This window comes from Gavia stellata, chromosome 4 (genome assembly GCF_030936135.1).
Source record: "Gavia stellata isolate bGavSte3 chromosome 4, bGavSte3.hap2, whole genome shotgun sequence".
Taxonomy (NCBI): Eukaryota; Metazoa; Chordata; class Aves; order Gaviiformes; family Gaviidae; genus Gavia; species Gavia stellata.
The window spans coordinates 85,346,014-85,490,192 of NC_082597.1; the positions used below are offsets into that span (position 1 = coordinate 85,346,014).

The window sequence follows — 144,179 nt, forward strand, 5'->3', positions numbered from 1 at the left end:
ACCCTCGAGCAGATCAACACTCCTGCCCAACTTGGTGTCATCTGCAAACTTGCTGAGGGAGCACTCAATCCCATCATCCAGATCATCGATAAATATATTAAACAAGACCGGCCCCAAAAACTGAGCCCTGGGGGACTCTGCTTGTGACCGGCTGCCAACTGGATTTCACCCCATTTACCACAACTCTCTGGGCTTGGCCGTCCAGCCACTTTTTTACCCAGCAAAGAGTGCACCTGTCTAAGCCACGATTCGCCAGCTTCTCCAGAATACTGTGGGAGACAGTGTCGAAGGCTTTTCTAAAGTCCAGGTAGACAACATCCACAGCCTTTCTCTCATCCACTAGGCGGGTCACCTTGTCATAGAAGGAGATCAGGTTGGTCCAGCAGGACCTGCCTTTCATGAACCCATGCTGGCTGGGCCTGATCCCTTGGTTGTCCTGCACTTGCCCTGTGAGCGCCCTCAAGATGAACCTCTCCATAATCTTCCCCAGCACCGAGGTCAGGCTGACAGGCCTGTAGTTCCCTGGATCCTCCTTCCGGCCCTTCTTGTAGATGGGTGTCACACTGGCAATCCTCCAGTCATCTGGGACCTCTCCCGTTAACCAGGACTGCTGATAAATGATGGAGAGTGGCTTGGCAAGCTCCTCCGCCAGCTCCCTCAGTACCCTTGGGTGGATGCCATCAGGCCCCATAGACTTGTGAGTGTCCAGGTGGCATAGCAGGTTGTTAACTGCTTCCTCCTGGATCGTGGGGAGTTTATTTTGTTCTCCATCCTTGTCTTCCAGCTCAGGGAGCTGAATACCCTGAGGGTATCTGGTCTGGCTGTAAAAGACTGAGGCAAAGAAGGCATTAAGTACCTCAGCCTTTTCCTCATCCTTGGTGACAACGTTCCCTCCCACATCCAGTAAAGGATGGAGATTCTCCTTGGCTCTCTTTTTGTTGTTAATGTATTTATAGAAACATTTTTTGTTATCCTTTACAACTGTGGCCAGATTGAGCTCTAGCTGGGCTTTTGCCTTTCTAATTCCCTCTCTGCATGACCTAACGAGATCCTTGTACTCTTCTTCAGTTGCCTGCCCCTTCTTCCAAAGGTGATAAACTCTCCTTTTTTTCCTGAGTCCCAGCAAAAGCTCCCCATTCAGCCAGGCTGGTCGTCTTCCCCGCCGGCTCTTCTTACGGCACGTGGGGACTGCCTGCTCCTACGCCTTTAAGATTTCCTTCTTGAAGAAGGTCCAGCCTTCCTGGACCCCTTTGCCCTTCAGGACTGTGTCCCAAGGGACCCTCTCAGTCAGTGTCCTGAACAGGCCGAAGTCTGCCCTCCGGAAGTCCATGGTAGTGGTTTTGCTGACCCCCCTCCTTACTTCACCAAGAATTGAGAATTCTATCATTTCATGGTCGCTAAGCCCAAGACGGCCTCCGACCTTCACTTCTCCAACCAGACCCTCTCTGTTTGTAAACAGCAGGTCAAGCAGGGCACCTCCCCTGTTAGGCTCGCTTACCAGCTGTGTCAGGAAGTTATCTTCCACACACTCCAGGAACCTCCAAGACTGTTTCCTCTCTGCTGTGTTGTATTTCCAGCAGATGTACAGCAGGTTGAAGTCCCCACAAGAACAAGGGCTTGCGATTGTGAGACTTCTGCCAGTCGCTTGTAGAATGCTTCGTCAGCTTCTTCATCCTGGTTGGGTGATCTACAACAGACCCCCAGCAGGATATCTGCCTTGTTTGCCTTCCCCCTCATCCTTGCCCATAAGCACTCGACCTTGTTGTCACAATCGTTGAGCTCTATACAATCAAAACAGTCCCTAACATACAGAGCCACACCACCGCCTCTCCTTCCTTGCCTATCCCTCCTGAAGAGCTTATAGCCATCCATTGCAGCACTCCAGTCATGCGAGTTGTCCCACCATATTTCTGTGATGGCGACTATGTCATAGCTGTCCTGCTGCACAATGGCTTCCAGCTCCTCCCATGCTGCCCATTGTTGCCCATGCTGCATGCATTGGAGTAGATGCACTTGAGCTGGGCTATTGATTTCGCCCCCAACATTGGCACGCCACCCCTAGGCTCATCTCTAGGCAGCCTGGTTTCATCCCCTTCCCCCTTCGAATGTAGTTTAAAGCCCTCTCGACGGGGCTCGCCAACTCATGAGCAAGGATCCTTTTCCCCCTTGAGGATAGTTGTACTCTATCTGTAGCCAGCAGGCCCAGTGCCGTGTAGACCACCCCATGGTCAAAAAAACCCCAAATTCCTCCAACAGCACCAGCCTCTGAGCCACATGTTAACCAGGTTCATTTTCCTGTTCCTTTCAGCGTTCCTCCCCGCCACTGAAGGGATTGAGGAAAACACTACTTGTGCTCCCAATCCCTCAGCCAGTCTCCCCAACGCTCTGAAGTCCCTCTTGATCACTTTCAAGCTACTTTATGCAACCTCATGGCTGCCAACCTGAAAACCCAAGAGCGGGTAGTAATCAGTGGGCCGTGCCAGACCAGGGAGTTTCCTAGTGACCTCTCTCACCCGGGCCCCAGGGAGGCAGCAGACTTCCCTGTGAGTTGGGTCAGGCCGGCATATTGGGCCCTCTGTCCCACTCAGGAGGGAATCGCCTATGACAATTACCCTCCTTTTTGCCTTGGTAGAGATGGTTGTGATGCGTGGGGCAGACTGTCTCGCCATAGGCAACCCCGCAGATGGACTTTCATCCATATCCTCGTTATCCTGGCCCTCAAGTTCCAGAGCCCCATATCTGTTATGTAGGGGCAGCTGGGAAGGTGAGGGAGGCCGGGAGGGGATTTGCCTGCTGCCCCGAGCAGGGACCTGTTTCCATTCCCCTTTGCCTCTTAGGTCTCCTCCTTCCGCCTGGCGGCAAGAGTGTAAGGGATCCTCTGCTTCTTGTGGAGCCTCCATCCTCTGTCTTTCCCTCAGGGATGGTAGGGCATGGCTCCACCAGCCTATCTCCCTCTCGCACTCCCTGATACTCCTCAGCCTCTCCACTTCCTCTTTCAGCTCTGCCGCCAGGCTGAGCAGATCCTTCACCTGGTCGCACCGCACACAGGCGTTGTCTCTCCTGGCCTCCGGCACCAGCGACAGGCTCAGGCACTCCTGGCAGCCAGAGACCTGGACGTACCGTGCCTGGGCGGGACCTCCGTCTGTGTCGCCACATTCCTTCTGGCACTGGCTTTCGGCTGGGTGGAGGCCATAGCTGGGCCTCTTCTGGGAGAGCGATGGCCACTCGTTGAGAGAGCCTCGTCAAGAAAGCCTCTAGAGCCAGGAAGGGAGGACTGCGCCCTGCCCGCATGCCTTCCCTGCACACCCTGCCTGTGCAAACTGATGCGCAAACTGACGCACCGCGCCACACTCTTCTGACGCGCCACGCCCTGTTCGCCGCGCTCCGGGTCGCTCGCGCTCCCTGGGGGCTGCTCTTGTACCCGAGGCACTTAGGCCGCCGCCGCTCTAGTCCTTGCCCACGCTGAGTCAGAGCTGCCGCTCGTCAGGAGCTCGCTCTGCCGGCTAGGGGTGCGGGTGGCGGGGCGGGCTGGGGCACCCTCTCTCTCCCTGCGCTTTCACCTTGGCGGTTTGCCGCCCTAGGAAGGGTCCCCCGTTGCGACGCTCCCCTCCGGAGCCCTTCGCCTCGGTGGCTTCGCCTCGGTGGTTTCCTAACCATCAATATCAGAACTGGCAATATTTGTTCCAACCTCTATCAGCCTCAGGAAGACAGTTTGAAGGCTTAATTTCAGTTTTGCTGCCACTTACTCTAGCCACACAAAACTCCAAATTCAGATTCTTCATTTTTCCTTCCCTGAAGTTTATCTTGATTTTGGAGGAAAGTGATATGTGAGGTGGATCTTCGTTATGTGACTTCTACAGGATCATTTTTATTTGGACATCTTTTAGTGTGCACTGAGACCCTACTAGCAGAATATACACAACTTGAGGGTAGACAATTCTAAGGAGCAGCTGAATCCTGGGATGAAGGTGATTTCTTTTTCCTTCATCTACTAGAGCCAAATCTGGTGCTGTCGAAGACCTAGGAGGTGTCTCCCATCTCAGACCGACAGCTGTGGCTGCTGCTGTTCCTTTTTGCAAGTCCAGCCAAAACCCGAGCTGAGTACATATTGCAAAGATGCAGATACACACACAACACTAATGTCATCGACCACGCAGACAACACGGAGAGCAGTGTCTTCACTGCCCAGCACCCACATACGCACAAACAGCATTCCCCTAAATATGAATGCAGATAGCCCAATGCTTCTCTTCCTTTCCAAAGGATCAAGATTGAAATTTGCTGATGAAAACATACATGTACACAACTCCTATGACTTGCAGTGCTCTCTCTCCCCCTCTGCCCTCCCTCTCCTCCCAGGATTATGTGGAAATTTGGTAGAAATAAGATTTAGTAGAAAGACTGGATAGCCTGCAGTTATGGGGTGCAGGACTCAGTTAGATAAACTCTGGCCAGAAGCTTGCTTGCATACAACTGGCCCCTTTTATTCTACCTTTTCTTGATTTTTTCCCATGCTTGTTCTTCCTCCATCCACCTTGACCCCTCCCTTTCTCTGCCCTTCATATCCCAAAGAAACAACTTGCCCCTAGTTGCTTTTTCCACATTAGGCGCAGTTTTGCTACATCTGTACCGACACACATTTTATATTTCTTCTACCATTAGCTAGGTCACCTTGGCTTTACATGGTATTGATAGAGTTACTTGGGTGCTGCTGGCCTTGCAAGTTTCCACTCCAAAAAAAGTCCCTACTATTCCCTTCCAATTATCTGTAAAGTGAGTCATGAAGTTATCATGTAACTCCCCCTTAACCGCCTGTGAAGTCCAGCCGTGGTAACTATTATCAGTTTCTCGCTGTTATTTGTTATGTTCGGAGTTTCTTGTGACATGTCCAGAGTTTCTCATGTCATGTCCAGAGTTTCTCATGGTCTGGTTAGCTAAACCTCACACCAGGTCCTAGTCATCTGTCTGCACACCTTAACAGCAATTATTTGTTGATTAATGCTCACAGAAGATAGGTATGACTGACATGCTACAAGGCTCTACTTCTGGACAGATTCTGCTGGCCAGGTGCTCATCTAACTGCTGTGGGAATTTGCAGCTTCCAGTGTTCCTTCATGCTAACTGATGCTTTGTGTTGCTGGGTTGCTGTTTTCTGACTCTCCACCAGGGTTTTGTACCTCCTGTCAGCATTTTTCTCAGACCCATCAGAATGCTAATACTGGCTTAACAGCACTGAAGCTTTCTTTTTCTTTTATTTTTTTTTCTTTTCTTTTTTTCCAGTTTTGAATTAGCTTTAGCTTGCTCACAATGCCCCTCCCTCAAATGCTTTTTGGTAAAGTTAAGCCAAGATCATGATGCAGCTGTGCACCATGAAACTGGACTCTGGGTCATGAAGTCTTCTCTGGTGGGTTACATAGAGGTTTTTGGAGATGTAGATGATGTCTTTGTACTGGAAGAGAAACGAATCCAAAGGTAGTAGGCAGGGGAAGACCGAGCAGAAGTGTATTTCACCTATTCCTATTACCCTCTGAGAGCACAAAACCATCTTCATTTAGAAGTGACTAAAATGCTGATACAGAAATCTTTGAATACGAGTATCTGCAATGCTACAGAGCATTTTAGCTACCGAGTGTTGTTTTGTTTCTTCTGTCAGGCTCTTCTTAATAGTCTTTGGACAAAATTCATAGCTGGTGTAAGTTCGGTGACTGTAGTATCTTCTTTTAGGGCTGTAGATTACTCTTGAAAATTTCCTTTACTAGAATGAAAAGTACCACCAATGGTGAATGCGAAATTCTGCTGAAAAATGTCTTCTTACACTGAGCAGGCTTCGTCCTTCTCTCAAGTTCACTGACATAACTCCTTGACTCAGTAATGTTTCTTCTGATGCCACCCTGTATGCAGTAAATCAGCTTGCAAGCTGATGTGCGCGCCCATGTAAACTCTTGGAGAGGATGATCAGTTGATAGGAGGAAGTAGGAGAAATTAATCTTCTCAGCCTGGTCAGGTACCCAATGCTGACAGATCTTTGGGTATCACACACACTACAAAGCCCATTTGCAGGGATATAACGCAATGCTCCCAGCCCTTAGGAATGGGCATGTGTTATAGGCGTAAATAGCAGTGGGCTGCAGTTGTGACCTGTGTGGGGGAGATCAGGAACTCCTGTGTTCCAGTCAAAACTGGTTCCAGTGTGCCCAGATGCAGGCCAAGCAACAGTAGGAAAAAACCTTTGCACACTATAACCTTATGCAGAGGAGTGTACAGCACCTCCCCACAAAGCATATTTAAAGAGTAATCTGCAGCTGTTAAGGTGGGGACACTCCACACCCAAGGAATGTGTGCGGAACAGACCACGCTGAAGAAAGTTTGCTCCTGAAAGAACTGCAGCCACTGGTCATTCCCCATGCTGGAGCAGGGACAGCTAAGGAACAGGACAACTGGAATCCCTATGCCCAGGACAACTGGAAGCACTGGGCACTGAGCGGCAGAAACCATAACAGCTGGGATGGCAGAAAGCACTGCCTCAACTTCCTGAGCTGCCTGTTGGCTCATCGGATGAATTCTGACAGAGTGAACCTCACAGTGAAAATAAAGGGAGATGAGACTCAGGGATGGAGGAGAGGAAAAAAGTACATTGATATGTTTGTCTAATTGATTGCGTTCCTTTTCTTTCCCTGGTACCTGAATCAGCAATAAAAGATTTATGTTGGTTGATAGTAAATTAACTCAGGTAAAATTCCTCAAGTTCAGACTGTTTTTGCTTGCAACATCTGTATATTGGCAGAATTTTCTACCACGTGAGATTGTTATTGAATAAATCCACTTCATGCACAAGTGGAAGCTTATTTTATAAAGCAGCAACATGCCCATAAAGCTCATCAGCAGCAACCTCCTGAATTCATCCACAGCTGTTGAAATAATGGGTCTTTTTGGTTATTGAAATGACAGGAATTGCCATAGCACTCGCATGCACTCCTGAAAAAACCAGAAAGACAGGCACTTTGATCTGTTTACACGTCAACTGAGGTTCTTTTAATATGTAACAGGTAAAAGACATCTGATTTTTGTATGATGAAAACAGACATCTCAAAGAAAAAAAAATCTGTGGGTTAAGTTTACAGGGCAGGAATGAAAGTTCATTCCTTGGACTTGATGATCTTACAGGTCTTTGCCAACCTTAGTGATTCTGTGATTCCTATTACTTTAATAGTGAGTTAATATGGGGAAGTACATACCAACTAACCTGAAATACTGTATCTAGTGACAGTGATTCCTTCCAAATGTACTGGAAGTTAAAGGTCATCTGATTAGTCAGATAAGCATTGCTCCTTGCCTTTCAAACAGTGAAGAGGGAAGTGTTTCAAACAAGTTCAGCTATACTGAAAACTGTGTTTAGCTTCTGCTGTCATCAGTCTCCTTCCAGTGCCTTTTCTGCAGCATGCTCCTCTGGAGCAGAACAATCATTGCGAGTCTTTTCCCATTCCCAGAAGAACCCCGATTCAGAGGGGCTTTCTCAGTGGAAATGGCTGATTTTCATAGGCTGAACAGGAAGGGAGTAGGGAAGCCAGTGGAACTGAGGCATTCAAATAGAGTATTACGTGGCTCTGAGTATTACACAAGTTGCATATTACTTGAGCTGTTGTTTGTGTGTATGTGGGTGCCGGGCAGTGAAGACACTGCTCTCTGTGTTGTCAGTGTGGCCAATGATGTTAGTGTTGTGTGTGTATCTGCATCTTTGCAATACTCAGCTTGGGTTTTGGCTGGACTTGCACAAAGGAACAGCGGCAGTCACAGGTATCATCCCTTCGTGACATACTGTGTTGTACCCTGCATTCCCACATTTTATCTCTTGCCTCCTTTATCACGTGTGTTGTGAGATCTGTCTTCTTTTGCTCTGAGCATACATAACAGAGGTCTTTTCCAGGTCTTTTGCCACTGTATCTAGCTTCATCTTTTTTTTCTGTCTTCTCAATGACCACATTGCAAAGTGAACGTTATCAGCTTTGGAAAATCACAGTCTGCCTATTTGCAGGATTCAATGCTCTTGCAGCACTAAGCTTAAATCTTGCCTTTACAGAGCAAATCAAGTATATGAATCAGGAGTGTGAATATTGCTGTATCTGTATAGCTGTTATTAAAACTCAGGTGCCATCTTTTTCAGGGGGGAGAGTACAGGGTGGGTTTGCGACTCACCGTCCCTGTCAGTCATTACTCCTCTGGTTTACCTTTTACAAGTCATTAGAACTCTGGAATAAACCAGTTTAAGTTACTGCCTTGGCAGAATCTCAAGAAAAAAAGAAAAAAAAAAAAAAGGCAGAGTTTTCTACTGCATTAGTGAGCTGAACTAGCCCAGCAAAATCTGACAGATACTGGAGCTAGTGGGAGAATACGGGTAGAAAAACACAGCTAAGATCACACTTGTGAGAAAAGAAGTCTAGAGGGGTGGGTAGCCCATTTTCTGTCTCAGCAAGGTGTTTAATTGTCTCATCTGTTTGTAACGTCATCTTTAAATACAGATAAATGGAACTGGATGTGAACTGATTTCCTATGCTTCTCAGTTGGCTTTGGGGGCCAGTGCTGAGCTCAGTATTGCTGCAGCCAAACACCAGTTTGGATGCCTCTGCTAGGGGCTGAAAAGCCTCAAGACTACCATTGCATAGCTCAGAGAAACAGCACTCGGCTGCAAAGCTCAGTGAGGTTCCCCTGTGAGTGTGAGCGCACTGTTCAGTTTCTGCATGCCCTTGCTCAAGGTCCTTACAGGTGCAAATGACTGAACTACATTGTACTGCACTATAAGACGGTTTTGATCAAGGTCCTTTGAATCTAGACTATTAAGGCTCACCAATTGTCATGGCAACCCTGTATTGTATGGATTTATATTATGAAGCTGTAATAAGGCTGTTGCTCATTCCTTTGAAATAAGGCATAAATCACTAATACAGCTTCTCAGTGACAGGACTTCCTTCTTTAAGTGTTATTCTAACAGATAAACTGATTTGCATTAAATGACATGTCTGTCAGCAGGGAAAGACAAATGATAGGAATGAAACTTTCTACATGTATGCTAGAGACATTTTTGTTTGTAACCACACTGTAAAGTCACCTTCTACACTGAAATGCATTGTGTCATTAAAAGCCCCAGGGGAGGTTGTGCAAGGAATTACTGAACTCAGATAGGGTGTTTGAAGCTCCTGCTTTTGTCATGTCTGTGCCCATGTAGGGTATGCTGTACAGAAATTGAGTGCTACTCACGTCAAGGCAAATGGAGAACATACACACAGATGATTAAATAGTGGAAATTTTGTTCAATATTTGTTCTTCATTGACATGATTCTTGCGGTTGTGTAGAACAGTAGCTAAAGTTATCTTTTTGTCATTGCTGTGGAGATGATGTAGCTGTGCAAACGTAGTGTATTTAGACATCCGTAGGGTGCCGTTGATCAAGAAAGTGGAATCATACAAAATCAGCATTACAGACATCTATCAAATGATTAAAAATTATCTGCTGGCAGGTCTCAAAATATAATGCTAAATAAGCAAGACATGCTCTGTCATGGAGGGGAATATGTTTTATCAGATCTGCTGATAGCTTATAAAATCTCTGTCCTTGGAAGTTTTCAGGACAGGTTTTGCACAAAGCTACAGTGATTTGACATAGCTTTGGGGAAAGTTCTGTTTGGAGCAGTAAGTTGGACTAGAAACCTCCAAGGTTTCCTTACAACCAACATTTCTGTGGTACAGATGGAAAAAAACCAGATAATCTTTTAGTCAAGCAAACCATTCTGCATGTCTGCTTTGTATACCAACATTAAAGCGTAACAGTTAGTCTAAGACCATTGCAACACCTGCAACATAGCATCCGAGGGTGCTATGAGAGCGCTCTATGGTGCAAGACATTCGCAAGAAAGCAAATGCCACTCCTATCTTCCAGAAGGGCAAGAAGGAGGGTCCAGACTACTACAGGGTGGCAAACCTTACCACAATTCCTGGGAAAGTGATGGAGCAACTAATCCTGGAAACCATTTCCAGACACATGAAGGACAAGGTGATGATCAGAAATAGTCAGCATGGAATTACGAAGGAGAAATTGTGCTTAACCAACCTGACAGTTTCTACAAAGAGGTGGCTAGCTTGGTGGATGATGGGAGAGTCATGGATGTTGTCTACCTCAACTTTAGTAAGGCTTTTGACACTGTCTCCCATAACATCCTCATTGACAAGATGACAAAGTACAGGTTAGATAATTGGACAGGAAAGTGCTTTGAAAACTGGCTGAATGACCGGGCCCGGAGGGTCTAAAGAAGAGAATGCTCAAGAGGGATCTTACCAGTGTGTGTAAATACCTGATGGAGGTGGGGAATGAAGAGGAGGGAGCCAGACTCTTCTCAGGAGTGCCCAGTGACAGGACGAGAGGCTACAGGCACAAATCGGAACACAGAAAATTCCATCTGAACACAAGAAAATACTTTTTTTTACTTTGGGGTAGTCAAAGACTGGAATAGTTTCCCCAGAGAAGTTGTGGAGTGTCCATCCTTGTAGATGTCCCTCTGCTTAACAGAACTCCTACTTAATGGTATCATTTAGCAATAGAACTCAAATGGAAAGTTCTCCCAGAAAATGTTATGCTTTAATGTCTCCACTGCATTTGTTAGTGGGAGGTGTCAGACCAATTTATCTGGTCTTCTGAATATTTTCAGAAGTTCTTTTCATAGTTATCTCCACATATTTACTGGTGAAGTATATCTTTAGGTTTTGAATTCTGCTGCTTTCATATCCTCAATTCATAGCTCAAAACTTGTCATCATGTGTTTCGTTGTTGTCTACTTGATATACAAATGCTATACATCCCATGCTGCCGTTTTAGCTTCACACAACACTTAACGTTGCTTGCCTGCCTACACTCATCTCATAGGAAAGCAAGCAAAATCGTGAGCTATTTTTTCTGAGATGCTCTGTCAGTGGTGATAATAGCAATTATAGGATAATCAGACAATTATGGAAGTAAATAGTTTTTGCTTTAATCAGGTCTCATTACCTAACGACACTGATTTGTTGTGCCACTAAATGTGAAAAATATGCCACGATAAAGTACTTCTGCTAACTGCTCAGCATTACAAGTTACTGTTAATTAATGCATTACTTATGCCTTTTTGGACTGCCATTTCATATTTCTGCATCAAAATGGTAGGGCATGTGTGGTTTGTGATTACATTCTGTTGTGACCTTAACACAGGGGTCTGTTCCTGGTTCTAGGGCTGTGTTGTACTGGAAATGCTGATGGGTCATTTCAGTAAATGGAAATGGCTAGACATGGAAGCCCAGAACTGAACTGCAAAAGAGGATGTTCTGTTTTCCACATGAGGATTCAGGGGTCAGCTCAGGCTTGATTTTGTTGACTGCGGTGCAAAAAGACCATGTTTGGTGATTCAGAGGAATGGCTTGGGTTGTAGCCCAAACCTGTATGTTCTGTGAGGAAGCAAGGCTGATTTTTGGTTGTAGTTCTCATCTCAAAGCTAACACGGTTTCTTTCTGTTTCACAATCACACTGTAGTTCTCTCCAAGCTTTCTTAAAAAATGCTGGCTTCATGTTGTTTGCATCATCACTTATCTCCAATGTTTGTTTCCACTGAAAAAAGAGAAAAATATCAAACATGCTAAGAAAAGGGAAAGGGAAGGGAGTCAGGGAAATTGTATCAGTACCTGCAGAAACTGGAAAGACAGGTAAAGAGAACAGCAGAGATTATAACAATTTTGAGATCATAAAACCCCTTTTCCTTTCCCTTCAGCAGTATCTGGACCCTGGAATAATTTTATGTCTAAAGGACCGGAGCTCTGCTTTAGCAGTCATCTGTGAGCCGTGATCTGCCTCTTTCTCCATCTCAGCTGTGTACAGCACATGTCTTTTTTACCCTTTTTGTGTCTAGCCCCAGAAGCAGCAGCTATTTTCAGGGAACACTCTTGTTCCCTGTGGGCATACTACTGCCCTGGCTCACCTCCGTCAACACACTGGCGAGAAATACCCATATTCTGGGGAATCTCTAGCTGATGATTCACATCCTCTTTACTCTAAAACAATATATGAAAAATGAATTTAAAGTAATGTGGGTTTTTTTCTTTTACAATGAGGCTAACAGAAAACAAACATTGTTACATCATATCTGAAACATCAGGTTTGTTTCTTTAGTTGCTTTTTAAAAAGATTTGTAAGTGCACTAAATTCACACTCTATTTTTAAGAAGTTTATCTATGATCTAAAAGATTTGTCTTCCCCCCACCTGCCTGTGTGCTTTGGGGATTGACATCTGAGATGATCTCTGAGAAATGCTGAAGGGAAATGTTTCAAAAAAAGACTAAAAACCTCCCACTTTTCCAGTTGGAACTAGTTGGTGAATGCTTAGTGACTGTTGAGAAAGAAATCACCTGGCTTTGTTCTATGTTCAAACTAGGCGAGTGCACACACTGGTATAAACCTACACCTCATATGCCAGCCTGAAAACTGCTCATAAAATGTGTCCTCTGTGCCCCCAACATAACATGGTAAAAGAACCTGAAGTTCTCTTTAATTAGTGACCCTTGGAGGTACATTCTTTGCAAAACCCTTCGCTACACTTGTTAAGCAGTGTGTAACAGCAGCAATATGTACCTAGCCTCTGTCAGAAGGAGAAGAGGGCAGGGAGGGATTACAGGGGGATAGGTGGTGTAATTCATGTGAAAGGCTAGGATGCAGTCAAGGGTTGTGTAGGGAAGAGAGGAGCTACCATGAGGGGACAAAGGTGGGAACTAATTGTATCTTCCAGTATCTCATGGGGAGTTACAGTGAAAACAGAGCCAGGCTCTTCTCAGGGGCAAATAGTAAAAGAACAAGAGCTGACAGTCCCAAGTTGTAACATGAGAAATTCCCATTGATCATAAAATGCTTCCGTGTGAGATGAGCACAGCACTGGAACAGCTGCCCAGAGAGGCTGGGGAATCTCTGTTATTGGAAATGTTTAGGACTTGTCTGGACGAGGTCCCTGGGCAACATGAGTCGGCTCTGAAGTTAGCCTTACTCTGAGCAGGCGGTTAGACTAAAGAATTCCAGACGTCTTTTCCATTAAAAATTATTCTAAGATTCTATGAGGTTCTATAGCAAAATAACTCCGGCTACTCCGTTTTGCTGTCCCCTTTGCATTTTGAATACCTTCTTTCTTCCCTGTCACCCGTCCTCTCCATATATAGTGGGAGTCATTGCCTGTGGCTAAAGTAATCTACTCTTATTCAGCTGAGAAAGGAGTTCTGAGTCCTTGAACAAGAGAACTGACACATTCATAAGAGTTAGGTCACTCTGGTGCCTTCCTGCTCCCCATCCTCCCCACCCCTCTCTCCTGCTACCCCTGCCTGCAAAAGAAAAGCATATTCATCAATGCAAGCAGCCTCCTAAAAGATAATTTCACATTTCTGTAACACTCATGGGGCTTTGTAATTTGAAAGTAATTATAATACTGTGTTGTTTTGTGACACTGGGACATGCTTTTGTTAAGTAAATCTTTCTTTAAGTGTTGTTTACACTTTTTTTAAAAAAAAGGCTTGTGGTGTATTTTGGTCACCGAGAAGATGTTACATCTGCCAGTATGCACAGTACTTGAAGTTACTGATTATACAACACAGACAGATTGTCCTCTATTAGACTAAGTTCAATCCATATGAATTGGGCCACTTTTACAATATTATTGAGAAGATGTTGAAATGACATCATATATACATATTTTTAATGTAAGTAGTACATGTGGGATGTATTTTACAGGTAAAGGAGAGTGACTGTTAGATTGCCTTCTTAAAGCGGGGATTTATTCTTCATTATATACATAGAATACCATGTATCCTTTGTAAAACTACCTTCAAAGTGAAGGAAATTTCTCTTGATCATTTACAATCAAATCTTAATATGAATTAATATTAAATTTAAGACAAATCCTGTAAGAAATTATCTCTGAGAAGGTTCTTCAAACTAGCTCTGTAGTAAAAACATGCTGCCTCAGGTAATATTCTTGTCTACATTCTGAACCATTTCAACCCCTATTAAAAGTCTAAGACAGTGTAAAAAGGCTCTAAACCTAATTCTGCACACAGGCAGGTCCCAGAAGAAGCCCTGCAAAAACCAGACCAAACCAAAACTGTGAAAATTATAATAACACCTGGCAAGGGCTAGTTGGTGCTGGGAATAAGGAATGCATGTGAGAACACTACTGTTTGGCAGAGAACCTTGGGAAGACAGAGTAGCCCTCTCAACATCGGGGACTACCTCCCCAATCCTACAAGCGCTGCAAGTGTGAATTGCACGCTATGCCTTTTAGAGGCAGGCTCAGTACCTAGCTTTTTTGGATGCTGCTCTGTGTTTCAAGTGACAGGATAATCCCTGAGAAGAGTTTTAATACTTTTGCCTTAAGTCAAGGCAGAAGCGAACTGCTTTCTCTTTTCTCCAGTGCTGTATTTGTTACTCATCGGGGACAGTCTTTTGTGTAAATACTGTATTTCAGTTTCTTTCTCATGCTCTGTCCTCAGCTCATGATGTTCTTTTCCTGTCAGTGGGAAGGAAAAGAAAACGTTTAAATATATGTCTGTTTCAGACGTCAATAATCATTTTGTCATTAGTATTTTAATGCAAAGCTTTGAAGATCAGTGGCTTGGGTTCAACCCTGGAGTCCATGATAGACCTTATTCAAGCCTTGAGACGATTAGGCTCAGACTCTGTGGTAGTTACCCAGACTTGTTGGATTGCTGAGGAAAGCCTACCAGCCAATTGCACCTGGCCTGCAAGCTCTTTGCATACCTGTTTCACTAATGCTGACCTGACAGATCCTACTTGTGCTGAACTCATTGATGCTTTCAAAACCTTACTGGTAGGTAACACCTCTAATGGCCTTGGAAGCCTACATTTTCTTTTTGATCAATGTGATTTAAAGATACTCAGCACTGTAGTAGGCACTCTCAGTTCTTTAGGTGATGGACAAATACGTGGTATGCTTCTGATGTGAAGAAAAACAGAAGCCAGTTTCCCAGGGCTGAATGTGACTGAAGTCTGGTCATCACCCCAGAACTGTGCCATTAATGATATCAGCATGGACTTAACCTTGCAACACTGAAGTGAATGGGCACTTGTAGTAAGGCGGTGAGGTGGCCACTGTTGAAGAGAGACCTACATTTCACTGTCTTTAGGTGAAAGATGAGGCAGAAACGGGAGTACACAGCAGTGCTTAAAATACCTCTCAAAGTGGTTAATGAGCTGTTCTGATCAAGTTGTCTTTGCTGCTTCTTGTCCAATGCTTTCTGTCAGGCAAAAGTCACAGAATCACAGAATCATAGAATCACTAAGGTTGGAAAAGACCTGTAAGATCATCAAGTCCAACCACCACCCCAACACCACCATGCCCACTAAACCATGTCCCACAGTGCCACGTCCACACGTTCCTTGAACACCTCCAGGGATGGTGACTCCACCACCTCCCTGGGCAGCCTGTTCCAATGCTTCACCACTCTCTCAGTAAAGACATTTTTCCTAATATCCAGCCTGAACCTCCCCTGGCGCAACTTGAGGCCATTTCCTCTTGTCCTATCACTTGTCACTTGGGAGAAGAGACCAACACCCACCTCACCACAACCCCCTCTCAGGTAATTGTAGAGAGTGAGAAGGTCTCCCCTCAGCCTCCTCTTCTCCAGACTGTGTCACTAAAGTGACACATTATCAGTAAAGGCAGGCAGGCCCTTGTGAATTCTCTTTTTTTTGTGTGTGGTTTGTCTTGTCTTCTTTTAAACAGGGTGGGTTGTTTTTTTTCGCCCCCTTCAATATATTTAATATTAAAAGAATAATAAAGATTCATACAGTGGGCAAGAGAAGTGGATGCTTTGAAGTGCTGTCAAAGTGTAAGTTAGACAAACAAAGCAAGAGTCTTTCCTCTTTCGGTTATAGTCAGCTCAGTGATTATTGGCAAAGGAGAAGATGAAAAATTGTTTGAGTATCATTATATAAATGGAGGGGGCTGAGAAAAAATCTGTACCTTAAAGTCCTACAATCACAGATGTGTTAGTAGAAAGGGACTTCCAGAGGTTTTTCTGGTCCAAGTCATTACCGAAAGAGTAGCTGATTAAGCTATGAGCTGATCCCTTGAAAATGACAGCAATATTTGACAGATAAAATCCTAGTCATTTTGTCAGGAAAGTTGTTCATCCTCATTCCAAGAAAATGAAAGAAAAGTGCTTTAAAACAACAGTGATGAACTACACTGCAAACAGTATCTTTTACTGCTGAATTACAGTTTAATTTCTTTCTACATAGATACCATGTGATACAATCCCTAGACCATAATCTTTAGACCATAAGAAAATGGAGGCACTGTACAGTTCTTGTGAAGGGAAAACCAATAGAAATAGGTTTCTAAAAAGTGAAAAGTTGACAAATACCGCCAAAATACATCTTCAAGTATGCTTTATTTGCAGGTGATTAAAAAGTTTTTTAGGCAAAAAACTGGTCAATCTCATCCAATAGATGCTGGAACCTGATGTAGTGCCTAATGCCAGACAGACTGGAAAACGGATAGGACTGATGACGCAGGTTTTGATGAATTACATGTGATTAAATGGTCAACGTTCATATAGTAAAAAGACTTGATACATATGTATGAAGAATTATAAGCAGTTAATATTTTAACTATAAGCAGGAGATATTGTAAGAAAAACAAGGGGTGTAAGGGGATGGGGAAGCTACAGACATCTTAGTAGTATCAGAAGCCATATACATTTTTTTAAAGACATAAGCTTGTTCCTGCAAATCACTGCACTCTTGAGAATAGTATTTGCAATTTAAAACTCATCTAAAACATCACCAAAAGGAAACACTAATTCCTATGTTTTTGAAAATTATTTTGTATTAAGAATCTTGCAAAGAACTGAAATATGGCATGGCCAAGAAACATGAATTACCCACCGTTTCAGAGACTTTGCATTCATCACATTTAAATACTAGGTGTCTGATTTCAGGTCTCATGCAAAATCCAGCTATAAAAACTCACCACAGAATATTTTCAAGGATAAAAAGCTAATGTTTTTTAAAGCTCTGACAGCCATCCAGTTGTGAAGGTCAATTTTAAAACTAATGGTCCACTTTTTCCAGAGAACATTCAAAAAGATAGTTGTTGAACTTTCTGTAAATGCCCAGCTCTTATCTACACTTTGCATGGAATATTTACCAAAGCTATAACTTTGGACAGTTAATGGAATAGATCGCTGCCTAGAGTAGTGCCAGAGGTAACATCATTATCCTTCCATAACAGCATAATGAGAATTAAATAATCACAAAACAAATTCCTATTATGAAATGACATTTTTTTCTTATGTACAATATATATATTCATTTATATTGAATATAAGTCCAGTAATACTATCACAGTAATGTGCTGTAGCGGTCTTTCATAGTGAGAAAACTGCCCTAATCATCTTTAACATGCAAAGCTTGGAAGAACCAGAAATTCACAGTAAGTAGTACAATTTGTATATGCATCTTCTGCCATCCTAAAGTTAACCAGAACACTCACGACTGTTGCTTATTTTTCCTATATGTTTGACAAAAGCTACAGTTCTGTATACTGTACATTCACAGTGGGATCCCAGCCCCCTGTACTGTCTGCAAGAAGGATCAGGTTACCACTTTCCATCAGAGTAAACATTCTAGTATTTAATATAATAATCTTGTGAACAGTTGTTCCTAGCTTGAAGTTCAGCAGTTCAGGACTTGAGAAAAATTCTCCTTTTCATCTCTCTGAAAGGTTTCTTGCTAGCGCATTTTGTAGTCATTAGATACTGACATTTCGCATAGCTGTCCTTTAAAATCCAAGTCTACTGTGAAATCCAGGTCACGCTGTAAAAAGATTTAAATGTAACATGTAAGTAAAGACCATAAGTTTAGTGTATGAATTCAGTTATCATTGCGCGGGTTGAAAGGACCTGCAGATTCAAGAGACACCTACTGTGGTTTCTAACTTCTTTTGTTCTAAAATGTTGCTAACACTGAAAAAGCAGGATATAGGATGTATAACAGCATTCACCATACAATCTATGTCTAGGGCATATTTATGTCTTCTTCTTAAGGCTGATTTAGTGTCCTGGTTACAACCTGGAAGCTTCTGAAATGCTGTGCTATCATACGCATTCTATAACAATTTTTTAAGGGTATCCCCCATTAAGATGCTCTTCATCTAGGGTAAAGGGCTTTCACACTAGGAGTTACTCCGGAAGAGATCTAGTAAGCTTCCCACCGTAGAGAAGCCCTCAGTCATTCTTTATCTTATAACGACATATTTTGTGGAAAGAGGCACTACATAGCCCTACAAAACGAAGCTGTCTCTCTACAAGCTTTTGAAAGGCTTCATGTTTCAGAAGAGCAAAGCGCTAACAAATCCTTTTGAACCAAGGTGGTCTCTCTGTCTTACGATAATTATCAAGAACACATTAATTTTATCACCTAAATCTGCATTCAGGTGTTTACTGCTGTGCAAAAGCATTTGAAAGTTTTTGTTCATTTTTCCCTCAAAAGAAAATTGATACATTCAACCCAAAAGAAAATGTTCCAGTCCCCCAAGGACAACATAAAGGTGGGAGACGGACTATTTTCCTCTGCTTTCACAGCAAGCAGTACCTTCAGGAGTGAATGTGTTTGTTTGAATGCCAAGTTTATTTTGTTTTTATTTCTTCCCCTGTATCAATACTGCTATGAAAACCATATCCAATCTGTATTTGGCACAAAAAAGGAAAAGTAATGCAAAAAAGGAAGGCAATGAAATGTTAAGATTTGCTGCAGTCAACAAATGCAATAGTTCAACAATTATAACTGCGTGGATGGATTATAACCAGGTTATTTTAATGACTGTATGTTGTAATAGAAAATGAAGAGATTCTGCTCAAGTTTTTGGCAGAAAATGGTGCTGCTGTTTCTCCCGGAACCCATACTTCTCATGTCTTCCTCTTCTATACAGGCATGGGTTGTCCATCAGACCATGTCTCATACTCTCTTTACAAGTTAAAAGAAGCACTGAATAACTGACATACTTGGTGAGGGATTCAGCCCATAGCAGAGAAATTGAGGAAGTTTTCACCAGTCATGACAGTGTGATATTGTCGTGGTTTAAGCCCAGCTGGCAACTAAGCACCACACAGCCGCTCACTCACTCCCCCCAGGTGGGGTGGGGGAGAGAACCAGAAGAGTAAAAGTGAGAAAACTCGTGGGCTGAGATAAAAACAGTTTAATAGGTAGAGCAAAAAACACCGCGCGGAGAAGCAAAGCGAAAGAAGGAATTAATTCACCACTTCCCGTCGGCAGGCAGGTGTTCAGCTATCTGCAGGGAAGCAGGGCTCTATCACGCGTAGCGGTTGCTCGGGAAGACAAATGCCATTACTCCGAATGTCCCCCCCTTCCTTCTTCCTCCCCCAGCTTTATATACTGAGCATGATGTCATATGGTATGGAATATCCCTTTGGTCAGTTGGGGTCAGCTGTCCCGGCTGTGTCCCCTCCCAACTTCCCGTGCACCCCCAGCCCACTCACTGGTGGGGTGGGGTGAGGAGCAGAAAAAGCCTTGGTGCTGTGTGAGCCCTGCTCAGCAGTAACTAAAACATTCCTGCTTTATCAACATTGTTTCCAGCCCAAATCCAAAACACAGCCCCATACAATCCAAAACACAGCCCCATACTAGCTGCTATGAAGAAAGTTAACCCTATCCCAGCCAAAACCAGCACAGATATCCATCATGCTTTAGCTTTAGTCTTGAAGAAAACATCTGTATTTTCTGTGAAAAGCCACAATTTTTAAACAACCATTTCACTTGATTAGTGAGTTCAAGTACATTTGATCAGTGAGTTCACACAGACGTTCAGCTGAAATCTGTTAATTTCCTAAAGGAGAGTTCTTGGGCACTGAGTGGGAAATCTGGCTGTAGATGTGGAACTGAAGTACTTACTCTTGATCATCCTGTGTTGGCAGGAGGGATCTTACCACTGATTTTAGTGACAGTATGAAGAGACCCTTGCCTACTTGTGTCACAAAATGTGAGCCAAGCTGATGGCAGAGGGCAGCTGACTTGGTGATGTACTTGAATCATTTCTTCCTTCCCGTGCTAGCTTGTTTGCAGGCTGAGCTCTGTAACATTAGCACTGCATTATCGTTGCTGTCACCAATGTTGGTGAAGATGTGAGTAGAGCTCTTACTAATAAACATGAATTTAGAGCCTTTAGCGTGCTCGTCGTTTTACTTATATGCATTTTATTTACTGTTGATTATAGTTTGTGATCAATAGAGCTGGAATTAGAATCAGTGATGCTGACTTACCACATTTTTTGCGTTTGGTTTCATGGATATAGTCCCATAGATTTCTTCTCCTCGCCTCACAGTTAAATAGTCCTCTAAGTAGAAGACAGTTTGCTTCCAGTGAGTATAGGGAGCATCAGGTGCTAAAAATATATATATGGGTATTATTTATAGAAATTTCATCTTTGTCTTACACATCAAATTAAGACTTGGGAACAATTGAAAAAAGACTTTCTTCTCATAGAATGCTTTAACTTATATACTATATTAACAAACATGCTTTACAACAACACAATTCTATTGACTGTGAGTGGGTTGTCTTCTGATTTTTACTGGAATACATCAGATGTGAATCACACCCAGCAAGAAGGATTCCACCTGGGCATGAAGGATTCTACTGGGCATGATAGGCACTTTTTTTATGCTTTCCTTTCACACACACACCCCCCCCCCCCCCAAATTGGGGAAATCTTTACCACTAAGTGCTTTGAAAGTCAGAAGTCTAAATTAGTTCAAAAAACAATTACACAAAACCATGAAAGAAAGGTTCATCAAAAACTGTTAATCACAATTACACAGATGAAACCTTTGACTTATTATCCCGGAACAGCAGATTTTAGAGTTTCCAGGAGGATACAGCTGGGGAAAGAGCACTTGCACCTTGACCTGTTTTTGGACTTTTCAAAGGCATATGCTATGGGCAATTTGCCAGAGATGGATACTGGTCTAAATTAGTTTCAAGTCTTGCTTAGCAGAATCACTTTGATGACCTTCTGCTGTTGCAGGTTTTTATTTTACTTATTTGTTTTTATTTCTGATTTAAATTCAAATCTTTGAGCAGTGCCTAATGAACTTGCATTGGTTACTTCTTGTTCCTAGCATTCTTGCAGTTAAGAGCATCTAGGAACCTAAGAATAGCTGTGCAAGTGCAGAGACTTCCTGACCTGGCAAAAAAGCCTCTGATAAATTTATTTTTCTTCCATTTGTTTCACCAATCACTCTTTTGACACAGACATGGGCCCACTGTATTGGATCATGCTAATAATATCTTAACACAGTTTAATAGAAAAATTACCTCCTTTCATTTCAACATCAATGTTTCAAAAAAATATTTGGCCTTAGAAATTGTTTGTGACTGAGAGAATAAATGAAGCTTTTTTTAAAACTGTCAGGACAGGACTTTTTAACAGTTCTTTTTTTTCCAAAATTCTAGAATCAGGAAACTGATATAAACAAACTTTTGTCAGAAACTGTGTTGGCAAACTGGTATCTTCTAAAGGAGAAGTATTTTACCAGTTAATTTCTGGCTATGTATCTAGACAGTTTTAATGACTGTTAATCTCAATTGCTAAATGGAGAAATCTTCTTGCAGGAGTTCAGATCCAGAATCTGTTTTCCATTGGACATGCCTCTCTAAAATTTCTAACTGAAAACATGTTAGACCAAAACTAAACTGAACTTACATTTTAAATTGTAACTGCTATCTTGTACACACACGTACATGTGCACATGCCCTTATGCAGAACTACCTTCTTTAGAAAAGCCTGACATATATGGAAACTTGTGCTCCATGAACATGTGTGTGTGGAATGTAGGCACAGGTCTTCAAGTCCACTCCAAATCACAAACTTATTTTCTTCATAATTAAAAAAATGGCATATCAATGAAGTGGCACTTCCTCACGTCCTACAAACTTGGATATTTTACTGAATTCAGTAGCATTTTGCCAACAGACACTAGCTGAGAATCCAGACCAGTCTTCTAGACAGTGGTGTCTACTCCCTCAGTTACAGAAGGCTGAATGACCTTTTTATGGAGTAACTTGTTCTGCACCTACCTTATCATGATGTGCTGAATAGAGGCAGAGAACCACTTCCCTCAACCTCCTGTCTACACTCATGCTCATACAGGTCAGGATGATTGGCCAGATTTGCTGCAAGGGCACACTTCTGACTCACGGTCAGTTTGTTGCTCACCAGCATCCAAGAATCTTTTCCAACAAAGCCGATTTCTATCCAGCTGGCCCAAGCAATAGCATGGAGTTGTTTGGTCCCAGCTGCAGGACTTTGCATTTGACATTGCTGAACTTTCTAAGGTTCTCATCAGCCCGTTTTGAACCTGTGTAGGTCTCTCTAAATAGCAGCCCTTTCTCTCCAGCCTATGCTCCTCCCAATTTGGGATCATCAACAAATTTGCTGAGAGTGCACCCTATCCTATCATCCAGGTCATTAATAAAGATGTGGAACAATATTGACGTCACTGTTGGTCACCTGTGGTACGCTACTAATAACTGGCCTCTGGTTTGACTTTGCTGATTGACATATTTTGAGCCAATTTTTTACCCATGTGATTGTTCACTTATCTAGTCTGTATGTCATCAATATAGCTGTAAGGATGCTATGGAAGGTTGTATAAAAGGCCTTGCTAAAGTCAAGGTATACAACAGCCACTGATTGTCCCTCGTCCACACAACTAGTCATCTAGAAGGCAATCAGGTTGGTCAGGTATAATTGGCTTTGGTAAATCTATGCTAGCTGTTCTCAGTTACCTTCACATAGCTGGAAATAGTTTCCAGGTGGATTTGTGTCATAACCTTTGCAGGAACTGAGGTGAGGTTGACTGGTCTGTAGTTCCATGGATACTGCTTGCTGCACTTGAAGATGGGTGTGATAGCTGCATTTTTCTAATTATTAAGAACCTTCCGCCATCACCATAGCCTTTTAAAGATGTTAGAGGGTAGCCTTACAAGGACATTGACCAGCACCCTCAGCATGCTTGGACGCCTCCTGTCTGGTCTTATGGACTTGTTCAAGGTTCTGTAGTCCTGATGGCACACCTTGAGGCACAACTCACATACTATCAGGTTCATGGTATAAAAACCCCTACTTCACCAATGGTTGCAAGGCACCCCTTCCATTATTTTAGATACTTTGAATAACAATTAACCCCTTCACATAAATAGTACTTGTCTTAGTGCAATTAGAGGGGCACCACATAGGACCCAGAGGAAATTCTGGACCAAGTACTGTGCAGAGGAGTCACAACCAACTGGTTCCCCCAGGCTTCAGAGTGGTCCCTAGATCTGCTATAATTGGTGATATGGCTGTAGCCTCATTTGCATCAAAGAAGGCCAGAGTGATCTTTGGTTTTAGAGGAAGCCCTTGTCAAAAATAAACAAACAACTTGAGCATGGACTTGAAAATCTTAAGAATTTGACTTTGCATGGATATCTGGCTAACAGCTTTTCCTCATTTGCACGCAATGACATCCAACCTTCTTTATTTGATGGGCCATACAGCTTCCTGGAGAAGTTAGTTACTGAAGTAAGATATTCAGGGAATTGGTAGTGAAGCAAAGAGGAGCATTCAATGTAGCATTTGCCAAGTGACAGGAGACAGAATATGGAGACATAGGAAGCCTCTCCAAGCAAGCCTCCAAGGAGGCTGAGCCACCAGCTAAGAGATCTAGCTGCAGAAAGAATGATGAGAAAGGGCAAGTCATCAAAGCTGAAAGGAACCTAGAATGGGAGTGTATGACTAAGCATTCAGAAACTCTGAAATAGCAGCCTGTGAGAGCTACAGATAGCTTAGAGAAGCTGGGTTTTCAGGCACTGCTGATGAACCCTGTTCTTGATAGAGGATCAGAAATATTGGAGATTGTGACTCCTTTCCCCTCTTTTTTATGACAGGTAGGCACAAAATACCTTCTAGATACATTTGCAAGTTGAGGCCGGTCTGCAAAAACCTCTCTGTATGAAAAACACTTGATATCTGCCCTAGGCTTTTGTCCAAATGTAGCCTCTTGTCCCTAATACTATTTAACCTCTCTCCGTCCTCAAGTTCTCACTTCCTATGTGCTAAGGGAAGCTAAGCCCACCTGTGGTGGTCTTGCAGAACATTTTCTGTCTAAGTGTCTGAGTGAGCCCTCTTTATTCCATACACCCAAGAGGCAAGAAGAGTCAAGAAAGTCCTTATCCCAGCCACCTTTTGCTATATTGATACTGGAGCAAGTCTGTGTCTACTCTGCAGACAACCAACTCCTTGCAATAATATAATGGGTCTTTTCCCTTGCGACTTTTGATATCTGTTCACTTGGATGTCTAAGAGTCAAGCAAAGAATGGCTGGGTTTGAGGGCCAGATTTGCTGATGGGACACATTTGACTGGAAAACATTAATCAAATATCCTCAACTATTCAACAGATGTTTCTTGAAACATGGATGTTCATATACACACATAAAACAGAAACACATTCCATTATTCCTTTGCAGATGAAGCCACATTCTCAATGATATGAAAGACCTTACAAGTAGTTCTGGCAATATAAGTAGACCACCTTTACTAAAGTAGGTTTCAGTTAATCACAACACAGAAACTACACCCTTCATTCAAAACCATTTTTTACAGAAAACTGGAGGTTTGACTATATTACCTTTTAGAAAAGATTAATGGGCTGCCTTCTGCTGAAAAAATCAGCCTTCTGTGGAAAAAACAAATGCCTAAAACCTAAAGTGTTTTTCACCTTAGATAATTTTGTTCAGGACCAACTCAGAAATATTAGCACGTCAGGGTACCACTGCAGTGCCTCACGGATTGTTCATGTCTCCTGAGCTACACTTTGTTTCCCAGCACATGCTGATGCCTATCACGGTGTGGGAAATACTAGAGTATATAACACATTTATAGAATGACCAGGAAAACACGGTTCCTGAAAATCATAAGAATATGAGGTACCAAATAACACCATCCATATGGTTATACTTCTAGAATCAAATATAAATAAGTATTTTAGCAAAGTACTTGTAGCTCTGAATCTCATGTGAAGGATTGAGAGCTCCTGTGAAGGGAGAAAAAAAGAGATTTCTAATCATATTTAACTTATATCAGGTCCCATTTACACCTGTTTGAGTTGTGTAGTGGTGCAGCCAGAGTTGTGTAACTGCAGCCAGCACCACCTGTAATTTGTTGTTCTTGTCATTAAAGCAGTCCTGAGGTTTTTATATTTTTTGCAACACTGGATGGTTTATTCACTCTAGTAAATGGTGCCTTACAGGAATGGAGTTATTCCTTTAAATACCTGCTCATCAAGGTAAGTTAGAGTTTCACATTTGGGTTGATAGAGCCCATTTACATAAGCAGTACGTGTGTGGTTCTATCTTGGAAAAAAGCAATGGTTTTGTTCGAGACCCTGAGACAAGCAAGAGCTTTTGTTGAGTTTTGGATTTGGTGGAAACTAGAATGAAGAGCTGCTACCTCTCACTGGGACAGCAATTCCCTGTCTAATCTGAGAAACTCGACACAGGGTTTAGATATAACTGGTGATGGGCATAAACTCCTGGGTTATAATTCCTGCTGAGCTCTAAGCTTGGTAGCCATTGTGAAATCCTACCTCTGTTTTTGCAGAATACCTACAAGCAGTTGTCCTTTTCCCATCCTGCTCACTCCTTCAAAGTGATAACAATTTTTATCACTGAAATTGAAACCTGGTGGTACAGTAAACCTTCATGTACCATCTGACCAGTAGCACTGATATACTACTGATAGCACTAGAAATGCAATTAAAAGAAATACAGATTACCTGTAGAAAATCCCATCTTCTTGTGGCACTTTGTAAATTCAATATTAAAATAGGTGACCAAGGCATGAATGTAATCATTGCGCTGAATTTGGAGGCAGAATGCAGAAGTAAATGCCAATTCTTCAGTCTTCACTGTATAAATATCTACCTCCTGTTTTGAGAAGAAAAAGATATTTACATACAGATGTCTGCAACTCTAAGGTAAGTGTTAAGTGATGTACTTAAGCATTTTATTTAATGATCAACAACACGCTAAGAAATCTATGGTACATTTGAATATATCAAATCATCAGCAAATGATCGAGTTATCTGACTAAGTTGACAGAGTGTGATAAGAAAGGCCACTCACAGAAGAGTGTGTGTCCTTCGGAATGGCAGGGAGGGGCTGCGGGTGCTGGAGGAAATCAAGGTAAAAATGTGCTTTGACAAATATAGGCACAATGGATGTTGAAATGGAGATACAGGTCCCAGTTCTAAGACCTTTCGTCATCCGCGATTGTCAGCATGAGGAAAGATGGCAGAGTTGGGCTTTTAATAAAAATAAAGTCGTGATTTGTTTGAGCATCTCTGGCAGGGACTGCACTTTGACTGTGTCAAGCAGTCAAAACATTTGAGGCATGACAGGGGCCTGCTTTTTGCTGATAATGCTTTCTAGTTCTCTGTCGGATAACCGATTCGAAATAGTAAGCACAGTGATCTTACTCTTGAACTAGACAGAAGCAAATCATGTGAATCATACTATGGCTTGATTGCAGTAGTTGGGAGCAATGATGTAGTCTCCAAGACTGCTTATTTCCATCAATATTTAAATCTCACTGTTCAAGCCTTAAACTGAGTTTTTTAGATGGATCTGATTTTCCCAGCTAAGTATTGCTTTTATCTGGGTTGTTTCCAAAACTCATAGTCATGATAGGGAGGATACTAAGTCTGAAATACTATTAATTGTATTCTAATGCTATGGGTAATGTTTCCTATCCATGCACTTTCCGATATCCTCCTAAGCGTATCGGGCTTCACTGTCCTTATTGTCCTTGTCAGGGCATATTTGGCAAGAGCCAGATACCCCCAAAATATTTTCCATTATTTGATAAGTCAGTATTAACAACAAAACTGCTCAGGCATACAAAGAAATAGAAGCTTTGTAGGCAGAAATCCAAATTTCCTCTACCTTACCAATATAAGCCAGGAATCATATCACTGACCTCACCAGCATTACTTCAGACTCACACTGCAAAAACGGAGAGCAGAGTCTAGAATGTCAGTTATCGAGAGCTCTTTTAACCTCTTTCAGGGCACAGTAGAGGGATCTTTTAGCAATTGCATTCTATAATCTAAGAGAAGTCTGCAAAAATAGACATCAAAAGGTGCAGCCATATTTCAGTTACTGAGGTCTTTGCATGGACCACATATCATGTGTTTCTGAGACTTAGAAAACTATGGGGAGATGACTTAAGCAAGCTATAGTTTTGGCCTGTCTGATTAGCATTATTGTTCGAGAATAACTTAACCATCATGAGAATTATTCTACTACTTTGCAATGGCACCCTGAGTCACTAGTGCTTATAAGTGACCCATGCTTATAAGTGGCCATTTAAAGCTGGGATAATCTTAAAACGTATTTTTTTTTTTTTTCTCAAAAGAAGACAAGAAGAAAAAAGCATACCAGGAATAAGAATTTCTGAAGTCTCCTGGAAGACTTCCATAGCAGCCTGCAAAATTTGCTTTCGCAAGCTAGACTGGACCGGTGGGTGATAGCTGCAGATTTCTGTAATTTTTGGTGGCTTTTTAGCAGTATGACTGTGGGGATATTGTGAATTAAGTCCAATGATGAGGCACATAAAAGGGATCTAGCTCCCTCTCTCTGAGCTGTGTTGGCTTTGCAGGGTAAAGTGGAATCAAAAGCAGTAGGAAATATTTTTATTAGAGAAGTTAGTGGAAATGTCTCAGAAATATTGAACAGGTGTGCTGGATAAAATGGTGGTCGCTTTTGCAGTCATTTTTTTGGGGACAGAAACATGTTTTTTTTACTATGCAAGATACGAAACAAATGTGGGGGTTTTTTATTAATTAATATGGTTTTGAAACTGGCCTGATCCTGTTTTGGTGATCTCTTTGAATTGTACTCTGGCTACTATATATTCTTATATTAAATGTCACTGCTCATTGAATGTTAATTACAGCACAGGGGACAAATGCTACCTTTGCATAAAATAAGTGGAAAAGTCATGATTTACCACATTTCATTCAGATTTCAAAAACAACAACAACAAAATGGGCATAGTTAAGCAGGGATCTGATCAAAATACAGCTCGTAGTTATACTGAAAAAATAAAACGTGTTAAGCTGAGCAACAACGAAAAGTGTCAGAATTATCACCTAAATAAGGAGGTCCAGACTGTGGTTGACACTGCATGAAAGACCATGAGACATCCCATGCTACATGTCCCTGTTGCAGAAAGAGAGATAGAGGTCCAGTTTTCACATTCACTGCATAAAGAATGGTTCTTGGGCTGTCCTGTGACATGAATTGCTTTAGGACTGAGCAAATGATGTGTAGGAGATCATTTAGAAACACAGGGATGATGACAGCGAGGTTGAGATGCGGCATTGCCAGCTGCTATGTATTTCTTGTTTGAATGGTGTCACCCTAGCTGAAGGCAACCTAACTAACGAGCGAAACAGCCCTGAATCAGGTTTGCCGATGGGAAAAATGCTGACTTGCTGCCTGATGCATTTCCTCATGCGAAGAATCATACTGAAGGTTGCTTCTAGAGTGCCACCACACCTCTTTTCTGATCCCCTTCCCAGCCAGTCAGCTTACTCGGTAGGATTGTGGGAGCATGGAAGCAAGTTAAAGATTCAGGTCTCAGTGAATGGCTCGTTTTGGTGGGGTTTGGTTGGTTGGTTTTGGATTTGGGGGTTCCCCCCCCTCCTCTCTCCCATTGCACCAGCTGTCTTGGTTTGGACAAAGAGGGAAACAGTCACCCCAGCGCAGGATGCGATGGTGAAGGCAGTGCTGATCACAGCAGGCAAAGGTGCTGAACTGATGTAGAAGCTGGAGGACAGGCAGCATTGGTACAAGCAGTACGGCCAGCCTCAGGAAAAGGATTGATCTAAAGGCTGAGAAGTAAAATGAATTGCCAGGGAAAGGAGAAAGGGCCAAACCCTCCCTTCTGGCAAGCACTGAGAACATGACCTGCATTGTCAGTTGGACACATGCATACAGATGTGAAGGGAGCGCTGAATGCAATAGTCAGCCCCCAAAATTCATTCGCTTTTCCAAAAGAAAATGATTTTTCTTTTTTCTTTTTTCTTTTTTTTTAAAGAGTGCAGAGAACTAACAGTATTAATGAGGGGAGAGAAGAAACAACATCAAATTCTAGGCGTTTCAGGTGAACAGAGAAAGGAAGAATGGAGTATCTGAGATGGTTTTGACTAGATATTGCAGCATATGTTGGTTTTCTATTAGATGAGATAACAGGGGAGCAAGTGTAGCTATGGCTTCTAGGTAACAGAGACGTCGGCCTCCTGCCAGGGCTCCTCTTCTGCCATCTTCTCCTGTTTGCACAGAAGAAAATGCCTGAAAATTGCTAGGGTGTTGTTTGTTTTGGGTTTTTTTCATGGTTTTTTTCTGGGGGGAGGAGGAATAGGAGGAGGTATATCTGAGGATACTGAAAGGAAAGACTGTGGGGGGAACTGTTGGAAAAGAAAGAGTGACAGCGAAAGTCACTTAGGAAAGGGAAGGGAGATTTTCATGTGGAGAAAAGAGTAGAGAAGAAAAATGAGAAAAAAAGAGCAGTGTTTGAAGAAAGTTGGAAAATGAGTGGCATAGGTGCCTCTTGCTTTACTTTAGGAGAAGCTGGGAGAAAGGAATGTGATTAGGGAGTCCACTGAAGTTGCCATGGAGCAAAAGTTTCATGCTGAATGCTTTGTCCTAAACCTCATGCGTCAAGATTACTGTGGCAGAAGAACATGGGACTCATCGGAGCTCACAGACAAGTATCTCACCTGTGTGGCTGGATCTCTCTGAGCAACAGCACCTTTTTGCAGCAAATACTGCAGGTCCTTTGAAATAAGGCTTCATACATACATCATATTTCCAAAACAAAATTTCTCAAAGAACTGGATGTTTGAGCATATAGGTCAATGGTTTTTTGCTATTATGCTAAATTATGTTATTATGTCTGATAAACAAGAATGTTGCATAATTTTATTTTGTGCAGGGAAGGCAGTTTGTGCTTTAAGTAGCATTAAACTGTGTAATCTTAAAGTAGTGTGTGACCTGCAGGAGCTTTAAACTGTTCCTGGAAATTGTGGGACAAATGGGAGCATAAAAGTAGATTTGTTTCTTTTTTTTTTTTCTTTCTCCGTGGCTAGATAGGGGAGGATAGTCAGGAAAGTCCAACAGTATTTTTTTTTTAGTATTTTAAATGTATTTTATTATTATAAACTGGATGTGGCATGTTCTTCATCCTTGTTTGGTTTTGTGAGTTTTTGCCACTTTCATTGCAGGTTTTTCTGCAGCTGTGGGAACAATTGATTTATTGTTATCATAGAATCTGGTGCTGACACCAAATCAAAATTAACAAGGAGAAAAAGTTTTGGGTCAACCCAAACCCTTTTGTACTTCTCTAATGTGCAAGGGGATCGGAGAAGAAAACACAACTGTTTTACTGAGTTTGAAACAAACTGTTCCATTTTTTCAGGCAATGATACTGAAAGCAGTAGGCCCTCAGAAGGACACACGTACACTTTTCCTGAGATCAGTTACTGACTCTGGTGGTTTGAAGATGCTTTGGTCCCACTACCCTCCCTGGCTGATTTGGTTTGGAATTTAAACAGAGGACTCCTACTTGCCAGGAAAATTCCTATGCCCCTGGGCTATATTTAAGAGCTCGTTCAGAGGGGAACTGCTTCCACAACAGAGAAGATGCTGTATTCCCTGCATGCACGTGTGGCTTAGAGGCTGGAGCTCCTTGAAGGGTTGAAGACTTGGGTTACATCCAATTCCTGAAGAGTACAAATGAGGAAATTTTACTTGAGTCTCCATTATTCTAGATAAGTGTCATGGGTACATAGCATGCAGGGGTTGATGTCTTATTTTGCTGATTTTGTAGAATGATTCAGAGCATCTAAATTGGGAGTTGAAATAATTGCAGGAGCGCAGGGCTCTGACTGGTCTGATAGGGATGCATCTAGTGACTAGTCCATCTACTGACTAATGTACAGGGAACCCAGACTCATCTGGCAGGCACCCTAAGTTAGCTGGGTTTTGGTTGAATACGCCCCTAAAAAATCCCTTGGTGAATCTAATATGAATAAGCTGTGCCATCTTGAAATGCTATAATAAAACATTTGAATAATTAAACATTATTGCTTTGTTTATTCTCAAATGTTTTCTTAGGCTAATATTATTCTCTGAATTCACAGATATTTTAAGGATCAAAGAAATGCACTTTATGTAAAAAAACCACGTGCAAAAGTAAATTAAATTATAAAAAGAACTGCAGCCTTCGTTTTTCCTGCTTCCATATTGCTAGCTTGAACAAAAGCCTCCCTCCCTCCCTCCCTCCTGCCTTTCACTGATGATCTTCTCTCTTTTTAGTGATCAGTTTGTGAGATTAGGGACAGATTCTGGAACACAGAGTGGTTTCTGCTTGTGTAGTTATTACCCGCTTTGCTCCCAAGGTGCCATTACGTGGTAAAGCACCATTCAGTGTATGGACAAAAGATGTCAGGTCGTGTTGAATTAAATAGAAAACCTGAATAGGAACAGTTTGAAAATTTTTTTCTGTCTTCTTAAACCCAATTACTTTCAAAGACCTTCTAAAGAAAGCATTAGATTTGCATTTCATTTAAGGGCATGCAGCTTTTATAACTTTTTATCCCAGAAAAGTCAACCCATTTTGCCACCTGATCTCTCCCTGTCCGGACATATTTTACGTGGTCTAAATAACTGTTTATTTTGTGTGTATTGCAATTTTAAATTGCTCTGGCTTAGGTTGTTTTCAGACACAACCATCTTGTGTTCCCCTCAAGTGCAGATGGACTGTGCATGCATACTTACACAGAGTTTGTACTTCTGTTCCTTTTTACTGCTTTCAGTAAAGGTTCTGCAGATTAAAGGTATGTCTTTCTTTTTTGCATATGGGAATACTTAACGATGTGTTTGTTACTGGCAAAAAGTGAAAGGGAAAAATTAGAACTGAGTCTTTGGGAAAAATGAGCACGCTCTTGGATTCACGGACCTCATCCTACCACTGCTATTGACGTGGACAGCCTTATTCATGAGAGTATCACAGAATCACAGAATCACTAAGGTTGGAAAAGACCTGTAAGATCGTCAGGTCCAACCATCAGCTAATACCACCATGCCCACGTGAGGAGGATTCCTTCACATGGAAGGAATTTTAGACCTTTCCTGTGTTCCTGCAGGCTATGGATTCTTAACCTGGGCTTGTGAACAGGGAGTACTGACCATTCTGTCTTACATGTAGGACAGGGTACAAGCTAATCTCTGGCTGCAGATGTGGGGCTGGGAGAGCACAGTAACATTCTGGATAAAGCTAAGAATTAGGAACTAATAAATTAGGTTCCAATTCTGATCTCGTGCTCTGGAGTAAATTAGAGTTATTTCATCAGAGCTGAGCAATTCAGAAACTGATGCTTCAGTCTTTTTTACTGCAAACAGAATTAATTTTGCCCTCCTCCTCAGCAGCATTCCATCAGTAATTTCCAACCTCTATTTACAAGAAGGTAGGGCAATTAAAATTAATATCTAAATACACCATGTCTCTATTTATCCAGTATTTGCACAAGTATAATTTGTAAGAGTCTTAAGTTACAGTTAGCAGTAGCCAGATGAGTACAAAGTCACAAGAAGCATCTTGCTTTTGGGTATTCCGCAAGTGATCAAGGTATCAACATTCATGCTTAGCTCAGGTGACAGCATTGGCCGTGTGCAACATACTAGTACTGACTAATTAAGAACTGCACAATTTTTCTTCTTTGTGATAGCATTCTATGATGATGGCTTCTGCAGCTAGTTCGAAGCATACAAAAGTAGTAGTAAAACATAAGCAGCAGGTCTCCAAAGAATCCTACAGTTAGGTGTAAACATTCATAATCAGGTATATTTGGAATTACCAAACCTTTATTAAACAGGCATTGGTCACCACTTGCTTTGGATCTACTATGTCCACCAAAGGCTCCTTCATGGCAACATCCCTAATACAGGTCATGTCAAAGCCGTACACATTCTCCCACCCTGTCAATGCAAATGGATGTGTCAAAGATTAGCAGTAATAATAAAAATATTTTTTGTTTCTCAAAGCATCTTTCATTTGAAAGGATTTCTACCATCCCCTAACTTTCAGCTCTCCTCTTTAGCACTTTGCTCCCTGCCCCAGTTGTCTATGTCATCATTGCTATTTTACAGATAATGCAGTTGTGGCAAAATAACCCCTCAATGTACATCTTTGAACAAGTGGCCCTTGTTTTTTGGTGTCCCCAAAACTGTGTAACATGAGAGGTGTCGATGATTTTCATGGCTTTAGGCATTTGAGAGTGTTGCCCAAAATCATATAATATGTCAGGTTGAGACATGGTGATAGCTGTTAAGATTATTCTATCCTTTCCTATCCATTTGGGTTAATATTTCCTTTTTTTATAAATTGCTATTCAATCAGCAGTTTGCATGCTCTTTTCATTATTTAAGTAGTCTTAGTTTCAGCAAGTGAATTACTAACAGGAGTAGAATTACTGGTGTGTTTCAATATTTGGGGGCATCCAATTTTTAATCTGCACATACATCATGACAAAAAAGCAAAATGTCCACTTTCTGAAAGATGTAAAAGCCATGCTGATCTTCTATATTTGAACTGTTCTTCTGATTGTTCAGATAAATGCTTCTTATCTTGCTGAGCGTTTTTTTCTTTTTTTTTTTCCTGAACAAAATGAAAACATTGAAATATTGACAAGTGCACTGGCTTTGCTTTTAAGATTGCTTAAAAAAATGAAAACAAAAACCCCCTCAAAAAGTGAAATCTTAGTCTTACGAATCAGGTGAGTCAAGGTCCATTCAGTGCTTCATCTGAAACTCTAAACTGAATACTGTGAATTTTTCAAAAAGTTGTTTGAACACAAGCAAGGGAAACTGATAAACAGCAATAGTGAGCATGTTTGAAATGCCTTGTTTTTTCAGAGCATAGCATTTGAGCTATCGGTATTCCCAGAGGACTATAGTTGAAAATGTAGTATGAGCAAAAAATCTGCGTATTTCTAACTTGGAACAAATCTGGCCATGAACAGTTCGTTGATATGTTATCTCTTTATTAGGCTGTGAGTTTCTCAGTATTTCAGAGCAACCGGTGGTCAAAACTGTTCTTTCAGGCATCGTGAGCATGTGGGAACTTCAGATTCCATTTATAGAAGCCAGATGTTTTTACGTGATTACTCAGAAAATATTAACTAGGAAACCCTGAAGGAACAATTTGTCAACAGAGTTGTTGGGGCCTCCATCACTTGATGTTCTTCAGCCTACATGGGATGCCTTTGAAATATATGCCACAGTCTGTATTAGACAGAGACTTGTCGCAGGAGTTAAAAGATAAAATCATGTTTTACATCGTGCAGGAAATAGGAGTAATTGACTATAGTAGTACTCTGTGGCACTAATAAAGTTTGAGAAATCAGAAGTCAGATTTTTTTAGAAACATATTGCAATATATCTTCATGTGCCCTTTGAAATGCTCAGCCCTGCATCTCATATGAAGGCAAGACTCTATCCACCTTAAGAGAGAAAAAAGGAAGATGAAAAACTGAAATGTAAGGAGACACCATCAAGGATTTATAAACTGAAAAGAGAGACAAGATGGTGGTGCAGAGAGGTAGTGAGATGGAAATAACTGAAGACACAGAGGTATAAAAAGTGAAGGGGGAAGGGAAATCGGAGGTGAAATCAGAAAAGAAAGTCTCTTAAAGGAAAACAACATTTTAGAAAATAAAAAGAACCCAAAACATTTTTTTTTAAAATGATGAAAAAATAAACGAGTTGAAAACAGGTGTATTGTCTGTGAGAAAAGAAAAAGGCTCAAGGCCTAGAAAGGAAGGGGTTCAAAAGCAAGGTGAAAGAAGGCATAAGGTATTTTTTTTAGGCCAAAGTGGCTTTGATTCCTTTACAGAATGGATGCCTCATACATCCTTTTGAATCTGTAAATTTTGTAAGGAACTTAGCTGTCAAGGTCATCACAGAACTGAGAAGAAAAATCTAGGCTGTGCTTAAGGAGTAGAAATAATTCTCCCTGGTACCTACACAGACTCCTTGTCACTGCCCTGCTGCACTGGGCTTGCTTTTGACCCAAAAAAAAAGTCCTCTCTTTTCTGAGAGGAGCTGAGAGACAAGGAATGAGGAGTTAGGCATTTTCATTTAAAGGTTGACTGAACCCACTAATTTTACCCAAGCTTTTGCATGTATCCTTAGTTAATAAAACTGCTTAGGAATTTTGTGATATTTCCCCCCCCCCAATAGAAAATGCCTTTAAGTGACATTGATGAGCTCTGAAAAATAAATGAAAGTTGAAAAAAAAAAAGAAAAAAAGAAAAGAAGAGTGAAATAATGTAGAACTTACTCATTTCATCAACACTATTATGACCAAATAAATCCAAACTTGGGTGACCTGGGGGGCAACAAGTTGAACATGAACCATGACCTTATGGTGACAAAAGTGAACCACATGCTAAGATATGAGGAGTGTCCGAGAAAAGTGGATTTGCTTAGCCTGGGCCATCAAAGGCTAATGGTGGGATCTCATTGTTATCTGCTGCTACAGAAACAAAACGTCAGATTCCCTTCAGGTGACAAGGGACAATGAAGGCAACTTTCAGCAAGAAAAATTCTGACTGGATATTCAAAACCATGTTTATTCCTGGGGGTGCTTCAGCATCTGAACAAGTGCCCAGAGAAGCTATGGACTCCTCAACTCTTGGCTCTGCAGTTGAATCCTCAACTCTTGGCTCTGCAGTTGAATCCTCAACTCTTGACCTGCTTTAACTGTGAAATCTGGCCTGCTTTGAGCAGGAGGCTGGGCTAGGTGACCTGTAGAGGTCACTAACAGCACCAGTTGTTCAATGAAACTTCCAAGGAAAAAACCCAAAACACTTTAAATATAAAGGAAAAGTCAATTTTATGCATCTATGAAGTAAACCAAGGAAGTTTGGAACTTTTTTTCACATCAAAGTAGAATGGAAATTTCTGATCCTTATTTTTCATTTATAAATCCTCACATGAAGTGTTTTAAAAAGTTAAAAAAGCATTACATGGGTTTTTTTCTTCTTGACAAGCTTATTAGTGAGATACCATTTTTCTAGGCTTATTTCTTAACATTTACTATTCATTTGCATCTTATTTATTTTTCTATTCTTGTTATTTTAAAAACAAAACCCAGCACCTGGATGGCAAGAGAATATTACCAATTTTAACGGCAGTTATGTCAGATGATGTATTTATCAAAGCAACAACAAAACTATATCTCTTAAAATCCACATTTTAAAATACAGGTAGAGGTATCAATATAACTCTAAGCAAGGTTACATCAATTTATTCATGCATCTTTCCTTTGTGCACTTTAAATTACTGCAGGTTTCCTGAATTTATCACCAGGCTAGAGTTTTCTGTGTTCATGTTTATACTGGAATTCTGGATGAATTTTGCCAGCGACGAAATTACAGTAGGCCACTATAAATCAAATATTTTAGGGAAATAACCATAGAAAAGGGTTACTGTTGGGCATTTACTCACAGTGAATTTTGAAGTCCTTGTACTGTCTGTCTTCAATTGCTACCACGTACAAAGCAGCTCGGTCTGGAAACATTAGCCCTCCAGGTTTCTGTTGATGAATTGTGGGGAAATGGATCTCGTAATCTATTCACCTGACAAAGACATCACATTTTGAACTGCACATACAAAAACCAGACAAGCACCCCTTGCATGCCTTTATTGTTTTCCTTCAGATTGTCACATCAGCTTTAATCTCAGCAACTCTTGCAGCCTGTGGCAATGTCATTAGATAGCGTCTATATGAATTTCACCAGCAGTTAATCAAATGCAAAGCTCTCTCACCGAGATTCCCTTTGTTAATTTTTTCGTTAAAGCCTAAGAAACGGCACTTGGAGATGTAACTGTGTCTTGTTATGGTGACAGTGGGAGAGGGAAGGCTTGTAGTCAGAAAATAAATGACGATTGCTCCAGCAAGGAGTACGACATGCAGAGCACCTACCAGCCACTTGTCTCGTGCGAAGATGACTGTGTTTAACATTGACTCATAGAACAGACAGTAACCCATCCACTCGCTGATGATGATGTCTACTTTATCCACAGGTAATTCAACTTCTTCCACTTTACCTTTAAATATTGTGATTACTGAAAAAAGAACCCAAAGAAATATGTTTCACATAATAAAACACCTGACTAAGTTCCTTACTGGTGAATGTCAGGCTGACCTTTTCAATACGATTCTTTTCTCAAATGCCTGTAGATAAGGGGTGACTCCATGCGACTCAATGGATTTTACACTATTTTAAAACTATTTGCAGTAAGTATAATAAAGAGAAGTTTTAGTATCAGTATAAAAAGAAGAAAAAAAAACCAAACCCAAACCAAATAAACCCCATATATTAAAAAAAAAAAAAAAAAAACAGAAAAAACAACCTTACCTGGTTACCTGCATGATCTCATTTTACATGCCCTTTGGAATTTGGAAGATTTTAGATCATTGACCAAGTAACGCAAAGAATCCACCTAGAATCCTTTAAACATCACTGTAGGGTTATACATACATGATCTCATCACTGAGATATTAAAGATTTATGGAACTAGGGTCTAATTCTCATCTGCTTTTCAAACGTATTGCACTGGCTTCACAATGAGGAAACTAAGGCTTATTTCTTCCATGAATTCTGGGGAGCTGATTCAACTGACAAAGTCAGATCTAACCTGACAGTACACAAACAAGACAGTTTGTACAAACACGGTTCTCTCATGAAAAATCATTTTTCATTCCTTTCTGCTTCATGATTGAATCTTTTATAACATACTGGCATTTTCACTCTGAATTTTCTATCTGGTTTAGACTTGCATAACTTTCCACAGTTATCTAAAGTGACTGCTGGAAAACACTGCTGTCAGGTATTTTGTCACCAAACTGGTTTCAAGGAAATTAAAAAGGTTGCTAGACGTTTGATGGAGTAGATTATCAGATCCTCAGAGACACTCTTACAACACAGCGCATTAAATTGCTGGCAATACTGTGTACTACTTACAGGAGAATGGGTATGCACTGCAAAAGCAAATCAACAAGCAATTAATAGAACTGGTTAATACTACAATGGGTATTTTGCTTAAAGGAAAATTAAATGCTGGTCCATATTTAGTTCCGTTGTAACAAATAATTCCATTTTAGGATCACTACACAATTCACCAATCATTTTTGAGTTTTTAAAATATATTTCCTATTTACAAATGTATTCCAAATTCTTTAGATAAATAATGTTCAGCTTGTGTTTGTCTGCTACTTATATTGTTTGTTGCAGTGGGTAGTCTCATGGTTCTGGATTCTTCCATGACAAGGTAACTGATGCACTTGAAATTCAGGAAAAAAGTGAGCAGGGAATATTTTACTTTCCATTACTGTTTGATAAGATTACTGTATTACTCTCAATAAATGGCAATTCTTAACGGTAGCAATTTTTATTGATGGAAGTGGTCAACATTCAGTTTGAGGAAGATACTTTCATTTAGCTAGAACCAGGTTAACTGTTTAGGAGTGGAAGTGGGGGTTGAGTGATTTTTAGACCTCAGCCCAGGGAAAATGAGGTTTCCTCTTTCCAAAATACATGCAGTACGAGTATTACTCTAACCAGATGTGGCCACTTCCTTTGCATAGAAAACTTTTAATCCCGACTGGCCCCCTAAGAAGTCAGGAACACTCTGATTCAGACTGGTAACACAAAGTATCAGCTGGTAAGAGCAACCTGATTGGAAAAGAGCGGAGTTCTCTTCTCCCTCTATTCTTTAAACTCCTTCCTTTCACAGTTAGTAGCTCAACAGTTCATCTACTGTTACACTGGAGACTCTTCATGTCTATAAGCTCCAGCCATCAATTCTCTTTAGTTCTCTTTTCTCCCGAGAACTTTCACTGCCACAATTCTTTTGGAGTGAATTTTAGCACTGCTGAGAGCTGCCAGAGTGACACACCGGCGGACTCTGAAGCCCGCTGTTTATACCTCCAACAGTCACAGTGTACGCAGCAGCAGCAGCGTAAGTTCCTCCCACCTCCCTTCACTTTGATGAAACATCTTCCTAAGGCACCACAAGGGAACAGACTGTGCTGTCCCCGGCTGTATTGTGTCTGTTCTGGAAACAGTGGTGTTTCTCTTGGTTCAGCCCCTTTTGCTGACTCTGCATTTCTCTAAACAATTAGGGGGAAAAAAAGAAAAATTCCCATGAGCAACAAGATCCTTTGGCTCAGTACCTGGTTGCATTAAAATAAAAGTGAATGTGGGTCAGTGTAAAGTGTGTAAGGGTTAGTTCAGTTGTGTAATTTGCTTATATTGGAGAACAAACTGCAGCTGGACAGACTGCTGAACCTGGCCAGGCAAGTCTCCTGCCAAAGGGGAGGCATCTCTGCTTCTTCCATCACAGTTTTTCCAAGGACTTGCTCCTTGGAGAAACAGGAGGAAGGAGCAGAGACAAATACCTTCTGCAACCTCTGCAGCACACTGTATCCTTCTTATTTTTTCTGACAATGGTCTCGCCACACACAATTCCTGTTGCTGGAAATCCAAACGTGAACTGATTTATGGTATGCTGCTTGTGTAGCTATTTGATGAAAGGCCATTCTGGGAATATACGGGCTCCACACCAAAGATGCAGGATGACCAAGCTGAGGTCAACACCTCATTGTTTTAGTGCCTTATCCCTACTGTGGAGGAGAGTATTTTCTGGTCCTTTGCTTCCTTCTTTTTCTGAACCAAAAGCTGCATGCACTGGCTGGCCTCTTATCCCCTGTGTCACTGCTGTTTCTTTCACAGCACACCACTTGAATATGCATGCTGTACAATGAATTCTCCTCCTAAGCAGCTCTGTGTTAGGCAAAAGCTGCCAGTGACAGCAATAAAAGCTAGAGCAGATCTAAACCCGAACGGAAATCAATTCCTGTGCACATGTTAGCATCGCACCAGCGCAAACACAGCTAAAAGTGGGGGCAAATGATAAGTCTAGCCAACTATGACCTGAACTGCTCTGCAGCAAAGGCAAGCTCTTCACAAAGAGCACTTTTAAACAAGAACTGTCATAGAATCATAGAATCACAGAATCGTTTAGGTTGGAAAAGACCTTTAAGATCATCAAGTCCAACTGTAAACCTAACCCTGCCAATCCCACCGCTAAACCATGTCCCATCCACATGTCTTCTAAATACCTCCAGGGATGGTGACTCCATCACCTCCCTGGGCAGCCTGTTCCAGTGTCTGACAACCCTTTCAGTGAAGAAGCCTCTCACAGCCTCAGTTAAAAAAAAAACCTGTTTTTTCAGGTTGTTACAAAGATACCTGGTGTGCAGTGATTTGGAGGAGGATTCAAGACATGAAATAGAGTTCGTTGGAGATTATCTTTTGTTTTCAGTAGGTTGAGGGTATTTTTAATATTTTTCTTTAATTGAAGTGTTTCCACAACCCTGGAAATTTCAACAGTTTTCCTTTCAAGAAAAAAAAAAATTCCATGATACTGTTATTCTGAGAATTGAACATTTTCATTTGTGTGAGTGTGTGTGTTTCAATACGGTTTTTAAAAAAACTATTTTTTTTAAAGTTGGAAGTCAGAAGAAACTCTTAGTGAAAAAACTGTATTGATATGGAATACTTTTTGCTTTGAACCTTATTTCAATTTGAATATAAGTGTGTGTGTGTCGAGTCTATTTAAGAGATAAGGTGGAATTCAAATGGCGGAATTAATTTGAAAACTTCAGCTCTAATATGGGGCCTTCTGTCTGCTTTGCTAAATCAAACTGCCTGCTGATGATTCCGATTTGCTTCTGTTGTTTGTGAGCCTAGAAGTAAATGTAGAAGTAACTTCTTCCGTGAGGAATTGTTGTAGTGCCTAGAATGAGATGTTTAGTTTTGTATTTACAGAAGTAAATTATGCAAAACTACAATCTACATATAAACCACACAACATCATAAATTAATCACAAAAAGCAAAACAGTTATCTTCTCTTTCTCCTGAATAAATTATTTTTATATATGCCTTACTGTTGTCCAAGTGGTTGGCCTTGATAATTTTTTCTGAGTAGTCAGATATACTTGAGCATTCAATCTACGAAAAAAAGAAAAACAAGAGGAAGAGTAATTATTTGTTAGAGATCTCAGCTATATGAATAAAACCAAAATCTACTGAAGGCAGTGAAGACTCTACAGAGCATGTAACCATTGATAAAGAGTAAATCAAACCTGTGTGGGCAGGATCATGATCAATGATAACTTAATATTTAAACTGCAGTCTGTGTTTCAGTTAAACTGGCTCATACAGAAAAGAATGCTTTTAAAACTGTTGAAATGTGGAAAAAAAGAGGTCCTAACTACAAAATTACATAATTTATTAATAACATTATTTAATTTATCCCTGATACTTCAGAATATTGCCTCCTCCCCCCCAAAAATATGCTGAAGGGAATGAATTAGCATGGTGCTACATTTCCTCACATATTTTAAAGCAAAATACATTCTAACTTTGTGAATAATGTTAAAATTCAAACTATGCCAATACTGGTCTGTGTCAAGAAGCAATTGATTTTCTCCATGAAAAATCTATCATCTTTGGCAATGCATGCTATCAAAAAAGAATACCGACATTTTACACATAAGAAATGACTGAAATTACTGTATTTACAAAAACATCCAGATCTGCGTGTCTTTTCTTATGACCAGTTCTGTGCTTTTACTAGGAAAGGAATTACAAAGTACCTTCCAGTTTTAGATTTGCCCTTAAATTTGTTAAAATCTGAGTTCTAGCTTAAAAGCCCATGTTTGCAATGACCTTTGATACCTTTTGAAGAAATATTGCAGTCCATGAATCTCTCTGGTTTTTGTGCCCTTTTAGAATCATGAGGGCCAAAGTTGCTGGTAGTCACCTAATCAGTTCCTAATTTGCCTCTTCCAAGTTTGACATTAAACTGCCAGTAATATGTGTATAATCCTTGTCTCTCTAATTCCCCTATGGGAATGTCAAATAGAATTATGTTATCTCTAGTGAGGTGTTTTACATGTCCAGTGAATTCCATTTAACCTCATAAAGCCAAATTGTGCTTGACCTCTGTGAAGGTACTCACAGATGGCAGGACAGCAGATGGAAGGACATACAAATCCGTTAGTCTTTTTATATAGCCCATGAAACATCTAGACATAATAGCAGTCATAATATCAATCCCTGTCCCCATGGGAACATGAGCATTAATTCTACTCAGCTTGCCTGTGGATGGAAACCGCTCCTTCAGATGTCTGACTCAATGGCCTGAACATAAGCCAAAACTGGCATGTAGAAAGGAATGCCAGAGTGCCAGTCCAGAGAGTCCAAGGAAGAAATCCTCCGTCCTTTTTCTCCATCCAGCTTCTTCTTCCCTTACTGTAAACTGTATAGACTATATGCCTTGTCTATACTTACAGCCATTATAACATACTCGGTTTTCCTGCCTATATTTACGTCTGGCATTTTCAATTCCATTGCCCATTCTTTCTGCTTGCTTTGGATGATTTTTAAATAAAGCATGGGTATGTAGGTGTTTGGAGTTGTCTTTCCAACCTTTCTAAAGAAAAAGATGCAAAGAAATAAAATGTTCTATTTCATGAATGACTGCGAGTTTCCAAAAATCAGCTTCATTTTCAAAGAAGCAAAATAATAAAAAAAACAAGAATCAAATATTCCAGGAAGGAAGATATATTTCAGAAAATAAACTTGCTTTAGGGTGGCTAAAGCTGTCTGTCTCTATTTTGACTTGGAATCTATACTGGGACACAATTTTTTTAAAAAAGCAACTCATTTCAGGAAAAGAAAATGCTGAATTCTGTAGCTGAAGAAATAGGAAAAAAATTCAGTGTTGTCAGGTTTTTCCCCAGTTCTCTTTCAAGTCAGTGACCTGCTCAAATCTGTCCAATTTTACAACTGAATTTGTGTGTTCCAATAAAATATGTCTGTACCTCAGTTTACAATCGTAGAATCACAGAATAGTTTGGGTTGGAAGGGACCTTCAAAGATCATCTAGTCCAACCCCCCTGCCATGGCCAGGAACATCTTTCACTAGATCGGGTTGCTCAAAGCCCCGTCCAATCTGGCCTTGAACACTTCCAGTGATGTGGCATCCACAACTTCTCTGGGCAACCTGTTCCAGTGTCTCACCACCCTCACTGTAAAAAAAGTCTTCCTTATATCCAATCTAAATCTATTCTCTTTCAGTTTAAAACCATTGCCCCTTGTCCTGTCACTACAGGCCCTGATAAAAAGTCTTTCGCCACTTTTCTTATAAGGCCCCTTTACATATTGAAAGGCCGCAATAAGGTCTCCCCAGAGCCTTCTCTTCTCCAGGCTGAACAAACCCAACTCTCTCAGCCTTTCTTCATAGGAGAGGTGTTCCAGCCCTCTGATCATTTTTGTGGTCTCCTCTGGACCCACTCTAACAGGTCCATGTCTTTTTTGTGCTGGGCACCCCAGAGCTGGACGCAGTACTGCAGGTGGGGTCTCACCAGAGCAGAGTAGAGGGACAATATCACCTTTCTCAACCCACTGGCCACGCTCCTTTTTATGCAGCTCGGGATACGATAGGCTTTCTGACCTGTAACCACACATTGCTGGCTCATACCCAATTTTCCATCCACCACTGTCCCCAAGTCCTTCTCTGCAGGGCTGCTCTCAACCAATTCATCACCCAGTCTGTACTGACATTGGGTATTGCCCTGATTCCAGTGCAGGACCTTGCACTTGGCCTTGTTGAACTTCATGAGGTTCTGATCCACTTTTCAAGCCTGTCAAGGTCCCTCTGGATGGCATCTTTTCCCTCAAGCATATCAGCTGCACCACTCAGCTTTGTGTCATCTGCAGACTTGCTGAGGGTGAACACAATCCCACTATCTATGTCATTAATAAAGATATTAAATAGTAGTGGTCCCAGTATGGACCCTTGAGTTTCTTCAGCTGTATCTAGTTCTCTGTGTGTACATTCATCTCTACTTTCATTTTACTTCTCAGTCTTCAATCTAATGCTGCAAATGTCTCTTTTACTGGTGCCTTTTTCTGAAACAGTCACCACATTCTCAGATTTCCTTTTCCCCTGGGCTGTGTCCTCATCACCACCTTTTTATCCAGCTCAGCTAACATCTGACATGTGCCTTCATTTTTTGTGTCTGTTTAACTCCTTCTTACCTACACTGTCTTGTTTGCCTGAAAATAACATAGAATTCAGATAGTTCTACTGCAGTGGTTGTCCTGAATTTTATGTGACTAAATGCAGCAGATGAGCCAAGGTTTCAAGGGATAACTGAATGTATTTTTCTGTCCCTCACTCACGTCTCCCAAGCACCAACAGCCACATGCCAATCCTATCTCTACATGCTTGCAACAGCTCCCCAGTTAGATGAACATCATTGCACGATCTACTGTTATTCTCCCACGATGGTTAGGGGTCAGAGCACATGAAGAAAGAAGAAAAACTGAGGGGACTGGTTCTGTTCAGCTTGTAGAAGACACCCCCCCAATCCAATAACTATCTTCAACTATCTACAATGGGCTTGCAAAGAAAACAAAGTCAAGTTCTTCTCTGAAGTGCACAGTGACAGGTCAAAAGGCAGTAATCATGAGCTGCGGCAAGGGAAATTCTTGCTGGTTGTAGCACTGGAATAGGTGCTGAGAGAGGATTTAGAGTCTCCATCCTTGGAGATCTTCCAAATTGGACTGGACAAGGCCTTGAGCAACCTGATATAGCTTTAAACTTAGGTCTGCTTTGAGCAGGAGGTTGGATTAGATACTTCCAGAGGTCTTCTAAACTAAATCTGTGAGTCAGTGATTCTATGATTTACACCTCTTGAAGACCCAGAGAGGATTCTAGTAGTTGGCTGAGGTAGCGGCAAAGAATAAGTTCCAACAGTGAGTAAGAGGGGATAAGAAGAACCAGACAGGGTAGTGGATGAATTTGAACCTGAAGAAGGGAAAGAGTGAGAAAGAGGAGAGTGATTTCAGTGGCACTGTAGTCAGAAAACCAACACTCTGCATTTGTCAACAGTTCCCACATCGTGCTGTTTGAAAAATCACATCTAACTGTAGAGAAGAAACTGGAACATCTCAGCTCTATGTAATAACACATGGCAAATGTTTGCTTTTTAAAAGGAACACTCACAGTTTCCATTGGCACTCTTTGTCGATAGGACCATAAAGTCTGAATTTGACTGTAAGATTGCCACTGCCAGATATCTGAAATATCTGCTTTTCCAACACAAATACCACTCTGCATCTTGCTGGGTGACAGGGTTCATGGTGAGGTAGGTGATGTGACAAGAAGGTTGAAACTCTTAGGCTGTAGCAGAGGCGTTTCACACCTAAGTGAGTTCCTTCGAGAGCTAAGTTTCCTGGATAGCACATGCCCAGCTTCAGTGCTTGACGGTCCATGGGTGAGCTGCCGCTCGTGTGCCACTGAGCTTTATAAATGCCTGAGGTACTGCCTGAACTGTAAAGAAGTCAGATGCAAAAAAACCCCAACAACAACAACAACAAACCTGTGGGAAAGTATTTACTTTTCTTTTACTGGGTAAATTTTCTGCCAGTGAGCTGGCTCACTGTAGAATCAGATAAGCACCAGTGCCAGCACAAGGGAGGGAGGAAGACCATATGGCCAGGGATCTGGGAGATAAGGAGGTGGGAGCACAGCATCATCATTTTGTGTATGCTTATATTTTTACAGCACTGCAACATCCTTGTGTGAGACCTGCATTCCTGCGTCAGAGTAGGCTACAGGTTTATTCTCCCTGAGGCTTTGAGATAATAGATTGTGTACTTGGTTTACAAGAAATACATTCTAGCTGCCAATTCTGGGTAGTAAGTCTCATGCTTAAACTCCAAAACTTCTGCTAGCACCTTCTGATTTCAGCTATCTATACTTCCATGCTCTAGTCTGATACTCAGATGAGGCACTCAGAATTAACAATGGATTTTGAAAACATAAGCCTGAGAATTGAACAGGAGTCCTTGCATTTCATGTATCACTACCAGTAATAGAGACTCACAGTTTAGGTATTCAGTGACATCAGCATCTTCAAATGCACGGATGTAGCCAACTAAGTTTTAGTAAACAATTTTGTCAAAGAAGTACACAGAGCAATAGAATCTAGTTCCGATTTTCTATGTTGTGTTGTGTCTGCGGGGCAAACAGAAGTCCAAAGCAAAAAGAAATTGTATTTGTTATTTTAGAGTTAGTACAAATAACTCTGAATATACTTAGGAAGCAAATCTATGCTCTCTCGAATGACTTCTGTGCAGAGAACTGCACATTCATGCTCCTAAAGTTCAATGTATTTAAGGTAATCATTCCCTTCTGCTTCTGAAAAGCGTTATTGTTGGCACAGAAAACATGCACATGCTTTCTTGCATGATTCGCTGAGTAGTAATGTACAGGGAAAAGTGTATTAAAGAAATTTGTTTCCAAGACTACAAAGTTGCAGAACTTAAGAATTTAAAAAAGCAAGATAGTTCCTTTTACCCTCTGAGTAGGAGTGAGTCCCTTTAACATTTTTTTGCAGCCAAGAAGAAATGTGGATAGTACCAGATCACCAAAGATTCCACGGAAGAAAAGAATTATATCTCAATTTGGAAAAGGCACACTACTGCAGGTCACAGAAAGCAACAGAACTCCACTGAAGTCACTGTAAATCAAGCCATACAAGAGCTTGGAGAGAAGAATTTCAAACCAAGACAAGTAAGAAAAGGTAAATCACCAAGCCAAATTCTCAGGCAAAATGCACAAACAAACTCAAAATATAAGAGAAAGTCTTCTTACCCCATATACTTTCTTGGCTCCTGCCTTTGCAGCAAACATAGAGAGGATTCCTGTGCCACTTCCAACATCAAGGACAATCTTATCTTTAAAAACATGTTTATTGTGATACATTGAGTTTCTATAGGTTAATGTGCGCACTTCATCCTTTAACATTTCCTGTGATGAAAAAAGAAGTATTGTGTTATTATTTGAAGTGCTTATATGCATTCAACACTGCTGCTGAATGCATTCCCTTATTATAATTTAAGCATTACTAACACACAACCTGAGGAGTTTTTCAAGTACTTTGGGCTGCACACATCAAAGCAACTGTGAAATGCTAGCTACTTAGAACTGAATTATTAAGAAGAAGCATGATGTCCTTTGCACAACTTTATTTCTCTAAATATTACTTCACTGTTACAATTGACAACCAGAATGTAATCTAAACACAGCACTGCTTTGGGCATAGACAGAAGCCATACAGAAGTCCAAGCTTTCCTTTTCCACTAAATCATGCACAACCTAGAGCCTCAGCAGAGGGACTTTCTGAGGTTCCTCTTTGAACAGAAAAGAAATTGTTCCATAAGCCATTATAAGACAGCAGGCTTGATAGCCTTGCCCAAAGTGATGCAGGAAGTCCATGGCAGAGTTTAGAGAAACTGTGCTGTATGGTACTCCCTTACTGCTCCTCTGTTCACTCATTTATATGACCAATTTCCAGAAGATATTTAATGTATAACCTAGACCACTATCTCACTATTTTAAGTTGTCGTTGTTAGACACTGATTTTTGCTTCACTGATACAGCAATACATGCGTTTCATTCCATTGACACCTTGCTCTCAAGTGTGCATATATCAGTCTAACTACATCAATAAAGAACACTGAGGTCAAGATCCAAGTGCTGTTTTTAAGAGAAGTGTAGGCCATTCAACACACACTTTAATTTTCTCAAAATGCTTCTGTTAGGTCTAGAAGGCTGAACTTATGCTTATTCCATAGCTTAAGCAAGTAGGCAAATGAGTTTTTGGATTCCATGATAAAAAGAATCAGTTCACTGCCCAGCAGCCTGAAGCACTAGTGCACTGGATTGTTACATATAACAGTCGCTCACTTACCTGTCTTGGCAGGAGACTATATGTACTCAACAACTGTAGATGAATAAAACGCTATTTTTATCATCATAAAGCATGGCTTGGTATCAGGCAAAGAAAGAGGCAAAGGAACAGTCCAACAACACTGGAAAGGTGATGGAGCACACCCTCATGGGAACTTTCCAAACATATTAAGGACAAGAAGGTGATTGGGAGTGTTCAGCATGGATTTGGAAATGACTGACCACCTGATAGCTTTCTATGGTGAAATAACAGGCTCTGTGGATGAGGGAAGAGGAGTGGATGCTTGTTTATCTTGATTTTAGCAAGATTTTCAACACTGTTTCCCATAACATCTTCATTGAAAAACTGATGGAAGACGGAATAGATAAATGGACAGTGAAGTGGACTGGAAACTGACTGAACTGCTGCTCTAAAAATGTTGTGATCAGCAGCACAAAGTCCATCTGGAGGCCAGTCACTAGTGGTGTCTCCCCAGGAGTCAATACTGACACCAATACTGTTGGATACCTTCAATAATAACCTGCATGATGGGACAGAGCGCAGTCTCAGCAAGTTTGCACTTGATAGAAGGCTGGGAGGAGTCTTAAGGAACGTGTGGACGAGGCATTGTGGGACATGGTTTAGGGGGCATGGTGGTGTTAGTTGATGGTTGGACTTGATGATCTTGCAGGTCTTTTCCAACCTTAGTGATTCTGTGATTCTGTGATTTTGTGAGTGGCTGATTCACCAGATGGTTGTGCTGCAAATCAGAGGGACCTCAACAAGCTGAAGGAAGAACTGACAGGAATCTTAAGAAAGTCAACAAAGAGAAGTGCAAAGTCCTGCACATGGGGAGGAATAATCTCATGCACTAGTATAGGCTAAGGACTGGCTGTGTGGAAAGCAATCTTTGCTGAAAATGACCTTAGGAACCTGGTGGACAGCAGTTTGAACATGAGCCAGTAATGTGCCCTTGCAGCATTTTGGGCTGCACTAAAAAAAGCATCACCAGCAGGTCAAGGGAGATGGTTCAATACTGGTGAGACCACATCTGGGGTCCCATGTCCAGTTCTGGGTTCCCCAGGACAAGAGATGTTGAAGCAGATCCAGTGAAGGTCCATGAAGATGATTAAGGGATTGCAGCACCTGACATGTGAGGAGAGATTGAGAGCGGTAGGATTGTTCAACCTGGAGAAAAGAAGGCTCAGGAAGATCCTGTCAATGTGTATAAATATCTTTTGAGTGGGGGAGGAAAGAAGGCAGAGACAGACTTTTCTCGGTGGTAACCAATTAAAGAACAAGAGGCACATGAACAGTTTTTTCAGAGCCTTGTTCAATCAGGTTTTAAATATGTCCAAGGATGGAGGCTCCATAGCCAGCATTTTACCAACCTCCCAGTAAAGAATATTTTTTTCCAATTAAGTTTGTGCCCGTGACATCAACCAGCTCCTTCAGCCCTGGTGGAGACAGCCCATCAGGTCCCATAGACTTACGTATGTCTGATTTGTTTAAGTGATCCTTCTCTGTTGAGGGTAAGTCTTCCTCACTCTAGATTTTGCCACTCATCTTAGGGACCTGGAATTCCTGAAGGCAAGTCTTACCAGTAAAACCAGAACTGAAGAAGTAATTTTCCATGTCCTTTCTCACCAGACACCCTGCCTCATTCATCAACAGTCCCACCTTTTCCCCAGTTTTCATTTTGCTGTTAATACACCTAGAGAAGCCCTGCTTTGTTACCCTTCCCATCCCTTGCCTGACTCATGTCCAGATGCAACTTAACGTTTCTAACCCTGGCCCTGAAATTACTTCTAGGTCACCTGACCCTTCTTCTACCTCTTGTATTCTTTTTTGGTTTGGAATTTTGTCAGAAGCTTCCTTTTCATTCATGCAAGCCTCCTGCCACTGCTGCTTGACTTTCTGCATGTCAGGATGTACTGTTCTTGGAGGAGGTGAGCCTTGAAAATCAACCTGGACCCCTCTTCTCTGCAGGACCATCTCCCATGAGATTTTTCCAAGCAGATCCCTGAAAAGGATGAAGACTGCTCTCCTGAAAGCCAGGGTTGTCAACAAGACAAACAGCATGAATCCTGAGAGAGCATCCATGCTCTCAGGATCTGAACTTCACCATCTCATGGTCGCTGCAGCCAAGCCTGTCCCGACCATCACATCCCCAGCTGGTTCATTCTTTTTAGTAAGTATCAGGACCAGCAGAGCACCACCCCCCCACCCCCCCACCCCTCACTGATGCAGGTCATCTGTGCCAGGAATTTATGCACTCCAAAAATGTCCTGTATTGCTTACGTCCGGTTCTGTTGTCTTTAAGCAGATGTTGGGGTGATTAAAGTCTCCCATGGACCAGAAATCAGATGCATGTCTCATGCAGACATGAGACTTCTTTCAGTTGTCTGAAGAAGACCTCATCTACTTCTTCGTCCTTATCAGGTGGTCTGTAGCAGACACCCACAACAATGTCAAACATGTTGGTCTGCCATTTAATCCTGACCCATAAGATCTCAGCTTGGAACATCAACTGTCCCATAGCGGATATGATTCCATGCATTCAGCTGCTCTGTCTCCCTTCTCACCTTCCCAGTCTGTCCCTCCTAAAGACCCTGTATCCAGCTATTGTGGCATTCCAGTCGTGTGAGCAATCTCACAGCATGTCTTTGATCCCTGTGAGACTGTAGCCACGCAACTGCACCTGTCCTCTAATTCCTCCTGTTCATTTCCCAGGCTGCATGTATTAGTGCACAGGCACTTCAGAGAGGCTCTCTGTCATGTTGATTTTCCAGAAAAGGTGTAAGACCTTCCCCTATAATGCTGCCTCTTGGTACTTCCTTTTTTGTGTGCTTACACTTGGTTGGGGTGTGCACCTTCTGCTCTGTTTTATCGACTGACTATGAGATCTTGTCCACACCACCCTGCATCTTTTGCTTACCAAAGCAAAAGCTTACTTGGTTCACCACTTCCCCATGTGACTGTGGGTCATCATCTCTTTCCTCTATCATTAAAGGTCTCCCCACCAGGTTGGCCAATCTGTTGGCAAAGATGCTTTTGGCCTGCTTTGTCAGGTGGATTCCATCTCTTCCTGGCAGACCTCAGTCCTCAAAAAGAGTCCTGTAGACATAAAAACTGAAAACTTGTCATTGACACCAGCTGCACCACCAGTGTGGACCTGCAGGAGCACTTCTTCTCAAGTCCTTATCTGCACTGTTAGAATTGAGGCAAAAACCACCTGGCACACCCTGCTGTTGATCATCATCCTGAGAGCTGTGTAGTCACACTTGATATTCTCCAGTTCTCATTGGTGCTCATGTGGAAGAGCAGCAGTAGTAATCCAAGGCTGGTCTAAGGGCTGGACAAACGTCAGCAGCCTCTCCACAATGTCCCAGATGCAAAGGCCTAGACAGCAGGTCAGGTCAGCAGGTGGGGGCCTCTGTCCCCTGCAAGAGAGAGCCTTCCACTGCTATCACTTGTTGCTTCCTCCCAGTGCTTCTGCGTGGCTCAGGGCCATCTAGTTCTGATGCTTCATTGGACAGAACCTCCTGCCCCTCATCTACAATGAAGGCACTGCACCTATTCTGTAGCTAGAGACCTGCAGGTGGATCAGGAGCCACCTGTTGCCAGAAGCCACAAGTTTCCAGCCTTCATCATCAGAGAAGTCTCTACTTCCAAACCTGCTAAGTACAGACGCTGATTGCCCCTCCTTTCAGTGCAGTTAGGAATTTAGGCTCTTGTACCTTCAGGATCTTGGAGAAGATCCAGTCAGTCTCTTCCTCATGTCCCTGATGGTGTGAAGTCTTCCAACCTCCTCTAGTAGCTCATTTACTTGTTGGCACAGATCCTCTACCAGTGCACACCTCCTGCAGGCAAGGAGGCAGCCTCCTGCACTCCCTGAGACCTACAGAGCTGCATCCTTCCATCAGGAGCTCAATCTGATTTGAGGTCTCAGATGTGTCTTCAATATTTCTCTTAGGTCTCCTTCCCACTCAATTGTTCTTTTATTTTCTTCTATTCTTGGATTGAATTTCTGAATGCAACACTGGCAAGACGCAATTGGCAGATAGAAATCTTCTGTTTATTTATACACCCCACAAACAATTACTAGAGCAATGGAAATAGATACTGTTTGTTATGTGGTTTGTGAAAAGTGCCACTGATTTCACATTGTTGGCCTTTTTGCATCCTAGTCTTTAAGATCCCATCCTCTTGGGTCACGTAAATATAAGATTAGTGTCTTCTTTAGAATTGGCCTACAGGTAACTTTTTGATGGTAAATATGGTCCACTGTGTATTCTGAGTTCTTTCTAGGAGTGTATTTACTGGAGGCTATTGGGCTATATGTTCCTGTTAATTCAGCCTGTGCATTCAGGTAACATGCCAGGAGTCAAGAAATTGGCTTCTCATGTCAGGTGAGTAGCTGTTCTGCTGGCATCTGTGCTCAAATATGCAAGAGAACAAAAGACCTAACGTAGCAATAAGGTAGTATCCGTGTGTGGTTGGGTTTGTTTGCAGTCCTCATAAATGCACTAAATTGATGCACTCATGAAGATCACCACTGTACAGATAGTTAATATAAGCCCTGCGGAGAACTCATACACGTGGGGACATCTAAGTGGGACAGAGGTTTTGAGTACAGGTCTCTAGAGAAGTGGGTGATATCTTTGGCACTTAACCAGATTACACAATCTTCTGAGGAAAGGCAGAGAAATACAATCATGAGCAAGTGGGAGAGGGATAAATAACTAATAAATCAAGCGTCATTGTCATTGTCATTGTCATTGTCATTATTATTATTATTATTATTATTATTATTAAAAATAAGTGCTGAAATAAACATAAATATTACCTCATGAATTCCAAAGTGAGCATAGGAATCAAAGTAATAATCCCTGGATGTCATCTCTTCTGGATTGATGAGCTTTGCCATCTTGCCTCGGCCCGGGCAGCTTGGTTGCAATGGGACATGTATGACAGATTGAACTGGCTTTGGAACAACAGTAGGCTGAGGAGGCTGGGATGGGATGGGGCAAACCTAGGAGAACATGGACTATTGTTAAGAGGCATCATTGAAAGAAAGCATTTCTCTCTATGTCTAGCATAGTGATATTATTGTAACTAGCTAGGAGATAGTAAGACCAAAGACACCTAGGGTATCATAAGCGAAATTTAGGCTGCCTTCTATTCTTGGCTCTTTAGCTTATTCGCTCTGTCTTGGAAAATTTCCTTAATGGCTTTTTCCTTGATGTACCTCTGCAGATACCTACATCAGTGCAAAGTAATGGCAAATTATTGGTGTCGTCTGAAGTGGGTGACTCCACATTGACACAAGGCAGTTAAGGGCTAGGTTTTCTCCTCTAGTGTCTTTCTGTCAAACTGCCACAGCTTTGTGAGAGGTAAGTTGTAATAAATAAATAGTTCCCCTGCAAAGAAGAGCTCATAATCAAAGGATTTTGAACACACCGTTGCCAACAAGAAGGACAGGATTCACAATCGGTTCTTAATTGTCAGGTAATTTATCTGGCTGCATTGATGAGGTAGGTCTGAGAATGCTCACAATATCTGAAAGTCCCTGACACCTTCTGAAAGCCTCTCAGAATGTCCAGAAAGCACTGTAGGGAGCTGTGTGGGATATGTGATCCCTTAATTTAGTTTCCTGTTGTTGGGAGATGCAGGAGTTATGTGTAACCAACACCCCCTGGCCCACTGCACTTCATTTTCCTCACGTATTGCCATCTCCAACACCAAAATTTCAATAGAGCCAGAATGCTTACACCCCCTTGACTCAGATTTGGCACCTGTAGCATCTACGACAGAAGACAGAATGTTTCACAAACATGAGATGCAGACCATGGTCTGGCCCATAAGTACATCTTTCATCCTTAACATGAAGCAAAATACTGAAAACTGAGAAAGACTGGGCAAGTTGCTACAGCTTCACATGTGCACCGTCACCTGAAAATTATGGGTCAACAGCTTCCTATATTAAGAAGGTCAATCCTACTTAAAATATGTCACCTCCTCTTGCATTTTTCTTTATTTTCAGATTTAGTAGCTTCCCAGTGGGGACCAGGTTTGCCTGAGCCTCTCCTAGATTCTTTCATAAACTTCACTCTACCTTCTATAGCTTGATACTACAAGACATCAGTCCCTTGTACTCTCTCTGAATAGCATCAATTAGCCTAGTTCAGTTTACTTCAATATAAAAAAAACCACACTACATTTTTTCCTTTGTTCATTTGAAGATTTAAATGTGTCATCTTTTGATGGTTTCTTTGGTCCATCTGTGAAAAATGAATATTAGTGATTTATGTTCCTGTAAAACCTTTCATCCCCAAAGATCCAGAAATGCTTTATTTATGTGTCTTTTCTATTTCTAACACTTTTGACTTTATCACCTCATCAGTTCACCTCCCACCCAGAATACCATTGTTCCCAACTGGTATTTATATTTCTGTCCTGTCTAGTTGTAAAATGTCCATCTGCAGTTATTTCTCTTAAGAAACAATTTCGTTGCCTGTTCATTGCAAGCAACACCTTGACAGCTCATTCTGTCAAGGTGTTGCTTGTAATATTCAACCCTTCCAAATTTAATCCTGATACTTTCAATTCCATACTTGAGGTTATATCCTAACATTTTTCTCCATTGGTGTACACACTACCAAATTTTTGCAGTTACTTTGCCCTGTAGTCCTTTCTGTATTTGTCTGCTGGATTACAAAGACTTAAACTGTAGATGCTTGGAATTTTGTTTTAATTTAATATGAACTCTGTAAGGTCTTGCACTTTTCTCCTAAATCTTGTCCTCCGCATCATTTTACAAGCAATATATATAAATATAACAGTCACTGAACTCTTCATTCTGTTCCTGTCTTAGGTAAGAAGGTCTCCAGACACAAGATAGTACACCACAGGTAATTCCTCAAAAGCTGCCTACTGGAGGGAAGATCTGTCAGTTTTTGTAAATGAAACCAAAGGGGCATTAGCATTCCTATTGCTGTCAAACTACAAATTCAGATGTGGTTTGCTGTACAATAGGAAGCATACAGGAAAAGAGACTAGTCTTGAAGGCGAATCTTCTGTCTGGGTATCCGGCAACATCAGTTCTGCTCCTGGCTGCATGGAATTTGGCTAGACAGGGTTATGAGAATAAGGCTTATTCTGACTAAAGATACAGAATGAAACTAAATTCAGCAACTGAGGCTAGGAAAGTTGTCTGAATGATTTTGTTTGCTGTAAAGGAATTAACATTGTTATCTGCAAGACAGCTGAATTCTGCTACAGCCAAGAAGTGGCAAGATAACTTTTATTAAGCTACTGAGGTAGTATTAGACCTTTGACTCACAGTACTTTTCAGGTTTATCTAAAGTACCTGAAGACTTACTGCTCTCAACTGTACCATCTACATCTCTGCCAGAGAGTACATATCCCATGTAGCAGAAGAAGTAAAAGCTTATTAGGTCTGCTTCTCAGCTGTCTGAGTTTGTAGCCAAGCAGCCCACGATAAAATGTGTTGATGGCGGTTGTGTGACCATGTTAGGCTGTGAATACCATTAGGTCATGTACTGACCATCCTGTGCTATGGGTATCAGAGCCTCATGCAGAAGGGGCAACAGAAAACCAGATAGGGGTGGTGATCTCAGACAGCAGCACTCTGTCACAGGGACCTTAAATCAGCTGTTTCATTTCCGTTTTAGGCATATTAACACAACACAGACCTTTCAAATTAAAATTATGTAATTTTTTGCAGCGTCTGTGATACCCACTGCTATAATTTCTGTGTGTAGCACTGTAATTCTGAAACTCCAAGGCAAGGTCACAATGAGAAGACTAATTTTGTGAGTGGGGCTCAGGAAATCCCTTTGTCATAGATCTGCTATAGACACTATGAACAATTTCAGTCAAGAGTAACTCATGTCCTATGACAACAACTAGCCGGGGAAAACATATAAACACAGTAGGCAATTACAAACTAAAGAAATGTAATGAAAGCTATTATTTGTATCAGAAACAATAAAGTCTTCAGGTGTACAGCTCTGTGCTTGCTAAACTAGAAACAACTAAGCTTTTATGGATATGGTATAACTGCTTTAGGAGAAGGCATGCCTCCAAGAGAAAAGCTATCAAGGAAAGACAGCTTCCTATATTCTTTCCAGAACTGAAAAGAATCCTTCATATGCTTTACAAGCTTAGCACATATATACCCTACCTGTCAGAAACAACTGATCTTTTGAATAACTTCTGAAAAGGAAAAGCATCTGGGCTGGGGGTAAACCTCACATCAATGAAAAGAATCTAACAAATTCCATCTGAATAAACCATGTTTATTACAAATACAGATTCCAGCCAGCTGCACACAGTTCCAGAACACCGCCCACTGCTAATGCAGATGAAGTTTGAAAAAATGCAAGCAGCTGCCTCAGAATCCATTCGTCACTGTGCTAAACGTGCAGCCCTCTAATTTTTGCTTCCCATTTGCTTCTGATGATAGAGTTGAAGGGTCTGAAGGATCTGAGAAGCAATCTTTTTCTACCATTGCTACGGGACTCAGGTCCTGCTGTTCTGTACCATTTCAACACTTAGGTCAAAGGCAATTAGGGAAATATTTTCCTACTCTTAAAAATTAAATAAAGTTTCTTTCCTCTTTCTTTGTGGACAAGGTTGGTAGATTACAGATGCATCAAAGGTATTAGCACAGGACAGCTTTTTTTAAAAGCTTTGTAATCTTACAGAAGGCAAGATTCATAACCCTCATTCATTTCTCAAAATCTCACATCTGAACATCTTGATGTAGGTTTCTAAAACACATACAGGCACTTCAGTGACGGGCGTGACCTTCAGATATGTGGAGCCACCCATGTGCATTAATGGACACAAAGTTCTTTCTTGAAATCTGGACCTAAGTCAGCATGGACTTACAAGGCTATCTGGATGTACAGTCCCCATAACACAAAAGACAACTCAATATTAAAAAAAATCATAGGCTATTTTGAAAATTTGAGCCTTTTAGATACATCTATCTGCCTACAGAGAGGCAAGATGGTGAAATATGCACAACTCATTTTTTAGGAGGTTTGTGACAAAAGCTGAGGTGTGTAGAGTAAAAATAAACTCGAATTTCAATGTTTGTTTCTTGATATCACTATGGAGACACAGGACCGGAGGTTAAAATTCCAGTCCTTGTAAAACTTGTTCAATCTGCAGTGTTTTCTCCTTGACAAATTCTTAATTATTTATGACATGTTTATGGCATTGACGAGATTAAAAGTATCTTCTGTCTGGAAATGCCTACCCTGTCATTAAGAAACTACACTCATTAAGAATGGAACTATGGTTTAATATGATCCAATTTCAGTGTTCTCGTCTTTTTAAAGAAATGGTTTTATCGTATCTAAATGTTGATTATACTTATTTCTTGGGCCAGATAGCTTTCTGTGACAGAACTACTAGAATAGAATATGCCTAGCACCATTTTCATTGGTCTGAATTTCATAATCTACACCTTTAGCATGCAAGAGCTTATCACCTGATATGCAGTCACCACGGCAGTTCCAACAATACAGCTTCTTCCTGATGCAGATACACAGACATAGCCTTTATAGGTATTTGGTACCCTCCTGCCAAAATTTAGGCTTACGTCTACAACAGCTTCTTGGAAGACATTACACTATTCTACAGGCTAAAACCTCCCTTGACTCCTTTATCTTATATCCTTTTGAAATAAGTCTTTGTCCTAGGTTTATGGAAGCATATCTTAAGTGATCTTTGGATCGAGCAAAGAACCCGGTCCATTATCTAAGAACAGAAGCTTTAATCTGATTTTCTGGGGAAATAAAGCTGCCACAGTATCTTGTCTGTGTCTCCCATTGATGACTTTTGAGCTTGACCAACACAGTCTAATTTGAAAGAAGAGTGGAAATATCAAACACATTTGTATTCCTACACATTTCTTGAAAATCAGAAATTAGGTAGAAGAATAGCCAATTTGGTGATTCACTGAAATTGAAGCAGCCAGATTTCAGTTGTCATTCCTTCTGCTTGCTCTATAAAGCTAACTGGCTGGTGTTACATGTGTAATGTGTAGTCTCCAGACTAACCGTACTGTATGATCAGTAATGAAGATGTAGGAAGAAGTCTAGGCAGAGCCCAGAACTAAGTTGGGAGATGAGGGGATAAAGAGCACATGCTTGCAGGAAACAAAGTTTCATTAGCTTCCCTACTCATGAAAAAAACATTTTATGCTAAGGATGTGAAGCTGACAGGGAGGGCAAAATGACCAAAAATCAAGGGGTTCCAGCAGAGACCAGATGAGACAAACATTCAACTGCAGACAGACATTACTGCTTGGAAACAAGACTGTTATATATGTCTGCATTATGTACATGTTTTCAGGAAGTAGGGCCTTCAAAGACCAGTAAAGAATGTTTGCCTTTCATCGTGGATTTTGTTTTTCTTAGTGGAGGTTTTATGTTGTGATATTTCTCAGAATCAGGATGAAAAAGCCAGTTCTTCAGCAGCTATAAATCTACTTTCTGCTTGATAAAAATTAGTCTCAGTTTAGCTTAAATTGCAGATAACTGTGAGTTCAATGCAACTGCAAATCTCTCTAAACTCTAAAACTGCGAATCTAGCCAGACAGATTCTGTAAGAAAATTGGGAGAGAGAACTGATTCTTAAAACTGCTTGCTTTGAAGCTACTCCTTTTTCAGCCACTTCAAAGTCAAGCGCTGCTCTGAACTTTCTACATGGAGTGTCTGAAATGCCAGATCAACCTGTCATAGACAAACATGTCCATTTATTATCAGCAGGAAATTCATTGTCCTTTACAGACAAGTACAGCTTAGAGTAGATTACAATTGCTACATGTTATCCCTAAAGTAATGGGGATAGTAAAAATATTGTGAAAACACTGAGGCATGTTCTGAAATCCGAGGCTCTATTGTTGGCTTTAGAATAAAGCCTCTGTCCAGAACACGTGAGACTGAGCAGTCATATAGGGAGCTTGATTATACACTAAGTGTCCAAATCCTCAAAAAGTCGAAACAAAAGATACAAGCAGGTCTTCAGTACGATAAAGGCATGGTTGGCACTTTTAGGCTGCAGCAGAAATAACACTGAGTAGCAAGAAGGAATGCAAAGATCACAAAGGTTTGCAAGTCTGTTACTTGTTGTTTGAAAGTTAAAAAGGCATTTAGGTATCTAAATGTAAATACAACATAGGAACTGTGATACCTTTATGGATCTGACCCAGGATACGCTATACTGTCAAGATTCTTAATGGGGACTATCTATTGGGGAAAAGCCAAAATCTTCTTAGTGATAGGTCACAAATTAAGCAAGCAAATTTCCAGTTGGGTATAAGGGAATAATTCTTCCACCTAACAGAGGTTAAGCACTGAAATAAACGTCTAGCGGGTCTGTGGGGTCTCCAACCTTGTAGACTGCAAAACTCAGTTGGAGAAGGTCATCAGCAGCCTGATCTAGCTTTAAAGTTGTCTTTTATCTGAGCAGGGTGCTGGACTAGATCACCTCCAGAGGTCCAGTCCACCCAAATTATTCTATGATAGTAAGATATGGACATTTGTACTATGCAGGAGATACAGGTGGCAATAGCAGAATAAACTTATAAACCTGAGCCTAGTGTAGATTACGGGGTGGGTTATAAATTCGGGTTTATAGATTTGTACACACAATAGGACATTAAAGAATGCCCACTATGAGACAAACACAAGGACATGACACTCTGGAATGAAAAGCTTTTGAAGCTACATGTAACAGAATTGGACTGAAATGATAGGAAATGAGATGACAATGTAAGGATGGGAGTGGTGTTAAGTATCTGTAGCATTTATAAAAGTCTGAACAGTTCTAGACCATTCTGTGTGCCAGTGCAAGTAATAAAAATGCTCTTCATCCAACCTGTCCTCTTGACTGCTTACTGCACATTACAGTGCAGTTTGGGTACAGCAGCAAAAAAACATGTGACAAAGTGTAGTTATGGATGTTGACATTTAATTGAATTGAGCTCTTATGAGGAGCGGCTGAGGGAGCTAGGGTTGTTCAGTCTGGAGAAGAGGAGGCTGAGGGGAGACCTCATCACTCTCTACAATTACCTGAAAGGAGGTTGCAGAGAGGTGGGTGTTGGTCTCTTCTCCCAAGTGACTAGTGACAGGACTAGAGGAAATGGCCTCAAGTTGCGCCAGGGGAGGTTCAGGCTGGATATTAGGAAAAAGTTCTTTACTGAGAGAGTGGTGAAGCACTGGAACAGGCTGACCAGGGAAGTGGTGGAGTCACCATCACTGGAGGTGTTCAAGGAACGTGTGGACGTGGCACTGCGGGACATGGTTTAGTGGGCATGGTGGTGTTGGGTTGATAGTTGGACTTGATGATCTTACAGGTCTTTTCCAACCTTAGTGATTCTGTGATTCTGTGAAATTGTGTTCCTTTTTATAGAGATGGAGATTTTGCAATGCGTGTAAAGTAGAAGGTCCAGTGCAGGGCATGAACAGTCCTAGTTCAGCATAGACCAGAAGGAAATATGAGACAAATGTTATTACTATTAACTGAAATTTACTGTTTGCAAAGTACCTCATGAAAGGATAGCAAAGCACCTCATGAAAAGATAGCAAAGCATTATTTAAAAAGTGCTGAGAGGTACCTTTTTTTAGGGCAAGGTTGCATTTTGATTATCTTTAGCATGTGAGAGACCTTATGTCTATTATTCTTTTAGATTTAATGTCACAGACTTAACTGCAACACCTTCTTGGTTTACAAGATCCCTGTTACAATGAACAGCTGGAGAAATGCCTTGTGCTTTCACTGATGCTCTGGTGTGTTGAGCAGATGGTCTAGCATTAGACTCAGTTGCCCATCTGTTTGTTTGAAGCCCCTTAAGCCTCATGAGGAGTGAGCTAAGTTGCACGGTGAGGAGTTCCTCAAGTGCTGGCTAAAGTCTCAAACCGGCTTCTATTGAAGTCGGAGAGTTTAGCAGCTTCAGCACAGGGGGGAATCATGTTTTAGAACCGTTGCTCTCTGGTGGATAATATTAAAAGTGAAGTACAGCTGGCAGATGGCTAAATCGATTCTTCATTTCATGGGGTAGGGACTAAGTTGCTGCAATCAATAATCTGGAAACGAATTTCCACATATAACCGTGCTGTTCCCTCCAAATATATAGCATATGGATTTGTTACAGTGGTCTTTGTCATGAGTCATGTAAGTCAAGAATCTGAAAGGTAGAGAATTAAATAGAGGAGAATTTTAAAACTCATGAAGGAGGCAAGCTGTTGTGTTCTGCGGCTAGATGTTCTGTGGTTTTGTTTCCACTCTTCAGTGTAATCAGGAATTGAAGAGGTGGATATACTCAAGCACACTGGTTATTTTTGACACAAGATTGACACCTGTAAGTAAATCTGGCAGGCTGAGAAATAAAGGCTAGACCATCAGGGCTATAGTGTTTCTGAGACACATTCCAGACTTCTCAGCCTTTTTCTGGCTCAGTACCATGTATCAGAACAGTTAGGAACAACATGCTTTCTAATAGAGCTCTTACGGATTTGGTGCCTTGCTAAGAAGTATGGGGTTTTTGGTGTTGCATGTTACAGCAGCCTTTCTCCTGTTCCAGAATCCAGTCTGAAAAGTTGTCTCTGGTGTGTAGATCACAGAGCAGCACAAACTGCAACGAGCAGCCTCACAAGGCCAGCGGCTCTCGCATGTTGCAGCTTCTGGTCTTATACAGATTTACAGCTACGTCTGACATGGTCACATTGCAAGTTCCTGCCTTCCTCTGGTGCATCCCATCCCTTTTAAGGATTCATGAAAGGCAAATAAAACCAAATTATGAAAAAAAAAAAAATCCTTCCTACCTTCCTATTGTTTTAATTGTCTCCTTTTCTGACTAAAGAAGGTGAGACTTTAATTTCATTTCATCATTCTTCATTCATTTGGTAGAAACTGAGACGTTATAGTAATGAAAAACAGGAAGGTGCCTTACCGAGCAGTCCTCAGCTTATTGATGTTTGCTGGGTGAAAAATCTGATATCATTATGGGAATTTAAAATTAAAAACTGAGGTCAACTGTGAGAGCTAAGAATATTATTACCAGCTATATGCTACATAATTGGTATTACTTCTATCAAAATTTGAAGTGCACCTTATACCTAAAATAGCCGTTAAAGGCCAGGGAGCACTTAAATTGACTGATCACCATGGAATATTTTTCCTTATCTTCCATTCAATTATCCAGAAAAAAAGCAGTAGGTATAAACCATGTTGTCTGTTTTCCTGCAACAGATATTCCTTCTGAGATTTCTGGTTTTCAGGAGTTTTGACAGATCTCTTCTCTTTGCAGCACTACATCCAAAACTCTCTAGAACAAAAGCAATCAAGATGCACAGACATAAGAAGGGGAAACAGCTTGTTGTTCTGACAGGGCTATTAGAGGCTTAGCTCTTGTGGTAGTTCGGAGGGAAGGTTTGAGGTACGTCTATTGCCTGTCTATTGTTGAAAGCAACAAATGAGAAAGAGGAAAAGCTGACAGCAGAATTTTCCATTTGAATTAGGCTATACCCTCTGGGAAATAAAGACCTTTTCCAAGTTTAGTGCCATTTTATTTCTGATTTGTCTTTCAGGGAGTTGCACAAGGGGAAGAAATACCTCTGCATTAATAAAATGCATTAAGTCTTCCAGCTGATTTTAAAATATTGGTCACAAACTCAAGGAATCCAAAAATAAATCGTATCAATTTCATTGCTGGGCATTCATTGCAGAGTGACTGCTATATTTTGGTAGTGACAATTGTTAACATTAAATGCTTACTGCTTACTGCTTGCAGTAAGATATTTTAATGTCCCATCTGGCCTGATTGGGCAAGCACTTCTATACCAACAACAAGTAACACTTAGCTATGTTGTGCTGCTCAGGGGCCAAACTCACACTACCACTTCCAACTCCCATGATCGGGTTTGGCATGGCAGAGTGAGAAGGTTGTGAAGGTGTCATATTGCTGGAACAGCACTGGCTTAAACGGCAGTTGTTACTATTTCACTTCCCCTTGTACTCTGCAATGCAAGTAGTCAAATAGCTCCAGTCTTGCCTCATTTTTTGAGATGGGATGGAAACCCTCAGATTTATGTGTGGCTGTCTGAGTGGAGTCTTCAAGTCCTGCCAATCCAGCACTAGTTCTAGGGCACCTGAGTACTCTTGAGGCAGTAGCTGGAACAAGCATAATAGTTCTTTTTGTGTGCACATGAACACCGGTAGTTCAAGGTTCCCGGTCAGTGATGCTGCTGACACTTTGCAATCAAACAGGATGAAGAAATTGTTCCATGCTATGTTTCCCTGGGAGCAGCTCAAAGCCTATATTGTTATTTAGCAAGTCATGATTCAGTTCCTTTTCCTCCTGTAACATGGGGATCCGTAAATAATGAGGCGGTTTTCTAGGACTGCCTTTGCACAAACTAGTTGGACAAGCTGGGAGGAGGATCTAGGTTTCTCACTGTTCTGCCCTTGTTGGCCCCTTCCCTTCTATATGCATCAGAAAAGACTCATCAGTGTTACCTTAATACTACTTTTCTACACTACAGCTCATAGCGCAGAGAGACTGCACTGGAGAATAAAAAGACTGCCCTTTCACTTCTCTGCGGAGTCCATCATTCAGTGTGCAAGGCCCTAGAAAAGAAACCTCCATAATGTGTGGTGTGTCACCCAGGTAAGCTGATGTAACTCCACATAAATTCTGAATTACAGACTATTTATCATCATGAAGCCATGAATGGTGCATAGGAATCTATAGCCAGAATATTAGGGCCCTGTTAACAGATGGTTGGTAGTTGTATTTTAAGGATGACTGGGCAATTCAGCTCTTTTTGTGGAAAAAAAAAAATTTTAAGGACAAGATCACTTTCTGAGGCATGAAACCCTAGCTTTGTTAGCAGTCATTTTCACTTTGTGATCAACTGTAAGCCAGGGAAGACATGCTACTGTTATCTAGAAGCAGTGAGCAGAAATGCAAACGTGACTGATGGTTTTTATTCATCTCCAAGCGAAAAGAGATATTCATGTGCCAGATTACTTTAAAACGCCTCACATCACAAGGCACAGCTTGTTGTAGAAATAGCAACAGAAGTTATAAGAGCCTGTACTGAAAATATCAAAGTTGAGCGCAGTGAAGAGGAAGAGTTTGTTGCAGATCACTGCATAGAGTTATGAAGCTACAAAGCCAGAGAAGTGTGAACTTTCCATTGTGATTTTTTATTGGTTTCTACTATTATTGCTGCTGCATAAGTGCCTGCCTTGCTGAACAGAATCAGGGTTCCAGTGACGTACAAATAAATAAGAAGTGATATACCCCCTTATGAGAAACTCCTCAAGATGGACACAAAGTGGAAAGGAAACAACACTAGCTTGGTGCTTTAAAGCTACTTTACATCGCCCTGGCAAGTGCATGAAAATCTGCTGAGAAAAGGGAGGGGGCTGCAGCCCCCATTATCAATGCTAATGATGTGTTTCTTGTAGGGGAAGCAGCTGTACCACTGGACAGCCTCTTCCCTGCCCCATCATCATCTTGACTGACTCTCTAGTAACAGGGAACAAGAACCAGAAAGTGCTAATCAACTACAAAACCAGTTATTTTTAGGCCCTTTCTCAGTAGCAGGCAGTAAGCTGAAATTCACATGAAAAAGTAGAGCTCTGCTATTTTTAGAGGCTAATTATTAACAAAAATAACCAGAGTATTCTATCTGTACAAATCATTTTCTTAAAATAGCAGAAAATTTAATGGAAGCCCTCCTCTGCTTAGCAAATTTCTAATGCACTGATCCCTGAAAGTCACTTTGCATCTGATATCCCAGTCATTTTCTTCCCCTCTCACTGAGCTTCAGGTGTTTCACAACAGTTCTAGGAAGACATTATATTCTGTAGGGCTTTGCTGAGCTTTAGGATGGGGGAGGGGAAAAATTTTCCTACTGATCACCTTCTCCATGTCCTAGCCAAGCTTTTGAGCTACACTTCAGTCTCGTTTCAGATGCAGTTCAGCTCTAGAGGAGGTCTCTGCTTAAGAAGTATCCAGATTTATCCATTTTTACTTTTTAACCTCTGCAGGATAAATAAGGACAGAAAGGAGAACAAGACTGAGAAATGGCAGTTCCTGAGCTAAAGTGCTGGAGAAAATCAGCACACCAATTTACGCAGTTCAACACAGCTTCAGAACTACCAGCAAACAGGGACCAACACTGAATAGAAGTCCCACATTCGGCACTTTCATTTGTCAATTAGCAAAAAACAGCCTGTTGCCCTGCACAGAGCATAGACACCCTGCCACTTCCTTTGGAGCTGTAGCTCACTGGGTCTTAATATGTTATAGCACATCTTTTTCTCTTGGTCACCTGCCATAACCAGGCTGGCAGGTTTTTTTGTCCTCTGTGTTGATTTTAAGTCCATCTCACTGTGTGACTTTGAAGGAATCAGCCATCTCTTAGCATGGGTTATCAGAGTACCGCATCCTCTTGTGACCGACTAAACCCCTAGAGATGGACTGTGACTCTCTGAATCAACCCCTAAAATGGAAGAAGGCTCACTGGAGATGGGCAAAGGGCTATGTGCCCATGAAACTCAGGGAATAATGCAGGGTGTGACTGACCACAGCTGTTGCAAAGAAGCTGACTTCATCTCAACACAAAGGGGACTAGATAGTAGCCTTTGTTTCAGATAGGCAGCTATCAACAGTTGAGTGGATCAACTGGTGGTTTAAATGTTTCTCCCCGAGTTCATTAAAAAGGCGGAAATGTCTCCCTGAGTTAGCCAGACTTGTGTGGGGGAAGTGATTACATGGCTCAGCCCAACATAAAGTATAAAAGTTGAACAAGTACCAGAATAATTTCAATGAGAGCAACAGGCTCCAACTGCCTTCAACTCATGTATTCCTTCCCAGTGACCGGGGACACTCAGCGTCACGACAGCAAACTTATTACAAAAACCAATAACTGGAATCACATTAGTATTATGATTGAACTGCAACTGCAATTCCTATATTTTGCTAAGTGTAACTTACATTTGTATTGTGTTCTCAGTGTATTTCATATCACTCTACTAAATCAGAAATCCCATGTAACATCAACTGTCTTCAAACAAGACATTAGTAAGACATTTGATATTTAATGTTACACCCACCACGCATGGAATATCTAAAAGAAACTGGTCAACAGAGTTTTGGACTCTAACACCTATGTGCAACTAGTATTTTCATTTGTAATCATTAGAATAAAACTTTTGTGAGGACGTTCGAAGCTTTATTTTTATCAGCTGTAAAGGGCCCAACTGTAAGCAAATCATTGGGGAGAAAACTGGCAGAAAGTCTTTAACTTCTGCTCAGGAGCCCCAGCTGCTAAAACAAAAATAGTAGCTTTTCTGCCTTACAAGCATGGTTAAGTGTATGGTGGGAGGGAAGTTCTGACTCTGTTCTCTCTTAGGCACCTAGAACTTCAGGAAGACACTTCCCTTTGAGATATACAATGAAGAATGCATCTTCTCTTCCCTCTCCAAGCTTACTTGGAGTGAGAATGTACGAATTTTATACTGAATGGTTTCAGGTTAGTTAAAATATCAGAAACAGTATACCTTAAACCACCTCTATTGCTATTCATGAAGGGGCTGTCTCCATCCTGGCTTTTGCTGTTACCATTTGCCTTCCCTTTCTTGCTGTTGTCATTTTCATAAGGGGTTGGGTGTTTTGTCTCAGCACTTCCACTGACGCTGATTCATAAGAAAGCATATGTTATTGTGTGCTGAGAGCGGGCGCACGCTTGGCTAAGACTGAATGGAAATCCTACCTGATTCATGGACACAATGTAGAATGCTTTGTCCACAAAATCCAACCTGTGACTGTCCTGACAGTTGTCGGTGCCTCTTTGCAACAAGCAGCTCCTATTTGCAGCACAGTCTCAGCTGAAGCTGAATCCTTCCTGCAGGTCTCAGGCGTTCAAGGGCAGCCTGCATTCTGTTAGCCCATTTCTGTAGCTGCCAAACCCCTTCTCATGCTTTTCTGTTGATGTCCTGTGTGGGTCCTGATTCTTCCTTCTTGTTGTGAAAAGCTTTGGCTGCGCCTAGTGCATTCACAAGAGCGCATGGGCAGCAAGACTTGCACGTACGTGCATGAGTGGTTCATCTTTCTCTTATGCAGTAATAGAGAAGTAATTCAAATGATTGCTGTAGAATCACTACAGACTGAAGAAGTGTCTTCACTTAGAAGAACTGTAGAGCAAAAAGGAAATTACTAGAGACAACATGAGCAGAAAATGTAAGTGACAGTACAAAGACCTGTATAACTGGGCTTCTTTTCAAATCAGTCGTGCATTGATGCTGTGTAAATAGGTTGATGAGCACGAAGACCGATGTTCTCTGATTAAAGTGCTTCTGACCTGTGATTTTCACTGATTCATGCAACTTTTCTTAACCTGTAAAGCTTAGAGAGTGAATCTCAGCTTCAGAAAGGTTTTTACCATTCACAGTTGTGAAGAAACCTTGAAAACACCAAGTAAAAGTTTCTGGGTACTGAAAGGTCTATAAAAGGAACGCATTGACGCAAATTCAGTGTCTTTTTTTAGCCAGTCTTATCACCTTTCTACATCTGAGGTTGGCGTTACTGTTCTTTAGCCACAGTATGGGCACAGCATGATGTACAGCAATGCAAAATTCTTTATTGGACCAACCCCATCTGTGTTCTGATGCTGGAACAGGCCTGCAGTTTCTCTTGCCTTTTGATGTGCTGGTGGATGGGCCAAAAAAAAAAAAAATTCCATCAAAATCTGTGAGTCAAAGGATAGGACTGAAAGTTTCACTTCATAGTTTTCTGAACATTAACATGACTTAAGAAACAGGAAAAAAAACCCAGAACAGAGAAACATAATAGAAGCAAAAATAGTGTTTCCCTATGGCCTGCTGCTGGCCATGTCACTGAATTCAGATCTGCCAAAGCTGATTTATCTTTTTCATGAATCTCAGGACCACAAGAACAGCATTTGGCTCACTCCGGTACTACTCATCCCTCATTCTCAAGAAAGAAACCTCTTTCCCAGTCTGTCTAGTGGTGATTGTTGGAAGCTACAATAAATTAACATGGAGAGTGGGAGAAGATTCAAGGTGATTCAAGGTTTTATTGACACAGAAGAGTGCTTTTTTTTTTTTCCTTTTTGGAACATATCAAGCTTCTTGGGATCCTGTTTCTTTAAATATTTCTCCTGTTCCTGGAATGATCGGCAGCTGAGTGGGATAGAGGAGAAGAAACATCAGCTCTCACTTCTGAAGTGGCTGCACATTCAGAATTAATGGGGAGGGAGAGCTTTCTGACAGGAAGAAGATTCTGAAAATGTGAAAAACACAGAAAAAAATGGGATTTTCCATAGGACTATGAGTCAGGGGAATATGTTTTCAGGACTGCCATACAAATGAAAAAACACTGTGTTTGGTCTGTTAATATTACTGAAGGTTGGCAGCCGAGCCACCTTAGGCTCTGTCTAGGATCAACAGAAAGAAAGAGGCTTCTTTAAAGTATGATTCAGGTTTGAGATGGGCAGAGTTGCCATTCAGAGGTGTCTGCCTCTGTTGATTAGACAGGACAAGCAGGCCACCAACTCAGACATCTTGTTAAAGCATTTGAATTTATGTGAGCAGATCCAGATCCTAGTTCATCCCTTTAAAGTCAAATAATAACAATAGAAAATATAAAGATTTGCTGATCCAATGACAAAGAACATCAGGACCCTAACAAATGAGTTGTGAATATTTGTTAAAACAGCATGGAAAACAAATTACTGTCATCAAGAAGATCCCAAAAGAGTGACTTGAATAACTCTTCAACCTTTTCAGGAACTTAAGCATTGCAAAAGGCTTGTAAATATGGGTTTTCTTGAGACACTGAATCACTGGAGGTAAAACCATTCAGCAAATAAACACCAGTGCTTATTTTTTCTCCTTTTACTGACAACATAGTCATTTCCAGCAGAATTCTGAAGCATGATGCAAGTCAGAGGAATGCATTGTTGTGCCACCAGCAGCATGACTGACATAAATTGTGTATCACAAGCAATAAGGTTTCTTTTGAAGAGCACACCATGAAGAAAGATCTAAATGAGTAAAAGATGAAGGAAGAACAAAGGAAACTGACAACAGCATCTCTCCTACCTCCTTAAAAAGGTCCAAATAAATAATACCATCTTTATTTAACTTAGGATTTCTCACTAAAACCAGATTAAGTAGGATTTTGATCTTAAACTGGTGTCAGAGAGAGTGAAGTCATATCCAGCAGTTAAAACACTTCAACTAATGCAAAGTGCTAAAAGCTGAATAGAGAATTGTTGGCAAGTACATAAGTAATTAATTGTCTTGATTTCCTTTGTTCTGCATTGTGCAGACTGTACAATCCAGTGACTGTAATAAATCATTGGTCCTTTTCATTTTACTGAGACCTCAGTTCATCAGGTGTAAAAGAAAGCATAGTCAATAGAGATGTGAACATACTCAGCTTTTCACAGGAGTGAATGTTTGAGGAAACCCAGGGACTGTGTTCTTTTGTTACAGATTCCTAAATTTACTGGATTTTTTAAATATCAACCAAGGAAAGAAAAAGAATGCAGTGCATAAAATACATATATATATAAAGTTCTTAGATTTCCAATTTTATTTATGTCTTCTGTTTGATTTCACGGAATCACATAATCACAGAACAGTTGAGGCTGGAAGGGACCTCTGGAGGTGATCTGGTCCAACCCCCCTGCTCAAGCAGGGCCACCTCAGGCCAGTTGCCCAGAGCTACATCCAGGTGGCTTTTGAATATCTCCAAGGAGGGAGAGTCCACAACCTCGCTAGGCAATCTGTGCCAGTGCTCAGTCATCCTCATGATAAAAAAGAATTATAGGAAAGTGTATTGCTAATGACTTCGGAGAAACTAGCTGCTAGAGAACTGTTCTCATTCTTTATACAAAAGGTACTCTGTGTACACAGTACAATTTAGAATTGCTAAATCCTGTTGAAAATTGTCACCATAACTAGCTACTTGTAGCATTTATTTCTGTCCTTGTAAGATTGTACTGGTCATGGATTTATGTAAGGATATGACTTTGGCTTCCAAGAAAGATAGGTCTTGATCATACTAAATGACAAAGCCTTCGACACTGTCTCCCACAGTATTCTCCTGGAGAAGCTGGCGGCTTGTGGCTGAGACAGGTGCACTCTCTACTGGGTAAAAAAACTGGCTGGATGGCCAAGCCCAGAGAGTTGTGGTGAATGGAGCGAAATCCAGTTGGCCAGTCACAAGCGGAGTCCTCCAGGGCTCAGTTTTGGGGTCAGTTTTGTTTAAGATAATTATCAATGATCTAGATGAGGGGATTGAGTGCTCCCTTAGCAAGTTTGTAGATGACACCAAGTTGGGCAGGAGTGTTGATCTGCTGGAGGGTAGGAAGGCTCTGCAGAGGGATCTGGACAGGCTGGATCGATGGGCTGAGGCCAATTGTATGAGGTTCAACAAGGCCAAGTGCCGGGTCCTGCACTTGGGTCACAACAACCCCAGGCAACACTGCAGGCTTGGGGACGAGTGGCTGGAAAGCTGCCCCGCAGAAAAGGACCTGGGGGTGTTGGTTGACAGCCGACTGAAGATGAGCCAGCAGTGTGCCCAGGTGGCCAAGAAGGCCAACGGCACCCTGGCCTGTATCAGAAATGGTGTGGCCAGCAGGAGTAGAGAGGTGATGGTACCCCTGTACTCGGCGCTGGTGAGGCTGCACCTCGAATGCTGTGTTCAGTTTTGGGCCCCTCACTCCAAGAAGGACATTGAGGTGCTGGAGCCTGTCCAGAGAAGGGTGACAGAGCTGGTGAGGGGTCTGGAGGACAAGTCTGATGAGGAGCGGCTGAGGGAGCTGGGGTTGTTCAGTCTGGAGAAGAGGAGGCTGAGGGGAGACCTCATCACTCTCTACAACTACCTGAAAGGGGGTTGTTGGTCTCTTCTCCCAAGTGACTAGCGACAGGACAAGAGGAAATGGCCTCAAGTTGCACCAGGGGAGGTTTAGGCTGGATATTAGGAATAATTTCTTTACTGAGAGAGTGGTGAAGCATTGGAAGAGGCTGCCCAGGGAGGTGGTGGAGTCACCATCACTGGAGGTGTTCAAGGAATGTGTGGATGTGGCACTGCGGGACATGGTTTAATGGGCATGGTGGTGGTGGGTTGATGGTTGGACTTGATGATCTTACAGGTCTTTTCCAACCTTAATGATTCTGTGATTCTGTGATTCTGTGATAATGAAGAACATAACAGTGACTTCATGATTACTATTACACTGAGATTCCAAATGAAGCAAAACAGATACCTTATTTTTTAAAACTTTAATGACTTAATACATTATCTGTATTGGGCACAGTTAATCTACAAGGTACAACTGATTTTCCCACTCATGCTCTTAATGGATCTATAGTTATCATCTAAAGCATTTCAGAATGGTTTAGAGTCTTAAGCCACTGCACACAGGGTTATCATCTACGATTGGACAGAAATAGTATACGTTTCAGGAAATGTCAGACCTGCTCACAAACAATTCTGGTTTGTATGTGCTAAATCCAGCACATTTGTGAGTCATCAAACTTATTGTACAATATGCACAACAAGTCCAGACTTGGTTTAAATAAGCTACAGACTTGGTTTAAATTACACTACAAGTTTAAATTATACTACATGTCCCATACTTGGTTTAAATTATACAAATGTGTGTGCTGTACAGAACAATCATCACTGAAAAATACAGGATTCACTTGGCCATTTCAATTGTAGTATAACCCCAGGTAAACCTTTCAAAATCCCTAAATTTAACCTATACAAAATATCTGTGCAGAACTAGAATAAATGTCTAAGCAAGTACAGGCATACAGTATGGCTAAGATGAGGGCCAGGATTTCAAAGGTATGTGGAAGGGTATGTGGAAGGAAAGTGTTGCTCCTTTAAGGGTATCTGGTCAAGGACCTTTCCCAGCGCAACAGGGACAATAGGAAAAGGAGGAAGCCATGAACAAGAACATACAGGGACACAAACCTGACTGACATGGTAAGGGAGGCAGTGATGAGAACCAAACCTGGTCGGTCACGTCAATTGATAAGAGCATGTGAGAGTGTGAGAAGGTTTATTCCAGCAAGGTTTTCTGACTGGGGACCTGTCAGTTGGGAAACTGAAGTCTGGACTTTGCACCTGATGGTGCTGCATACCGGGGGACCCCAGACTGCGAGGGATGCAGGAATTGACAGAGATGTACAGACCCCTGGGGTGGGGGATGCGCCGGGGAAGGGGGAGCAGGGGGGAACAAAGCGGGGTAGACAGAAAGGGGTGTAAGTGCAGCCGGTCAGCTGTAAAACGGGGCTGGTCAGTACGCTTGTCTGGCCGAGCCCTGTGCCTGATCAGTCCAGCCCAGCTGCTTCTACCTTCTTATGAAATCTTTTCTTAAGCATCTCTCTGCATATGCTCACTCTGTCCCATGTGAATGTGCGCTGCAAGGACTCGGTGCCAGCTACCGGAGAGACCTGTGTGTGCGTGAGGGGAATTTGGTGCCAGCTCCTGGGGTCACACCGGGGGGTGGGTGCCCCAGCCTGCGGTGCCAGCAGCTGGAGCGAGTGGCGTCTCCATGTCTTTAACTCCCAGCCACTGGAGTGGGAACGGTGTCTGTTCCCAAAATCAGCTGTCAGGGGGACAGCGTGAGTGAGGCGACGAAAAAGCTCAGCGCCACTGGAGCGGGACCACAGGTCACTGCCTGTGTGCCTGGTGCCGGCTGCAGGGGGAGAGTCTGTGTCTTCCCCAGTTCTGGTGTGCCTGGGGGGTGTGTGCATACTCACCAGCAAACTTTAAGCTGGACTAGCTGGTGACTAGGGGGGCCTAGGTCCTGGGCCATGGTTCCCCAGGCAGGGGATCCGTGCTGGTATGCCTGGGGGGACTTGTGAATGTGGAGTGCATGAGAGAGAGTGAGTTCTGCGTGTTTGCGGCGAGCACCAAGCTGGACCATCCGGCAAGTCGGGGACCCTGTGGGGCAGGTACGGGGGCCCAGGATCCAGACAGAGGTGCTGGGCGGGCAGAGGGGCCACGCTGGTAATGAAGGGATCCGCAAACACGTGTGGGGCTCAGCTGCCCGTGGATTGTCTTCTATGTGAGTCCTGTACGTAGGTGCTGTTGAAGGCAGTGCCTTGTCTGTGGCAGCCTGTGTGACTGGCCGTGTCTGTGTCCTCTTGTGTGTCTGGGATACACGCGCAGCCTTCTCACGGGTTGAACCTGCAAATGGGAAAGCGTCAGCCGTGCCCCTCCGCCTGGGCAGAAGCCCTGGGTCCCCGAGCACCAGGCTGGGCTGCAGTGGCCAGGCAGGAGAGGGCCTGGGCTGGAGGAGGTGGGCCGAGCTTCTTCCATCCCTTAACAACACACGGGCAGAGGAAGATTCAGAAGTTTACACCTATGGTTTTCAGAGGCACCTGTTCAGCTCAGCGTCTTCCTAGTCGCTGCATCCCACTCCCTGTAGCCTCCAGCCCCTCCTGCTAGGGGTTCAGCAGTGATTTAAGGTCTAGCAATGACCAGCTGCCCAGATGTGTAACCCTGGCTCGGACTCCTGAGAAAAACCCTGAAGTGTCAGAGAGAGCTTTGACAAAGCCTGTAGCATAGAGCCATAGAGCCAGATAAAATAAGATGAAATACACATTTAAAGTTCAAGGATTCAGGAAGAAAAACAACAATGTGATGAGACATAACATGCTAAAGGAGTCTAAAGATGGCAACAGCAACATGAAGCATGAACATAAAGCAACATGGAAGAACATGACCGTTCCCAGCAGCAGCAGAATCTGACCCTTCGCCACCTGCTTCATGATTACCTGGCCAGCAAAGACTCCTTGTGTCTCTTATGTTGGGAATGATAAGCATATTAGTGCTTTGCCTCGTAACTTGTTAATCCTAACTGCCTTTGATATGTTAGACAATAAGTAATTGCTTTGTATTTTTGAGATGAATATATTCTGCTACAAGAGATTCTCTGGGCATGGTGAAAGCTGCTTGAACAGGGTGACTCAGAGGGAATGATAGTAACAGTGCCTAAATTTCTGAAGAGGTTTTGAAGAAAAAATATTTTTGAGAACCAGGCTTTTACATATTTCTCAACGTATTCTTACTGGCAAAAATGTTCTAATCAATGACCTCTGCGAGAGTAACTAAACTGCATTTTATGCATTTTAATTGTGTTGGTCTGACTTGCAAGCATGTTGCCTTATTTTCTGACCTCTGAGCCATGTAGGTGTTACAGAATTTAAGAAAACAAGACCAGTTGTATTTAATGCTGAATCAAAGGTGTGAATGCTTGGAAGTGATTCGAACTCAAACAGACAAATACTTTCCAGTGCTCCCTTTCTGAATTGGGAGTTCGTATTCCTAACAGCTCACCAAGTTAGTTGAATTTCAACTTACTTTAGAGCTTTGTTAGCACTATATCTGAAATGCGAACTTGTTATTTCAACTTGAAATGGAAGGCTGTATCTTCCTGCAGTTCTCCACAACTAAACTGAATTTTGTCAGAACACCCATACAGAGGAAGACAGTGAATATAAAGGATGTTATTGAATGAAAAGCTAGGACTTTTCTGTGAAATTGCCTTTTTAAACATAGAGTTTCTCTGTCAACAGGAATATATATATATATATAAACATTTTATGTGGTGTAAGACTTTAACCAGGTTTTATCATTTTACAGTAAATGAGCCCACATTGGCACAGCAGTGTCTTCTCCGACAAAGTTCTAGTAACACTGGCAACTGGGATGCACAAAGAAATGAAAGTCACAGCATAATATGCAGTTTGAATTTATGTAAATGTAAAACATTGTGTGTATATGTATACGTATAAAGACACATACACATGATAAGTAATTTTGTAAGTAAGCATATTAATGTGTGTTTAAGGAACTGCATATTTTTCTGCATGGCCGAAATGACAAATGATCACAATGTTAACGCAGTTATTGAATTATTAAATAGCACAGTCTTGCTCATTCAGAACTATAGTGTTGTGTATTGCATGTGCATTTTAGTTCTAAGATGGGGAGTACAGTAACTTTCTTGATTTGAAATAGTGTTAGAGCAGAAGCTGTTGTGTCAGTCTTCAGACTGCTAAGGCAATCATGTGTACTTCTGAGACTGACTAGTCCTCATTTATAGCAACGATGACACGTATTGTCCTTAAGCACTCCGTAAATTTAGCTTAATGAAGTACTTTTGCTCATATTTGGCCATTAAACATTATTTGGTTTTGGTTTACCTAGTCTGAAAAATTTCATTGTGAGAGACTGAGATTAATAACCCATCAACTCCAGGCTTGGGTAGCATATTTGTTCTCAAGAGGGCTGCAAATACCACAATTTACTTCAATGTGTTTTCAGCAGTTAAGAAACTTGGATATGTATCTAACATCCAGAACACAGGTAATCCCACTAGTTCCAGTGGAATTACTTTTGCTCCATATTACACAAGGTGGATGAGGAATGTTTTTAAATATCCTGCCAGTATGGAACTTGATTCTACAATAAATAATCTAGCTGAGTGCTACCGACACACATGAGCAAAGCAGTGTGTTCAGCATTTCTTGCATTATTAGTAGAACATTTACTGAAGTGTTCAAAGATCTTCAGTAATTTATGTTAACTCCAACAGGTTCTGAACTACACCTGTTAAAAAGGTATCTACATAGCACATTTCAAAAGCAGTTGTTGACAGTCATGTTGGTATAAATCAGGCTTGTAAAGCTTTGTGTTAACAAGAGAATAAGCTTTCGCTATTTCAGACCTGTCTTTTACACACAGCTAAGAAAAGGATATGAGAAAGTATACTCCTAACATTTTTATACAATCATGAAACAGAATTATGAAAACTCTATTCTTGAGCAAAACCACTGGTGATTCATCCTTTTAAATACAATTTTATATATAGATGTGAGCTGGTTTTGATTCTATATAAATCACAAATAATTCTGCTGAAACTGGTGCATTTACATGAGGGTAAACCTGTCTTGAGATCAGAATGCCTTTCTTTCCAGTAGGCATGGTTAGAATACTCAGTGTTACCTGGTGGAAATAGATCGTGCAAGCATAAAAACTTCTGCCTTCTACTTTACAAAGTGACAAAGACATATTTTATGAGCACTAAGATGCATTATTGGCTTTCTGCTGAGAAAGGAACAGACCCATCAGATAGAAAGATGGCACAGAGACTTTTTTCTTCAATAAAATAATTGTATTGAGGCTACAAGAAAGCATGTCTTCTATTAAAAAAAAAAAATCCTAGAAGAATAGTTCCACATTTTCATGAAAATCTCACAGTAATAAGTGAAAGCACCTTTTTTGCTTAAAATCCTTATCTATCTTTGTCTCCCATTAAGTTTATTCGCTTAAACAAAAATTCTCTTAGAAAAGCAGGACAGAAATTGAATGTCAAATACAGAGAAAACAGAAACATAAAACCAATTTTTAATTGGCCTAGTTTTACAAATTCTAGGCTAACCTTCATTAAAATGGTATACACACTGTCACAATACTGGCATTATATTCATTAAAGTATGTTTGAAAAATCTAGTAAGTGTGAGACGGATTTTGGCACTGGAGGGTTGCGTTAACCTCTTGGTACTGAAGGAGAAGTAGCAGGACACATGCTTCAAATGGCCTTCAAATCAGCTTTTTGATTTAATAGAATATAAAGATTCAGCAGATCAGATATTAATAGAAGGGTAATGCAGTTAAAATAGCAAGCTAGGAAAATGATCTTCTCAGTAATATGTCAAGTTCAGCAATGACAACGTGACTGTGATCAAACATGAAGTGAGGTGAGGTGAGAGCCAGTGTGAGTGCCTGAGGTGGAACTGCGGTGAGTTGGAGCTGAGCTGCTGCTGCTCAAGATCCTGAGCCGGAGGCTAGTGAGGAGGGTTGCATTTTCTCCTGGCTCTACTCACTGGAGTGGGGATTGGGGTGGTCTCAGAAAACAGTATGTGTGTGTGCAAGGGTATGAGAGTGGGTGAAAAGCTTTCACTGACAGGGTCTGTCTTCCTCACAGTATGGTAAGTAAGTCAGTTATTTGTGAGAAGAACCATTGATTAACCATTTGTGAGACAATGCTGGTAAAAGCAAATTTTAAGGGGGAGTGTCAAGGAAGCTTTAATACACACGCTTTGATAACTAATTAAAAACAGTCTTGTCTTTTTCTGTGTTACGTTCTTTCCTCATTCACGGTTGGTTGGGGTGAATCACAGGGCTAGAACTACATGCTCTCTCTTCTTATTCCATGACTGACTAATGTAGTCAAAAACCAGCCAACGTTGTTTTTATTCTCTCTTTCTGACAGAGGAATTGAGGTTTTCATTAGACCTTACCAGCTGTTGTAAAACTCCCTATTATTTCCTTATTTACAAGCTGTAAAAGGGTCAGTTGATTCACTCTCCTGATGGCCTCCTGCTATCTCTGCCGACAGCTCCTTGATTCCTGACATTTGTTGAATCTGACAACGGGACAATGAAGCGCAACAAGAAAATATTCTGCAAGTACGTAGGCACCAAAAGGGAGGTTAGGGAAAATGTAGGCCTATCGCTAAATGGGGCAAGGGCCCTGGTGACAAAGGATGTGGAAAAGGCCAAGGTACTCGGTGTTCTTCATCTTGGTCTTACTGGTAAGACCAGCCTTCAGGAGTCACAATGTGACTCTATAACTTTTTGACAGTAAATTTAAGTATATATTTCTACTGTTCCTGCTTTTATGGAAATGAGCAGCTTCTCTGGATGTTGACTGTATTTCCCTGTCTTTCCATACTGCCTTCCTCCCTCTTCTTCCTTCCTTCCTTTCTTCCCTTCCTTTTCACCCTCCCTCCCTTCTTCCCTCCCTGCCCACCCACTTTCCTGCCTGCCTACTTTCCTGCCTGCCTTTCTTCTCTCCTTCTCTCTTTCCTCCCTTCCCTCCTCCCTTTTCTTTTCCACCCTCACAAAATAATTTCATTAGGACCTTTGACCTCCAATAAATTTACAAAGCACATTCTGTTTCATGACTAAATATGGTATTTTTCACATTAGGGCTTTTACTTGAGGGCAACTTCACGTTTGCCACTTCTGATCCCAGAAATCTAAGAGATCATCAGACTTACACAGAGCTGAAAAGTGTTTAGCTGAAATTTTAGTCTGCAACATACTTTCATGCACAATAAAATATGTTCCCTTTTTTGTCTTCTCTGCCCAATAACTGTTCTTGTACCTCACTTTTATTATTTCATACCCTTGGTCTGCTTCAGGTCTGCAGGGGATCTAGTGGGTTATATCAAAGCCAACGGAACTGAAAGGGTAATCATGGCCCTTACCTTTTTTTAAGGCTCAACAATAAAATAGGCAGAGCATCCCTAACAATCGTTGAACACACCCTGCTGCCTGTAAATTCAGCTACTCCTAATTAAGTTTAAAACACTGTGACTCCTAATGAGGCAACTATATTATGATGTGGCTAACAGTATCTCATTTGATTTCCTTCTGAAACAGCTGTTCCAGCTGTACAGTTACACAAGATGCGAACTGTGGGTAAGAAGCAGTGCTGCTTTTCAGATTTGATCTCTCTTTTTCTAGGGGAAATAAACAAGAAACAACTAACCCAAAATACCAAATTAAAACATGCCAGATACACAGCTGGGCTCACTCACGAGGGATTTCTGCAGAATACACTTTATTGACACAACCTGGCCATGTGCATTTAATCAGTTAGTCTTCTGCTAAAAAGTTCTTTCAGTTAAGAAAATATTCTCCCTTTCCTTTCTCATAACATTTCTGCAGAGCTTTTAGTTTAGTTTTAGAGCTTTTAGTAGGTAAGCAAGATGCTATATAATACAATGGTCATGGGCCTGAGAAGATGACCTGTAAGAAGAGATTACTGTGTGCTGAGCTTGTTTGATTTGTGGAAAAGGAGGCTAAGGGACAATCTAATAGCAGCCTGCAAGTACTTGAAAGAGAGTTAAAAAGAAAATGGAGGCAAATGCTTCTCAATAGCAGCAGATGAGATAACGAGGTGCAAAGGTTACAACTTGCAGTTGGGGAGGTTCAGGTAGGACAATAAGAAAAACTTTTTCACTGAGAGGTCTGTGCAGCAGTGGTAGAGGTTGCCTAGAGAGGTAGTGGAATGTCTGTGCTTGCAGATTTTCAGGACTTGGCTAGAGACAGCAATGGCCAACATAATCTAATGCTGATGACTGTTCTACACTGAGTGTGAGGTTGCATGAGATGTTTTGTAGAAGTCCCTTCTAACCAACACTTCTGTGTTTCTGCAATGACACTGAGTGTGATCCCTATTTATAAAGGACTCTGGCGTTACTCCTGATATATCCCAATGTAACTGAGATTGGAGTAAAAAAGAAAAAAAGTATGTATCCTGTACTTCAGATGGGCTAATGTCTAATACAGGGCACAAACAGAAGTAGTTCAGAAGGAGTTATGGGAAGGGTTAATTACTTCCCTATTCATGACTAAGGAAAAGAAAATCAGTAGCTGGTCTTTATCCCAAGCTGGGGTCAAGCTTCAGAGCAGTGAACTGATGAATAGTACAAGGATGCAACTAGAAACTGAAAACAGATGGCAGGGTCTCCTCTCCTCCTTTCTAAGTGAGAAATTAAGGTACAGAACAGAAATAAGTTTGGACTGGTGGATTGTTGTTAGAGCGCCCTGGCTTGGTCACACATTATTCTGGGCTCTGAGACTGGGTTTGAGCTTTCTGGTGCTATTAGAAGTGATGAAACATAAGCTGTATGGCCAGAAAAGGACAAAAAGGACGGAAGAACTAGGGGCCACATGTGACCCCAAGTGTGCACTGTGGACACTGACTGAACACTTCAACACGAATCCTTGGAGACCACTATATACCACTGCTTCCCAACCAGTATATGTTTACTTTCATCGTACTGTTACAAGAGAGAGAAATGCTATATCTTCTTATAAAAAGGGGAGGGAGAACTGTGACAGAATGGTTCAGATATACTTGGATCCTTGGACAGGACAAGAAAAGCATTAGGAACTTAAGTGTATGGTCCAGACCGAACAGTATGCTGAATGTGAAGCTTGCCAGCTGCGCTATGATAAAGAGTTTGCCACTAGGAAAAGCTGAGGAGGACAGTGGTATAAAACAATGTATTAGAAAATACACACCTATATGCCCCCTCTTCCAAAGTTGCTTTTTTTCCCCATCCTTTTTCAGAAAAGCTGAAGGAATTCCTTTTCTGTGAATAATGGCTAGAAAAGGTGGTAATGCCCCTTTTTAAAAAATAATTCACTCTGGGAGGAAAAGACCCAGATACAACACAGTCCTTAATATACACAAAGTTCCAAGAGCATGTCTTAACTGCAGGACAGGATATTGTAAGTGAGGGGGAATAGTATTCTCCTCACCTCCTTTATTATGTCTCTGTATAAAATTTTAGCTAAACATTTTATTCCAACCATAATTTCACAGAACCACTAAGGTTGGAAAAGACCTGTAAGATCATCAAGTCCAACCATCAACCAACACCACCATGCCCACTAAACCATGTCCCACAGTGCCTCGTCCACACGTTCCTTGAACACCTCCAGGGATGGTAACTCCACCACCTCCCTGGGCAGCCTGTTCCAGTGCTTCACCACTCTCTCAGTAAAGAAATTATTCCTAATATCCAGCCTGAACCTCCCCTGGTGCAACTTCAGGTCATTTCCTCTTGTCCTGTCGCTAGTCACTTGGGAGAAAAGACCAACACCCACCTCACCACAACCCCCTTTCAGGTAATTGTAGAGAGCGATGAGGTCTCCCCTCAGCCTCCTCTTCTCCAGACTGAACAACCCCAGCTCCCTCAGCCACTCCTCATCAGACTTGTGCTCCAGACCCCTCACCAGCTTTGTCGCCCTTCTCTGGACAGGCTCCAGCACCTCAATGTCCTTCTTGGAGTGAGGGGCCCAAAACTGAACACAGTATTCGAGGTGCGGCATCACCAGTGCCGAGTACAGGGGCACGATCACCTCCCTACTCCTGCTGCCCACACTGTTTCTGATACAGGCCAGGATGCCGTTGGCCTTCTTGGCCACCTGGGCACACTGCTGGCTCATATTCAGCCGGCTGTCAATCAACACCCCCAGGTCCTTTTCTGCGGGGCAGCTTTCCAGCCACTCGTCCCCACGCCTGCAGTGTTGCCTGGGGTTGTTGTGACCCAAGTGCAGGACCCGGCACTTGGCCTTGTTGAACCTCATGCAATTGGCCTCAGCCCATCGATCCAGCCTGTCCAGATCCCTCTGCAGAGCCTTCCTACCCTCAAGCAGATCAACACTCCTGCCCAACTTGGTGTCGTCTGCAAACTTGCTGAGGGTGCACTCTATCCCCTCATCCAGATCATCAATGAAGACATTAAACAAGACCAGCCCCAAAACTGAGCCCTGGGGGACTCTGCTTGTGACCGGCTGCCAACTGGATTTCACTCCATTCACCACGACTCTCTGGGCTCGGCCGTCCAGCCAGTTTTTTACCCAGAGAAGAGTGCACCTGTCTAAGCCACGATTCGCCAGCTTCTCCAGGAGAATACTGTGGGAGACAGTGTCGAAGGCTTTGCTAAAGTCCAGGTAGACAACATGAACAGCCTTTCCCTCATCCACTAGGCGTGGATTCCTTGCAAATGTTTTGTTACTGCAATATTCTCTTCATTTTGGAAAGCGAAGACATTGAGATTTTATTTATGATCACCTAACAGTTCTCACTCAAAATACAATGCAAAATTATCTTTAATTTCTGCACTTAACAGAGTTTTCAGAAAAGCAAACTTGGCAGTGAGTGCTTTTTCAAGTGAGTCTGCCTTACTTCCAATTCTCTAAATCTCCAAATTGTTGATGCAATAAAATGAAGATTAAATAGATTTTCTATTCCAGACTTTCAAACTGAGTTTCTATTTTTAGAAATATTCAGATTATGGAAAAGACAAAATTTTACATACCTTTTAAAATTTGGATTTTTTGAGATTGATTTTTCAAGATAGAGTTTTCACAACTGGGAACTGAAAAACCTAGCTTATTAGAAATAAATAAAGCCATCATCCTTTGTGTTTCTACACCTCTTAAATCTCAGTTTAAAACTGAAATACTAAGAGTGAAATAGTGCCCATACTCTCGCAGTCACTGCGAAGTGAGAAAGTTGCCTCAGCACCCATGCAACAACTTTAAAGCAACAGCATGCCAAGAGATTCCATGGAGCCAGTCGGTACCTGTTCAAGAAAACAGGAAAGAGCCAGGTTGTGATTAGTCAGCAATTGCTCCATTCTGGCATGGTGAAGACACCCTTGTGGCCACCAACGCAGCCACTTAGTGGGCAATCTCCTCTTTGCTTCCTTGAGATGAGGGCTTCTTGTTTCTGTTGTTTAGAGGTTATTCCCAAAGAAGAAAGAAAATTATGGAAAGGACAATCTCATTTTATCCTAAACTCTAGGTCAAAATAAAGCTGGCATTAAAGCTAGTGAGCAGGATGGCAGACAGCAGGATTCTCTGTGGAATCAGAGGTAGGAGCAACCAGTTTCATCATTCACCCCCTTTAGCTGTTCATCACCTCATCTGTCAATGGGCTGAACTTTGTTGCAAACTCAGAAAGGCTGAGGCAAAATCTTATGAAAAGATTAGGCTCAATGGATATTAGGAAACATTTCTTTACTGAGAGAGTGATGAGACACTGGAATAAACTGCCCAGGGAAGTGGTGGAGTCACCATCCCTGGAGGTGTTCAAGGAACGTGTGGACGAGGCATTGTGGGACATGATTTAGTGGGCATGGTAGTGTTGGTTGATGGTTGGACTTGATGATCTTACAGGTCTTTTCCAACCTTAATGATTCTGTGATTCTGTAATGCTTTTTTACCTTTATGTATTTCTCTGCTCTGCCTGTACCACTAAAGGCACAAGCCGTCATTTTTCACAATCAAGCTGAGGGCAAAGCTCTTCAAGGCAGGTGAGTCAGTCTTGCTAAGCTCACTTTCGGCATGGAGGTAGAACAAAGGTGGTCATCTACAGAATTTCTTGCACTCTTCTCTGAAGAATTTGGTGCTTTTTGCAGACTAAGGTTGGAAAAAAGAGTCATTACAGTAACTTCTGTGCAAAGTGCTCACTAGCAGGGAACCTGTCTTTTAGCATTGCCACAATGACACAATATGATCTCGCCCACGATGTCACCAAGATGAACCATACCCTTTCTAAAAAATAGCAGTCTTCTTGACACTAAAATGCTGTTCACTAGAACAACCCTACGCTGGCAGAGGATGATCCACACTAAGATATCTTTATCTTGAAACTCTGCTTTGAGTGATTGCTGTTATTCTTTATTTAAGCATAAACATTTTTTCATTCTATTTATATTATTAATGCTAATCAAAAGTTATTTCTTCAGTGGGGCCAAAATATTACGGTCAATGTCTTGAATTTTTAGTATTAAATTTGAGAAAGGAATGGAATGCATTTAACAACACCGAGATCTTCAGCTGAGCTAAATTAATGTTCTGCACAGCTGAAGTTGGTAGGAGAAGATGGCTCAGAGCCATATTTCTGCTCCCCCACTCCTAAATTCGCTAGAAACCAAAAAAGCCCCCACGACTATATTAGAATGGCCTTGTTATTAGCCTAAGTAGCATGGGCTACCTAGTCCTAGTAGGAGCATTGTACGGGATCAAAATGTGGTGAAGTAGAATATTCCCTCCTTTAACTCAGAGCTGCCTCTATAGCCCTTGGGGATGTGACTCTACACGCGCAGTGACAGATTCTTCAATGACATCATGGGTCAGCTTTCTGACAGCCTTGTCAGCTGTTCAAAACATCTAGGGCATGGGCCACTGGTCTGGTCTCTATAGCTCACCTATACTACCCGCACACGCCAGCTACCACAACTTTTCCCATTCAAAGTTATGTGACATAGGTATATGGCACACCACTCAGTGAGGTTGAAAGGTATGCCATAAGCTGCTTCTTCAGCTAGCTATCTGACACCGTGTCAGATCTATTGCAACTTCTGTTAGCCTAAGAGGTAGACCACATAGCAGCGCTATTTCTTTCTTGGGTAAACATCACCCACTCACTAATGTTCATTCATATAGGGCGTTTTAAGCAATTTAATAACACCAAATAATAATCTTCTACAGCACCTTTCACCAATAAATCACAGAATTCAACAGCATGAATGGGAAAGCTCAGAGGGATTAAATTATATCTCCAAGATCATCCAGTGTAATAGCCAGGAACAAAACTTAACATTTACTGAGTGAATTCAGTCCACTGTTCTCTGTTAGGCACACTGTTCTCTGTTAGGCTCTGCTTCTGTTCGTTTGTACTTTGATAACTTAAAAAGGAGAAAACCCCCTTCCTACTCATGAATCACAAACAGAAGCTCATTATTTCAACAGATTTTATAATCTCTTCTCGCCTCAGTAGTGGTATGGCTGGATTTCATACAGATAGGACATTGTAATCTCCCCACTTCTGATAACAGAGCAGTTACTTTCACAGACTTGGATCTCATGATACTGTGCCAGTTATATTCATCTGTATGGGGAAGCACAACTATTATGCCTGTTACCCCAAATCTTCAGAAGAATATTTTTTTCTAACCAAAACCCAAGCTTTGTATAATAGGACATTCAGGGAGGACTTTAGTTTGCTGCCATTAATAAATTACCTAATGCCTCTATCCTGAGCAGTAAACCAGGCATCTTTTCTCTCTACAGACACTGCAAAGTCTTCAGCGTAAAAACTGCCTTTTATGAAGTTCTATGCAATTGCTTTGTCCAAAACCAGCCCAGTTCCAGGTTCTACAATTGTTTCAGTCAGCAACTAACCTGTTATGTGTAGATGTATATGTCTGTTGGATGTGCACATAAACCCTGGCACTTCGTGCTGTTCCCTTCACCTGGCATAGGGTCACAAGCTACATCAAGGCACACTTCTTCTGAAATCTCACTTCTTTCAATTTGTTTCCCATCACTGGTATCAGGCCTACTATTAATATGGCTTCCATTTAATACATTTAAAATAAAAAGACCCAGAAACCAGAATCTGCCCCAGGTCAGCACCATGAATTTTGCCCAGTCTTCGTGCATATGTTCTACAAAGAAGAATTTCTCTTTCACTTCGTTTTCTGTCTGAGTGCCTTTAATTATTTGCAGAGAACTCAATTCCAGATTTATTATTCATGCAGACAGTCCTGTTTTATTTAGACAAGTCTTGTTTCATGACTAAAGATACAGAGGTTCATTTTTATATCTTGAGGAGACATTCTACAGCTTTTGTTCCAGTGGAACTTCTCTTAAAGTTCATGGGATGGCCAAGGAAAATAAAGATTTTCTGAATCTTTTTTTTCCCTGTGCACTCCAAAGAAGGATCTGAAACCGTTCTAGCAAGCTTCCTGTTAGTGGGACCCCTATGGCCTTCAGTGAACCTCCAAATAGAAAAGACTTACAATTTTATTCCCCTTGACTTTTATTTTTATACAAAGCACTGTGTGCTCTCAGACTGCTATAAACACATACAAAAAACCACTGGTTCCACTTAATCTCTGGCGGACAGACTGGTATCAGGCTGTTATGAGTACAATAAAATCAGAAAACTAATCTGAGCCTGATCCAAGATCCAACAGCATCTGTAGCAACACTTCCATTCACTTAACTATGTTTTGTATCAAGATATAAAGTTATGGGGACATAGGTAACGTGCATGTCGTACAACCATAGGAGCACACTTCTGTAAGTCTCCTGGTAACACGAGGTGTCCTCCTTGACTGGAAAGTAATGCTAGTAAGCTATTGCTTTTCTACTCTCTTGTATTCTTGTTTGAGGAAACAGTGAGTATTGTCTTACCGTAGCTTTGGGTTTCCCTTGTCTGTATTTGTTGCCATCATTTCTTTAAGCTCTTTAGGCTAATGAGCTAGCACTACGGTCATCAGAAGGTATTTAAGGGAATAAACAGTTTCTCATACAGTGTCCATGTTCTTTGTCTTCATGTATTTTTTTTAAACTGCCCTACTACTGAAACAGTATACTTGCCATATTTGACCAAAAGTTTGAGTAATGCTCCTAGTTATGGTAGATTTAAAAAAAAATATTAAAATTTTACTATGAAGCTGTAACATGAGTAATTGGCTGAAATCAATATAAGAACCAGAAGGTTTTTGGAATGATTTGGAAGTGGGGCATTTTGACCATTTGTTAAACGTTTTAACTCTTCATCTCTTATTATAGCTGACATTTTTTACATCATGCCTATCACCATGGCATCAAAGTACCTCAGAAATTTAGTGAGTATCAAATCATGCATGTTACTGATACCCCATTGGTTTCAAATGAAGCAAATTTATACCAATTCCTAATTTTGTCTGACACTGTGATAAGTCCAAAAGTGAGATGCTTTGTCCTGTATCCCTTCTGTCACAGAACATTTGCTAACTTCAGGAGGAAGTTAGAGAAATACAGGTTTGAAGGTCAAACTGGTGTCATATGACTTTGCTAAATATAGATGCTTGACGAGTGAAAGAGCTTCAAAGGTCTTGGCATATTTTGCTTGGTGCACTTCTAAGTCTGCATGTACGCAGACTATTTCTCTCAGTACATAACAGATCCTAACATCACAAATATGAACATTACTAAAATAGGAAATATCTTGGCAGGTGTTATGAATGTATCCCTTCTGATTTTCTTCAGGTACGAGCATAGCAGGATATGCCTAATCTGCAATATTTTCACTCTCATTTCACAAATCTGTCCCTGATGGATACTCTGAGGAGAGGAAGCACAGCATTCAAATATTCTCCGAACCTGTATGCAGCACTGGAATGAAACTGTGGTTGTTAAGAAAGCCTTCTCCATAAAATGACATTGCAGTGTGTGCAGCATTGCACAAGCAGAAAGGCAAAGGCAGTTAAACAACAAAAATGTACTAATAGTGAATTGAAATAGAAGAGGAATATTTAAAGAGCTCCTCTCACCTATTTTCCCTGTCTAAAGACAATTTCCATTGAAAAATGGCTTTGAAAGGAACTGGCTGTGCTTGTACATGTCTCTTTGCAATACTGCCCAGGATCCTGGGACCTTTAATGCAATCTGTGCTGTCAGTACGACCCACAGTTTACAGATGTGCAGCCAGACTTCTTGCTATTTATAGATGCCTCTTCTGCAAACAGTACTCTATGGGGTTGTAGTGCAGTAGCAGGCACGTTCTTTGATTCAGTGCTTACATCACACTCTTTTAAGACACTTCTGCTCTTCACCTGGCACGGCAAAGGAGGCATATTGCTGAAGGTCAAGCGGAGAGCTCGCTATTAGGAAGAGAAATGTGGAATTCGTGAGGGAGCAGGACACCTACTGGGAGGACGGTCTGAAAGGAGGCATTTGGCGGGGGCACTGAAGGAATAAAGGAGGGAAGAGTCATGCGCTCACTCCCAGCGAAGCGGTGCTTTTGCTCTTTATTACCTCCGCAGGGGACCCGGGGAGGAGGGCCAGCGCCGCCCGGGCGAGTCACGGCCGAGCTTCTGAAGGTGCTGCGGGTGCCGCGTCCTCGGGGGCTGTACCGCGTATCGCTTAACCGCGCGCTAAGCGTCCAGCCGGAGCGCTGGGCACAGCCTGTTCACAGACCCGGGGAGCCTGGCACCCGCCCGCACTTTCGCCTGTCTCCTCCTCGCACGCTCCCAGAGGAGCTGGGGCTGCATCCCGCGTCCTTCTGCTTTTCCAGATCTGAGTCTTCGCACACTGCTGTGTCCCTGCAGAAGTCTCAGTGGGGTCAAGACAGCCCTAGGCAAGCAAAGAAGGGCTGCTCACCCCCAGTGTGGCTGAGCTGGGAAAGGCTGAGGAAACCGAAGGTAATGGGGGAGGAAGGGGGGGCGGGGGGGCGGATTTCTCGCAGAAAACCTGAGCGCTCGCAGGGCCCGAGGACAAGGCGAAGCTATTCTCGGCGCTGCTCAGGCCAGCCGGCCGCGGGGGGGGCCGCTCCTCCCGCCCTCCGCCCCCGCCTCGGGCAGCGCCGCTTGGGAACAGCCAGAAGGCTGCAGCGAGGCGGGCGCCCCTGGAGTCCCCCAAACAGCCCCAGCAAAGGCCCCGCGGCGTCCTGCCAGGCGAAAAGCCCGCCGCGCTGCCCAACGCGCTGCCGCAAGAGACCCTCTCTGTCCCGTTCGGCCTCCTCAAACACACAAATAGCCGCCCCCCTGCCTCACCGCCGCCCGCACCCTCCTCCCCGTCCCCCGCAGGCAGCCTCACCTCCGCCCGACCCACCCAACTTCTCGGGGAAGCGGCCCGAGCCGCGGGAGGGCTCGGCGGGGGGGCAGAGTGCTCTGCCTGGGGGGCTGCAGGCAGGACATGGTAGCAGCAGCGGAGGCAGGGGCCCGCCGAAGGAGCCAGGAAAGTTCCTCCGCGCTTACTGCTGCGCTGCTGGGGGATCTCCGCTCGGGGCGGGGGGGAGCTCGGGCGCCGGGCTCTGCCTCGCGTCCTTACCTCGGTGCTGTCGGCAGCGTTCTCCGCCATTTTCCTCCTCAGGAGCAGGCAGCGGGAGGAGTGTTTCATTCCCATAAGAGCTAGCCAAGGGGTTGGGGCTTCGGGGTTGGTGTTTGGTTTAGTGTTTTCAAAGATCTCCACGCACTGGTGTGCGCCAAAGGATAGGGAAGAAAAAAAAAAATACGGAAAACGGCAATAAATCAGTCAGCTTTGTCCTTTCTGCGTCGTCCACGGGAATGTTTGTCTCCTCTTAGCATCGGGAGCTCCTCGGGCACTTCCAAGTCCTCCGCTTTCTCCCCTCTCCTCCAGCTCCAGCGAGCTCTTGGGATGGGCAGAGAGAGGCGGCACACGCTCTTCGGGTTAAACTGAAAGGCTGCCGGGCTGTGAGTCCTCCCCTTCAGCGAAGGCAGTCGGGCTAAACGGGAGAGAAGCACCAGCTAAACTGAACTTGGGCGTGCAGTGACCAGCTGGGCATCTTCGTGTCCTGTGGCTACTCTTCCAGAGGCAGAGGGAGCCAGAGACAAAGCAACAGGACAAGGAAATCATAGCCCTTTATTTCCCTTCTTTGGGTTCCTTTCTTTCTCTCTAGGTCCCAGGAAACTGCCTTTAAAGATGGTCACTGAATTTGCCACCCTCTTTCTATGAATGTCTTCTGAAATAGCAAAACCTCCTCCTCCTCCCCCTCTCCTCCTCCTTCCTCCTCCTCCCTTCCCCTCCTCTCCCCCTTCCCTTCCCTCTCCCTCTTCCCTTCCCTTCCCCTCCTCTCCCCCTTCCCTTCCCTTCCCTTCCCTTCCCTTCCCTCTTCCCTTCCCTCTCCCTACCCCTTCTGCTCTTGGGCAGAGCTTGGTGCCCTTCTCTGGGAATTGCATTCACGTGTCTTTCATGGGAAAAAACATTATATCAAGCTCCCCCCACCCATCGCCTACACCTTCTCGCACACAAGCACGCATTCACACGTATGCACACACACGTTGTCTCCCTCTCACACAGACATGCACAATTTTTTTTCTTCCCCATCCCTCCTCTTCTTTTGAATCAGCAACACTTGTCTTTGCAAGGACTCTCGGCAAGGCTCTTAGAGGACGACCGAAGAAGCCTACTCCAGCTTTTTCCTCCGAGTTAAGTAGCAAACCTGCTTTCTTAATATATCTTCTCCTGTGTGTGCGCCCAGCTTCTGTTTTACTTGAAGTTTTTCAGGAGGATCCACACCCCGTCAGATAGCCGTGAGCTGCAGAAATATAATCCCGATTCGGATGCAGCTCCTGCTGCAAAGGGGCGGTGGGGGGGCGGAGGGAGAGGTCTTGCTGGGGAGGGAAGGGGCTAAAGGTGTTTTCGACTTCTTTTTAGCCTTTCCCTAATGACATCTTCCTCTGGGGGAGTGCATTGCCACCTTCCCCACACGCTTATCTTACTTTCACTGCTCCGGGAACTTTCTAGCTCTGAGTTGTCAGCTGGGAGGCTGAGGTTTACCTCGCCCGTGTTGCTGTGGGTAAGGGCGGCCGAGGGGGCGTGTTACGTAATTAATCCTTCCAACTTCACTTTTCCCCAGCTCCATCTCCAGCCCACTGTTCTCACGTTTCTGTTTTGTTTTTATATGGAGGAGGTGAGAAAATAATGCTGGTGTGTGGGTGTGTGTTGCTCGAAGGATTTCAAGGACCAGAACAGGATTGCTGCTCTCTGAACGGTTTGAAGTAATTTTCTCCGGGGCTGCCAATGGAGACCCAAAGAAGAGATTTGAAAGATTACTCTCGATGCGTATTTTAAGCACATAGCCAGCTCAGATGCTACATCAGTAACAGATTATGATAAATCTGGGGTTTTGAATTTTTGTCCCCTGCTGCCTATTTCAGTGTCTTTTAATTAGAGTTTATCCTCAGCTGACCTCTGGAATACTGACGTATCATGAAGTGCTGCCAAAACAACAGGAGGTCCCTGGGCACGCAGGAGGCTGAAATATTCCTGGGGGTGGGGGAATAGAGGTAGACAATGTGAATTAAAGAGCAGAGAGCAGAATTATTCTCCTGCCCCAGAGGGATGAGGAGGTAGGGCCAAGAAAATTAAATAAGCAAATTTCTCCCTTTTACTTGAACGACCCTCTCAAATTCTTGTTCAGACACAAATCAGTAGGTATGCAATAGATTTCAGGGATTTGTAATAAATCACATAGAAGTAAGCAACCCAGCGAAGCAGAAGGCGTGTGGTATGCTGAGATATCAAGTGACAATGAGAGTGTGCCATGTAGGGCACGATGGTACTGTATGAAAAGGTTTCAGAGTGTCAGAGTATGCTAAGACACACATGCCATACAGCTTGAGACTGGACCTCTGTGAGGTACTTCACAGACCGATTTGATCATTCAGTTTTTCACAAGCCTCTGATTTCCTGCTAGTCCTTCCAGCTCACACCTCAAGGTCTTTCATTAGCTCCACACCGCTTCTAATTTTTTCAGTAATCATCCACACCTCCTTTGTTTATAAAATAGAATTTTATTTCACATCTTCTAGGCGTGAGGCTCAAACGGTGACAGAAGTGGAAGCAGGCCATTTCCCCTTTTCTTTGGGACATTCATAGAGCTCTTGAAGGTCTTAAAACCCTTCAAACACTAAAACCCGTACAGCCATTGCCGATAGAAGCTATATTAGAGTATTCCAAAGCTACCCTCACAGTCTTGGGCTATGGAACTCTTTCTCACTAAGTACTTCGATTTCTAGGTGGAGGGATAAGGAAAAAATAATCTGCAAATAAAAATTTAATGTCTCTGCAATCTTTGTCACAATGTTTTTCTCAGCTACATCATGAATATCTGGTGGTTAGTGAGTGCATGAAATTTTAGTCAGCATGCATTTAGGCTAACCTCCATAATTTTAGTGTGTCTTCTCCGTTTTCAGGTGATACACACAGCTAAACTTAGCCTAATTAAATATTTTTAAAATAAACCAGTGTTCTATATAGAGAAAAAGAATTAGATTTTTCAAAACTACTCCAGGACATATTTTCCAGTTTTCTCTGACAGCTGGGTCTGTATTTCTGGTACAGCTCAATCATTCTTTAGTCAGCTAAATGAGGCATCAGATTTTCAAAAGCACTCAGCAACTGGCAAAACTGGCAGGCAGAGATTTAATATATCCTTCCTTCTTCTGCTTCAGATACTGCATGACTTGCCCTGGCACCTATTCTTATCCTCCTCCACCTCTTTGTCAACACAGATGATACCTGACTGCTCATCCTTGAACGTGGTGCTCATGCTTTACGGATACCAGGAAAACCTTCCAGTCTCATGGTTTCCAGCATAAAGATGAATGTTTTGGTCCTGAACTCCTTTGGAAATCTGTCAGATGGCTGATGTCCTCACTCCTCCTTTTATGTTCTATATGTGATTGAGGAAACTGCTTTGAAAACACACACCATTTGCTCTAATCTGTTTTATTCCAAAGGGAAAATTATTTGTCCTTCAGGACTTCCTTTAATCAGTCATGGGTAGAAGTTACTCCTTGCAAGAATCAATTAGCAATAGCAGTTAAGAGGCTGAAAGCAGTGTGTTTACACATACAGATGTCTGTGTGCACACCCAGATACTTGGCCAGTCCTTCAGTTTGAATACGGGCCTCGGTGCAAGTTCCTGTTGATACTGAAATTCACTGAACTTGAGGAATATGAGCTTTCATACCATTTAGGGGACAAATTCTGCCCTCAGACATGTGAATACAAATCCTGCTGATATCTGTGGTTACCTAAGAGTGATAGCTGGCCATTGGAACTGAGCTTGGGAACACATTTCTGATCCCCTGTTTTGTTAGATCTCAAGAAAAAGAGTACTGTAATGAAGAAAATGTCATGGTAGTAGAAGTGCATTTGTAACAAAGCCAGGAGATGTCAAAAGCATCTTCTGAATTTAAATATATCATCTATAAGTACACGTGAAGGTCACAAAGTACTACAAACGGAGCGGGGTGGTGCTGAAGAGAAAATGGAAAGGGAAGCATTTATTACTTCAGATTTCCAGTAATAGCAGCTGTGGTTGAGGCTGCTTTGCTACTTGCTGAGTGTGGCAATAATACTGTGCTGGCCCTCAGAAGATTCAGACTTATTGCCAGCTTTGTCATTAGCTTGGATGAAATCCAAATGTCTGCATTTGAGGTGGGATAACCCTATGCATTGGTACAGACTGAGAAATTGCATAGCAGTCCTGATGGAAAGCATCTGGGGGTTACGGGGCGGGGGTGGAGCTGGGTGGAATATGACTCATCATGCTTTCTCACTGCATAAAAGGCAAACTGTATAATTATCTACATTAAATGGAAAGTGGCCAGTAGAGCGAGGGAAGTATGATTCTCTCTCTGCTTGGCACTGGTGAGACTGCATCTTTGATTCTGTGTCCAGTGCTGGGTCCCCTGGTTCAAGAGGGAGGTGGATACATTGGAGATGGTTTAGTGAAAGACTACTACGATGGTCTCTTAGGGCACTAACCTCCGAGGAGACTTGCATTTGTTGGGTTTTGGAAGAAGAGGTCAAGGGGCACCCAGTAGTGGCTTATGACTAGCTTTAAGGATTGTAACTAAGGTAAGCCAAACTTCTCTTGGTACAGTCAGATGATATGAAAAAGGGCAACAGCTGCAAGTTGTGGCTTGGGAAGTTCAGATTCAATATTAGCAAAAGCAGCGTCCCTCCACATAAAAAGCCTAACCTTTCTTTGTGCTTTATGCATCACTGCAAGCCTTTTTTATTTTCAGTCGCACATCTGTGCCTGAGGGTAACATCAGTGAAATATGGGATCTGCTAAAGATAAAGCTAAGGACATACATGAACAGGAGAACATCTTTTTCCTCTGACAAAAACTTTCTCCCCAAAATAATTTTTTGGGGAAGAAGATGGAATGAAGTTGCTGCTGTGATGATTCTAATTGAAGTAGGTAAGAATTACTTCAAACATTGACAATTTGGCATCATTCCAAGTAGGAGGCAATAGCAGTGCTCCAGTTGAACAGTGGACAGGAAATAAAAGGATGAATAGGAGAGGAAGAGAACATATGAATAAGGAAGGAGGTCAGGTGGAGGACTGGCAGAGAAGGTGAAAAAGTGTGTAGCAAACTTCTGCATAGGGTAGCACAGGGTAGCCATGGTAGGCAAAGAAAAGCAGCGATGAAAAGGCTGAAGACAGGAGAAGGTAAAATAGAATAGAACTTCGTGTCACAGATAATATTCATATGGCCTGGATCAATGTTAACCTGTTACATTAACTGCACTGGAATGTTCTGTCATATAAAACAGAGTCCTTCCACTGGGTCTTCCAAACCCTTCTGCCACCCCCATTTCTGCAGCTCTGGCCATCTCTTCCACAATCACTTATTCACAGGTCATAAGGAGGATTAACCAGGAATTTTCACCTTTCTTAAAGCCTTTCATCTCAATGAAAGGAAGAAGACAAGGCATAATCAGCCTGGAAAAGACTTCTCCCCTTCTGTTTGACCTCAGACTTCAGCAGAAAGACTGGGCATTGGGTCCTTTCTTCCTTGTTGTTTGTTTAGAAAAGTGGGGAAGGGCTTTACACAAGAGACTGGGAGCAACCAATGGGCTATAAATCCACTTTCTAGTCAGATGAGAACATACTGTAGCAAAAGTCTATTCCTGCTCCCAAATCCTCACCAAATTTTGTTTGTTATCTGATCAAAGGAAGACATGGGGCAGGATCCTTTTATAGTATCACTTTGCATTCTTCTTCCAAGTTAATAGCACTATACAAATTGATAATAGCTGTGATTTTTGCCCTTTAAGTGAAAAACTGCCACAACTGATGAGCCAAGGCTAAGTAGTTCTCATAATTTTTTTCTTTTTTTTTTTCTTTCCTTTTGCAGTCTTGAGAAATTTCCTGGTTTTGAGTGATGTTAGTTCTTTACCTGTTATTGAAGGTAATATTATTGGTCAGAAAGTCACAGAAGCTTTGCCTTAAAACATACATTATGTTTGGCAATCTCTCCAATCTCTTCATGCATCTTCTATCCCCCTGTGTCTCTCAAAAATGCCAGTAGTTCAAATATTTCTTATTTCCTGCAATTCACCCATGTTCATTATGAAGATTCTGAAGGGAATTCTAATTGACACTGTGGATTTAAATATCTTATTTTATTTACGCTGTTCCTCCCTGGTCCTTTAGCTTTCCTCATTAACTCTTTTTCCCATGTATCATCTTCTTCTTATCCTTCTTTGTGAACACTAACACATTCCAGCCTTCTCCTGGGAATAACTGCAGTTTTCAGCCATTGATGCTAGGTTTGAGTGAGGAAGGGTCTATCAGAAGCTAAACTGATCTGAGATACCCACTGCCACAAGCCAAGAATATATGTCCAGGGCTCAGATAATTCAGTGTTAAATTATAGAAACCTTGTCATGAACTGAACCCTTAGCTATGCTTATAGATAAAGAAATGCCAGAGAACTACCTTGTCCCTTGCAGATTCATCACCAGGATTTTTATATTTTTCTAAGGTTGTAGACTTCATTTTATTCAAGAATAGAAACTCTATTTTGCAGTCAAAAAAACGAAAACTTAGTCTAAATTTAACCAAAATATGCTTTCCATTTTTTTTATTGTGAGTGCGAAACTCTTAAAAAGTTCTAACTGGGTCAGCTGGAAGAAAGCCCTATTCTGACAACTTCTATAAAGGCCACCAAAGTGGGTCTCCAGTCCTCTGTGGATTAGAGGAGCTAAGCAGGCTACTGAGAATTGAGATTACTCCAATGGCAGAGATAAATGGGCATAATATCATGGTATGTTAGATGCTGACCTGCATAAGTGATAATACAACTTTGTTCAATTCCCACCTAACTTTTTGAACCATTACAAATCACATGCACTCTGAACAGACAACAAAATGCCTCTGAAGTTTGATAGCAAACTCATCTTCAAGTTATGAGGAGCCTAAGAAATATTATGCAAAATATTTTTCCATATAACGTAAGAAATACATGGATATACTGGAGTGAGTCCACTGAAGGGTCACAAAAATTAAGTAACTGGACAGCTGTCTCATATGAAGATAGGCTGAGAGGACTTGATGGGAGAGGTGGTAAAGAAGATGGAGCCAGACTCTTCTCAGTGGTATCCAGCAAAAGGACAAGAAGAAATGGGCACAAATTGAAATACAGGACATAAAAACATAAGAAAAAACCCTTTTTTACTCTGAGGCTGCCCAAAGACATTTTGGAGTCTTCTTCCTTAGACATATTTGAAACCTGGCTATAAATGGCCCCAAGCAACTTGCTCGAGTTGACAGTCCTTTGAGTGGGGGGTTGGACTAGGTGATTTCCGAAGGTCTTTTCCAACCTCAGTGATTCTTGTGATTCTGTGTGATTCTGGAAGGTCTATGAAAATCACTTAGATGGCTCTGTCACATCTGGCAAATAGCCTTCTGTCCTCTTGCTTTCTCTTCAATATTACTCCTGAAGCCTTGAAAAGAGAAGATTATATACGTACACTCTTGTACCAAGGTGATTTGGTAAGTGCAGACAATGCTTTCACAGAAAAAATATGCTGAGAGAAGTGAAAGGCTGTTGCTTGCATTCTATTCTTGAGTGTTCAGAGGAGAGAAGGTGTGTAATTTTATTTGAAGAGCTAAACTTCATTATAATGCCATCCCCCCTAAGCTATCAATGGGTAGAGAATATTGCATCTGGGCACATAGCTTATCAGAAAGAAAGTGAAGTAATACTCTCACAATCATGAACCCGTCTTTACTGAAATGAAATGCAAATCACCAGCTTCCATCCTATCTTGTCACTTTCTGCTCTTGGGTGATAGCTTTTGAGAAACTTTCCTGTCTAAGAAAAACTCTACCTTCTGTTTTATATTGTTTGCTGAAATCAGAGATGGAATTTCTATATTTAAATAAAAGACCCATGTCTGTTTCATCTGCCCTCCTTTTCTCTCCTGCTGGATTATAGCATGCTTAGCAAGTCTGGAGTGAAGACCAGATAAGTAAAAATGTCCCTATTCATTCAAACAAGATGTTTTGTTGCTTTTTAAGTATCAAATCTTAGTTGTTTCTTTTCTTCTTAGGCTACAGTCTGTGCTTAAACTTTTACATTACTGCATCACATAGGGTTAAAGGAATTTAACTAGACCACAGATGAAGTTGCAACAATTGAGATTACTCTTTTCTTTCTTTGCCCAATGGCAGGCACTCTGTTGTCTTGGTTCCTGTCACTTTCTGGTTTTCACCCATTCTCAAACTTCCTTTCTTTTTGTTCCTCTCACCTTTGTTGAGGGATAGACTATTGATTTCTTGCTAGATTGGAAAATGCTAGAGGTACTTATTTGCCTTCTTCAGTGATACGCATAAGGCTTTGAGAGCACTCTTGTAAAGCATTTTAACTGGAAGATCTATGAAAATCACTTAGATGGCTCTGTCAGGTCTAGCAAATAGCCGTCTGTCTTCTTGCTTTCTCTTCCGTAACTGTCTTATACAGTAAGTCATGCTGCTATGTGTCTCACTTTTTCCTGTTGTGAACAATTTTCTTCAAGCACATGCACATGTGTTCAGCTGTCACTGTTGACAAGCAACCAACTGTAATTATGATAGTGGGTTGGTATTCTTTTTTTCTTCCCAGCTCGGTATTTTCCTTCCTCTTCCATTAAGGAAATTTGCCAAAATGCTGCTGCCTCCCACTAGAACATGAAAAATAAGAAAGTGTTATCAGTACTGCATGTGTTTCATGAGTTGAGAGCAACATAGCTTATTTTGCAGAACCAGTCTAGAACTTAGCAAAAGTGAGGTCATACTTCTTTACAATGTTGCCTGATGAAAGTCCCCAATAAATTAAATACAATCAGGCTTTGGCCAGGTTACAGTGTAAAGTCAGCACTCTGAAGTGCCTAAGATGATGATTTTTCTGGCTGCAAACAGAGCTCAGCTTCGTGGGTTATTGATCTGGTTGTGGACTCTTCTTGCGACTAAGCTAATTTGTGTGATCTGTTCCTTTTCATTAGGAACACTACCTACTACAGTGTGGAAACAACAAGAATAGAATGAGTGGGTTTAACAAGAAGGGTAAACCACTGCAACACCAAATGAAAATGTTCTTATCTTTACTGCAGTCTTGGGAACTGCAAGAGGTTTGACAAAATATCTAATGTCTTAATGACAAAAAAATACAAGAGAGTGGCACATTCTCTCCCTTGCACCTAGTACATTCTGGAAACACATAAAAATGATTATATATAAGTAGTAAATCCATGTGTGTACCAGCTTCCAAAGAACTACTAGCTTGGTGAGGAGGAGAAAGGAAAGCTACAGCAATCTAAACCATAGAGGATTCATGTTGCAAGTAAATTTAAGGCACATTTTTAAAATGGCGTATGAAAGGTCATGTTCATTCTGTAAGAGTATAAGCTCAGGAGGTATTTCACAGAATCACAGAATCACTACTGTTGGAAATGACCTGTAAGATCATCAAATCCAACCATCAACCAACACCACCATGCCCACTAAACCATGTCCCGCAGTGCCACATCCAAACCTTCCTTGAACACCTCCAGTGATGGTGACTCCACCACTTCCCTGGGCAGCCTGTTCCAGTGTTTCACCACTCTCTCAGGAAAGACATTTTTCCTAATATCCAGCCTAAACCTCCCCTGGCGCAACTTGAGGCCGTTTCCTCTCGTTCTGTCGCTAGTCACTTGGGAGAAGAGACCAACACCCACCTCACCACAACCCCCTTTCAGGTAGTTGTACAGAGCGATGAGGTCTCCCCTCAGCCTCCTCTTCTCCAGACTGAACAACCCCAGCTCCCTCAGCCGCTCCTCATCAGACTTGTGCTCCAGACCCCACACCAGCTTCGTCACCCTTCTCTGGACACACTCCAGCACCTCAATGTCCTTCTTGTAGTGAGGGGCCCAAAACTGAACACAGTATTTGAGGTGCAGCCTCACCAGCGCCGAGTACAGGGGCATGATCACCTCCCTACTCCTGATGGCCACACTGTTTCTGATACAGGCCAGGATGCCATTGGCCTTCTTGGCCACCTGGACACACTGCTGGCTCATATTCAGCCAGCTGTCGATCAGCACCCCCAGGTCCTTTTCCGCCTGGGAGCTTTCCGGCCACTCGTCCCTATGCCTGTAGCGTTGCCTGGGGTTGTTGTGACCCAAGTGCAGGACCCGGCACTTGGCCTTGTTGAACCTCATCCAATTGGCCTCGGCCCATCCATCCAGCCTGTCCAGACCCCTCTGCTGAGCCTTCCTACCCTCGAGCAGATCAACACTCCTGCCCAACTTGGTGTCATCTGTAAACTTGCTGAGGGAGCGCTCGATCCCCTCATCTAGATCATTGATAAATATGTTAAATAAGACCAGCCCCAACACTGAGCCCTGGGGGACTCTACTTGTGACCGGCTGCCAACTGGATTTCACTCCATTCACCACGATTCTCTGGGCTCAGCTATCCAGCCAGTTTTTAACCCAGTGAAGAGTGTACCTGTCTAAGCCATGAGCCGCCAGCTTCTCCAGAAGAATACTGTGGGAGACAGTGTCAAAGGCTTTGCTAAAGTCCAGGCAGACAACAGCCATAGCCTTTCCCTCATCCACTAGTCGGGTCACCCGGTCATAGGAAGAGATCAGGCTGGTCAAGCAGGACCTGCCTTTCATGAACCCGTGCTGGCTGGGCCTGATCCCTTCGTTGTCCTGCACGTGCCCTGTGAGCGCCCTCAAGATGAACCTCTCCATAATCTTCCCCGGCACTGAGATCAGGCTGACAGGTCTGTAGTTCCACGGATCCTCCTTCCGGCCCTTCTTGTAGATTTGAGACATGCTGGTCTTAAAAATAATATGCTGTTCTGTGTCTTTTGCTGTCAAGATAAATAAAAAAACCCCAACCACCTTAAGCCACAATGATTCCTATAATGGCCCCTGCAAATTACGGTCAAACAGAAGTATAAACCTTGAAGAACAATTTTGATGGGAAAGCTTATTGAAGTTTCTAACACCTATGGGTGAAATACACACATGGTTAGAAATGTTAGATTTTCATCTTGTCTCTGCCACAATTTACTAGATGATTTTATCTATCTTCCAGTTTTGCAATCTATAATATTAATATCTAAGTTAGCATTAGTCTATAACATTACCCTGCATTTTGGGGTGTGGAGAATTAGATGACAGCTGTACATGCTTTGTGTCGTACACGTTTAGAAACAATACAAAAGTCTCTGTAAGTGCAAAGTCTTATTTAAAGCACTTCTTATCTGTGACACAAGGATGGGAGAGACCACCTGGATTATCATTTCAGGTACTGTAATGAGACATCATTGGGTATTACAATGATATTTGTAATATCATTGTAAACACCCATACACTGCAAACTTATACTTACTGATCATCCCATACACTGCAAACGAAACATGCTTCATTGTCCAATACAATCTTAAAATTTGCAGTACCAAAGAGCAAAAAGTCCTCAAAACGTGGTTTGCAAAAGGAAGAGAGCAGAAGAGGTTGAGGGCATGGTCAAGTAGAGAGTATTGTCAAATAGAGTAGCCTAATCTTCGTTACTCCCTAGAGTTGAATGTAGTTTAGATGTTTTTAGATTAGATTTTTAAAATTATTCTGCCTCTCTGAGTGATACTCTGCCATATCTAAAAGCTGTTTTATCTTCAGCACAACTATAATTGTGAGTGAAAGACACAAAAATTCTCTCATCTGAAAACACCCTAAAAGGAAAGCATTCATGAATGGCCCTTCTGGAAAGATTTATGGAATTCTAAGTTTTAATTGTGATATAAGATTTTAATTCAAGTTCATCCTATAGTTTGTGACCGTTGTAGAAGGCTGTGAAAACTATAAAATATAAACGTATTTGTCAGGATATTCCAACATGGCTTGCTGCTGTGCTCTCAAGCCTGGTCATCCTGACCTCTGAGCCATCAGTTCCGTATATACTCACAGCTAATTTCAAATATGGTTGTTAAAGACTAACAGTTCTGTATATGTAATGATGGTGATTAGTATAGTGTAAGTACTGATTGTTACCAAGAAGTGTGTTGCTGATGAATGAATTTAGAAAAAATCTAGTTTTACAGTTTACAGCTGGCCTGATTTCTCAGTTTTCTAAGCATTGTCATTCCAGCAATCTCTAATTCCCTAACTGATATATGATACACAGATATATTCATTTGCAACAAGTTACAGTCACAGTGTAGCTGTCTATCTTGGCTGTGCTAATATGCATACTCAGCACAATCATTAATTCTCTGGGTGACTGAGGAGCTCTACAGATCATTTCTGCTGGCTGAGACAACAAATTTGAGACAATGGATTGACACGATATGAGGTGGTTGACCGAACTCCTAGTTCCCTTCACAACAAACCATTAGAGAAGCTCTCCAAGTGGGAATTTCAAACAGTCCTGGAGATTTCCCCAGGCAGCTCCTGCTCTGTATAAGCCAATTAACAGGTGCTATCAGTGTGGTATTGTCTCAGAGATGCCCCCAGTTGCTGCTGCAGAATTGACCAAACCGAACATACATAAGATACTTGTAACTAGTCATTAGAACTGTCCTTGCAGATACAGAAATGGTCGCACATAATGCTTAAGACATCTAGACTAGGTTTACACACATAAGACTGTGTGCCAACTGTATTATAAGAATTCAGCAGAGCAGCAGCAGTTCAGTGAGTCTCATCTGATTCAGCTGAAGACGCCTTTGCAAAGACACTTGCAACAGGGACTTACAGTGTCACTGTCCGGACACCAGCTGACCACCCTGTTCGAGAGATTTGATTTCCTATGTGAACATTATCTTATGCAAAAGATCCCAATAAATCAGTATTTTTTAACAAGCAATCAGTCTTATGGGTGTCTGCAACACCCATTCTCATGTACAGCATCTCCATTAGAACATTCATTGCCAGAGGGGAAATGTGTGGGGCCAAAACCCCATGAGAAACTGGGACTTTGCCTCAGAAGCAAACTTCCTTACAGAGAGGTAAATACCTACTGAGCTGACATGACTAGAATAGTTAGATTGGTGTTAGAGGCCCAGAGTTTGACCTTTGAAATACTGTCTTGAAGTTGTTAGGGATGTAACTTTTATTAATTAAAGTGCAATTAGGCAGGTGTTACGAAAACACATGTAATTGGCAGAAATAACATAACTTAACTATTCAACTATATTTGCCTGGCAACTCGCTACACTAATCAATGTATAGCAGCTCAGAGCAGTCCACCAATCATGAGGTTAAAAATCCAGAAGTTTAAAAATCCAGAAGTTGCTCATCCACCTCAGCCTGAAGGGGAGAACTGTACCTTCTGGGATGCCTAACTGTGGAGCACCTCCAGGGACACCTGGGACCAAGCTCACATGGCCAGACCCGACACTCTTAATGTGGCCAGAACTGACACTCTTAACAGCCTGCTCCTCCAGGACACGGACAGTCAGCTGCTGCTCTTGTAAGCAAAGAAAGGGGACATGGAAATACCCGCTGCTCTGTAACCTTGTAGTGTTTTATGCATCAGTAACCACTCTTTCACAAAGGCAATAAATACCTGGACTCCTTCATGTGGATCCAATTATTGCATAATAATTAATGAATGCTTTAGTCTGCCCTGATCTAAAGTGAGACAAAATCCCATGCACTGTGTTCTGGAGAAAGTGGCAAGTTGGGGTTTTTTGTTTTGTTTTTGCAAAATGTGCAAGTTTTTTGGGGTAGCTCTGTACTGGCTTTATAGGGAAGGTCTGTTTTCCAGAAAGATGTGCAATTATTTCCATTGAGACTTCAACATCACAAGGATCAATTTGAGTGTGCATCCCAGAGTGGAACAGTGGCTCAAGAGATTATTAGAAGAACAGGGGTTTTAATCCCTAGATCACAGAACCAGAAATTTGCTGAAGCTGGTAGTTATAGAAATTATTGTCCTCTAATGGGCATTTATGTGAACCAGTGTATGAAATGATTTGGTGAGCTCAAGATGCGGCTCAACAAGGCAATTTTTTCAACAGCAAGGCTGGTTGTCCATTGTTGCCTTTTTTGTTTGCTACCCCACTTTTCTGTGTGGATGCAGGTTGACCCAGATCAGGGCACTCATGAGAATTAAAAAACCAATCTTTCTTTTTTAATTACTTTTTTTTTCAAGGGGTGTGGCATTGTGCTCTTGGGAGGGTTTACCTTTATTCTATTTCATTTACTAAACTAATTCACTGTATAGCTGAAAAAAGAGCTGAACTAGCACAATGTTGGGGCTGTTGGAGGGTAGGTCCAAAGGGCAAGGTACAGAAATCTTGCCTTTAGCGCTGAGAAATACATGACTAAACCCACAGCTTCAATCCTGTCTTTATGGTGGAGATAGTGATTCGTTAATGCCTGTACCAGCAATTTCAGTAAAGATTCCAATGTTATTCTGAATATGCCAGTAGGTTTCTGTACATGGTCACTGCGACACTGACTTTCTCATTTTTGATATGTTATTCTACCATCTGAGGACTGACTTATTTCAGAATGAAGGATGGTGAGGTTTCTGGTAAAATCAGCTCCTTGAAAGGAATTACCATATGAACACCACCAGGGGAAGGTGTGGGAATACCACCTCGGGAGGGATAAGAAAGAGTTTTAAACTGCCCAGAATTTGCATCCTGAGTGTTCCTGCTGCTGTCCGTAATACTGAAATGCTGAAGTTCATTGTATTGATGCATTTCTGCTAATTATTTATATTATTATTGCGTCACCTGCAATATTCTGCATAACCAAAAGCTCCATGGATAAACCTCAGCTTCCTTTGTTAAGATTATTAGATTTATTTTCCAAAATTTAAACAGACATCCAAATTTCCATGCAAGAGAAGACATCTCTAAGCATACCCCCATGCCTTCATACTGTTCCCAGTTTTGTGGTGTTTGGGGAAAACTCAGAATGCTTGAGGACATGTTATCTTTTCTTCAGTTCCTTTGTATAATTTAAGGGACTTTCTATAGCCCTTCAGACTGTTTACAGCTCCTGAAAGCTCCCTCAGGCCCTTGATCACAGGCTAGATACCACAAGCATGTACTAAATGGTATTAGATGTCATTGTTTCCCAGGAGACCTTGAGCCTGCTGGAGGTTCTCTGTACAGGAGAGACGTCTGGTCTAAGTCAGCATTTATGGCTGCTTCAGTGAGACCAAGCAAGTGGAACAGTAATAAGATTATGGCCTGTCGGATGGTCTTAGGGTAGTTTCTTTTTGTACTACATTTCTGATAGAGAAATGTTGATAGAAATTTTTTCAAGTTAATAAAACCATTAATACTCTTCTTGAATAGAGTTAATTTCATTTAAAGTGTTCCTTCACTGTCTGAGAACTGGAGCATAGCACAAATTCTGGGAGCCTAGAGATCTGTAAGCAAGCCATGTATTTCTATGTAGACACATAGAACTAAACTGAGACTAAATGCTCAGCTAGTAGGTAGAAAGGTAAAGGTTGTTGCTTTATTCAGAAGCAATCTGAAAATTTGAATTCTGATTCCTGGAGAGGACGACTGCTGGGTCGTTGAGACTACTGACCACTGGGCAGGTTATCTTGCATCTTATACCTGACAAATCATGGCCACAAATCCTAGTATGCTTTCAGGAGCCAAACATGAAATTGTGTCTAATAACAGCACAGATACTCCTGAGGATAAGAAGTGAATGTGAGGTGTCAGACAGGAGTGAAATAGAGGGTTGATATCTTCAAGGATATTGTGGCTATTACAAAATCATGTAGAGATCAGTGCTCATTATTGCACAAAAGGAGACTGAAAGACTTCAGCTTGTTTAGTATACCAAAGCAGAGGCTGAGAGGAAAGCAACTATTCTATCAATACACTAGGAATAAACAGAAGACCAGGGAAGCAGTGTCTCAGCTAAAGGACAAAGTTGACACAAGAGCAAAAAGGTTGCCATGAGTAAATTTAGGTTAGAAATTAGTAGTAGTCCTCTGAGCAGGCATTCAGGAACAGCCAGCTACTAGGGGCAGCAGGGCAAGCAATCTGCCTAGTTTTAAGACAGCACTCAATATGTTATGAGCATTTGCTGAGATAATATAAATGGATGCTTATTTTTTTTACTTACCATAATCAGCACTGAGAAGATAATATAAGCACAGAAGAGATCAATGTCAGGTTGTTGCATCCAAAAAAAAATTCCAAATTAGAAGCTAGAGCAATTTTTACATGATTTTTCTATTTTATTTTGAACACTGTAAAACACAAGGCTACGATCAGATGGTAAATTTTGCTACTCCTGCACAGAGAAGAACACTCTTATTCACAATACTTGCAAGTGATTAGTTCTAGGTGCTTTTTTAAGATTCTCTCTGTGTAAAAATACTTTTCTGCCATCTCTGAAAGAAGCAACTACTGGTGAAGTAGCATAGCATGGCCCAAAATGTAACAGCTGGATAGAAGCCTCCCAAGTTTATGATGTCTAGCATTTTGGATTCAGGTGGGGGGAAAAGAATTTATGTCATGCTGCCCATCAACACCGACATCAGGACTTTTCCACAAAACATCAGCTCAAACTTTACCATACAGCAGATGAAGACCCTGGAATTCCCTAGCAACTGAAAGGTGAGTGGGGCTGGCAGGAATACAATACCCACAGCACTGGAATGATTAATGAAGACACTGCCTTTGAAATAAGGCTGCTGATTAAAATACGGCACTATACTTTGCAGAGATCACCATCCATTTGTCTCCATGTTGAAGGAATGTATGAACAGTCTTACTGACCTTCACAGCAGACCCTCAACTCTTGACTCTCCAGTCATATGCACAGATTTAGGAAATCAAAGCTTAAAAGGCGTGAAAATGCTTATGCTTTTTGTACACTAGGGTAGTTAGCGCATACTTTCAGGGCTTGTCCATGGGTTGCCACTAAGAAATTTCCCTTTGTGGTAGATATCACCCCTCTACATTTACATGGATCTTGTACAGCACCAACTGGTGGGGACTTTTTGCTTCATTATTGTGCTGTGTTCCGACTGCCAGTAACAATGAGATCATTACAGTGACACATGATAAGCTACTCTGTGTGTCTGAAAACCAACTGAATATCAACATCATCAACATTGAATTAAAGACTGGCCAGAACATGAACAACATTTCAGGGTGAGGAGGCCTCTTTTTCAGCCTCATTGATCCCTAGCTCTACAGACATGTTCAGACTTCTTCATGGTGCCCACTACAAGAAGGACATTGAGGTGCTGGAGCATGTCCAGAGAAGGGCGACGAAGCCGGTGTGGGGTCTGGAGCACAAGTCTTATGAGAGGCAGCTGAGGGAGCTGGGGTTGTTCAGTCTGGAGAAGAGGAGGCTGAGGGGACACCTTATCGCTCTCTACAATTACCTGAAAGGATGTTGTGGTGAGGTGGGTGTTGATCTCTTCTTCCAAGTGACTAGCGACAGGACAAGAGGAAATGGCCTCAAGTTGTGCCAGGGGAGGTTCAGGCTGGATATTAGGAAAAATGTCTTTACTGAGAGAGTGGTGAAACACTGGAACAGGCTGCCCAGAGAAGTGGTAGAGTCACCCTCACTGGAGGTGTTCGAGGAACGTGTAGACATGGCATTGTGGGACATGGCTTAGTGGGCATGGTGGTGTTGCATTGATGGTTGGACTTGATGATCTTACAGGTCTTTTCCAACCTTAGTGATTCTATGATTCTGTGATTCATTATTGGTGCAGCCCACTCCCCGAAAACTTGTCTCACCCTGGACTTCTTAGGACGTGATCAGCTAACTTGTAAAGTGGGAGTGTAAGCCTATATTTTTTTTTATTGAATATTCTTTCTAGTTACCTTTAAACTTGCAGTATTAATTTCATTATCTCTACTTTTAAAAGTGTATTGTACAGGAGGGCCAGAAGGGACTGCGTAGCCTTGAAATACTTGCATTAGAACAGGAAGACATGGCTTGCCTTTCTGTCCAATCACAGGCCACTTTGAGACCAAGTGCGAATATGACACTTCAAAAAAATGGAGCCCTCCAGGGGCAAAAGGAGGTGAGGTAAGCTGATCATGCGACCAGAAGAGGTTGTCAGGAACCAGCAAGGGCTGGCAGCTCCCTCACAGATGGGCAGCTGGAAGCTGAGCATGATACCAAGGCCAGGGGCCTCATCAGCCAGTGAATCCCTGGAGGGCTTGGCAGGGAACCGTCCAAGCCATCTTTGGAGAGCCGCATGGCCAGGCAGGGAAGCATCCATAACCATCCTTGGAAGCCCCAGCATGCTTGACAGGGAACAAACCAAGTCATACCTGGTGAGCCCCAGCTGCCTTGGTGGGGAAGCTTCCAAGCTGCCCCTGGGGAGCCCCAGAGGGCATGGTGCAGAAGGGTTCTTGCAGCCTCTCAGGACCCCCAGGTGACAAATGAGACTGGTGGGGAAGGGTCCAAGTCACCACCCCATGGACAGCCTCAGAGGCTGGGTGGGCATGGTGGGGAAAGGTTCAAGCCACCACTGAGGAGCCCCAGAGGATTTCGCAGGGAATGGTCCAAGATGACCCTGGGGAGCCTGGGAGGCCAAGCTTGGTCTGGAAAGGGACAACTAACCCCTAGAAGCCCTGGCAGGCTTGGTGGGGAAGGGTTTTTGCTGTCCCTGGAGAACCTCAGATAGTCTGGGGGGAAGGGTCAAAACAACCCCTGGCGAGTCCTGGAGGGTCTAGTGAAGAAAGATCCAGGTGAGGAAGGGACTAAGCCACCCCTGAGGAGACCTCAAGGCTGGGAAAGCTTGTTGGGGAAGGATCCAAGCCACCCCTGGGGAGTGGTGGAGTGCTTTATGGGGAAGGGTCTGTAGTGACTTAACATTGAGGAGTTAGTGATCCACACAACAGTTAAACTGAGTAGGCACAAGCCTGTGCTGTGCTAGGCTGCATATATAGCTAGGCTGCATGTATAGCTTGGCCATCAGGCCTGTGTTATGCTGTGCACATCCCTTGGCCACAGGATAACTTAAGACAGTTGATTGTAATAGAGGAGGCTGTAGGCAACTCCCACTCTGTTGGCAATTACACCACCTGCAAGTCTTTGCCTTTACCTAAAAGTGCGTGTAAGAAAGGTCACCCAGAAAGATATACTTGTGGCGCTAGTACAGATAGGAGTGCCTAGGGAGCCCGTAGATGGCAAAGTAATGCCTTGCTTGTGGGGCTTGTATAAATAAGCAAAAAGCAAAGAAGGGGTGACAGAAACTGTAGAGCACTGGAGCAACAGTCCCACCTGCACCACCCTCTGTAGACAGTGAAGATACATCTTCCTTAATTGTTCCCATATACTCTGACCTTTCTCCCTGCAACTGAGAGTAGGGAATGGGTGGTCCCTCTCTAGTATGGCTAATAAACAGAGCTAGCTGGGCAGGAGTGTCGCGCATACGTTCCACTGCACTTGTAATACATTGGAGCTGCCATCATAAGCAACAACTTATGGCTCTTTTAGATACCATGAGGAAATTACCTTAATTCATGGAAATTCATCCCGTTACCCTAAAAATAAACTGATGAATATTAACATATTCAAAGAGGTGAAAGAACCAGCCAGAGAAGTTTTTATAAACTTGCAACTAGAAGGATATTCACCTTTTATAGCTAGGGTGTGTTAGGAGAAAAAAATATCATGCCAGCTCTGACAACACGAAAGAGCTGAGGCTGCTGAAGTTCCATGCCCCCAAGTCCAACCAGCAGCAAGGCTGAAAGTGTATTCCCAGTAGGCACAAGCACACAGAGCACACGTATGCAACACATGTATACACATATAGATGGTCAGCCACACAGATGACAGACACAGGAAGCACTTACATGAACAGATATCACCTACATATGAGCCCCGAGGCTGCAGTCCCACTCTACTTACTGGTACAGACCATCTTTCTCACACACATGTGCGCTGGCTGGGACTCCCTTGGTCCCAATAGCCAAGCGCCATGTAGCTCCCAGACCACTTCACCTACGTGCCAGCTAGTCCAGCTTGATCTTCACTAGCACTTACACACTTGCTCACACACTAGTTATTATTGCCACAGACACATGGGCTGCTATGACCCATGGTCCCATGCCAGTTATTGGCACTTAGGTCCACTCACTCCAGTCTCTCCAGTTGCTGGTACCACAGACAAATAGGCCTTTCCAACCTGTGATCTAACTCCAGTTGCTGCTCTCAGACCCCCATAGACCACCCCCCCCCCCCACCCCCCCCCCAAGCACAGTCCCTTACCCAGGAAAAGACTTAGAAAGGAATTTAGTAAGAAGGTAGGAGAGACTGCACTGATCACTGATCAGGCACAGGGCATGGCAAGACAAGTGTACCAAACAGCAAACTATTTGTATGCAACCAGCCCTTTTTATTCCCCACCCATCTTTTTTCACACACTTGTTCCTCCACAAATCACCTAAATGAATCCCTTTCCTCACCTTTGGTTCCTCTTCTAAACATCCCATAATACATTTTGTGCAATTCCAAAGTTCTCTTGCCCTGCATTCCCTATTGCATACCACACCCTCAGGCAATAAACTCTCCCTCAGTTTGAAAAGGTGATCAGAGAGTTGCTCCTGATGACATATCTTGATGGGTTTCATACTTGAGCAGTGGGGCTAATGGCCCTGTTGGGGCTGCCATAGGACAGGGTGTCCATTTCATGGGAGTCACTGTTCTTCTCTGGGCTTGCAGAGATGGGCCTTTGATGGTTTGCTGGTTCTCCCTGCCAGAGAGGCCAGAGACTGTAGTAAGCACCCAGTATACTTGACTAAGACTTTGGTGGTCCTATCTCTAATGTCACTGCTACTCTACACTTAATCTCACAACGAATACTTGTTTTACTAATCACTACTCTTGTATTATTAATTGCAGTAATCAGTTACTGAATCTGCAACTTACAGAATCTTGAAGGGACTATCAAGAGAGGGAGTGTAGTGATCTCAACTGAAAGGGCATTGAACTTCAGAGCTGGGCCCTGGAGGCAGGACAGACTCCAGGGGAATGGAACATGACGCTGGCCTGCCAGGCCTAGGAGGTGTGGGGAACTGGCAAACCACACCAGCCTGCTGGGGTCTGGAGGAAGGATGACCTCAAGGGAAGTGAGGAACAGCATCCAGCTCAAGAGGTGGGGTGGTCTCAAGGGGACTGGAGCACCACACCAGCCCCTGAAGACAAGGCAGTCTCAAAGGGAACTGGCCCACCTGCCAGGCCAAGGAGACTGGGCAGCTTCACAGAATCACAGAATCACTAAGGTTGGAAAAGACCTGTAAGATCATCAAGTCCAACCGTTTCAAAAAAAACAAACCAAAACAAAACAAAAAAACCCCACACAACAGACAAAACCACACCACACCACACACCACCACACAAACAAAAAACCACACCACACCCCACCATGCCCATCAAGCCACGTCCCACAATGCCACGTCCACACGCTCCTTGAATACCTCCAGGGATGGTGACTCCACCACCTCCCTGGGCAGTCTATTCCAGTGTGTTACCACTCTCTCAGTAAAGAAATTTTTCCTAATATCGAGTCTAAACCTCCCCTGGCACAACTTGAGGCCATTTCCTCTTGTCCTGTCACTCGTCACTTGGGAGAAGAGGCCAACACCCACCTCTCTGCAACCCCCTTTCAGGTGGTTGTAGAGAGCGATGAGGTCTCCCCTCAGCCTTCTCTTCTCCAGGCTGAGAGGCACTGTGACCTTGAGGGGAGCAGGGCACCACACTCGCCTTCTTGGTCCCAGCGGTGGGGCAGTCTCAAGGGCAGGAGGGAACTACATCTGCCGGCCAGGGCCTAGCAGGTGGGCCCCACAGGTGCAGTGGTCTCAAAGGGAGTGGGCCTAGTCCTAGAGATGGTGTGGCTACTGGGGAAGTGGGCCTCCCTGCTGGGCCAGGGAGATGGGGCAGCTTTGAAGGGAGCACTACGTCAGCCCAGTGGACCCTGGACGCAGTCTATCTTCCAGTGGATAGGGCCTCCCTATTGGGTCCTGAAGGAAGGGTGGTCTTGAGGGGAGCAGGCCTCCCAGTCAGGCCCTGGGAGCAGAATGACCATGAGGGGAGTGTCCTCCCTGCCAGGTTAAGGAGATCAGGTGGCCTTGAAGGAAGCAGGCCTCTACTTTAGCCCACCAGCCCCACAGGCCAGGCAGGCTCAAGGGGAGTTGGCCTTTTCCTCCGTTCCTGTCCACTAAATGCTGATGAGGACACACTTGGAATGCTGTATCCAGGTTTCTCCTCTCCCTCAAGACCAAGAAACATGTGGAGAAGCTGGATTGTGGAGGGTTAACACAATGGCTAAGGGTGTTAGAGCCCATCTTATAGTTGGAGTTGAGTTTATTTATAATAACGTGAAGGGTAATTTAGAAGGATGACAGAGCAAAACTCTTCTCAGTTAGGGTAGATGATACAGTAAGGAGCAAGGGGATACACATTGCTTGGGAATTTCCCCAAACTTGGGAAATGCTGGCTTGATCTTAGAGGAAACAAAAACATTCATTGAGTAGGACAGCACTGGAAGATGTCACCCAGAGAGGCTGGGTAATCTTCATCCCTGACCATTTTCAAGATTCAGGTATGCAAAGCCAGTCACCTGATACAGTGTTGGCAACAGTCCCATTCCAATAATGAAATTGGGGTGGAGACCTCTGAGGTTCATTCCATTCACTGCTTCTGTGGTTCTATGATTCTTGCATCATTAGCTGCTAAGTGCTTCTTTATTTCGCTGAATCTTCTTGTTATATAACAAATATTACTGGCTTTGAGCTTAAAATTTTCTTACTGGCATCACAAATTCATGACAGAAGAACACTAGTCCACTGAGCTTAGTGTGGCATGAAAACTCATCTTTGGTAGACAGTAGTATAGACAAATGGTGTTTATGAAACAAATAAACAGAAAAAGAAATGGAAACAGTTCATTCTTAAGTGTGAATGTGAATGTATTTCTAAATACCTTTGAGTATTAGGAATATCTGGGAACCAAAAAAAAAAAAATTAAGTGCATACTTTAACATCAGTCTTTGGTCCCATTTAATTTATGTGCCTTAGCATTCTTCCTGGCCAGGTTCTTCTGAACTGAGGCTTAAAAAAACAATTTAAGGATATGGGCTTAATAGGCTTCTCCTGACCTATCATGATGTAAGAATAATGTAACAAACAGGTGTGTTAGTGAGACACTAGTTAGCATCAGATCCACTGACCGCAAGGCCAATTAAGGAAATCACCTTTGTCTTACTGTCCACATACAGTGAACTGCAGAATGTAGGTAAAAAGAAAAGTATGAACAGTGGAATGAAATGTATGTTTCAAACTGTTCTGGTCATCTAACAAATTACTATAGAATACCATGGAGAGTATCTCTTAAAATATGGCTAATGAAGAGAGAGATGCTAATATGACTCTTAACTATATTTTATCTTCTTTGGTTTCTTGATACAAAATATTTTAAAATTTGGCTTTTTGTTGTTGAAGATTTCAGTTTCAAAGGTTTCCAAGTGAAAAGAGTAATCAGTTCCTATGACAGAATAAAAAATCTGCCAATCTTACTAATTTAGATTTAGGAGTTTTCTTTGCCAGGTTGCAGTTGATATTCCATACTGACGTCTTAAAACTCAGGATTTGCATTTTCACAACTAGGGACACTCTGTTGCCAATGTATGTTAAGTAATGTCACTGTATATTTACCTCAGGGAATAATACCAGACTACTATAGCTGAATTCAATCACAGAAGTGATGACAAGTCAGTTTGCACCTTAACAAGAGAACATCACATTCCCAAAAGCAATGAAAAATTAACTCTGCTCATCATGCCACATGCACTGTGAAGTAGAGCTGTACCATGCCAAATTGTATTATTTGTTTTAATTGTATTACTACAATCTTTTTCTTGATTAAATCTAAGCCAGTAGGATATGGTTTTAATTGCTAAATGTTGATGCAGCTCAGTTTTCTCTCCCTTCAGCCCTGCTCCTTCTCTTTAAGACCTGCTAGGTATTTTCTGCTTGGTGTCGGCATCTGCTTCCTTCCTTTCCCCAAGCTCCTCTTGCTCCACGCAAAGCATGTATCACCTGCTAAAATTTCTGGTCCAAAGGCAGATGAGTGTGGGTAGGCTGACCTTGAACAGAAGGTAAAGATGAACAACTTCAAACAAAAATAAATGCTGATTTTAACAGTCTATTGTAAATAAAAAAAAAAAGACAAATGCAGCAATCCTATTTAAACATGAAGGGTCTGATTCTCAGATCCCTTGAGCTAAAGGTACAAAGCACGGGCCAGGCAGCACCAGAATGTTTCACATAGACCGCTCCTGAGGAATCGCTGTCATTGCAGCTAATAAGAGGTAGGGCTACAAAAGCCTTCCACTAGAGGATGGTGAGAATGCTTACTCCGTTTCAGGATTACACATCTTAATGCAGTCTTTTAGGCAGTGAATATTGGTTGCGTAAGGAATCTTGCTTCATAGGGGAGATGAAGGAATCTGTAACTACCTTGAAATGATAAATGACTCTTTCTTTCTTACGTTGATTTTTTCTCTTTTTGACCTATACAACTTATAAATCCCAAGAAATCTGTCTAATCTGTTTATAAAGTGTCATATCAAAATCTATGCTAGAGAATGCAGACTGATTGATGTTGCCATTAGAGATAGTAGATCTCTGTGTTTGCTGATATGAAAGGGTTTCATTCTGGGTGGTTTTTTTCCTAGGGAATTTCAATGAGAATATGCGTTGCGCAAAAAAACCTGATCATAAATTTAAGACATTTACTTTTTGAAAAACTGTAGACACTTCTTTCCCTTCTCCCTTTTAATGGTTCCTTAGCCAAGCAAGACATATTTATAGCTTTCTCCATGTATTCTTTCCCCATAAATTAATCCCTCCAAACAGACCCATCAGAATTTTTTTCTTTCTCTCCCTTTAAACTCTTCCTTTAGGGGAATATCTGTCTTTAAGGGCATGTCTAGAACTGCCCATGGGACAATTCTGTCAGCTCTAGGGAGAAAGAGACTACTGCTGTGTGTTATCGAAGTTCAGTATCACAAGCCTTTTTTACTGGCATATTCCTTTAAAAATCTGTCTGATTTTTAATTCTTCACTTTAATATTCCTGAATTTAATACTGTTGAACTTCTTTCTGAATATTTCCTACCAATCACATATCTGCCTCTAAAGTTACATTTTCTGAAACCTGTTCCTTAACATACTCCTAACACTTTTAGCTCCCTTTAATATCTTCTGGTTTTATCAATATTTTGCAACTCCTCATAAAATAGACTTTTGAATTTTACCAAATCCATTAACTCTTTCTACAAACATAACCAAGTATAATGAAGAATATAACCACAATAATGAAAACTAAGCAACTCTGAGACTTCTTAGTGATCCTTAACTTTATCACATTTAATTTCAGAGCCTCTTATGTTTCCTTCCCACACCATTACAGTACTTCCTTTCTATATCTTAATCTCCATTTGAATGGAGATTTGCTTCTTAAATAAGAATAGTGCAGAAAAATCTGCGCCAAAAGGAAAATACAAACATGGCCGAGAAGCATTCTAAAGTCTAAGGGTTCTACACTCTACTGCTAATGATAAAGTTTTGGCAACTGATGCTAGTCCAATGAGCTGTGAAGCTATAAATGAAATTTCTCTCAATGTCTGTGCTTTCATGGGAGTGAGATGGCGTATCGGTGGTTACTCTTCCCAGGTCTTTGAACCTTGTAACTTGTAGATCTGACTTTATGATTTCAACAGAGCAAGTTTTGCCAATACTATCACTCTCTGTTAGGTGCTAATGCGAGCTTTTTTTTCCCACAGTTTGAATACCTGCTTTGCAGTGCATTTAGAAGGGTCTCACTGCTGTCTCACTTTAAGCACACATGGAATGCTCTAGGTTGGGACAAATTCCACTCCCCTCCCTTTTTTTCCAGCAAAAAAGAAAATGAAAAGAAAGTAATGATATTTTACTTACATGTCAGGACTCATCACTCACTGCAGGTGAGTAAGCAAACAGGAATTTTAAAGAAGAAATTAATATGCAGTTCTCCTCTAGAAATGGCCATCTAAAAATGGCTCTTATGCAGCATATTATTCTTGAGGATGTTGCAGGAAAGAATGGGACTGTGATACATAAGGCACAGATACAAAATATAAAGCACACAGGAGACTCTCAGATTCTCAGCTCCTGAGACTCCTCAAGCCTTGGGCTATTTTAAACCCAACTAAACCCCAATATAACTTCAGCATTATTGTAAATTTGCATCTTTGATTTCAAGGTAAAATTTAAATTCTTGGTTCTGAAAGAAAAAATAGGCCAACCCACCAAAACTCACTTAGTTTTTAATCTCAGCAAATATGCTAAAGAATATCTGAGACAAAGCATGTTTTTCTGGAGAGAATGATAGTTTTGGAGTCTGTGTGAGGACTGTGAATACAAACATGGTTTGTGTATCACTGTCAATGGGAGGACTTCTACAGCTGGTGATAGAACACAACCTTCCTTACTTTTTCAAGAGTACAAGTTTACATCAGATCATTCCATAAGAGAAAGCACATGACCCCAAAGGAACAGCAATTTATTAACACAACGAATGAGCTAATCGTATTAAACACACCCTACTTTGTCATACATAAGTGAATCTCAGAAAAATTTCAAAGCACTCTGCTTGTTCCTACTCCAAGTATACATTTCTTTGCTTTCAAAACCGCTGATCACAGCTTTATTTGTCTGAGTTCTGTTTAAAGAACAGAAGTGCAATCTACACTATTAAACACTCAGCAAATAATAAAACTAATTAACCTACATGCCATAAAAATCATCAGCTAAGGAAAAGGAGAAGCTAGACCAAACCATAATAGATTGCTTTACATTTTCAAGTTAAAGAGACATCCAGTGACAACCTAGTTAAGAACCTGGGTCTTCATAAACAAGGTCTGGTGTTCCCTTTCTAAAGGAGTATGTAGCATTACCCAGCCGCCTCTGTCCTTCCTGCTAGAAACTTTTCATTCAACCACTGAATAAAAAGAAGACAACACATGTCTGTTTCTCAAACTCTCCAGTTCACAGCATGCTATTTTAGACCAAATCGCTTTTCTTGGCAGAATACGCTAAGCTACAAGGTTTTCCACTGAAGTGGTTAATATGTTCCCTTTCATCACCCTTACTCCCAGGACAGATGCTAGGGGAGTGTAGTAGGGTAGTGGCCAAGAGGGAGAGTTACAGACAGGAATCTCTTGAACTGACAAAGCAATAGTCAGCAGATTCTTCTGTCAGAGGCCTCAGACTCCATAAAAATAGTTTCCAGAGTTTTTCATCTCATATAATGCAAGTTCAGTACATGATAGCATTTTCATATGCATGTACTCCTTTGCTTTAAAAAGTCTAATCCCAGGATATACTGTCAGTCATAAATCCAAGCACTTTGTTAACTGGAGAACTACTGTTGTTAGTAACTGTTTGTGACTCCAAATGTGCAGGCATTAACTAATGTGAATCAGAGAAACCCTTTTCCTTTGAGAAAATAAAATCCTCAATTGAAAATCACTTTCCTTGGGAAAACATGTTAGGATGGGTTCTCTTTTTGACAAAAGGAACTTTTGCTATTGACAATGTGTGCATCTCTGAAAATGTAACTCTTTTAATTGTAAAAACCTAAACTGTAAAAGCTGTAAGTGAAGTATTAGGATTCTGTCAGGAAAAAAAAGAGGTTGAGATTATATAAGCCAAATAATGTTTGGCTTTCAATACCATTGGAAAATGAATTTTCTTTTCAGGTGTAACTAGGCAAATTGAGCTTTGATAATAATTTTTCCAGGTTTACTGTGAGAATTTGCCCCTAAAAATAAACTCTGAAATTAAATCATTCTTCACGAGTGTTATGTTCTGGTTATGAACGTTTTAAAATGAGATAGAGCTTCTCACAACCTCATAAAAATCCATCAAAGGCAGTGATGATCAGATTCTGTGTAGAATACATCAACTGACAAGGCACTATTCATGTGTCTCACAGTCTTCTGTTCAGGTTTCTCCTATTCCCATCAATCCATCAGTTGCCTTTGGCAACTAGCTGTGTATCCTCTAGATACTGAAAGAACAGTCACTTAATTTGAGTTGGTTCATCCAGGGCTGCTTAATGTTTGATTTATCCAAAATGGAAAAACTGACAGATGTTGTTCAAAAAAACCCCAACCCCAAAACAAACCTAGTTTTTCTTTTCCACTCTATCAGGCATGGTGATCCAAATTAATATATTTCTATTCTGTAACTATAGCTAATAGTTATCTTTCTTACTAAAGGATTCCTTTTCAGTGCAGGCAATTTGATAAACTACTTTATTCTTACATAACCAACATCTTTACAGCAGATTCACTCAAGCATAAAATCAATTAAAATCCTTTCTTTGAATTTTGAGTTGAATTCGATTTCTTTTCAAAATGCTGCTTAACATACATGATGAATAAGAAAGTTTTTCATCTACCATATAGGAAATTCACCATCAGTAAAATGACAAAAGTAAGACTCTGATGAGTGCTTTAACAATCATGTTTTAATTCATGATTGGTTTAGCAAATTTACAGAGACAATGTGTCTTCTTTGCTAGTGAAAGAAAGCACTGTATTATACAAACCTGTGAAGAAACGATCCGTATAAAAGAAAGTAGCTAAACAGTACAAAATGAACAGTAGGATCATGTGCATCAAGGTTTCCTTCTTCCAGGTATTTTAGACACACTCAAAATGAGTTTTTTCACTTATCTGCATTTAATTTATTCTACTCTGCAAAATGAGATGAAACAGTCTTCTCTTACAGATCTCACTAAAGTATTTCCAAAGGTGATTTATGTGAGCCTTTTTATGCTGCTGTTGCAATTCTTACATGAAGTAGATTTGACCATTTGCAGCTGTGGATCAGCAGCAATGCTAGATAGAAAAACCACGTTACAATTGTTTGAGCCTGTTTAAAATTAAGAATTTCTTTAAGCTTTCTTTTGGAAGCTGGAAAAAGGCCAATCAATAAAATTCCATGTACAGGCCCCTGATAAATCTGTGGGGACACAAATTCTGAGCTGGGATCCAGGGTTTGCACAGGAGCACAGACTAATTCAAATTTAACACATGGTTCTTATCTAAGTTTCAAACAGTAATCACTCACAGGGTAAAAGCAGATAAAAATCCATATGTGTGTTTTCAGAAATTGCATATTGCTTTATTTACGAGAATGCAATTGTGCCAGGGGAGGTTTAGACTGGATATTAGGAAAAATTTCTTTACTGAGAGAGTGGTGAGACACTGGAACAGGCTGCCCAGGGAAGTGGTGGAGTCACCATACCTGGAGGTGTTCAAGGAACGTGTGGACGAGGCATTGTGGGACATGGTTTAGTGGGCATGGTGGTGTTGGGTTGATGGTTGGACTTGATGATCTTACAAGTGTTTTCCAACCTTAGTGATTCTGTGATTCTGTGATTCTGTGATTCTGTGATTCTGTGTGATTCTGTGATTCTGTGATTTTGTCAGCGGCAAACTTGGCACTCCCTACTCCCTACTTAAGTCACGTGCTTAAGTGCAGCATGAGTCCATGTAGTGGCAGGACTAAACCTTGAGCAGTTATCAGAAAAGCCTTGGATGAAACAGGCTCAGAGAGTAAACGGAAGTCTCTTGAGAGAGCTCTGACAGAATAGAAACAAGCCGCATTTGCAGGAGGGAGGTAGGAACGTCTGCACAGCTGCTTCTTTCTTTCTATTAAATGATTTCAGCCCCCAGAGCTGTCAGGCCAGTACATGACACAAGTCCTAAAATCCACTTAAAACAGCCAGCTGATTTTTATATAAGCAGGCTTTTGCTTGACTTGCCAAGAGTTCTGAGGGAGTCTCATAATTAAGAGGCACAATTAATTTGATATACAAAGCCTCCTATGCTTTTTTGACACCTGCTTTGTAAAGTGTCTCTCACTAGGGAAAATCCAGCAGAAGAATTTTTTTCATTGTGAGTTCCATTTTAACAGCTATTCAGTATTGCCATGCAATATGCCAAAATGTAATTTTTTTTCATGAAAGGCACATTTCAACTCCTCTCTGTTCTCTGCACTAATAATAAATGTGTTGGGATAACATCGGCTTTGTATGACAGTCCTTTTTGTAGGCTGTATTACACATACTAGCTATAGATTTTATCTTGGTGTTCAGCATTCCTACATAGTTAGTTTGTCAGTTCTTTTTCTTTTGTAATGCATCAAGTGTCAGGGTTACTGTCATATGCATGTTTGAGATGAGCATGAGGACAGGAAAGAAAATGAGGCTAAGACCCCATTTTTTCTTTTGATAGTTCTCCAGTTTTGTTTTGGAATGTGAAAGTATCATCAAGAACTGTTTAACTGAAGAAGGCTCTCTGCTGTGAGAAGCCTCTGATGTTATCTTCATTAGTTGAGCTTCTTCCACATATTTGGGGGTTTTGTCTTTTGTTATTATTTCTTTTTACAGACGCAATTTTGATGCATTTGGGAATTCTGAAGCCATTATCTTTTAAAATTTCTTTTTGAGATGCACCAAAATTTCTCCCCCAAGGGTAAGAAAATTTTGGATTAAGAGTCAAGAATCTTCTGCTTTAAGGACACTCTTCGGTATCTAGGAACAAGAAGTGCTAGAAAGATGTTAACATGTTGATATCCAGAAGTGAAACCATCTCATCAAAGTGCTGTGCCAATGATCCCATTTAGAAAACATATGCAATCTAAGTCTTTCATTAAGCACTTATGCTTAACATAATTATGTAACCATGCATAACTAATGATCTTAAAAAGTTACAGAATGACATCTCTAACTTGCCTTTTGCAATGTACCAGAATTTTTGTGCTTATCTAAAAGGATAGACAGAATGCCACTGGTCATTTAGGTATCAGTTCATTTGAATGAAGCTGTTCAGCCTTGAAAGTTTCTGGAAAGTTTCTGAGTTTATGCAATTCTTGCTAAAGTCAATGCATTAAAAACCAGTCTTCCATCTACATGTAATTCCATAAAGCTCTAGCAAGTCAGTATTTTTTAAAAAGAACTTTCTCCAAACATGTCTTTTTTTTTTTCTTCAGCAACTTCTTCCCTTTTTTTCTTAAATTTTTACTCAGAATTTGAGATAGTTATTCACATTTGACTTGCATAAATCATGCTTCTGGTAGGCAAAAAATAGTGTCAAACCAATTTAATTTCTATTATTTTATATTACTTACTGGCTTTTTCTTTTTCCCAATTTTTGTGACACTGGATTCTGCCTTTTCAGAGTACCTTGAGCTGAATAACTAGTTTGGAATCTGTTTAATGGGAACTGATGAGTGCTCTGTTTTTCCTAAAGTAAAATCACAGTAATTGGCAGTAATTGATTTCAAAGATTTTTACCAAAGGTCTGGAGGCAAAAATCTCTTGTTATTGACAGAATTTAGACTGGATTGATTTAGACCAAAGTCAGGTTTCACAAAGAGAGCAGTGTGATGAAGTACAAAAGGAAAGTACTTTTTGTGCTTATTTCTTTGGACTGACAATATGAGAGAGGCATGAGAGACAGAACTTTAAACTCTAGCTCTTGAGAGACAGAACACATACTTACGTGGTAAGATTTCAAATAAAGAGCATACAAAACATCTATGAAATATTTCTACAGTGTCTGGCTAGCAATTGTATTTAATAAGTCTTAACCTTTATGATTCACTCTCCAAAGTTTTTTAGAAACAACTAAAATTGGACTGCTGATGTTATTTGATGTGGACTATGCTGGTAGCCACTCCAGTGAGAAAAGTTAATGAATGTTCAGAGGATCCCCAAAATTCTAAGAGCATAATTCTGCAGGATATTTCTGCAAATCCCCACTTCTCTCAGAAGGTGTAACTGATTGAGTGTACTTCCAGTCACCCTGTATATCTCATAGATTTTTGTTGTGCTTATAAAAATATCTGAAACATGCTAGGCTAAAATAAATGTTGGTCACTACCCTTTACTAGTGACACAAAAGACATAACAAAACACAGGTCCAAGAGGAAAAGGAGACCATATCACTGGGAGATGCTGAAAAATTATAGAAAAGCTGTTGGTGCCTTTTGAAAAACCTTTAAAGTTCATGATTTTTAGGAATGGTTCTTTTTTTATAATATATGATTAGCAAGGCAGGTGTTCTGCACCTGTGGGGCAGTGAAGTGAGAGAGAGATGGTTCTTACTGGATCTCAGTGAGAAAGGCCCAACAGCAAATGGCTTACTAAAATGGCTGTTATCATAAGACAGAATATAAAAAGGAATATAGATAGATAGCAAGTATATCTCATATTCCTTCAGATGCTGGATGACCTGCATTCATACAGCATCAGACAAACCCTGGATGAATTTCTTCCCCACGGCATGCTACTCAGATTCCATTTGCCAAGAGGGATTCCTCCTTTTTGGTCTTTAAAACTATTACATATTTTCTTATAAGAAAAACAACTATATTCCTGAAGGGTGATCACATGAGAACTTCTTGCTGTACGTTTAGATAAAAGCAAGGACATACAGGTGGCGTAGTAGCCAGTACCAAGTGGAAGCTGCCTGGAGGCTCTGGTGTTACAGTGAGCGGTCTGAGTTTATCCTGTGTCCAAGGAATTTGTGCAGTACAACACAAGCCTGAAGGCCACACCGTACATGCAGCACAGCACAGCACAAACCTGGGCCTATTCAGGTAACTGTTATGTGGATCACTAATTCCTCAGTGTATACCAGTCTTCCAGTCAGGATCATTAGAGCAGGTAAATACATTTTTTTCTGAGACATTAATAAAAATACGTGATTAGAGATATGTTTACCTGAGGTTATCTGCTACATAAAATTATGTCTCTGCAATTACAAATAAATTTTAGATAGCTGAAATTAACATAATCACATTTCACTTGCCTTTCCCTCCTAGTTTTCACTTTTCATAACACTTCAATGAATATGTATCCTTTCATTCTTAAAGTTACCTCTGTTCTAACATGTGACTACTTAACCAAAGTCAAGCACCAGTCGTTACACAAGTCATTACTTGGAAAAGAGAAATTCGTTCCTTCTTCAAAGGCTAAAGTTTTCTCAGAGTTAAATTGTCTGTTTTGGATGTACACTAAGTTCCCTTTTCAAAGCTTTTATTGTGAAAAAGTCTTCAAAACAACTGTAGATATAGGAGGCTTTTTTTTTTTTTTTACACTGTACAAAAAGCAAAATGCATGGGAATCAAAAGATGATTCTTACTCATCACAGGCCTGATGAGTAAAAAAAAAAATGAAAAGAAAGGGGAAAAAGAAAGGGGTTAAAGCAAAAGCTGCATGCACAAGCAGAGCAAAAATAAGGAATTCATTCATTACTTCCCATCAACAGGCAGATGTTTTGCCATTTCCAGGAAAGCAGGGCCTCATCATGCGTAATGGTTACTTGGGAAGACAAACACCATGACTCTGAACCTCCCACCTTCCTCCTTCTTTCCCCCAGCTTTTATTGCTGAGCATGACATCATATGGCATGGAACCTCCCTTTGGTCAGTTGAGGTCAGCTGTCCTGGCTGTGTCCTCTCCCAACTTCTTGTGCACCCCCAGCCTACTTGCTGGCAGGGCTGTGCGAGAAACAGAAAAGGCCTTGACGCTGTGTAAGCACTGCTCAGCAGTAATGAAAACAGTGGTGTACTACCGACATGGTGTTCAGAAATCCAAAGCATAGCACCATATGAGCTACCATGAAGAAAATGAACTCTGTCTCAGCCAAAACCAGTACAGTGTATCAACAGGTACCCGCACTTACTTTCCATGGTCCACTTAGTGAATTGGACTGAGTAGGTAGAGGCCAACTTGTTCTCAGTCAGGGCTCCAGCAAGGCACTGCCAGTCATGGCCATGTGACTGCAGTCTCTAAAGAACTGCAGAGAACTTAGTAAGCTTTCAGGGTCTTGGATCATTGTGACACAGAGGGTGTATGTCACCCACTGTGATCATACAGGGTGACTCAAGCTAGGGCCATCCCTGACAGCAAAGAAATTTTTACTGCTGAGTGACTAACATCTGTCAGGTAGTCCCCAGAGAAGTGGCAAAGATTAGCCATATTTGACAAATATATCCCCATGTCCTCACCCTAATGAAGAGTTTGGGGAGCTATGGTGGAGGCTGGGGTCCCTGTGGCTGAAGGTGTCATCAAAAAAGTCTATAGGGCTGTGACCTTCTTATAGGCCACAGCCTTCTGCAGGTTTTGGAGGTCATTCTAGAGCTGTGGGATAGCCCTAGGCTCCTGTCCAGCCTAGGGGCTAGGATCCATGGCGCTCAGCTCACGGCTGAAGATGGTCTGAGCTAACAGATGGTGGGGGAAATGCTGTCAAGATTAAAGAGAAAGTTACAAGCTGGTCAGGGCAAATAGAGCCTGGTGATGCACCAAGAACCCTGACACACAATAGTAATGTGGTTTCTTGACCTGCTTCAGTAGACCCAAGTGGGCCCTCACTCTGTAGAGGCAAAGTGGGGAGGGCAGGTAGAGGGATCAGCCTGGGAACTTTTGCATGCTACAGGGGCCTTCCACATGCTAATCAGAATACTATGTAGAAACAGAATCAGGCAATAATGTAAACTGGAAGACATCTCTGAAGGCTGTTGAAGAGAACTTGTGGATGCGCCTGTGTTGAAAGTGTTCAAAGTCAGGTTGGATGGAACTTTGAACACCTGATCTGGTGAAAGATGTCCCTGCCCATGGCAGGGTGGTTGGACCACATGATCTTTGAAGGTTCCTTCCAACCCAAAACGTTCTATGATTCTATGATTCTAAGGTCAGCTGTTATAAACTCCTGTTTAAAGCAAAGTTAGATCCAATATGAAGTTAAATCAGCTGGCTCAGGTCCTTGTCCACACAAATTCTTAGAATCTCCAGGAATTCCACAATGTTTCAGGCCAACATCTTCCAGTAGTTGACTACCCTCCCAGTAGAAAAGTTTTCCTGACATCTAATCAGAATTTCTCATGTTCCAGCTAATGTCTCATGCACCTGTAAGAAAAGTTTTCTTCCAACTTCTCTGTACGCCCTATTAGGTTCATAAGTGCAAGAAGATGTCCCCTGAGCCTTCTCGTCTTCAGACTGAATACATCTAACTCTCTCAGCCTTTCTCTGTATGCTACAAGCTTCAGTCCCCTGACCATCTCAATGGCTTACCATTGGACTTGCTCCAGTACGTCAACGACTCTTGCAATGTGAAGCCCCAAACTGAATACAGTACTCCAGATGTGGTCTCACACTGTGGAATAGAGAGGAATACACACTCCCCTGGACCTGCTGGCTACATTGCTGCTAACACAGCCCCACTATGTCCTTGGTCACCTTCTACAGAAGAGCAAACTGCAGAACCCCCGATGTCACCAGTTCATTTTTTGCAAAGTTGCATTCTATCCTGTCAGCTCCCAGCATGTATTGCTGCACAGGATTCTTCAGTCACAGATGGAGGACTTTGCATGGGCCTTAATGAGGCTTGTGTCATTTCTCCAGTCTGCTGAGGTCCTTCTGAATGTCAGTTCTACCCACCATCATAATGCTCTATATAATCTAGGTCTAGAGCACAGGAAGCAGCAGCAGTTTCTTCCAATCCCTTCTGCTCCTCCTCTTTCAGTCAGATGAAGTAGCTGTTCCACTGAAGAGATCTGTGTTAGATTCTAGTACCACAGGTTTATTAGTGCATAGAATAACCAGAAAAAATGCTGTTATTAAAATTGAAAAGCCTGCTAAAATAAGAAACTCTAGATCCTGGTTGATACCCTAGGTCATGTGAATATTGCAACCTTGAGTCTTTTTTTTGCTTCTTCTAATAAAACTTACTTGAGCTCAAAGACTTCCCATGAACCTGTTTGGCTTTCCATGGAAAAAAATTTCCCTGCTTCAAACAGAGATGTCTCCTGCTTTTTCTAGAACAGTCCTTCTAACACACAAAATTTTAGTGTTGAGTAAGTTCATCTTTACAGCAACTGGCGCACCTAGCAAAGCTGAATACTTGATATATAAGTTAAAGATTAAAGACTGTTTATCCCTTACAATCCAATTCTTTCATTTGGAGAAAATGAAATAAAGCTTCTCAATATTCAAAATGTACTAGATACGTATGGGAATGTTTTTTTTCAGAGTTCATTCCTGAAATTGAAAGGTCGTGTCAACCAAGGGAGATTCCAGAGAACCAGAAGAAAGTAAATGTCACTATTATCATCAAGAAGCGCAAGAAGGGAAGTACAGGCTGCTCAGTAGTAACTAAGGGATGGTGCCTGATAGCTGAATATTAAATATATGCTAGGTTAATAATTTTAGGACTAAGAAAACCTTTGGCTTCTTCTTTTAAATTTGTTTAACCTCTGAAAAGACATTCTTTAAAAACCAAAGAGCAATATCACAAGGTTAAGGGCATATATGTAAACAATACACATAAATGTATAAATCCAGATACAGGCACCAGTCAGGATGAAATATGGGCCAGAAGGAATGAAGAAGGTAAGAAAGTACATAATTTGGAAGAAACTAGGAATACATTAACTGCAAGAAAAGAAATGTTGCTCAGTTTTTTGGTAAGGATCTACCTTACCAAAGTAGATTGCACATCCACTAGCATCCAGTTTCTGGAGTCAAATAAATGACTCTCTCAGCAATCAATTCACTTTAATTCTGTGGCATTTGACTTTGATGGAGTACCTTATGAAACATTAGCATTTTCAAAGGCATTGCCTTCATGTAGTTTCCAAATGAAGAGAAAGCAAACAGGTCTGCACTAACTCATGTAGATTAGTTAGCAAGACAGCTTTTGCAATGCAAGAACAATAAAAAAGCCCAAAGATATAACCCAAACCTCAAAAATCTGCAAAAAAATTAAAATTAAGTCAATTCCATGTTTTGGAGTGCAATACGGTCCACGTTGTACATCCAAGCATAGATACACTTAATATGGTGTATGCCAGTAGTGGGCTAAAGTAGCCAAAACTGCATCTGTCTGGCGAAAATCTGTTTGATCAGAATGAATGAAGCACCAGCCAAGCCAATGAGAGTTTTACAGGGAGCATGATGCTCATGTCCACGCATCTGCTGGTCAGATACAGGACAAATAGCCAGGAAATTGGCTATAGTTAGCAAATGATGTTCCAGTTGACGTATCAAGGGGAAAGAGACTTGCAGAGAAACTGTATCTAAAGAAAGGTGGCAGTTCTTGTAATATTCTTGTAATACTTGTATGACAATGTCTGACACAGCTTCTATCCTTAAAAATTGTCTAATAGCATCATCAAGCCAAAGAACTAGACAAACTTCACTGCAGATGAAAATGAGGTTTAGGTTAGCTTCCGCTTTAATTATGGAGAAACTGGCATTTCCCCACAAAATGGTCAAAAGTGGTCAAAAACTAGTACTAGTGTTAAAAGATGTGCTCAAATTCCTTGTCTCTTTGTAACACTTAAAAGACAGTTCTTTAATACTTGTCCAATTTATAGCATTCTAGCTAAGTCTGAGAACTTCCTGTGATAAATGGAACATGTCGTCCTTCGACTACCAGGTAATATGATGCTGTCTCCACTTCCTTATTCTTATTTATATGTGCATCTAAGTTCTTTTTCCTATGATTTTTTCCTGTCAAAAGACCGAATTATATATCACAGCAGAGCACTAAATAAAAAAAGGCACCAGATTCTACCCATCTATATTCAGGATAATCCTGATATTTTAGTGGACAATTTAAGATTTATTCTGGTCTGGGGAAATCAGAGTCTGGATTTTCATTGTTTTCTCACTATAATTCCTCTAAGTCCCTGTTGTTGTAATAGCAACAAAGATGTTACACAATCGGAAAAGGGAGAGGAAATGTAAATGATCAAAATTTGAGAAAAGCTGTGTCTACTAGATAATCTCTCTCTTACAGAATAATACAGAAAATATGAATCAGCTTTAAAAAAGGGTTCGAGCAAGGGCAGATGACAGCAATGGTCTTTACCAAATGTCTTAAGAATAAAACCACATTTTCATAATGCTTGCAAAGACACTTATCAGAGCATCTGTTTTCTTCTCTGGTGTTATCCATATGCATGATCAAATGGTGCTTATTGATGGATATATTGCAGTATTACTGCAATTATAATTACAAATATTCTTGCCACACAAAGTCATGTTAAAATCAGCAGAAGTATTCTAAGCATTTCAGTGAGAATCTGAGCAGTAGGTTTAACAGTTCAACTAGTACTAGTTGAACTACTAATACTACAGTGGTTGCTTTCACAATATTATCTCTCAAGAAGCAGCAATAGCCATGCTTGATAGTTTTGACTAAGCATATTAGAACAAAGGAGCAGTCATCAAAGTAATAAAATAGTGTTCAAAGTAGGCTGTGACCTTACGGTGAAACAGAAATGACTTAAAATGACTGGAGTTTGAAAAAGGAGACCTGACAGAATACCAAACATCTAACAGAACAGAAATTGCCTGCTGTATCATACTGTGAAAAGATAATGAAGACCAAAATGGCAGTGTTCAGAACCATAAGCACTTAAATTACCTTTCCAAACTGTGTGTGCTAATAAATGCAGGGACAACTGTGCGCATGACACATATGTGTAAAATATGAGCATGGTTTTGAGCTTTGCCTATAAAATTACTTGTTAACATCATGAAAGATCAAATACCTTCCTAGAAGGATTGACTTGCAGGTGCTAAATTTGCAGAATGTTCCCCATATAATTCATATCTGTTTCTGAAATCAGAAATACCACACAGAATAAATAAAACTAAATAAGAAACAAGTAATTGCATTTACAATTTTTATTTTTGTGTATTTCACAGTGACTCTACTACACTTTGCCTACACGCAGCAATTTAAAAATGTATGAATCGTTTAAATTTTCCCTCCACAGAAATGTAGATTCCTTTAAGTAGACAGAAGGATGGATTTACCAGTCACAGTAATGGAATTTCTGATTATCTTGTCTAGTCGCACAGACACATCCTCATGCACATTTCTTAGAAATTTATACAAATTTTGAACTTATTTTGAAAGTAGATTATACTTGGGAACTGGTTGAAAACAATCAGAATCAAAGAGTGTTTTACCAGTGATCTGTTGTCAATCTAAAGGTATATTCCATTGGTCTGTATTGGGTCCAACTTTATTTAACATTTTATTTTGAAATACAAATGCACTGGCAGAATTTGCCTCTTAGCAAGTGAATATACACATTTTAGAGAATAGACTCTGAATTCAAAATGATCTTGCAAAATTGTACTCTGAGATCAAGCAAATGCAATTCCACAAAAGACAAGGGCAAGTTATTTACAGCTCGGAAGAAGAACCAAATGTAAAAACTAAGTGGGAAATAGCCAGTTACAGTGCAATGGTTTACAAGCTAAACTTGAGTCCTTAATTTGACTCTTGGAAAAAAAAGGCAAAATCATTCCAGAATGCTATACCATCTGGATTATAGGGAAAACACGGGAATTCATTTTTCACCTGACGATGTGCTACTGAGATTGCAGCCCTGGTGTGACCATTTTTGGTCATCAGATTTCAAAAAATGTTAAATCAACTGTAGAAAATTCAAAGTTAAACTGTTACCAAGAGTTTGAGAAAACCTGTCCTAAAAGGGAAGAATGAAGGAATTTGGATTGTTTCATTTGGTAAAGACAAAACTAAGGAGGAATGTTATAAGTCTTCCCTTACGTAAAAAAAATTTCACTGAAGATAGTGGTTAGTTGACATCGCATCTACTGGACAAGAAGAAGAAGAATTGTTTGGAGTTACTTCTGGAGGGCTGTAGCCCAACAATCCCACTTGAAGTGGGACTATCAATAACACTAGATCAGGTTAACTGTGCCCTTTTGACACTTAAGTGTTCACTACTGACACTTGAAAACCTCAATGGAAGGAAATGTCACCATTTTTCTGGGTCACCTGTTCCAGTCCTATACTAACCTCCTGCTGAAAGTATTCTTCCTGAAGTTTGATCTCAGTTTCCCCAGCCACAGTTTTTTTTTGGCTATTGGCTCTTGTTGTCTGGCACTATTGAGAAAAGTAATCTGGTGTCATCATCCTTGTTAATTCCATCCCGGTTCTTATGGGTTGCTATATATTGGGTTTTTGTCTCCTCTTTGCCAGACTAAACATCAGCTCCTTCAACTCCCCTTTGTAGATCATGTGCTCTAGGCCCCGCGCCATTGTGGCAGCCCTCTGCTATACCCTGTTCAAGTTTCTCCACATCCTTCTTTTATCATGAGTTCTTCAGCTCATGGCTGACTGAAGTTTCCTGAAGTAATTTCCCTAATTACATAAGTTTTAAGTTCTTAAGAAAGATAGGCAAGATCTTTGGGACCCAGCCTTCCAAGAGATGGAACCAGGTGCTGTACCTCTTCCAAAGTCATATTAGCAAAGGAGGTCTTCTAGCTAAGATAGGAGGTTTCTAGCTCATAGCCCAAGACTTGCATTTGCATAGACTGATAACAGCTAAAAGATGCAAAGTGGTGCCTTGCAGGGCTGTCAGAATTTGCCATAGACAGATCTTCTTGTTTTATTACAGAAGAGGCTTCACATTCAAGCTGGTTTTCAAGAACCAATATATGCTCCAGCGATTCAAAGGCTGTGGTGGTAAAATAGAATTTTGTTAAATGATAGAATTCTCGTTGGATTTTCTTGCCTCTGTAGCTTCATTAACTGTCAAAGCAGAAAGAGGGGAAGAGGGAAAACTGGGGAACACAACCCAACTGGGAGACATCTAGCTAATTTTAACAGCTCAAATTTTAATTAGGGTATGATTTATTGCATTCTATGTTCTTCAATTCTCAGAGCAGGGCTGGGGCATTTTCCAAATAGCATTATACCTTACAAAGAAACCAGGAAACAATAATGCCAAATGATACCTAAAAGATTTTGTGGACAGCAAATTCAATATAAACTTGAAATATGATATAAAGGGAAGGGGATGAAATAATGTACTTTTGAACAGTATTTTCCAAAGCATTATTTCTTACACAATTAAGGGCTATTATTCTGCAAAGTTCTTAAACATATGCTTAACTTCAAGGCCCAGTGTAGCTTTGACTCGGTGTTCAAGGAACATCTAGGTGTTCAAGGTGTTAGGTGTTCAAGGTGTTAGGTGTTCAAGGAATATGTGGACGTGGCATTGTGGGACATGGTTTAATGGGCATGGTGGTGTTGGGTTGATGGTTGGACTTGATGATCTTACAGGTCTTTTCCAACCCTAATGATTCCATGATTCTGTGATTCTGTGACTAAAGTGGTACGTTTAGATTTAACTGCAGGACTAAGTGTTTAATTTGTTCAAAAACTAAGGAATCTCATGTGATTGAAACTAAATCACACTAAATAAATAAGCAAAATAAACACTTCATAGTAAGAGTGAGTGTAGATTAGAACCCAGGCCACCACACACTAGATGCACTTCATAATTAAGTTGGCTTGATCCCCTTATATTCTCATTCATTTTTTGTAAAATACAGAAAGAGAAAAATGAAGCTAGAACCAATATTGACATCACACACAAAACTGAGCATACCTGTCCTAAAGCTGTTAGCCGTCTCATCCCAATTCCTGTTTCAAAGGAAAAATGAAACAAGACAATAAAAACCAAAAAACCCAATACAGACCAAGCCAACAAAGCAAAAATCCCAGACACATTGATACCAGCTTTGAAAGCATAAATGTCACAATAACCTGAGGTTCTGCAATTCATTCTGTGGTCCTGACACCACATAAACAGAAACAAATGACTCAGTGTCATCTTGTTAATATTTATTATAGCAATCAGATTAATGACATTGCTTGGAAGCAACAATGAGAGATGTGACAACTGCGAGAAGGTGGGACATTGAAAAGATGCAAATTATCTGTCATGAAATATTAAATTTGGTTAGCGTCTTTTGGAAACCTTTGCATCAGTCAAGAAAAATGCAGAGAACATGAATTTTTCATTCTGCAAAAAGCTAATAGTTTAGTATTCTGTTTTTAATTAAAGCATTAATCCAGACAGATATCCCCTACTCAGACGTCAGTATGTAACAGGTGATAAAGTAAGATTTCTTTTTGGCAGTTGGTAATTGTTTGTCCTGAACCATGATGGTTAACAGCTCTTGCACTTTACTGTAGGGAAATAGGGATAGTCATACATGAGTGTAAGTATTTTTCCAGTCACAGTAAATGTGTGTCACAACACTGCTCAGTGAGAGGAAATTCCATAGGACATAGTAGCAAATTTGCTTTTAAATGAATGCCTTTTATTTCTGCATTCTAAATAAAATGAACCATCTGCAGTTACACAATGTATCTAAAGGTAGCATGATCCAAAGGGCTCTGAGGTACAATATGGTAGTTTCCTTTGATATCAGCAAGCAGTAGACTAGGTTTGTTCAACAGTTAGTAACCCATTCTGCTAGAAATGCAAGATCTGATCATCTCAGTCTCCCTTCTGCACAGGAGTAAAATTTCACTCTTGAGGAACCACCAGAAGACAAGTCCATGATTTTTATGAATATTTGTTATTTGCAGATGTTCCATGAACAGCTAATAGGACTAAAAGAATTATAAGTACTCATTGTACTGGTTTTGGCTGAGACGGAGTTTATTTTCTTTATAGTAGCTCATTTGGTGCTATGCTTTGGATTTCTGACCAAACACAGTGTCGGTAGTACACCGCTGTTTTCATTACTGCTGAGCAGTGCTTACACAGCGTCAAGGCCTTTTCTGTTTCTCGCACAGCCCTGCCAGCAAGTAGGCTGGGGGTGCACAAGAAGTTGGGAGAGGACACAGCCAGGACAGCTGACCTCAACTGACCAAAGGGAGGTTCCATGCCATATGATGTCATGCTCAGCAATAAAAGCTGGGGGAAAGAAGGAGGAAGGTGGGAGGTTCAGAGTCATGGTGTTTGTCTTCCCAAGTAACCATTACGCATGATGAGGCCCTGCTTTCCTGGAAATGGCAAAACATCTGCCTGTTGATGGGAAGTAATGAATGAATTCCTTATTTTTGCTCTGCTTGTGCATGCAGCTTTTGCTTTACCTATTAAACTGTCTTTATCTCAACCCATGAGTTTTCACACTTTCACCCTTCCGATCGTCTCCCCCATCCCACTGCAGGGGAGTGAGCGAGCGGCTGTGTGGTGCTTAGCTGCCTACGAGGGTTAAACCACAACAGTACATTTTTAGTTATTTCCTCCCCCTCAACACCAATATTTCTTTCATAACTGTTCCCAATCCTGCATTATGTTCTTTTACCAAATATTCTTGGTATACCACATATGCTTGGATAAGGAGACTCACAAATACTATTTAATTAAATCAGTTAGCTTTGCTACTGAAATTTTATCATGAAAACAAGAATCCTCACAAATCCTCCTTCTATGCTTATGGTATTAAATACTGTAGCTTTTGAAACTCCTGCTATGACTCCCTCTTCTAAGCCAAGTGGGTCTAGCTGGTTAACTGCTTCTCACATAGAAATATTCAGCCTGTGCTTCTCAACTTGCCATCATTTTTACTGCATGCCTCTAGATATGTCCCATCTATATGCTATTTTGGAGTGACCAGAGTCAGTGTACACCACCATACTACAAAGAAAACATGCTGCTGACTATAAGGTGATCTTACAGATGGCCGCTGATTTTACGTCTCTTTGAGAGGGGAGAAGAAGATACTTGACCTGAAACATAGGGTGATCCTACATCTCCCGTCCTATCAAACCCAAACCCTTTCATCACATATCCTTACACCTCCAAATCAGAAATCCAATCCCATGTTCCTACCACTCATCTCACCCAAAACAGGAATTAACCTTATTCACCCCCACCTTGCACTGCTATGTTTCCTCAGGTCTTTATCCTATGCTTCCCTGCTTCCGTGTCTGCAATATCCCTCTCTGCCTCAACATCACCACTCAGTCCTTGTCCGGATGCTGAGCACCATCTGAGTTCCTGCAGAAGCTTTAAAGCATCAACTCACATTGGGAAACATTACCAACAAGCAGAGATACCATATCTCTGAGCAAGGCAGCTCCAACGGTTGATATAAGACAAGGTGGTGGGGGGTGTGGGGGGAGGGGTTTTTTGGTGGCTTTTCTCAGGAAATCAACACTAGAAACAAAACAGAATTTGCAGTACAATAAACGTCTGTGTGTTTATTGCAATATTCTGTCATTTTTCCTTCCTTTCCACTGGCACTGTTATCCTGCACATGAAAGACATTGATTGAAAACAAATTCACTGTATCTCTTTGAAATTTCACACCAAAACCCAACCCAACCCAAACCAAAACCTTTGGGAGAATTTTCTGGAAAACAAATGCTGGGAAAATCTTTACATTTTTGCTAACTCTAAGCCACTGACTAATTTTTTGAGATTTTTAAAAAATCCTGATATGATATGTGGTACAAGAAAGATTTGGGCTGTTTATAGTGAAGGTAGGAGGTGATAAAATTGGTTTCTGTGCTGAAACTCACCGACTAAAGAACAAAGGACCTTTCAATACCTTGTAAGAGTTGCACTTCCAGAAAACTTTGAAGAAAATTCACCCAGGTATTAGTGCATGTATTAGCAAATTTAGGAGTAAGGAAATAATTAATAAAATCGATGGGAGTCCATGTGAGAGCCTGAAGGTAGACTAGAAGTTGCAGACAGGTGTTTTATGTTGAATTTTGTGAGGGGCAAGCTATAACACCATTAACAGTTTATGCAAGTTAGACCATGTAAAATCAGTTAACGCCGCAGTTAATAGAAAACAGGTGAAGTCAACCAAGTGTAGAGAAATGAGTTAGACTAGCAGATTCAGAAGTGGAATATAATATTTTATTGAAAGCTGTATGCTTGAACAAAATAAATGCCCAAAGGTAAACATAAAACAGATGCTACCTGTCAAATGTATTTGAAAAAAAGAAGAAACTCCATGTATTGGTACACTCAGATTTTTTAACTTCTGATCTAAGGCACACAAAGAGTAGTGAAGGTAAGTAGAAAGAGTACTTTAAGAACACAATGCTCTCAATCTCAATGACCATTTGTTCTGCATAACATGAGTTAGGTGTTGTTTGAAAGACAACATGCATTTCCAGCAGGCAACCAAAAAACAGACAGCAAGCCAAATAAAATGATGAGCAAAAAAGAAAGGTATACAATTCACATTAGAATCAGGAGATACATAGTCTTGAGAAATGCCTAATAAGAGCTGACAGGACTGAAGTAGTGAAACCCTCAAAAGGTGACAATAAAATTTAAACTGTTGCTGTAAGAACAAGAAGAGACCAGGAGAGCACTCAGGTTTAAATCAAAAGGTCAAGTGGGAAAGGTGAATGTATTATTTTACAGAAAAGATTTAAAATGGACATCTCAGAAAGGTACTTAAAGTCAGATTGTACTCACTTATTTAACTAAAAACTGGATAACGGCATGGAATATTGGAAGTTCTATTCCAAAAGTGATTACATAAAAATCACACCTTCCTACTCAACAGATTTGATTGCTGTGTTTATTCAGAGTCAGATCTATTTACCTCGAAGACAAAAATATGCCTTTACAACTTTTTATTCCTGTCCTATCTCCTTGCACAGCCCACACAATTCAGCCAGGGGTCTAGATGTTATTCATTCTTGTGCAACAGCTAAATTACTTTGAAAGTTTCAACCAACTATACTTGTAAGAGCAACCAGAACATGGATTCAGTGCAAATATTACAGAATTAAATTTTACAGTCTGCATTGTGGAGTAGGCCAGAAAAGATCTTATTGGTTCCTCCTGGTCTTAAAACCTGTATGTAAAATACTGCCTCCCCTGAAAGTCATGGGGTTTTACCTCTGACTTCAGTCAAACCTAAACATATGCAGACATAATGTAATTCTCAGTCTCTTTCTGTCATTTGTTGGCTTGAATGCAGTTCAAACCTCTAGCAAACTAAATTCTTCGGTTGGTGGTGTAGCTGTTAAAGAGACTTTCTCCAGATTCTCAAACATCCTTCACTGTTGTAATACTGTACAAAGGCATATATTTACAGAAAAGATCTAGAATGGACATCTCAGCAAGGTACTTAAATTCAGATTGTACTCTCATATTTAACTAAAAACTGGATAAGATAGATATATTCCAATTAACTATGCAATGTGAACTATAGATATTCAACCCTTAATTCTCTCCATTATTCTCCTCCATTCAGTCTTTTAGCCTTCCCAAACTGACATGTGAAGTTTTTCAATTCAGTGCATGTATTAAATTTTAGAAAAGATGGTGTGGGATTGATTAGCCTCATTAGAATACTCTATTGGCACCCCAAGCTACTCCTCCTGATAAATGCACAGAAAGTCCCACTCCGAATCTGCCCCATCATGAAGAAGAAAAAAATGGCCAGTATAATTTCTGGTGTAATTGATTATGGCTCAGTTCAAAATAAAGACAACATGAGTAAAGTGCTTCCATCCTCCAGCTGGAAAGTCTCATGAAATGAAAACCTGTTCAGAAAACTGCATAATCCAAGAGAAAGCATGTGTACCCTTAACCACAAAAATAGGTCTAACATAATGTATGGGTCAGAGCCAAATTTCACTCCACGGTCAGGAACACACACACACACTGACGCTTGGATCATTACCTGCAGCCAGGCCCAAAACATTCAGGGTGTAATAGCCCAGTGGCTGAGGCCTTGTGTAAGCCAAATAACTGCACGTTGTGTTTGGGCCCTTTCTGCAATACTGTCCTCCTGCCTACATTCCTGCTCTCTGCACCCAGGAATATCATGCAGGTTGGCATGTTACAAATCTGTAATACAAAAACTCACCTACATAATGTACGTAGCTGAGCAGACACTTCTTTATTGCAGCGCTGGATGCACAGGAGATCACTCCACCTCGTGTGCGTGCTTAGTTTCTCTGCTACAAAAGTTATATACAATCAAAGTATACATATTCATCATATTTCCAAGAAACAATTAACGTATTCATACAATTTCTGAGAACTCATTAATATATGTAAATGCTTGTGATGCATGTGCCTCCAGGTACACAGGTGGTCGTCCAAGGTCCTCTGGTGGTCGTCCATAGTCTTCCTCATGGTGTCCTTTAGTTGAACCCCATCTTTGCTCATGCTCAGGTTGGTTGCAAAATCCCATTCTTGGAATCTTCCTGAGTTTTCCTCGGTTTACTGACCAGGCCTACAACTTATCATTCTCTTGACAAGCAAACCCTACCTATTCACAATGCTACATTGTTCAACCGTTAGTTTATGATTAAATCACAGATAAATCATACCTAGTTACCATCACACAAAATACATAATTTAATTTTTCATTAATCCCTCTCTTGATTTTACCATTCTATCAATATCCATACTTAGAAATAATCAATGGTTATTTCTATTAATATCTATTGATTGGCATTCTTGATATTCGAATCAAGATGGGAAAGGTAAGGAATTTTCCAAGCAGCATCACTGGTGCATATCAGGTCACATTGTTACGGCACTCAAACAAAACTTCTCTATTCGATTCTTCATCGTTCCATCTCGTTACGATGAGTTCCTCAATACAGAACAGTGACTACCTGGTGAGGTTCCTATGGTTATTGTTTCAAATGTAACAATCTTAACTTATACCTTTGTATTTTATTCTTTTATTTATTAATGAAACTTAACCTTTCTATATGATCAAATCTTGATTATTTAAAAATCAGAGTATTTGCAACAGGCACACTATGCAAACACACCTTTCGATTGCAACGTAGACGCACTCAAAGCAGGATAGAGAAGGATCTAGGCATCAACACAAAAAATGTGAACTGGATGTTCTGAAGAAGGGGGAAGTGGGCAGAATGGGAAGGATGGGAGAGACATGATCAAAACAGTCACACTGTCTGAAGCAACGATGTTAGTAAGGGAGAAAATGAACAGCAGAAAGAAATGGCCAAGGAATTCAGGACATAAAAGAGGGATTTCTGGGAAATGTACTACTACATCATGAACTCTGAGTACTTGACTAAGTGGCACTTGAGACATAAACCTTAAACTTTAATAAAGGTAATTTTCTAACTGCTGCTAACATACAGGGCATGGAACAAACCTCTGTTGTTCTATACAAAAAACTAGAGAGAAGCCTCATAAACCGTTTTTGCTCAAATAACACTGGCAGGGCAGAGAAGTAAACAGGAAAGGGCTGAACTTTATCAAATTGGCAACTATATCTTTGATTTAAATCTGAAATGTGAAGGGGTTTTTTTTTCATTTTTCAAAATCAGCAAATACAATCAAGTTGTTCATGCACATTTCAAACTCAGGAATTAGTTTCAAAAAACAGTATTAATTTCCCTATGCTTTTTTACTACCAATAAAAAAACCCCACCCAAAAACAAATCTAAAAACGAAACAACCTGTTCTCCCTCAACATTGCAGTAAAGCTACGTGTTTCAAAGTAAGCTATAGCAAAAAATATTGTAATTTATACAGTAAAGAAAGTTTCAGAAAATTTCAGTGAGGTTTCCAGAAATAGTAATCTTTAAAACAAATGGGACATTTACCTCAAAAACACTATGGCTAGTTGGGAACCTCTACTGAATCTTTAAATACAGGGAAAACCATGTTGCCTGCCCTGCTGAGGAAGCCTTGCATCCAGCTCTGGATCTTCCCAACTTTGTACTGAAATAATGAGGAACACACAGATGCTCTACTTTGCTAGCTGTGCGGTAAGGGTGGTTAAGGAATTTAAGGGATGCTACCACAATCATTTCTGCAGTAGTTATTTGATTCTGAGATGAGATAGATAATCTCATTATTTTAAAAACCCTACTAGAAAAGCAGTTTAATACTAAATTATTCCTCTTTGTTTTAGAGGATATTCAGTGTGCAATATCAAAAATGTTCAGTTATCCCAATAGGCTTGTCAGGTCAGCACTAAAATGTTTTGCTTTAGGGGGCAAGTCTTGCCTCCTAATTATGGGCCTAATTTTCTTCTCACTGACATCAAGATTAAATTCATTATGGTCAAAAGAGTTTCACTGCAGTGAAGGGGAATTATACCATGGAAATCTGCTGTAGCCACACCTAGATAACAAGAACTAAAAGCCTCCTTTCCCTTGCTTAATAATTCCAGTCAGCTGCATATGGTCAAAAATGTGTTTTACATGGCATTTTTAAACCTCCAACAAATCACATAGGAAGCTCCTAAAAATTACCTGCTCTCACCTCCCTTCTTATTATTGCGAGTTACAAAACCTTAATTAAGGCATTAACGTCACCTTTTTCTGTCATGGGTGCTTTGTTTGCTGAGTTGTCAAGGGTGCTAGTGTCATGGAATAGACTTAACCAAATATAAATACAGACTATTGACCGTACTGAAACTCAGAATGTCAGGCATTTGCATTTGGTATTTTGAGAATATTATTGTTGATAGTTTCAATTTTTATGCAATTCTAGGTTTATCAACACATAATACTAGCAAGCCTTTGTCAACTCCTTGGCTAGCTCCAAAACTGCTCTGTGCTGGCAATTGAGAGTATAGATTTTAAATAAGAACAAATAAATGAAAACTAAGACAATAAAAAGAAAGTAAGCCTGCTTATTTGTGGGCTTCTAAATGAAAACTATTGCGAGGATAAGTGATAAATGAAGAATTTTTGAGTGTAAAATAACAATATGTCTTTCTTCCCTGCTATGAGAAATAAAACGGATGTACAGAAATGCATGGTAAGCAATGATGTATCTATCCTGATTAGTGAAACCAAACAGATCCATCCAGTAATTCTCAAAAAGAATGTTTGACATTTGGATATAATCCATAACGAAATTAAATTATATGGGTCAAGGTGGGTGAAGATGGACCACCTGTATTAAAAAGCTCTCCCATAAAATGTACGTGAATTTACCTTTAAACATATCTTAAAAGACCCTTGGTGAGAGCTTCAGTGACGCAAACAGGAACAGCCCTACTGATGTCATTGCAGATATCGTGATTTACACCAGAAACTAAGAATCCAATCCATTCTTTTTTTTTTTTTAATATCCTATGTAGCATGGTATATTCCATCACTGCTGAAGTTTTTGGGCTATGTAAAAAGAGTGCATATACATAAAAGGACCTTTAAGACCATAATACATTTTAATAAAAATGTTTTATTTCTGCTATGCTATAGGCTTTTAAACAAAACATGATTTATGAATGCAGAGGATATTCTAATTAAGGAAAATAGATCCAAATTGTACAGCACAGTGCTAATAAACATCTCACAACTAAACAGTAAACTCTGCCAGCAACATGTAAGGCCACTAAATATTGTTGAATGGAAACAGCTACAGAAGCAGGGTAAGAATGACAAATATGATTCTGATACCATAACCAAAATGGAATCTGATCATTTTAATATAATCCTCAGATGAATTAGGGGGAAATAAAAAGACTGATGATTTTATTCAGTTTTTCAGTGTCAGCACCAAGCATTTACTAATTTCTTAGCACTCAGCTTAGACAATAAAAACAGGGCAGTGAGAGACAGGGTCTGCTTTACCTTGCAGCCGTTCAGCGATGTTATAGTTCTGTTTAAAACCCCTACAGAAAGAGGTTGAAGTTTAACAAAACATTGTTTTTTAGCTTGATTACATTTATCTTTGAGGATATACCACCTTTTTAGTAAAACCAAACCAACCAAAAAAAAAAGAAAGGAAAGGAAAAGAGAAGAAAAGAGAAGAAAAGAGAAGAATAGAAAAGAAAAGAAAGGAAAAGAAAAGAAAAGAAAAGAAAAGAAAAGAAAAGAAAAGAAAAGAAAAGAAAAGAAAAGAAAAGAAAAGAAAAGAAAAGAAAAGAAAAAAGAAAAAAGAAAAAAGAAAAGAAAAGAAAAGAAAAGAAAAAAGAGAAAAGAAGAGAAGAGAAAAGAAAAGAAGAGAAAAAGGAAAGGAAAAAAATCGAAATACATTGCTGTCCTAAAAATGCGACTGCTATCTTTTTCCTATTTTAAGCTTCTGTCTAATGGACTACCTTAGCAACAGTTCTCATTTCACAGGGAGTGAACTGGGAAACATTAGGGCTTGTATTCACCAGGAGGGGTATGAAAGCAGGATGTGTTCAATGTACACAATACTGTGGTGTTTCTGAGTAACTGAAGACATTTAATTAATAACATGGTAAAACTGAGCTCTGCACATCATAGGAATAATTAAAAAAAAAAAAAGCATAACTGAAATCACCACCTTTTGGGATTTGGCAGAGATGAGTAAACAATGGCAATTTTATCCACTACTAAAAATTCTTGCAAGTCAATAGATTGTGGTCAGTAATGCTGAAAACATTAATAGGAAGCATACTGTAGAGGACAATGCTGTAACATGGCTGACACGGACTGAACATCGTCACTCATGTTTTAGGGGTTTTCATGTCTGATTAGTGTTATTCTATATCAAATCTAACACTGTCAGCTGGATTCCTGGCCTAGACCTGCAGTCCCATGTAATCTGTTCACTGACACACTAAGAACTGCTTTCTCTCAACACATTCAAGTTTGAATACTGACTAGAAGGCAATCTAAGATACTAAGAAAGCTCAGTCCTTCTGGAGTCAACCTGTTGCCATCTTCACATAGCAGCTTATCTAAGAAGGAAGTCTTGAGATGGACAAGTATCAATTTTTTGAGTGATGAGGGCAGCACCAAGCTGAGTATCACACACCTAAGAATGGTCAGTTGCTCATTGTCGACCCTTTGAGCAGCAACATGTGTTGTTTCAGCTCCCTATCAGGAGCAGTTCTGATACAAACTTATGTAGAAACCATGGTGGAAAAGAGAGGTATATAAGGCAGTCCCTTATTCACCATTGATTTCATAATCACCCTTAGCACAAACACTTCAAATAATGAACCTATTTACAATAAATTTAAATATAAGCAACATGATTACAAAGCTTTCATATTCCTGGATTACTAACTGACCCCCATGTCTTTAAAAACTGTACTGTCTCTCAGGGAAGCCAGATGCAGTCACATTCCTCTCTGAATTAGGTGCTTGATTAAATCATAAGCAAATCATCAGACTAAGATGAGGAAACTGCCCTCTATACCAAATGATGTTGAACTCATCAAAGCAATGTCAAAAATTAAAATCTTAAAGCAAAGCCTGACTGACCCTAGTATTTTCTAAACATTGTTGATTCTAATTTCTAATTCTAATTTATAAGCATTCTTGATTAATATGTCTTCTAGAACCATAAAAAGTGGACCAAAGCATATGACTCATTAATGTCTGCTGCCTGAAACTGCTCGTGGATTACATTCATATTCTGGGGATCATGCACAGATTTATGGTAGCTGACTCTAACTCGGTTTTTGAGAGATAATATTACAGCCTTATTGGGTCAAGTAATGAATACTCAATAGGCAGGAATACCAAAACACAGGCACTGGCATCAAAGTGTATCAACACATATCAACATCAATAGAAGTACATATATTGTACATATGTATGTTGTTTTAAACATACAGTATATGTACATAAAGGCAGTATAAAAAGCTAGCCAATTGCTGGTAGAAAATACCCTGGCACAAGTTACAATGAGTTATGTATATGGCTTTTTGACAGCTGCCTTTCAGTCAATAGACCTTCAAGACGTTATATTAGAATAATATATATTCAGACCTATATTCTGTATATTTTCAATTTGCTGCAAAACTTGAATTTCACTATAATCAAACTATTATCTCCAACAGGAAATAATCCAGTAAAGGTTTACCATGTCTCTAGCTATTAGGAATCACACGTATAAAGATCTCTGGAAAAGGAAAAAATAAAAATAAAGATTTGGGAGAACTTATAGTATAAGTAGACTGCTGGCTTATTTGTCAGGGTAGTCAGGTTTGGTACAATGTAATAAAAGGACACCATAATGCGCACACAAAATTTCATATGCAAATTTATGAGATCTGAAAATAACACCAGTAGATCTGTAGAGTCCTAGCCTACTCAAGGAATATTAGCATTGTTTTACAGACAAACTGAGGAACCCTGCAGTTCTGTGACTGCTGCAGATCAAACAAGCAAGTGCCAAGAGCAGAAATATAATGCAAGATTTCCTGCACTCCTTTTCCTAAAGAGAACAGGAAAGAAAACAGAACAATGTTCAATGTTTATTAAAAGGCTAAACTCCAAACTACTTTATTGTTGTTTCTTTCTCTTCTCAATGCAAACTCCTATCTCCAGTCTTTCATTACATACTCATAATCATATTCACATAGCAAACATATATTCCTCTATCACAACATTCCGCACAGCTGCATTGGTCACCAGTTCTTTGATGCACTGCCTGAAAGCAGTGGTTGTGTGAGAAGCTTTTTTCATCCAAGGCTATGTTTTGATTGATTGGTTAGGACACTTTAGGGATGCTCCTGCTAAGGAACAATGACTAGAACCTTACCACAAAATAATAAATATATTATATTAATTTAAGTGCTGTATGTATTTATTATTTATAATAGACACATCTAACTTCAGGTCAATTCAGGTCACAGTGCTGATCAATGTAAAATCTGTGGTTGGTGTGCCAATATGACTATGAGTCAATCATCTTACCCCCATAAATAGTGAGCAGCCCAAGAGCCCTTTGAGTTCTCCTGCATGGCAGCGGGCTGCACGCCAGGATCTGGTGTATGTTGAGTATGGACACCTCTCAAGGTTGCTCCTAGAGGTTGAGAGATTCCTTGCCACAACAGATTCTCGGTAAGTGACTAATAGCATGATGAAACTTTGAAGCCTTAGCTAAGTGATATAAAGGATTGATTGTGCATATATGTAATCCTTTAGACATAAACCATGGACGAAGTCTGGGACTAGGTCTGGATCCAGCTGCACCTAGACTCCTCTGTGAGGAGTTTAGAACGTAAGGGAGTCCTTTCTGAACCTCACGACTCAACGGGAGGGTGTCCCTGACTGTTTTGTATGACCCTGTCCTCTATGCAGTACATAATCAAACGTATCCACTGTCGCAATTTACCAATGAACTTCGTTAACTCACTATTTTACATCAATAAAATATATTGTTGCTTCTCTCTTGCGAGTGAAGTGTGCACTCTCTCACTCACAGAATCACAGAATCACAGAATCACTAAGGCTGGAAAAGACCTGTAAGATCAAGTCCAACCATCAACCCAACCCCACCATGCCCACTAAACCATGTCTCACAATGCCATGTCTACATGGCCCTTGAACACCTCCAGGGATGGTGAATCCACCACCTCCCTGAGCAGCCTGGTCCAATGCTTCACCACTCTCTCAGGAAAGAACTTTTTCCTAATATCCAGCCTGAAACTCCCCTGGTGCAACTTGAGGCCATTTCCTCTAGTCCTGTCGCTAGTCACTTGGGAGAAGAGACCAACACCCACCTCTCTGCAACCTCCGTGCAGGTAATTGTAGAGAGCGATAAGGTGTCCTGTCAGCCTCCTCTTCTCCAGACTGAACAACCCCAGCTCCCTCAGCCGCTCCTCAGCAGACTTGTGCTCCAGACCCCTCACCAGCTTCGTCGCCCTTCTCTGGACACGCTCCAGCACCTCAATGTCTTTCTTGGAGTGAGGGGCCCAAAATTGAACACAGTATTCGAGGTGCGGCCTCACCAGTGCCGAGTACAGGGGCACGATCACCTCCCTACTCCTGCTGGCCACACTATTTCTGATACAGGCCAGGATGCCGTTGGCCTTCTTGGCCACCTGGGCACACTGCTGGCTCATATTCAGCCGGCTGTCAATCAACACCCCCAGGTCCTTTTCTGCGGGGCAGCTTTCCAGCCACTCGTCCCCAAGCCTGTAGCATTGCTTGGGGTTGTTGTGACCCAAGTGCAGGACCCGGCACTTGGCCTTGTTGAACCTCATCCAATTGGCCTCGGCCCATCGATCCAGCCTGTCTAGATCCCTCTGCAGAGCCTTCCTACCCTCCAGCAGATCAACACTCCTGCCCAACTTGGTGTCATCTTCAAACTTGCTGAGGGAGCACTTCATCCCCTTCCCCCTTCGATTGTGGTTTAAAGCCCTCTCGATGAGGCTCGCCAGCTCATAAGTGAGAATCCCCCTTGAGGATAATTGGACTCCATCTGCAGCCAGCAGGCCCGATGCCGTGTAAACTGCCCCGTGGTCAAAAAAACCCAAAATTCCTTCGACGGCACGAGCCTCTGAACCTCGTGTTAACCAGGTTTGCTTTCCTGTTCCTTTCAGTGTTCCTCCCCGCCACTGAAGGGATTGAGGAAAACACTACCTGTGCTCCCGATCCCTCAACCAGTCTCCCCTGTGCTCTGAAGTCCCTCTTGATCACTTTTAGGCTTCTTTGCTCCACCTCATGGCTGCCAACCTTCAAAACTAACAGTGGGTAGTAATCAGTGGGCCGTACCAGACCAGGGAGTTTCCTAGTGATCTCTTTCACCCGGGCCCCAGGGAGGCAGCAGACTTCCCTGTGGGTTGGGTCTGGTTGGTATATTGGGCCCTTTGTTCCCTTCAGGAGGGAATCACCTATGACAATTACCCTCCTTTTTGTCTTAGTAGAGGTAGTTGTGATGCGTGGGGCAGACTGGCTCACCCTAGGCAAACCCCTGGATGGACTCCATCTGTGACGACACAGATGATCAGCCCATGCTTTGTAAGGAGGTCAAGGATGGGTTTGGTAAGACTGAGTAAGAGCAAAT

At 41.4% G+C, this 144,179-nt stretch overlaps 1 protein-coding gene across 1 annotated transcript; it reads right to left on the bottom strand.

The window, feature by feature from the left end:
* Nucleotides 1-17,349: 17,349 nt before the first annotated feature.
* On the bottom strand, nucleotides 17,350-89,217 carry PRMT8 (protein arginine methyltransferase 8). Its single transcript, XM_059816122.1, has 10 exons — nucleotides 88,596-89,217; nucleotides 52,924-53,109; nucleotides 46,997-47,152; nucleotides 41,214-41,277; nucleotides 37,184-37,326; nucleotides 36,706-36,793; nucleotides 33,059-33,174; nucleotides 25,908-26,058; nucleotides 20,353-20,474; nucleotides 17,350-17,890 (listed from the first exon to the last, which is right to left on the bottom strand). Exons 1-10 carry the CDS (start codon nucleotides 88,668-88,670, stop codon nucleotides 17,807-17,809), a joined length of 1,185 nt encoding a protein of 394 aa, XP_059672105.1. The 5' UTR covers nucleotides 88,671-89,217; the 3' UTR covers nucleotides 17,350-17,806.
* Nucleotides 89,218-144,179: the final 54,962 nt, after the last annotated feature.

Coding starts and splice junctions, on each gene's coding strand:
- PRMT8 (XM_059816122.1), bottom strand. CDS start 88,670: ATGGGAATGAAACACTCCTCCCGCTGCCTGCTCCTGAGGAGGAAAATG. Junction 53,110..88,595: donor ACGCTGCCGACAGCACCGAG/GTAAGGACGCGA, acceptor ATGTTCTCCTAG/GTTTGCCCCATCCCATCCCA. Junction 37,327..41,213: donor GGCCAACCACTTGGACAACA/GTAAGGCATATA, acceptor TTCTTTTTTCAG/TAATCACAATATTTAAAGGT.